This window comes from Pseudophryne corroboree, chromosome 3 (assembly GCF_028390025.1).
Source record: "Pseudophryne corroboree isolate aPseCor3 chromosome 3, aPseCor3.hap2, whole genome shotgun sequence".
Taxonomy (NCBI): Eukaryota; Metazoa; Chordata; class Amphibia; order Anura; family Myobatrachidae; genus Pseudophryne; species Pseudophryne corroboree.
The window spans coordinates 428,426,148-428,569,523 of NC_086446.1; the positions used below are offsets into that span (position 1 = coordinate 428,426,148).

Genomic DNA, 143,376 nt, shown 5'->3' on the forward strand with positions numbered 1-143,376 from the left:
ACTGAGTCATTTATATGTTCTATGGTTAGGAGAATAGTGTCCCTGTCTAGGGTGTCAATATTTTCTGACAGGGAATCTGACCATGCAGCGGCAGCACTGCACATCCATGCTGACGCAATAGCTGGTCTAAGTATAATGCCTGAGTGTGTATATACAAACTTCAGGATCGCCTCCTGCTTTCTATCCGCAGGCTCCTTTAGGGCGGCCGTATCCGGAGACGGAAGTGCCACCTTTTTAGACAAACGTGTGAGCGCTTTATCCACCCTAGGAGGTGTTTCCCAACGTGCCCTATCCTCTGGCGGGAAAGGGAACGCCATTAGTAATTTTTTAGGGATTACCAATCTTTTATCGGGGAAAGCCCACGCTTCTTCACATACTTCATTTAATTCTTCAGATGGGGGAAAAACTACGGGTAGTTTTTTCTCCCCAAACATAATACCCTTTTTAGTGGTACCTGGGTTTATATCCGAAATGTGTAATACCTCCTTCATTGCCTCAATCATGCAACGAATGGCCCTAGTGGACATTAGATTAGACTCATCGTCGTCGACACTGGTATCAGTATCCGTGTCGACATCTGCGTCTGCCATCTGAGGTAGCGGGCGTTTTAGAGCCCCTGATGGCCTTTGAGACACCTGGGCAGGCATGAGCTGAGAAGCCGGCTGTCCCGCATTTGGCATGTCGTCAAATTTTTTGTGTAAGGAGTCGACACTTGCACGTAATTCCTTCCATAAAACCATCCACTCCGGTGTCTGCCCCGCAGGGGGTGACATCACTTCTATAGGCATCTGCTCCGCCTCCACATAATTTTCCTCATCAAACATGTCGACACAGCCTTACCGACACACCGCACACACACCGGGAATGCTCTAACAGAGGACAGGACCCCACAGAAGCCCTTTGGGGAGACAGAGAGAGAGTATGCCAGCACACACCAGAGCGCTATATAATGCAGGGACTAACTGAATTATGTCCCCTATAGCTGCTATAATATTTACTGCGCCTAAATTTAGTGCCCCCCCTCTCTTTTTTACCCTTTTCTGTAGTGTAGACTGCAGGGGAGAGCCAGGGAGCTTCCTTCCAGCGGAACTGTGAGGGAGAAATGGCGCCAGTGTGCTGAGGGAGATAGCTCTGCCCCTTTTTCGCTGACTTTTCTCCCGCTTTTTTAAGGATTCTGGCAGGGGTAATTATCACATATATAGCCTCTGGGGCTATATATTGTGATTGTTTCGCCAGCCAAGGTGTTTTTATTGCTGCTCAGGGCGCCCCCCCCAGCGCCCTGCACTTTCAGTGACCGGAGTGTGAAGTGTGTATGAGGAGCAATGGTGCACAGCTGCAGTGCTGTGCGCTACCTTGGTGAAGACAGAAGTCTTCATGCTGCCGATTTTCCGGACTTCTTCTTGCTTCTGGCTCTGTAAGGGGGACGGCGGCGCGGCTCCGGGACCGAACACCAAGGCCAGTTCCATGCGGTCGATCCCTCTGTAGCTAATGGTGTCCAGTAGCCTAAGAAGCCCAAGCTAGCTGCAAGCAGGTAGGTTCGCTTCTTCTCCCCTTAGTCCCTCGTTGCAGTGAGCCTGTTGCCAGCAGGTCTCACTGTAAAATAAAAAACCTAAATTATACTTTCTTTCTAAGAGCTCAGGAGAGCCCCTAGTGTGCATCCAGCTCGGCCGGGCACAAAAATCTAACTAGGCTTGGAGGAGGGTCATAGTGGGAGGAGCCAGTGCACACCAGGTAGTCTAAAAGCTTTCTTTTAGTTGTGCCCAGACTCCTGCAGAGCCGCTATTCCCCATGGTCCTTACGGAGTTCCCAGCATCCACTAGGACGTCAGAGAAAATATTGTATTAAATGACTTTCAGACTGTGTATATAAGGTGTATATGAAACATAAATGAATTGTGTGAATGTAGACACACTTTGTTTAATGCACAAAGTTATAAAAAATATTGGCTAAAATTACCTTCAGGCTGTGTGTATAAGGTGCATATAAAACATAAATGCATTCTGTGCTTAGATTTAGGTACCATTACCATGATATCTCATTATGGTATGCAATTATTCCAAAATACGGAAAAATCCAATATCCAAAATACCTCTGGTACCAAGCATTTTGGATAAGGGATACTCAACCTGTATAGCGTTCCTTAAACACAGTATCGTTAACCAATGATTTAAAGGAGGATAATGTGGGTCCAGTTTGCGCCATCCACTTACTGGCAATACACACTTTAGCTAGGGCACACATATTATATAGATATAATTCCTCCCAATTAGTGAGGGAGTCCGAGACACCCGTGCCAAGGACACATAACCTCGGAGTAAGTACCACCGAAGGGATACCTGTATCATCGACCTGACCTCCGTCCAGAATACTTGTAACAGTCCCAAACCAAATGCCAAAAAGTTCCCTGGGGGGCATTACATTTAGGGCATAACATGGAGTGTCCAACACCAATCTTGCTCAGTCTCACAGGGGTCATATAGGTCCTGTGAAGAATATAAAACTGAATTTGCTGAAGTCTGAGAGACTTTGTAAGTGTGAGGGTATTCTCTAGCGAGATCCCACTCCTCATCATCCAGATGACCCAAGTCAGTCTCCCAGCTCACTCGGAGACGGGAGAGAGGATCAATGTGAAATTGAGCAAGAAGAAAGGAATAAGCCAAAGAGACAGTCCCAGGGGCGGATCCAGAAGAAAATGATAGGGGGGGCACCATGGAAGGGGCAAGTACATTTGCGTGCGGCTTCGGTGCATGTGAGGTGGCGCTTCTTATACAATGCCCACAGTTGTAGCGCTCATTATGCAATGTCCACTGTACTGGTAGTGCCCCTTATATAGACCCCATAGTAGTGGTGCCCCTTTTGCAATGCCCGTATTGCCCCCAGTAGTAATGTTGCCTGTAGTAATGCCCCCAGTCATTATGCCCCCAGTGGTAATGCCCCTGCAGTTATGACCCCAGTAGTTTACCCCCCCCTTTAGTTTAGCCACCCAGTGGTAATGCCCCCAGTAGTTCAGCCACCAGTAGTAATGCCCCCCTGTAGTTTGCCCCATTGTAGTTTAGCCCCTGTAGTTATGCCCCCTTGTAGCTTAGCCTTCAGTAGTAATGCCCCCAGTAGTTTGGCCCCTGTAGTTAAGCCCCCAGTACTTTGGCCCCCCTGTAGTTTAGCCCCCAAGTAGTGATGCCCCTGTAGTTAAGCCGCCAGTAGCAATGCCCCTGTAGTTACGCCGCCAGTAGTTAGCACCTTTGTAGTTGGCCCCCAGTAATAGTCCCTCAGTAGTTTGCCCCCAGTAGATGCCACCCAGTAATAATGTCCCCCAGCAGTTTGCCCCCAGTAGATGCCCCCCAGTAATAATGTCCCCCAGCAGTTTGCCCCCAGTAGAAGCATGCCCCCCAGTAATAATGTCCCCCAGCAGTTTGCCCCTGTAGATGCCCCCCAGTAATAATGTCCTCCAGTAGTTTGCCCCCAGTAGTAATGCCCCCTAGGAGTTTTCCCCCAATAGATGACCCCCCAGTAGTAATGACACCAGTAGATGCCCCCCAGTAATAATGCCCCCAATAGATGGCCCCCAGTAAAAATGTCCCCCAGTAGCTGCCCCCAATAGATGACCCCCCAGTAGTAATGCCTCCAGTAGATTCCCCCCAGTAATAATGCCCCCAGTAGCTGCCCCCAATAGATGACCCCCAGTAATAATGACCCCTACGAGTTTGCCCCAATAGATGACCCCCCTGTAGTAATGCCCCCAGTAGATGGCCCCCAGTAAAAATGTCCCCCAGTAGCTGCCCCCAATAGATGACCCCTCAGTAGTGATGCCTCCCAGTTATAATGCCCCTTGTTGATGCCCCCCCAGTAGTAATGTCAGGGGCAAACGCAGGATTTATTTAGGGGGGTTTCCGTGGGTGTGTATCTGTGAATGTGTGTGTGTGTGTGTGTGTGTGTATATATATATATACACACACACATATATATATATATATATATATATATACAGTATATGTATCAATATATACCGTATATATAGACACACATATATATATATATATATATATATAGATATATATACAGACACACACACACACATACCACACACATTCATACATACACAAATACACATACAGAACACATACAGTAAATACATACATATGTAGGGATCATATTATACACACATTTCATATACAGTATTGGTGGTATACTGTACATACCACCAGCGGCTGGGAGCAGTGGGAGGCGGGAGAAGACTGGCGGCCAGTGGCGGGTCAGTGAGGTGGGAGAGAGCTGCTGCAGCTGAGCATGCGCAGCCAGCAGCTCTCCCCGGACTTTGACAGAGAGCTACTATACGTAGCTCTCTGCTGCAGTAGCTCCATGGTAGCGGTCGCGATCGCGGCTTTTGCTGAGACGGAGACACTGCTGTCTCCGTCTTACAAATAAGGCCACAAATGACAGGGGGGGCACGGGCCCGAGTGCCCCCCCCCCCTGGATCCGCCACTGGACAGTCCTATGACGTCCAAGGCTGAGGAGAAAGGTTTTAGTAGGAAAAACATTAATTGAGGGTGGTGAGACCATAAATTGCGTTTGGAGAGCATGCTTGGGTTGAAGATATATATAGAAAAAGGAATTAGGCAGGTTAAACTCCTCTTTCTCTTTAAGTTGTTGAAATTATTTTAATACACCATTACAATACACCTGGGATAAGGACATGACAGCCCTAGGGGCTCATGACGTCCGTCCATCAAAAGAGTTCAGCTCAGGAAGCCAACGTGAATGCCATAGGGGGGTATCTGGGTCCAAATATGCAAATCTAGCTAATTTACGGAGTGCCTGCCAGATTTTAACAGATTGGAAGACAATAGGAGGAGAATATGTAGACATAGTCCCACTCAGTAAAACCTGCATGGGAGTGAGTTCAGGGTAGTAACAGTGGATAAACACATAATGTAGTGATCAGACATCCTCATCCTGCAACCAAATCCGTATATGCGACATTTGAGCAGCATAATAATACAATTGAAAGCCATCCTCTCTGGACCTAGTGAGAGTAGCCAACTGAATTTTAGGCCTTTTATTGGCCCAGATCAGAGAGGAGAGCACACTGCCCAACTTCCTGAAAAAGGAAGGCAATACACCGGGGACTGTAATAGAATCAACAAAATTTTGGGTAACAGCACCATTTTGATTAAATCGACCCTGACGGTTACCTGCTGGTCTGTGTTGCGGCCTCCACCTTCGGTGGTCCACGGGCTCCGGCGTCTGGCTGGCGCGACTCACGGCGGTTCCCCGGGGCAGGGGCGCCACCATGACACCCGGCATCACGTTGGCGGGGAGCGGGTGACGTCATCGGACTGTTCCGCCAATCCAGCGGAGGCGGGAGATTCAAAGGCAGACGCCGGGCAGAGCCTCGGCGCCTGAGTATCGTCTTTTCCTCTGAAGTGGATGCCAGTGCTTCTGTTCTCGGCGGATCTCTCTGCAGCATACCCCAGTGTCTCCGGCATTTCCAGGTGTCAGTTCTTGCACAGCTTCCAGCGTTCCCAGCCGCTGCTGGGTTCCACTGCGCTCCAGTCACCAGTGCTTCTGGAAGTCAGCGTGGGCTGCAGGTTAAACGTCGCTCTCAAGTTATACAAGTCCTCAGTGTCTTTAACCCTCGCTCCCAAGTTATACAAATCCTCAGTGTCTGTAACCACCGCTCTCAAGTTCTTCAAATCATCAGTGTCTTTAATCACCGCTCTCAAGTTCTTCAAATCATCATTGTCTTTAACCACCGCTCTCAAGTTCTTCAAATCATCAGTGTCTTTAACCACCGCTCTCAAGTTCTTCAAATCATCAGTGTCATTAACCACCGCTCTCAAGTTCTTTAAATCAATAGTGTCTTTAACCACCGCTCTCAAGTTCTTCAAATCATCAGTTTCTTTAACCACCGCTCTCAAGTTTTTTAAATCATCAGTGTCTTTAACCACCGCTCTCAAGTTCTTCAAATAATCAGAGTCTTAACTACCGCTCTCAAGTTCTTCAAATCATCAGTGTCTTTTAACCACCGCTCTCAAGTACTTCAGTCACCAGTATCTTTTACCATCACTCACAAGTACTTTCTGGACATTTCTCCATACGCTCCTTCTCTGTTATGTGACATTGTGTTGCCCCTTCCTGCAATAAAGTCCTTTAATATTTTCACCAAGCTTTACTGTCACAGTCCTGTATGAGGAAGACCTATATCAAGCCATCCCTGTTCCGACCCAACTGTGGTTCCTCTCCCCTACCATCGGGAGAACCCCCGAGTTCACAACACCCCCAACCTAGGTCAGTGACAGTATACTCAGGCCTCATGGACCCGGGGGATCGGAGCCCAGAGGCAAGTACCATCCAGGACTTGATTTCTCGAGTACAAAGTCAGGAAGCAGCACAGGGCCAGGTGATGCATTATCTCCAGGAATTATCTGGTTGGCTGGATCAAATTCAGACTTCTCTGGCTTCAGTAGTACCGGCCCCAGCTCCAGTACCCGTTCCAGTGGTTGTCTCTAGTAATGTTCCATCCTCCTCTGGAACCAGGTCACGCCTTCAGCTCCCTACTCCTTCTCGCTATACTGGGAATCCAAAGAATTGCCGTGGTTTTCTCAATCAGTGCGAGGTACATTTTGAACTGCTTTCACATAACTTCCCTACTGATCGGTCCAAGGTGGCATACATTATTTCTTTGCTCGAGGGTTCAGCGTTGGATTGGGTGTCTCCATTATGGGAGCGATCTGATCCATTGGTTTCTAGTTACACCAATTTCATTATGTCATTCCGGAGGATCTTTGATAAGCCCGGCAGGACGACCGCTGCCTCTGCAGACTTGCTTCGTGTCCGACAAGGCTCTCGTTCAGTGGGACAGTATGTGATTAATTTTCAGACCATAGCCTCAGAACTGCGCTGGAATAATGATGCTCTTCGGGCTGCCTTTTGGAACGGGCTCTCCGATCGTCTAAAGGACGAGTTGGTCACTTTACTGTGTAAAGGTGGATCTTCGCATGCAGGAACGAGGTGGCGAACGTAGTCGGTCAGATCGATCAAGGGTCCGATCTCTTCCGTCTAAGCAGACGGTTATTCCAAGTCCTGATGTACCCATGCAGATTAATAGATCTCGGCTGTCCCCAGAGGAACGTCAACGTCGTCGTGAGGGTAGACTCTGCCTCTACTGTGGAGCCGCGGATCATTTTCTCAAGTTTTGCAAGTCTCGCCCGGGAAACGGGCAGTCCTAGCTTGTTCCGGAGGAGTCAAGCTAGGGGTTTCTTCTAAACCTTCTCTGCCAGTGGACTGTTTACTCTCCGTGTCTCTGTTTTCCGGGTCAGTAGCCAAACCCGTTAAGGCTCTGCTGGTCTCAGGGGCTGCAGGGAATTTTATTTCCCTTTCCTGTGCCCAGGATCTGGGTTGTCAGTTACGGTCGGTCGAACGACCTATTACTTTGACTGCTATCAATGGTACCCAAATTTCCAACGGTCTGATTTCAAGTTGTACAGTACCAATCAAACTGCAAGTGGGAGCTCTGCATCAAGAACACCTGGAATTTCTAGTGATTCGGGAGATGCCCCACGATCTGGTTCTTGGCCTTCCTTGGCTCAAACTTCACAACCCTCACGTTGACTGGAGTTCGACACAGATAACATCTTGGAGTCCTTTTTGTCATTCGAATTGTCTCACCCCTGTCTATCCACTCCGTGTATCTTCCAAGTCAGATGAAGGGCTTATTCCGGAGGCCTATCGGGAGTTTTCTGACGTGTTCTCGGAGCAAGCGGCCGATCAGCTACCACCGCATAGACCCTGGGACTGCCCCATTGAGCTCATTCCGGGGGAAATGCCACCTCGGGGTCGCACTTATCCCTTATCATTACCCGAGACCCAAGCTATGTCGGACTATATCAAGTCTAACCTGCAGAAAGGATTCATCCGCCCCTCTACCTCCCCGGCGGGGGCGGGTTTCTTTTTTGTGAAGAAGAAGGATGGAGGGCTGAGACCATGTATTGACTATCGTGGTCTAAATGATGTTACTATTAAGAATAAGTATCCTTTGCCACTCATTATGGAGCTTTTTGATAGAGTTTGCGGAGCCCGAGTTTTCACCAAGCTTGATTCAAGGGGAGCTTATAATTTGATACGTATTCGACAGGGGGACGAATGGAAGACAGCCTTCAATACCAGAGACGGGCATTACGAGTATCTGGTAATGCCGTTTGCCCTCAGCAACGCCCCTGCCGTCTTCCAGGGATTCATTAATGAAGTCTTTCAGGATATGCTATACCTAAGTGTAGTGGTATATTTGGATGACATTCTGATATTTTCTAAAAATCTCACAGAGCACAGAATACAGGTCAAGGAGGTACTTCTTCGATTGCGAGAGAATCATCTTGATGGCAAGATTTCCAAATGTACTTTTGAGGTTCCTTCTATTCCATTTCTTGGTTACATCATTTCGGGCACGGAGCTTCGTATGGATCCAGAGAAACTCACTGCCATCCGGGACTGGACTCAGCCTCTTTCCTTGAAAGCGGTACAACGATTTCTGGGTTTTGCGAATTACTACCGGAAATTCATAAAGGGATTTTCTACCATCGTGGCACCTATTACTGCCCTAACCAAGAAGGGTTCTGACCCAAGTCATTGGTCCTCCGAAGCTGTAGCAGCGTTCGCTCAGTTAAAGGCAGCCTTTATGTCTGCTCCAGTACTTCAACAACCAAATTTTTCAAAACCATTCTTTTTGGAAGTTGATGTCTCCACGGTAGGCAGAGGTGCCGTGCTTTCGCAGTACGCTCCAGATGGGAAGTTACATCCATGTGGTTTCCATTCTCGCAAATTCTCTCCTGCGGAACAGAATTATACCATTGGAGACAAAGAGCTTTTGGCAATAAAATCTGCCTTGGAGGAATGGAGATATCTTTTGGAAGGTGCTAAACACCTAATTACAATTTTCACTGATCATAAGAATTTGCTGTACCTCAAGACGGCCCAGTGCTTGAATCCCCTTCCAGCTAGATGGGCAATCTTCTTTACTCGGTTTTTGTTTGTTATTAAGTACCGGGCCAGGACTTTTAACACCAAGGCTGATTCTTTATCCCGTTCCTTAACAGCTTCGGATGAGGAGAATTCCGTTGAGAAGGCTTTGATTCTCAGTCCAGTTTCTGTCAGCGGCTCCCACCGCTCTGGGTCCTCCTCCTGGGAGAATGTCTGTGCCAGCTAAATTTCGACCAAGGTTGTTGCAGTGGGCTCATATTTCCAAGTTTTCCGGTCACCCTGGAGTTCAAAAGATGTGGGAGTTTCTACGAAGGTCTTACTGGTGGGACACTATGAAGAAGGATATTCAAGATTATGTCAACTCATGTCCTCAGTGTGCTCAGCACAAAATTCTTCGTTTGCCTCCTGCGGGGTTGTTGCATCCACTGTCCATTCCTCAGAGGCCTTGGACCCATATCTCTATGGACTTTGTCACCGAATTGCCCCTCTCCAAGGGTGACAATGCTGTCTGGGTAATTATCGACCGTTTTTCTAAGATGGCACATTTCGTACCTTTGACCGGGTTACCATCAGCTCCCAAGTTGGCGTTGTTATTTATCCGAGAACATTTCCGCCTGCACGGCTTACCTCAGAAAATCGTCTCTGACCGGGGGGTACAATTCACTGCAAGATTCTGGAGAGCTCTCTGTGCGGCCTTACAAATAATACTCAAGTTTTCATCCGCTTACCATCCGCAAACCAATAGGCAAACTGAACGCGTCAATCAAGATTTAGAGACTTTTCTCCGTGTTTATCTCTCTCCCTCGCAAGATGATTGGGTGGAACTGTTGCCATGGGCCGAGTTTGCCCACAATCATCTGTACCACTCTTCGACTGGTGAGTCCCCATTTTTCATTAATTATGGGTTCCATCCTCAAGTTCCTGAATTACCCATTTGTCCTCCGGAGGATGTTCCTGCTGCAGCCTCTACTCTTCGACACTTCAGCCAAATTTGGAGTCGAGTTCATGCTAATCTCAAGAGAGTCTCCGGCCGCTATAAGTTCTTTGCGGATAGGAAGCGACGAGCAGCTCCCCAATACAAGGTTGGTGACAGGGTATGGCTCTCCACTCGCAACCTCCGGATAAGGGTGCCCACTATGAAGTTCGCCCCAAAGTTTATTGGTCCTTACCCTGTGTTACACGTCCTGAACCCGGTTGTCTGCAAATTGGGATTGCCTTCCTGCCTCCGGATACCAAACTCCTTTCATGTCTCTCTCCTTCGCCCCCTTATTTTAAACTGGTTCCATTTAAAATCCCTGCGGCCTCCGCCTTCGGTGGTCCACGGGCTCCGGCGTCTGGCTGGCGCGGCTCCCGGCGGTTCCCCGGGGCAGGGGCGCCGCCATGACACCCGGCATCACGTGGGCGGGGAGTGGGTGATGTCATCGGACTGTTCCGCCAATCCAGCGGAGGCAGGAGATTCAAAGGCAGACGCCGGGCAGAGCCTCGGCGCCTGAGTATCGTCTTTTCCTCTGAAGTGGATGCCAGTGCTTCTGTTCTCGGCGGATCTCTCTGCAGCATACCCCAGTGTCTCCGGCATTTCCAGGTGTCAGTTGTTGCACAGCTTCCAGCGTTCCCAGCCGCTGCTGGGTTCCACGGCGCTCCAGTCACCAGTGCTTCTTGGAGTCAGCGTGGGCTGCAGATTAAACATCGCTCTCAAGTTATACAAGTCCTCAGTGTCTTTAACCCTCGCTCCCAAGTTATACAAATCCTCAGTGTCTGTAACCACCGCTCTCAAGTTCTTCAAATCATCATTGTCTTTAACCACTGCTCTCAAGTTCTTCAAATCATCATTGTCTTTAACCACCGCTCTCAAGTTCTTCAAATCATCAGTGTCTTTAACCACCGCTCTCAAGTTCTTCAAATCATCAGTGTCTTTAACCACTGCTCTCAAGTTTTTCAAATCATCAGTGTCTTTAACCACCGCTCTCAAGTTCTTTAAATCATTAGTGTCTTTAACCACCGCTCTCAAGTTCTTCAAATCATCAGTATCTTTAACCACCGCTCTCAAGTTCTTTAAATCATCAGTGTCTTTAACCACCGCTCTCAAGTTCTCCAAATTATCAGAGTCTTAACCACCGCTCTCAAGTTCTTCAAATCATCAGTGTCTTTTAACCACCGCTCTCAAGTTCTTCAGTCACCAGTATCTTTTACCATCACTCACAAGTACTTTCTGGACATTTCTCCATACGCTCCTTCTCTGTTATGTGACATTGTGTTGCCCCTTCCTGCAATAAAGTCCTTTAATATTTTCACCAAGCTTTACTGTCAGAGTCCTGTATGAGGAAGACCTATATCAAGCCATCCCTGTTCCGACCCAACTGTGGTTCCTCTCCCCTACTATCGGGAGAACCCCCGAGTTCACAACACCCCCAACCTAGGTCAGTGACATACCGGCAGGGTCAATCAATTGCGTAACAGTCCCCGGGCGATCACAGTGAACTAAATGGGCTGTCAGCATGCATATATATGGACTTTGCTCGGAACATAAGGCTTCGAGAATTTTTATCTGCCAGGTGGGCTAACCAAGCCGATTGAGCCATCTGCCAGCGAGTCTTAGTAATGGGAGAACCATCTCTCAAGTGCTGCATCTCCAAATCTCGAAAGGCAAACTCTAGGTCTGTCTCAATGCGCCATTGGGATGACTTAAGGACAGCTATATTTCTAATATATGTTCCACGTAGGAAGGCTTTAAAGAAATCCCAAACAACTGCCACATGGGCAGAGCCATGGCTAATATTAAAATATCCCTCCCACTGTCCCGCTAACTCAGCATTAACCCCAATTTGAGCCAGCCAAGACAGATGTAGTTTCCAGTAAGAATGACCCCTCCGGCATTTAACATTGAGTGACAGCAATAAGGGGGAGTGGTCAGAGACACCCCTAGCCTCATAGTGGATATCAGTAATTCTGGGAAGAAGCAAAGGCGATACCAAGGCCAGGTCGATTCTAGAGAAAGAGCCATGCATCCTAAAAAACAAGAAGACTGCTGTGACAACGGATTACGGTTCTCCATGCGTCCACCCATCCCAAACTGTCGACATAGCCTTCAAATTTCGAGGGGCCACTGCCAATCACATGGTAAGATGGTAACTTCCATTTATCAAGGGAAATGACTAAAAGATTATTAAAATCACCCAAGCAGATGACGGGGGCATTCGGAGAGGAAGCCACAAAAATAGCCACCTTTTGTAATACATGATACGAGAAAGAGGGGGGATGTAAACTGCTAATATAAAGATCTGTTGAAAGTATAATTTACAGTCGATAAAAACAAATCTACCTTGGGGATCCGTCTGTAGGGATAGTAATTCAAATTGTACCGTCTTCTTTATCAATACAGAGACACCCCTCGAGAAAGATGAATGCGAGGCGTGGTACGCCCGGCCAACCCACGGTCTGCGAAGTGATAATAGTCTACTACCCTCTAAGTGTGTTTCGTTAAGGCAGGCTATGTCTGGGTCAAACTTCTTAACAATTTTGAGAACTAGGGAGCGCTTCACTCTATCATTGAGTCGCTGAAAATTCCATGCTAAAATTTGGAGAGTAGACATGTAACACATAGGGCAAAATACTGTGTAAGGATATCCATACCTGCGGTACACAAGCATGGAGTCGGCAAAGTAACAACAGCAACAGTAAAAAATCAAAAACATTCCCAAAACCCAACTACCCCCCACCCCGTAGACCTCCCCAAACATAGGCATACTTCACTCCCTAAACCAAACCCAAAATAAAATATACACTAAACCAGTGGTTCCCAAACTGTGTGCCTAGGCACCCTGAGGTGCCTCAGGATACTTGCAGGGGTGCCTTGGATTGGTGGTCCAGGACCAATTCAAATTAGTTATGGTCAATGTAATAGGCAAAACAAGTGCTGGTGACTGTCAGTCATAAAATATGTGGACAAACAGAAGCAAATCCTGTCCCTCACCACATAATTGAACCTAAGGATGACATATTAACACAATTTACTTAATTTAATATTTCCTTCTAAATTTATCAATAAGAAACTTTTGGCCTATGGGTGCCATGAAAAAAAATTCTGATGCTCTAGGGTGCCGTGATTCAAAAAAGTTTGAGTAACCAGTGCGCTAAACTATCACAGCAAGCAGTAAAGATTCAACATATAGCCAAAAAATAAGAATTTACTCACCGGTAATTCTATTTCTCGTAGTCCGTAGTGGATGCTGGGGACTCCGTAAGGACCATGTTGAATAGACGGGCTCCGCAGGAGACTGGGCACTCTAAAGAAAGATTAGGTACTATCTGGTGTGCACTGGCTCCTCCCTCTATGCCCCTCCCCCAGACCTCAGTTAGGGAAACTGTGCCCGGAAGAGCTGACATTACAAGGAAAGGATTTTGGAATCCAGGGTAAGACTCATACCAGCCACACCAATCACACCGTACAACTCGTGATAACCTTACCCAGTTAACAGTATGAACAACAACTGAGCATCACTCAACGGATGGCTCATAACAATAACCCTTTATTAAGCAATAACTATATACACGTATTGCAGAAAGTCCGCACTTGGGACGGGCGCCCAGCATCCACTACGGACTACGAGAAATAGAATTACCGGTGAGTAAATTCTTATTTTCTCTAACGTCCTAGTGGATGCTGGGGACTCCGTAAGGACCATGGGGATTATACCAAAGCTCCCAAACGGGCGGGAGAGTGCGGATGACTCTGCAGCACCGAATGAGCAAACACAAGGTCCTCCTCAGCCAGGGTATCAAACTTGTAGAACTTTGCAAAAGTGTTTGAACCCGACCAAGTAGCCGCTCGGCAAAGCTGTAAAGCCGAGACCCCTCGGGCAGCCGCCCAAGAGGAGCCCACCTTCCTTGTGGAATGGGCTTTCACTGATTTTGGATGCGGCAATCCAGCCGCAGAATGAGCCAGCTGAATCGTGCTACAGATCCAGCGAGCAATAGTTTGCTTTGAAGCAGGAGCACCCAGCTTATTGGGTGCATACAGAATAAACAGCGAGTCAGTCTTCCTGACTCCAGCCGTTCTGGAAACATATATTTTCAAAGCCCGGACTACGTCCAGCAACTTGGAGTCCTCCAAGTCCCGAGTAGCCGCAGGGACCACAATAGGTTGGTTCAAATGAAACGATAATACCACCTTTGGGAGAAATTGGGGACGAGTCCGCAATTCTGCCCTGTGCATATGGAAGATCAAATAAGGGCTTTTACATGACAAAGCCGCCAATTCTGATACACGCCTCGCCGATGCTAAGGCCAACAGCATGACCACTTTCCACGTGAGATACTTTAGTTACACGGTCTTAAGTGGTTCAAACCAGTGGGATTTCAGGAAATCCAACACAATGTTAAGATCCCAAGTTGCCACTGGTGGCACAAAAGGGGGCTGAATATGCAGCACTCCCTTTACAAACGTCTGAACCTCAGGCAGTGAAGCCAGTTCTTTTTGAAAGAAAATGGATAGGGCCGAAATCTGGACCTTTATGGACCCTAATTTCAGGCCCATAGTCACACCTGACTGTAGGAAGTGCAGAAATCGACCCAGCAGAAATTCCTCTGTAGGTGCCATCCTGGCCTCACACCAAGCAACATATCTTCGCCATATACGGTGATAATGCTTAGCTGTTACATCCTTCCTAGCTTTTATCAGCGTAGGAATCACTTCATCCGGGATGCCCTTTTCCGTTAGGATCCGGCGTTCAACCGCCAAGCCGTCAAACGCAGCCGCGGTAAGTCTTGGAACAGACAGGGCCCCTGTTGCAACAGGTCCTGTCTGAGAGGCAGAGGCCATGGGTCCTCTATGATCATCTCTTGTAGTTCTGGGTACCAAGTCCTTCTTGGCCAATCCGGAACGATGAGTATTGTTCTTACTCCTCTTTTTCTTACTATTCTCAGTACCTTGGGTATGAGAGGAAGAGGAGGGAACACATATACCGACTGGAACACCCAGGGTGTCACTAGCGCGTCCACAGCTATCGCCTGAGGGTCCCTTGACCTGGCGCAATATCTTTTTAGCTTTTTGTTGAGGAAGGACGCCATCATGTCCACCTGTGGCAGTTCCCATCGATTTGCAATCTGTGTGAAGACTTCTTGATGAAGTCCCCACTCTCCCGGGTGGAGGTCGTGTCTGCTGAGGAAGTCTGCTTCCCAGTTGTCCACTCCCGGAATGAACACTGCTGACAGTGCTTGTACGTGAATCTCCGCCCAACGAAGAATCTTTGTGGCTTCTGCCATCGCCACCCTGCTTCTTGTGCCGCCCTGGAGGTTTACATGGGCGACCGCCGTGATGTTGTCTGACTGAATCAGCACTGGTTGGTCTCGAAGCAGGGGCTCCACTTGACTCAGGGCGTTGTATATGGCCCTTAGTTCCAGTATATTTATGTGCAGACAAGTCTCCTGACTTGACCACAGCCCTTGGAAGTTTCTTCCCTGAGTGACTGCCCCCCCATCCGCGGAGGCTTGCATCCGTGGTCACCAGGACCCAGTCCTGTATGCCGAACCTGCGGCCCTCGAGAAGATGAGCACTCTGCAGCCACCATAGAAGAGACACCCTGGCCCTGCACCCTACAGTGACCGGAGTGTGAAAGTGTGCTGGGAGCAATGGCGCACAGCTGCGGTGCTGTGCGCTACCTTAAATGAAGACAGGAGTCTTCAGCCACCGTTTTCGCCGTCTTCAAGCTTCTGTTCTTCTGGCTCTGCGAGGGGGACAGCGGCGCGGCTCTGGGAACGGACGATCGAGGACAGATGCCTGTGTTCGAACCCTCTGGAGCTAATGGTGTCCAGTAGCCTAAGAAGCGCAACCTAGCTGTAGACAGGTAGGTTTGCTTCTCTCCCCTCAGTCCCTCGTAGCAGTGAGTCTGTTGCCAGCAGAAGCTCACTGAAAATAAAAAACCTAACAAATACTTTCTTTTACTAGCAGGCTCAGGAGAGCCCACTAGGAGCACCCAGCTCTGGCCGGGCACAGATTCTAACTGAGGTCTGGAGGAGGGGCATAGAGGGAGGAGCCAGTGCACACCAGATAGTACCTAATCTTTCTTTAGAGTGCCCAGTCTCCTGCGGAGCCCGTCTATTCCCCATGGTCCTTACGGAGTCCCCAGCATCCACTAGGACGTTAGAGAAATAATAAACCAAGAACACAACACCACCAACGCATGGTGGCTCCTCCGGTCAATGTGTATAGGTCCAGGAAAGAACATCTGTTATATAACTAAAGTATTCAGTCCGGAGCCATTTGTTGGCCAAGCAGCCACCTACCGTGGAGTATTAAAGAACTTAGATTCCCCCTCCGCCACCACCCAAAGCCTGGAGGGAAACAACATGGAGTAAGAGAGGTTAAGGTCTCGAAGGCGTCTCTTGATAGGCATGAATTGAGCCCTGTGTTTTTGGACATCAATGGCAAAGTCAGGGAAAGCGTTTCTGGTGAGTGGCCCACTGAGTACGTCCAAGGCGAAGGACTGTGTCTCTGTCTTTATAATGTAAAAACTTTGCGATGAACGTGCGCGGGGCGATGAGGGGCTCCAGGCTGTAAAGGTCTGAAAGGGATCCTTTGAGCACGTTCAACTGCAAATTGAGGAGTGAAGGAGGCTGCGCCATACGATTCTCTTTAAGCCAGGTTTCCAGAAACTCCTCAGGGTGCGAACCCTCCTCCCTCTCCAGAAGGCCAACGAACCGGACATTATTCCTACACAGACGCCCCTCCATGTCCGATAGCTTAGTTTGGTCATTTTGTTTTAAAGGACCACTCACATCTTCCTGCGTGGAAACACAGGTCTCAACCTCCCCAACACGTTCTCGGATATGTTGCACATTCTGCTGTAGTAAGGAGTGGTCACACTGTACTTTCTCCAATTTGTCAGACAGACGCTTCTCACTTCCCGCAATAGCCTCAAGCACCTGTTGAATAGACAGCGGAGGAGGGGAGCTGGAGCCCGCCGCAGAGGGAGGATCAGGATGAACAGGCTGATCAGACATGGGTAGTGAGGCAGGAGCCTGAGATGCAGATTGCCTGGCAAACTTTTCCAGCTGCTTAGCTGCAGCAGAGCCTCCTTTCACCATAGTGCACAAAGATAGTGAGCCAATGAAAAGTAAATAGATGCAGGTAAATCCTAGGATAATAAAATGGGTGTTCACAAAAGAAGGCACAGTAACACGAGGTGTCAATCAGGGCAATAGACTACCAGTCCAGTATTGACAGGATATAGGGGGTCATTCCGAGTTGTTAGCTCGTTATTTTTTTTCCGCAACGGAGCGATTAGTCGCTAATGCGCATGCGCAATGTCCGCACTGCGACTGCGCCAAGTAAATTTGCTATGCAGTTTGGAGTTTTACTCATGGCATTACGAGGTTTTTTCTTCGTTCTGGTGATCGTAATGTGATTGACAGGAAGTGGGTGTTTCTGGGCGGAAACTGGACGTTTTATGGGTGTGTGCGAAAAAACGCTACCGTTTCTGGGGAAAAACGCGGGAGTGGCTGGAGAAACGGAGGAGTGTCTGGGCGAACGCTGGGTGTGTTTATGACGTCAAACCAGGAACGACAAGCACTGAACTGATCGCAGATGCCGAGTAAGTCTGGAGCTACTCAGAAACTGCACAGAGATGTCTTTTAGCTATATTGCGAATCTTTCGTTCGCAATTTTAAGAAGCTAAGATTCACTCCCAGTAGGCGACGGCTTAGCGTGTGTAAAGCTGCTAAAAGCAGCTTGCGAGCGAACAACTCGGAATGAGGGCCATAGTATATAGTAGCAAATGAGCCTGGATGGAGGCAGATGTAGTATCTACTAATATTGCACAGCACAGTACCTTATAGGAGCTGCCAGGATTTCCATACCCCAAGAAAGGCTATTACAGGGCTGCAGACAGGACGTACAGGCTGGATGTGCAGGCAGCGAGAAGCACACTTCCACAAGATGGCCGCCGTACACACAGGCCTCCACCTCACACAGGCAACCAAGTGCAGGGTGCAGTTAGCTTGGTAACCCTCCAGCGCAAAGGGCCAGATGCACAGTGAGGAGACAGGGGAGTACAGGCTGCGTCTCCGAAGCGGGAGCCGGGCTCGTGGTGGGCGCGCGACTGGAAGTCCGCAACCGCCACGGAGGGACTTGGAGTGTAAGGACGCAAACACGGAGCTCAGCAGCGCCGCCAGTCAGGAGGGTCAGAGCGGCCTCCCAGCACACCAGCAGCGGCACAGGGATGCAGGAGACCGACGTGGCCTGGACAGAAGCCTGGACACACTGCAGGATGGGTTACAGGATGAAGGTGCTGGGGAGCTCCAGACAAACGTGTCTCACTCCCTTGCTGCCGTGGCCACACCCCCAATGGTTTTTATTTGTTTTTATTATTTTCTACATTGTAGTTTAATACTAAAGACATCAAAACTATGAAAGAACACATATGGAATTATGTTGTAAACAAAAGTGTAAAACATATCAAAATATGCCCCCTTTTGCTACTGACGAAGTCTGATGACGAAACGTGTATGGGCGTAGTCTGACGCAAGGACTCCGAACTAAGAACGCTGTATTCACTGTGGGGTAATTCTCGTGTCTATTATACAAGCGGTGGTTTAACCGCCTTTTATGTTACGGGTTTTCACTGGCTGTATCGATGTAGAAGTTTTGAATAAAACTGTTAAACACTTTTAATGCACTATTGGCGCCCCCTGCATTTCTATTTTCTTGGCAAGGTTATTACCCGTTCGGAATCGGGTGTCATTGGGGAAGCGACAGCTGGAAGACCCAGATGTGTACATTGACAAATTTCTTCTGCCAGTAATACTGGGTGTCAGTGACTGTGAGGAACAATTTTCCGTCTAATCTTGGACTTGTAGTTCCACAGGATTTTACTATATCTTGTTCATGCGCTCATACTTTCTCTTTTAATATATATATATATATATATATATATATATATATATATATATATGTAATATATATATTACACATACACACACTTTTTTTTTTTCCCCCATATGTAAATCTCCTACATTTTCCTATATGTAAGGTATGGCATACCGTCACTTCTTCAAGCACCAAGTTTGAAGAGCCCAGCTGCCGCATCGAGCTCTCGTTCTTATGACCACAGCGCTACTATTTCTAATCTGCCGTGGACCGGCAGCCAATCAGGAGCGGCCGCTCCTGATAGCTGCTGGTCCGTGGCAGATTTGAAATAGTAGCTGCAGTGCCGCGGACCACAGCCTCCTCCTACTTGCACCGCCGCCACCCTCTGCCTCCTCCTCTGCTACACCGCAGCCACCCGCCGCCGCCCTCAGTCCTTCTCTGCACCTCTGGACCATGCCGACCATTTTGGCTCATTCTGTGTGCTATAATGTGAATTTCGGCTCATACCGTGTACTATAATGTGAATTTCGGCTCATACCATGTGCTATAATGTGACTTTCGGCTCATACCATGTGGTATAATGTGAAAGGAGCACCAGTACTAGATAGTATAAGGGGTCCTACTATTGTGGTGCATAATGTGTATAAGAGGTATATGGTGTGGTAAAATACACTGAAGGACACGCCCACTTTTTCAGAGCACTATGGAAAGTCCTATGGATTGTTTGAGAAAGGAGGCCCCAAATCTGTGTTTTGCTTAGGGCCCCATGAGGTCTAAATCCGCCTCTGATACCGGTGTCCTCAGTCCTCCAGGGATTCTCCTTCGGATTATCAGTACCTGTGTCATTCTTCTTTTCTTCATTATCCTCGTATTCAAGTTTTTATCACTTTATGCAAAGGAACTTTATTCAACCAGCCTGCTTCCATCCCGGAGAGACAGTCTCCCAACTGAAACTCAGTTCAGTGGTTCCAGTTACAGTCGTCACCTCAGGGGCAGCTAAGAACTTTAACCATTCAGGCCACTTCCATCCCGGAGAGTCCATCTCCCAACTGTAACACAGCTTGGAACCACCAGTCACAGCTAGAACATTACTGATCGTTTGCACTGGCTCTATGGATCCAACTGGTGCACAGGGCCTGAGCACGGATCTCCAAACTATTGCAGCCTGTCTTGAAGGGTTGGAGGCCACCCAGCGACAGCTTACTCAGTGTCTACAAGAAATGTCTTTGCAACAGAATTTGTTTCAGTCTTCTTTGGATAGAGTGTGTCCTTCAGTTCAGCCCAGTTCTCTCGTAAGTCAAGTTGTCTCTCATCCTATTTCTCCGTCTCCAATACTTCCGCGGTTAACCACTTCCAACAAGTACGACGGAAATCCCACACAGTTTTGAGGCTTCTTAAATCAATGCGATGTGCATTTCACACTACAGCCGCGTCATTTCCCTACTTCCAAGACAAAGGTGGCCTACACGGTCTCCTTGCTCGCTGGTGCCGCCCTAGAATGAGTTTATCCCCTGTGGGAAAGAGACAATCCGTTATTAAGTGACCATACCAGGTTCATTTCCTCATTTCACAAAATCTTTGACGAACCCGCGAGGGTTTCTTCAGCATCCTCAGAGATTATGCATCTCCGTCAAGGAAACAGAACCATGGACAAATATGTCGTACAGTTCCAGACGCTTGCCTTTGAACTCGGATGGAATGAGGAAGCTTTCATTTGAGCGTTCCTGAATGGTCTATCCGAACGCCTGAAGGATGATCTGGCCACTAGAGATCTGCCCACCAAGTTGTATGACTTGATCTCGTTGTGCAATAAAGTTGACCTGAGATTTCGGGAACATCAGTCGAGAAAGGCCAGAGTGAGCAATTCAGGTCTCGGGTTACACCTTTCCCATCACCTTTGCCAGCAACTACAGACTCCCCGGATGAACCTAAGCAAATCAGTCGGGCTTGCCTGTCACCTGAGGAGCGGCTGAAGTGCTGTCGTGAGAACCTTTGCATGCATTGTGGGAAGTCCGCTCATCTTGTCGCTTCCTGTCCAGGAAGACCGGGAAACTTCTGCTCCTAACCGGTCCAGGAGAAGCCAAGTTGGGAGTAGTTAATCATTCTCCAAGAAATTCTTAATCAGAGATTCTAGTTTCACTGGAGTGTTCACAAGGAATTTCTGTTCCCTCTCTTTTAGATTCTGTAGCCGGAGGAAACTTTATCTCAGCAGAACTTGTCCAGAAACACCAAATTACAACTCGTTCTCTGGATCAAGGTATACTTCTTACAGCAGTAGATGGTACCCGAATCTCCAACGAGACTGTTCTTCTTCAAACCCTTCCCCTGAACCTCCGGATTGGGGTGCTCCACGTTGAACAGATAGAACTCCTGGTGATTGCCAAGGCCTTGCATGGAATTGTTCTTAGTCTTCCTTGGCTTCGTAAACACAACCCCAGAGTCATTTGGGTCACGATGCAAATCCTTTCTTGGGGAGAGACTTGCTTTTCATCCTGTCTGTCCAAAAATCGGCCTGTTCGGAGTACCAGTCATAATCCTCCAGATTCGATTCCTCTTCAGTATTCATGATTTAGCGATGTCTTTAGTAAACAGAGTGCCGATATCCTACCACCCCACAGGCCATGGAACTGTCCGATTGAGCTAACACCAGGTAAGGTGCCACCCCGTAGACATATTTATCCTTTATCAGCTCCAGAGACTAGGTCGATGTCTGAATACATCCAAGAAAATCTAAGTAAAGGACTCATTCGTCCCTCTAAATCTCCTGCTGGTGTCGGCTTTTTTGTTTGTGAGTAAGAAGGATGGGGGTCTCCGCCCCTGCATCGACTATAGAGACTTAAATTAAATCACCATAAAGAACTGATACCCTTTACCGCTGATCACAGAACTTTTTGATAGGGTCAAAGGATCGTCACTTTTTACCAAATTTTGATCTAAGAGGTGCCTGCAACCTGATCAGAATTTGTGCTGTAGATTAATGGAAGACGGCCTTCAATACCAGAGATGGGCACTATGAATATTTAGTTATGCGGTTTGGTCTCAGCAATGCCGCTGCCGTCTTCCAAAACTTTGTTAATGAGATCTTCCGTGACATGCTTTACAATTCAGTGGTAGTTTATCTGGACGATATTCTAATTTTTTCTTCAGATGTCCAAACCCACCGGCAGTTTGTCTGAGAAGTTCTTCGAAGGTTACAGGAGAATCATCTCTTTTGCAGGTTGGAAAAGTGTGTGTTTGAAGCAACTTCCATTCTGTTCCTCTGTCCGATAATTTCTGCCTCGGGTCTGCAAATGAATCGTAAAAAAGTAAAAGCCATTCTCAATTGGGTCCAGCCCACCACCCTACGTGCCATCCAAAGATTTTTAGGTTTTTCCAACTTTTATCGCATATTCATTAAAAAAAATTCAGCCATAGTCACCCCCATTGTAGCTCTAACTCGCAAAAGTGCTAATCCATCTCGTTGGTCACCAAAAGCTGTTTCAGCTTTTCAACTCCTTAAACAATCTTTTATTACAGCCCCAGTCCTCCACCAGCTGGATATGAACAAGCCGTTTCTTCTGGAAGTAGATGCCTCTTCTGAAGCTGTAGGGGCAGTTCTCTCTCAAAGAGCTCCAGACAACTCCCTACACCCCCGTGGGTACTTTTCGAGAAAATCCTTGCCCGCCCAAAAAAATTATACCATTGGAGAACAGGAACTGTTGGCGGTAAAACTTGCTTTGGAGGAGTGGCGTTATCTTTTAGAAGGATCATCACACCCCGTTACCTTATACACCGACCATAAGAATCTTGTATTCTTAAAGAATCTTCATTGTTTCAACCCCAGACTAGCTTGTTGGGCTCTCTTCTTTTCTCGCTTTAATTTCATATTATCATATCATCCTGGTTCGCAGAATAAAAAAGCTGACGCACTCTCTTGATCTCTCAGTTCTGAAGGGAATCCAGAAAGTCAACCTCCATGTCCAGTCTTTATGTCCTACAGTCTTTGCAGAAACCATTGTTCAACCTCCTACAGGGAAAACTTTTGTTTCTCCTCATCTTCGGAAGAAACTTATGAGTTGGACACATGCATCCCATTTCTCCGGACATGTTGGAATCCGTAAACCTCTAAAATTTATACAACGATCGAATTGGTGGCCCTCCATGAGATCAGATGAATCCATTTTTGTGTCTACCTGCATCAAGTGTTCACAGCATAAAATACCTCGTCAAGCTCCTCTGGGTCCATTGCAGCCTCTTTCTGTTCCCCATCAACCCTGGTCCCATTTATCCATGGACTTTATTACAGAATTACCTAATTCTCAAGGTTTCACTACTATCTGGGTGATTGTTGATCGTTTTTCAAAAATGGCTCATTTTTGTTCCACTTAAGGCTCTTCCCACTGCACCGGAGCTGTCCCAACTCTTCATTTCCACTATTTTTAAATTACATGGACTACCTTCTGAAATCATATCTGATCGGGGAGTTCAATTCGTGGTCAAGTTTTGGAGATCCCTCTGTGTAGTATTCCAGGTCAAGTTGAAATTCTCCACGGCATATCATCCCCAGACCAACGGTCAGACAGAAAGAGTGAATCATGATCTGGAAACTTTCATGCGTCTTCATCTATCTTCATCTCAGGATAATTGGGTAGAGCTTCTTCCCTGGGCAGAGTTTGCTCATAATAACTCTTATCATTCCTCTTCCAAAACCACTCCGTTCTTCATTGTCTATGGAATGCATCCCCGAGTTCCAGAATTTCTAAGTCTACCCACGCAAGATCTTCAAGCAGTGGTATACTCTGTACAGTGATTTGATAGTAACTGGAAGCAAGTTCATGCTGCTCTTCGCAAATCCTCTAGCTGGTATAAGTTCTGGGCCGACAGGAAGAGATGAGCAGCACCCAGTTTCATAGTTGGAGATTTGGTGTGGCTGTCTACTCAGACTCTGAGACTTCAGGTTTCTTCTATGAAGCTTGCTCCCCGATTTATTGGACCATTCCCTATAGAAAAGATCATTAACACAGTTGCCTTCAGACTCAACCTTCCTCTTGTCACATATAGTGTCGCTTCCTGTCCGAAGAGTCCATGAGAAGAAATCACATTCGACCTCCACGCCTTCTCCATTCAGTGGTCTCTGCCACTTCAGCTTAAGGGGGTGATTCCGAGTTCTTCACTCACTAGCTACTTTTAGCAGCCGTGTAAAAGCATAGTCGCCGACCCACGGGGGAGTGTATTTTTACTTGGTCAGGTTCAAACACTTTTGCAAGGTTCTACAAGTTTGATACCCTGGCTGAGGAGGACCTTGTGTTTGCTCATTCGGTGCTGCAGAGTCATCCGCACTCTCCCGCCCGTTTGGGAGCTTTGGTATAATCCCCATGGTCCTTACGGAGTCCCCAGCATCCACTAGGACGTTAGAGAAAAATAAGAATTTACTCACCGGTAATTCTATTTCTCGTAGTCTGTAGTGGATGCTGGGGACTCCGTAAATACCATGGGGAATAGCGGGCTCCGCAGGAGACTGGGCACTCTAAAGAAAGATTTAGTACTATCTGGTGTGCACTGGCTCCTCCCTCTATGCCCCTCCTCCAGACCTCAGTTAAGGAAACTGTGCCCGGAAGAGCTGACATTACAAGGAAAGGATTTTGGAATCCAGGGTAAGACTCATACCAGCCACACCAATCACACTGTACAACTTGTGATAAACTTACCCAGTTAACAGTATGAACAACAACTGAGCATCACTCAACCGATGCTACATAACCATAACCCTTTGTTAAGCAATAACTATTGTGACAAGAACACTGGGATAGTGTTTGAGGGCAGGTATATTTGTCCCAGGTTCTTGTCTTACATGTTTTAGAAAATGTTAACTTCTAGGAAAAATGCTTTTTGTTTTGTCTGAACCTTTTCAGTTTGCTGTAAAAGCTGGGTAAAGGCTCTGAGAGAGAGATAAGGCGAGGTCTAGACATTGGGCCCAGTTCGGGTCTTTGGCCTCACAGAGGGCTAATCAGGGTTTCAGCTGTGTAAGAGTGTTATAGTGCTTCTAACCTGATTAGTATGGGCAGACTGCCTGGGAAGGCTGCAGGATCTGTGTGTGAGAGACACGCTTTCTGATGCAAGTAAGCTATACAGTATGTACTGAAGAACTCTGTGTTTTGTTTAGTGACAGTTAGGAATATCTTATGTTTAGTTAGTGCCGGACAGGCAAGGTATTTTTATTTTTGGGTTTTGTTTTATTTTCTGTTTCAATAAAACTGGCCGGGGTCAGTTGTACCAGAAACTGGACTTGTGTTGTTCCTCAGCTGCTGCGTGCGGCCATATTCCCCAGGAAAAGGCGCCTTGCACCCCTACAGTGTTACAACTTGGTGGAGAATGCGAGCACACCGTTCTGCGCATAAGTGAAAGCAGCAGCTTTGTGAGGCCTGCAGAAAACGGTGGTTTATGCAGATACAGCCCAGTGTGAAGTTACTGAGACTCACCCCTGAGGGTTTGATATATGTCCTGGGTGAAAGCAGCTACAAAGCCGCCTGAAAAATCTGTCGACATGGAGGATCTGCTTAAAGCCTTGCTGCAAGCTACAGCGGCTCAGCAGGAGGCCAACCGACAGCAGCAGGTGGCAATGGAAGAAAATAGGAGACAACAGCAGGTGGCAATGGAGGAAAATTGGAGACTACAGCAGGAGGCCAACAGACAGCAGCAGGTGGCAATGGAGGAAAATATAAGACAGCAGCAGGTGGCAATGGAGGAAAATAAGAGACAACAGCAGGCAGTTGTTGATGAACTTTACAGGCAACAGCGTCAGGATAGAGAGGCCTTAACAGAAGTGGTGCAGAGCCTTGCAGCCCGGATTGGAGATGTGGCCGTCAGTGCTCCGACCAGCTCTAGTTCTATACGGGCCAGTCACTTCCTGCAGAAAATGACAGAGGCTGATGATGTGGAGGCCTACTTGACCACGTTTGAAAGGACTGCAGAGCGTGAGAACTGGCCAAAAGCACAGTGGGCCAGTCTGCTGGCACCTTTCCTGTCAGGTGAGCCCCAAAAAGCTTACTTTGATTTAAGCCCTGCTGAGGCTCGGGACTATGATAAACTAAAGACTGAGATCCTGACCCGCCTGGGAGTCACGCTGTCAGTACGAGCACAACGGGTGCACCGTTGGCTGTACGCCATGGAGAAGCCTCCGCGCTCCCAGATGCACGACCTTATTCAGCTAACAAAAAAATGGCTACAGCCAGAGACATTAACTGGTCCCCAGATGGTGGAAAGAGTCGTCATGGACCGCTACTTGAGATCTTTGCCCATGGTCCTGCGCAAGTGGGTGAGCCATGGAAACCCGGGTACTGCTGACCAATTAGTGGACATGGTAGAGAGGTATTTGGCAGCAGAGGAACTACTGATGACCACCCAGCAACCCATAGATCCTCGACAGCGCCCTTCAGTAAAGACTGGTAAGACTGTTCCGTGGGAAAACGTTGCTGGGCGGTTAAGAGAACGCAAGGCTGGAGAGACTGTAAACACTGGCCCTGGAGACAGGCCAATGGGGCTAGAACGGTCTATGCTGCCCAAACGGGTTGATAATCGTGTGGTTAAATGTTTTAGGTGTGGTATGCCAGGTCATGTTATTGCCAATTGCCCAGTCACGCAAGAACCCATGCAATGTGATGCTGCCTTTGAATGTCGCAGAATGTCTTTCTTTGCTAGGTTAGCCTGTACTGTGGTACCTTCACCTGAGCTGGAAAAACAAATGTGTGATGTGTTCTTAGAGGGTAACCGGGTAGAGGCCTTGCTAGATTCAGGAAGTTTAGTTACCCTCGTGAAAGCTGGGTTAGTGAACCCCTTAAAGGTCCAGCAAATACCTATTGGGGTAACTTGCATACATGGGGATACCCAACATTATGCCACTGCTGAGGTGAATATAGAAACTTGTTGTGGGTCAGCAATGGTTAAAGTGGGACTGGTCCCTACCTTGGTGCATGAGGCCATAATAGGGAGGGATTTTCCTCATTTTTGGAAACTGTGGGAATCACGGTTATCAACAGATGTGAGAAGTAAAAAGCCAGTTGATAATACCGGTGATTTTATGGATGTACGTGGGTCTTCTGAACTTTCTGGCCCTTTGCCTTTTGCTAGTTTGGCTGGGGAAGTGACAGATGGGGAGTCCAGTGAGGACCCTCTTGCCGGGAACAGAGACATAGTAGTTAGAACTGAAAGCGTGCCTGACCTGGAGGTAAAGAAGGATCTGTTTGCGTCTGAACAGTTAAAGGATCCTACCTTAATAAAGGCTAGAGAGAATGTTAAGATTGTTAATGGGGAACCTGTGGTACCAGGTGACAGGGTTACGTATCCCCACATGGCCATCTGTAATGAGCTCTTGTACCACATTGTCAAAAGGGGTGAGGATGTGGTGGAACAGCTGGTAGTTCCCCAGCCTTATCGGAGAACGGTACTAGATTTAGCTCATAGTCACGTTACCGCAGGACATTTAGGGGCAGAAAAAACCACTGAAAGAGTTTTACAAAGGTTCTTTTGGCCAGGGGTTTATAAAGAAGTGTCTGAATATTGTTCTTCCTGTCCTGAATGCCAGTATCATGCCCCTAGACCCCATTTCAGGAGCCCACTAGTTCCCATGCCTATTATAGAGGTCCCGTTTGACAGAATAGCCATGGATCTCGTGGGGCCCTTGTTAAAGTCTGCTCGGGGCCATCAGTATATCCTGGTAATTATGGACTATGCCACTCGATATCCTGAGGCTGTCCCTTTACGCACTATCACAACCAAGGCGATAGCTAGGGAGCTGGTGCAGGTATTTAGTAGAGTGGGAATACCAAAAGAAATTTTGACTGACCAAGGTACTCCATTTATGTCAAGGATCATGAAAGAGTTGTGCAAGTTATTTAAGGTCACTCACCTCAGGACGTCCATCTACCATCCCCAAACTGACGGGTTGGTGGAAAGGTTTAATAAAACATTAAAAAGTATGTTAAAAAAGGTTGTTGAGAGAGATGGGAAAAACTGGGATTGTTTGTTGCCCTACTTGTTAATGGCCATCAGAGAAGTTCCTCAGTCCTCTACGGGGTTTTCTCCATTTGATTTGTTGTATGGTAGACACCCCAGAGGGCTGTTGGATATTGCCAAAGAGACGTGGGAAGGACAGCCCACTCCTTATAGAAGCGTTATTGAGCATGTAACACAAATGCAGGATAGGATTGCAGCCGTGGTACCTGTTGTCAGAGAGCACATGGAACAGGCCCAAAGTGCTCAACAGAGGGTCTATAACCGGAGTGCCAAGATACGGGAATTTGCTCCTGGCGATAGAGTTCTTGTTTTGGTACCCACTGTGGAAAGCAAATTCCTAGCTAAATGGCAGGGTCCATTTGAGATTAGGGAAAAAGTGAATGAGGTTAATTACAAAGTATACCAGCCGGGAAAGAGAAAACCCGAACAGATCTACCATGTTAACTTAATCAAACCCTGGAAAGATAGGTTGTCTCTGTCAGCGGAGCCTTGCCCTTCGGTGTCTTCACCCCGGTTGCTTCCCGCAGTGAAGGTGTCAGAGACATTATCAGCTGATCAGAACAATCAGGTTAAAGAATTTCTCATCCAAAATAGGGAGGTATTTTCAGAGCTGCCTGGCCGAACGACCATAATAAAACATGACATTGTCACAGAACCAGGGGTCAGGGTTCATTTAAAGCCATATAGGATTCCTGAAGCTCAGCGAGAAGCTATTTCTAAGGAAGTTAAAACCATGTTAGAACTGGGAGTCATAGAGGAGTCTAACAGTGAGTGGTCCAGTCCCATAGTGCTCATCCCGAAGCCCGACGGTAGCATACGCTTCTGTAATGACTTTCGTAAGTTAAATGAGGTGTCCAAGTTTGACGCATACCCCATGCCCCGTGTGGATGAGCTTGTAGAAAGGCTGGGAACAGCCAGGTTTCTCACCACATTGGACCTGACCAAAGGTTACTGGCAAATACCTTTATCTGATAGCGCCAAAGAAAAAACAGCCTTTTCGGTTCCGGAGGGGCTGTACCAGTATAAGATGTTACCCTTTGGGTTGCATGGGGCTCCAGCAACCTTTCAACGGGCGATGGATAAAATTTTGAGGCCCCATAGAAAATATGCAGCTGCCTATTTGGATGATGTGGTAATTCACAGTACAGACTGGGGGTCCCATTTGGTTAAAGTACAAGCAGTACTGGACTCAATCAGAGAGGCAGGGTTAACTGCTAACCCAAAGAAGTGCTGCCTCGCAATGGAGGAGGTCAAATACTTGGGCTTCACCATAGGCAGAGGTCTGATTAGGCCCCAATTGAATAAAGTTGATGCTATTCAAAACTGGCCTCGTCCAGTGAATAAAAAACAGGTAAGGGCTTTTTTGGGAATTACTGGGTACTATAGACGGTTTATTCCTAATTTTGCGACCACAGCGGTGCCGTTGTCAGACCTTACCAAAGGGAAGCAGTCAAATGTGGTGAAATGGAACCCTGATGCAGAAAAGGCGTTCCAAGCGTTAAAAGTGGCTTTGTGTTCACAACCGGTGTTGATAACACCAGATTTTTCAAAAGAATTTGTGGTACAGACAGATGCCTCAGAGGTAGGGATAGGTGCTGTGCTGTCCCAAACCAGAGATGGGGACGAACACCCTATCATTTATTTGAGTAGGAAACTCAATGAGCATGAAAAAAGGTATGCCATTGTGGAAAAGGAGGCTTTGGCCATTAAGTGGGCACTAGATACCTTGAGATATTACCTCTTGGGTAGACAATTCAGACTAGTGACAGACCATGCCCCTTTAAAATGGATGTATGTAAATAGAGGCAAGAATGCTCGTGTAACTAGATGGTTTCTAGCGTTGCAGGACTTTAAGTTTACTGTCGAACATAGACCGGGAACACAATTGGCCAACGCACATGCATTGTCTCGCATCTTCTGTTTGGGGGCTACAAGTGTTCCGGCCCCTAGGTCGAAACAGGGGAGGGGGATATGTGACAAGAACACTGGGATAGTGTTTGAGGGCAGGTATATTTGTCCCAGGTTCTTGTCTTACATGTTTTAGAAAATGTTAACTTCTAGGAAAAATGCTTTTTGTTTTGTCTGAACCTTTTCAGTTTGCTGTAAAAGCTGGGTAAAGGCTCTGAGAGAGAGATAAGGCGAGTTCTAGACATTGGGCCCAGTTCGGGTCTTTGGCCTCACAGAGGGCTAATCAGGGTTTCAGCTGTGTAAGAGTGTTATAGTGCTTCTAACCTGATTAGTATGGGCAGACTGCCTGGGAAGGCTGCAGGATCTGTGTGTGAGAGACACGCTTTCTGATGCAAGTAAGCTATACAGTATGTACTGAAGAACTCTGTGTTTTGTTTAGTGACAGTTAGGAATATCTTATGTTTAGTTAGTGCCGGACAGGCAAGGTATTTTTATTTTTGGGTTTTGTTTTATTTTCTGTTTCAATAAAACTGGCCGGGGTCAGTTGTACCAGAAACTGGACTTGTGTTGTTCCTCAGCTGCTGCGTGCGGCCATATTCCCCAGGAAAAGGCGCCTTGCACCCCTACAGTGTTACACTATATACACGTATTGCAGAAAGTCCGCACTTGGGACGGGCGCCCAGCATCCACTACGGACTACGAGAAATAGAATTACCGGTGAGTAAATTCTTATTTTCTCTAACGTCCTAGTGGATGCTGGGGACTCCGTAAGGACCATGGGGATTATACCAAAGCTCCCAAACGGGCGGGAGAGTGCGGATGACTCTGCAGCACCGAATGGACAAACACCAGGTCCTCCTCAGCCAGGGTATCAAACTTGTAGAACTTTGCAAATGTGTTTGAACCCGACCAAGTAGCAGCTCGGCAAAGCTGTAATGCCGAGACCCCTCGGGCAGCCGCCCAAGAAGAGCCCACCTTCCTTGTGGAATGGGCTTTCACTGATTTTGGATGCGGCAATCCAGCCGCAGAATGAGCCTGCTGAATCGTGTTACAGATCCAGCGAGCAATGGTTTGCTTTGAAGCAGGAGCACACAGCTTGTTGGATGCATACAGGATAAACAGGGAGTCAGTTTTCCTGACTCCAGCCGTCCTGGCAACATAGATCTTCAAAGCCCTGACTACATCAAGCAACTTGGAATCCTCCAAGTCACGAGTAGCCGCAGGCACCACAATGGGTTGGTTCAGATGAAAAGATGACACCACCTTTGGCAGAAACTGCGGACGAGTTCGCAATTCTGCCCTGTCCATATGGAAAACCAGATAGGGGCTTTTACGTGACAAAGCCGCCAATTCTGACACACGCCTAGCTGAAGCTAGGGCCAACAGCATGACCACTTTCCACGTAAGATACTTTAACTCCACTGTCTTAAGTGGTTCAAACCAGTGGGATTTCAGGAAAGCCAAGACCACGTTAAGATCCCAAGGTGCCACCGGTGGCACAAAAGGGGGCTGAATATGCAGCACTCCCTTAACAAACGTCTCAACCTCAGGCAGTGAAGCCAGTTCTTTTTGAAAGAAAATGGATAGGGCCGAAATCTGGACCTTTATGGGCCCTAATTTTAGGCCCATAGTCACACCTGACTGTAGGAAGTGCAGGAATCGACCCAGCTGGAATTCCTCTGTAGGGGCCTTCCTGGCCTCACACCAAGCAACATATTTTCGCCATATACGATGATAATGTTTTGCTGTCACGTCCTTCCTAGCCTTTATCAGCGTAGGAATAACTGCTTCCGGAATGCCCTTTTCTGCTAGGATCCAGTGTTCAACCGCCATGCCGTCAAACGCAGCCGCTGTAAGTCTTGGAACAGACAGGGCCCTTGTTGTAACAGGTCCTGTCTGAGAGACAGAGGCCACGGGTCCTCTGTGAGCATTTCTTGCAATTCCGGGTACCAAGTCCTTCTTGGCCAATCCGGAACAATGAGTATTGTTCTCACTCCTCTTTTTCTTACAATTCTCAGCACCTTTGGTATGAGAGGAAGAGGAGGAAACACATAGACCGACTGGAACAACCACGGTGTTACTAGAGCATCCACAGCTATCGCCTGTGGGTCCCTTGACCTGGCGCAATATCTTTTTAGCTTTTTGTTGAGACGGGACGCCATCATGTCCACCTGTGGCAGTTCCCATCGATTTGCAATCTGCGTGAAGACTTCTTGATGAAGTCCCCACTCTCCCGGGTGGAGGTCGTGCCTGCTGAGGAAGTCTGCTTCCCAGTTGTCCACTCCCGGAATGAACACTGCTGACAGTGCTAGTACGTGATTCTCCGCCCACCGAAGAATCCTGGTGGCTTCTGCCATTGCCACCCTGCTTCTTGTGCCGCCCTGGCGGTTTACATGGGCCACTGCCGTGATGTTGTCTGACTGAATCAGCACTGGTTGGTTTCGAAGCAGAGGCTCCGTTTGAGTGACTGCCCCCCACCCTCGGAGGCTTGCATCCGTGGTCACCAGGACCCAGTCCTGTATGTCGAATCTGCGGCCCTCGAGGAGGTGAGCACCTTGTAGCCACCACAGAAGAGACACCCTGGCCCTGGGAGACAGGGTGATCATCCGATGCATCTGAAGATGCGATCCGGACCACTTGTCCAGCAGATCCCACTGAAAGATCCTCGCATGGAACCTGCCGAAGGGAATGGCTTCGTATGACGCCACCATCTTTCCCAGGACTCGTGTGCAGTGATGCACCGACACCTGTTTTGGCTTTAGGAGGTCTCTGACCAGAGTCACGAGCTCCTGAGCCTTCTCCTCCGGGAGAAACACCTTCTTCTGGTCTGTGTCCAGAATCATGCCCAGGAAGGGCAGACGCGTCGCAGGAATCAGCTGCGACTTTGGAATGTTCAGAATCCAGCCGTGCTGACGCAACACTTCCTGAGAGTGTGCTACGCTGATTAGCAACTGCTCCCTGGACCTCGCCTTTATGAGGAGATCGTCCAAGTATGGGATAATTGTAACCCCTTGCTTCCGAAGGAGCACCATCATTTCCGCCATCACCTTGATAAAAACTCTCGGTGCCGTGGACAGGCCAAACGGCAACGTCTGGAATTGGTAATGACAGTCCCGTACCACAAACCTGAGGTACTCCTGATGAGGCGGATAAATGGGGACATGCAAGTAAGCATCCTTGCTGTCCAGAGACACCATAAAATCCCCTTCCTCCAGGCTTGCAATGACCGCTCTGAGCGATTCCATTTTGGACTTGAATTTCTTCAGATAAATGTTCAGGGATTTTAAATTTAAAATGGGTCTGACCGAACCGTCCGGTTTCGGTACCACAAACATAGTGGAATAGTAGCCCCTTCCCCTTTGAAGGGGGGGAACCTCTACCACCACCTGCTGGAGAACAAGTTTGTGAATTGCCGCCAACACTATCTCCCTTTCCATGGGGGAAGTTGGTAAGGCCGATTTTAGGTAACGGTGAGGGGGCATCACCTCGAAGTCCAGTTTGTATCCCTGAGACACAATTTGTATAGCCCAAGGATCCACCTGTGAGCGAACCCACTGGTGGCTGAAATGTCGGAGACGCGCCCCCACGGCTCCTGGCTCCGCCTGTGGAGCCCCAGCGTCATGCGGTGGATTTAGTGGAAGCCGGGGAAGACTTTTGTTCCTGGGAACTAGCTGCATGGTGCAGCTTTTTTCCTCTACCCCTGCCTCTGGCAAGAAAGGACGCACCTCTGACCTTCTTGCTCTTCTGAGAACGAAAGGACTGCATTTGGTAATACGGTGCTTTCTTAGGTTGTGGAGGGACATAAGGCAAGAAATTTGACTTCCCAGCCGTAGCTGTGGAAACTAGGTCCGAGAGACCGTCCCCAAACAATTCCTCACCCTTATAAGGTAAAACCTCCATGTGTTTTTTAGAGTCGGTATCCCCTGTCCATTGCCGAGTCCATAAGACCCTTCTGGCAGAAATGGACATTGCATTAACTCTAGAGCCCAGCAGGCAAATGTCCCTCTGGGCATCCCGCATATATAGGACCGCGTCCTTGATATGTGCCAGGGTCAGTAGAACAGTGTCCCTGTCCAGGGTATCTATCTCCTCAGACAGAGTATCTGTCCATGCAGCTACCGCACTACACATCCAGGCCGAAGCAATTGCTGGCCTCAGCAGTGTGCAAGAATGTGTATAAACAGACTTCAGGATAGCTTCCTGCTTTCTATCCGCAGGATCCTTTAGGGCAGCCGTATCCGGAGACGGCAGGGCCACCTTCTTAGACAAGCGTGTCAACGCCTTGTCTACCCTAGGGGAGGATTCCCAGCGTAACCTGTTCGTTGGCGGGAAAGGATACGCCATAAGTAATCTCTTGGAAACTATCACCTTCCTGTCAGGGGAATCCCACGCTTTTTCACATAATTCATGTGAAGGGGGAAAAGTCACTTCATGCTTTTTCTCCCCATACATATAAATCCTCTTGTCAGGGACAGGATTTTCCTCAGAAATGTGTAATACATCCTTCATTGCTACAATCATGTAGCGGATGGCTTTAGTCATTTTAGGCTGCAACTTTGCCTCATCGTCATCGACACTGGAGTCAGATTCCGTGTCGACATCTGTGTCAACTATCTGGGATAGTGTGCGCTTTTGAGACCCTGACGGCCTCTGCGCTGTAGGATCAGGCATGGGTTGAGACCCTGACTGTCCCACGGTTACAGTTTTATCCAATCTGTTATGCAAGGAGTTTACATTATCATTTAACACCTTCCACATATCCATCCAATCAGGTGTCGGCACCGTCGGCGGCGACACCACACTCAGCTGCACTTGTTCTGCCTCCACGTATCCTTCCTAATCAAACATGTCGACACAGGCGTACCGACACAAGCACACACACAGGGAATGCTCTGACTGAGGACAGGACCCCACAAAGGCTTTTGGGGAGACAGAGAGAGAGTATGCCAGCACACACCCCAGCGCTATATAACCCAGGGATTACACTGTACCTTAGTGTTTACCCTCTAGTTGCTGTTAATATATCACTGCGCCTAAATTTATGTGCCCCCCCCCCCCCCTCTTTTTTACCCTTTAATGCACCTGTATACTGCAGGGGAGAGCCTGGGGAGCGTCCTTCCAGCGGAGCTGTGAAGAGAAAATGGCGCTGGTGTGCTGAGGAAGAAGGCCCCGCCCCCTCAGCGGCGGTCTTCTGTCCCGCTTTAATGTGTAAAAAATGGCGGGGGCTCGGGCATATATACAGTCCCAGACTGTATATATGGCTCTTTTTGCCAAAAAAGGTACTTAATTGCTGCCCAGGGCGCCCCCCCCTGCGCCCTGCACCCTACAGTGACCGAAGTGTGCGGTGTGCCGTGGGAGCAATGGCGCACAGCTGCAGTGCTGTGCGCTACCTTAAGTGAAGACAGGAGTCTTCAGCCGCCGATTTCGATGTCTTCATGCTTCTGTTGCTTCTGTTCTTCTGGCTCTGCGAGGGGGACGGCGGCGCGGCTCCGGGAACGGACGATCAAGGTTAGGTACCTGTGTTCGATCCCTCTGGAGCTAATGGTGTCCAGTAGCCTAAGGAGCGCTACCTAGCTGCCGTGAGTAGGTTTGCTTCTCTCCCCTCAGTCCCTCGTAGCAGAGAGTCTGTTGCCAGCAGAAGCTCTCTGAAAATAAAAAACCTAACAAAATACTTTCTTTTCTAGCAAGCTCAGGAGAGCCCACTAGGAGCACCCAGCTCTGGCCGGGCACAGATTCTAACTGAGGTCTGGAGGAGGGGCATAGAGGGAGGAGCCAGTGCACACCAGATAGTACTAAATCTTTCTTTAGAGTGCCCAGTCTCCTGCGGAGCCCGCTATTCCCAATGGTCCTCACGGAGTCCCCAGCATCCACTAGGACGTTAGAGAAAATAAGAATTTACTTACCGATAATTCTATTTCTCGTAGTCCGTAGTGGATGCTGGGAACTCCGTAAGGACCATGGGGAATAGCGGCTCCGCAGGAGACAGGGCACATCTAAAGAAAGCTTTAGAATCACCTGGTGTGCACTGGCTCCTCCCCCCATGACCCTCCTCCAAGCCTCAGTTAGGATACTGTGCCCGGACGAGCGTACACAATAAGGAAGGATTTGAATCCCGGGTAAGACTCATACCAGCCACACCAATCACACTGTACAACTTGTGATCTGAACCCAGTTAACAGCATGATAATAGAGAAGCCTCTATAAAAGATGGCTCACTACAACAATAACCCGAATTTTTTGGTAACAATAATTATGTACCAGTATTGCAGACAATCCGCACTTGGGATGGGCGCCCAGCATCCACTACGGACTACGAGAAATAGAATTATCGGTAAGTAAATTCTTATTTTCTCTGACGTCCTAGTGGATGCTGGGAACTCCGTAAGGACCATGGGGATTATACCAAAGCTCCCAAACGGGCGGGAGAGTGCGGATGACTCTGCAGCACCGAATGAGAGAACTCCAGGTCCTCCTCAGCCAGGGTATCAAATTTGTAGAAATTTACAAACGTATTTGCTCCTGACCAAGTAACTGCTCGGCAAAGTTGTAAAGCCGAGACCCCTCGGGCAGCTGCCCAAGATGAGCCCACCTTCCTTGTGGAGTGGGCATTTTAAGATTTTTGGCTGTGGCAGGCCTGCCACAGAATGTGCAAGCTGAATTGTACTACAAATCCAACGAGCAATCGTCTGCTTAGAAGCAGGAGCACCCAGTTTGTTGGGTGCATACAGGATAAACAGCGAGTCAGATTTTCTGACTCCAGCCGTCCTGGAAACATATATTTTCAGGGCCCTGACCACGTCAAGCAACTCGGAATCCTCCAAGTCCTTAGTAGCCGCAGGTACCACAATAGGTTGCTTCATGTGAAATGCAGAAACCACCTTAGGTAGAAATTGAGGACAAGTCCTCAATTCTGCCCTGTCAGAATGAAATATTAAATAAGGGCTTTTATATGATAAAGCCGCCAGTTCTGACACACGCCTGGCTGAAGCCAGGGCTAACAGCATCGTCACCTTCCATGTGAGATATTTTAAGTCCACAGTGGTGAGTGGTTCAAACCAATGTGACTTTAGGAAACTCAACACAACATTGAGATCCCAAGGTGCCACTGGAGGCACAAAAGGAGGCTGTATATGCAGTACCCCTTTTACCAATGTCTGAACTTCAGGCACTGAAGCCAGTTCCTTTTGGAAGAAAATCGACAGGGCCGAAATTTGAACCTTAATGGACCCTAATTTTAGGCCCATAGACAGTCCTGTTTGCAGGAAATGGAGGAAACGACCCAGTTGAAATTCCTCTGTAGGGGCCTTCTTGGCCTCCCACCACGCAACATATTTTCGCCAAATGCGGTGATAATGTTTTGCGGTTACGTCCTTCCTGGCCTTGACCAGGGTAGGGATGACTTCATCTGGAATGCCTTTTTCCTTCAGGATCCGGCGTTCAACCGCCAAGCCGTCAAACGCAGCCGCGGTAAGTCTTGGAACAGACAAGGCCCCTGCTGGAGCAGGTCCTTTCTTAGAGGTAGAGGCCACGGTTCGTCCGTGAGCATCTCTTGAAGTTCCGGATACCAAGTCCTTCTTGGCCAATCCGGAACCACGAGTATAGTTCTTACTCCTCTCCTTCTTATGATTCTCAGTACCTTTGGTATGAGAGGCAGAGGAGGGAACACATACACTGACTGGTACCCCCACGGTGTTACCAGAGCGTCCACCGCTATTGCCTGAGGGTCCCCTGACCTGGCGCAATATCTGTCTAGTTTTTTGTTTAGACGGGACGCCATTATGTCCACCTTTGGTTTTTCCCAACGGTTTACAATCAGGTGGAAGACTTCTGGGTGAAGTCCCCACTCTCCCGGGTGAAGGTCGTGTCTACTGAGGAAGTCTGCTTCCCAGTTGTCCACTCCCGGAATGAACACTGCTGACAGTGCTATTACATGATTTTCCGCCCAGCGAAGAATCCTTGCAGCTTCTGCCATTGCCCCCCTGCTTCCCGTGCCGCCCTGTCTGTTTACGTGGGCGACTGACGTGATGTTGTCCGATTGGATCAATACCGCCTGACCCTGAAGCAGGGGTTTCGCTTGACTTAGGGCATTGTAAATGGCCCTTAGTTCCAGAATGTTTATATGAAGAGATGTCTCCAGGCTTGACCATAAGCCCTGGAAATTTCTTCCCTGTGTGACTGCTCCCCAGCCTCGCAGGCTGGCATCCGTGGCCACCAGGACCCAGTCCCGAATGCCGAATCTGCGGCCCTCTAGAAGATGAGCACTCTGCAACCACCACAGGAGGGATACCCTTGTCCCCGGTGACAGGGTTATCCGCTGAAGCATCTGAAGATGCGACCCGGACCATTTGTCCAGTAGGTTCCACTGGAAAGTCTTGCGTGGAATCTGCCGAATGGGATTGCTTCGTAGGAAGCCACCATTTTTACCCAGAACCCTTGTGCATTGATGCACTGAGACTTGGTTCGGTTTTAGGAGGTTCCTGACTAGCTCGGATAACTCCCTGGCTTTCTCCTCCGGGAGAAACACCTTCTTTCTGGACTGTGTCCAGGATCATCCCTAGGAACAGAAGACAAGTCGTCGGAACCAGCTGCGATTTTGGAATATTGAGAATCCAATCGTGCTGCCGCAACACTACCTGATATAGTGCTACACCGATCTCCAACTGTTCCCTGGATCTTACCCTTATCAGGGAATCGTCCAAGTAACGGATAACTAAAATTCCTTTCCTTCGAAGGAATATCATCATTACGGTCATTACTTCAGTAAAGACCCGGGGTGCCGTGGACCATCCCTACGGCAGCGTCCGAACTGATAGTGACAGTTCTGTACCATAACCTGAAATACCCTTGGTGAGAAGGGTAAATTTTGACATGAAGGTAAGCATCCTTGATGTCCCGAGACATCATGTAGTCCCCTTCTTCCAGGTTTGCAATCACTGCTCTGAGTGACTCAATTTTGAATTTGAACCTCTGTATGCAAGTGTTCAAAGATTTTAGATTTTAAAATCGGTCTCACTGAGCCGTCTGGCTTCGGTACCACAATAGTGTGGAATAATACCCCGTTCCCTGTTGCAGGAGGGGTACCTTGATTATCACCTGCTGGGAATACAGCTTGTGAATGGTTTCCAAAACTGCCTCCCTGTCAGCGGGAGACGTCGGTAAAACAGACCTTTGGAAACGGCGAGGGGGATACGTCTCGAATTCCAATTTGTACCCCTGAAATATTACCAGAAGGATCCAGGGGTCTACTTGCGAGTGAGCCCACTGCGCACTGAAATTCATTGAGAACGGGACCCCACCGTGCCTGAACTTGTAAAGCCCTAGCGTCATACTGAGGGCTTGGCAGAGGCGGAAAAGAGTTTCTGTTCCTTGGAACTGGCTGATCTCTGCAGCCATTTTCCTCTCCCTCTGTCACGAGCAGAAAAGAGGAACCCTTTTGTCCGCTTGCCAACCAGGCCTGCGCCTGATAATACGGCGTCTTATTTTGAGAGGCGACCTGGGGTACATCCCCTCTTTTAAGGCAATACTTCCAAATGCCGTTTGGAATCCGCATCACCTGACCACTTTACTGGTATAATTGGACAACGCACTTATACTTGATGCCAGTCGGCAAATATTCCGCTGTGCATCATGCATATATAGAAATGCATCTTTTAATTGCTCTATAGGCAATAATATACTGTCCTTATCTAGGATATCATATTTCGAGTCAGGGAATCCGACCACGCCAACCCAGCACTGCACATCCAGGCTGAGGCGATTGCTGGTCGCAGTATAACACCAGTATGTGTGTAAATACATTTTAGGATACCCTCCTGCTTTCTATCAGCAGGATCCTTAAGGGCGGCCATCTCAAGAGAGGGTAGAGCCCTTGTTCTTACAAGCGTGTGAGCGCCTTATCCCCCCTAGGGGGTGTTTCCCAACTCACCCTAACCTCTGGCGGGAAAAGGTATACTGCCAATAACTTTTTAGAAATTATCAATTGTTATCGGGGGGAAACCCACGCATTTTATTTCTCAGATTCAGGAAAACTACAGGAAGTTTTTCCTCACCAACATAATACCCCTTTTTTTTTTTGGTGGTATTCATATTATCAGAAAAGTGTAAACTTTTTTCATTGCCTCAATCATGCAATGTGTGGCCCTATTTGGAAATCACGGTTGTCTCTTCACCGTCGACACAGGAGTCAGTATCCGTGTCGGCGTCTGTATCTGAGGTAACGGGCGCTTTAGAGCCCCTATATGAGACGTCTGGACATGCACAAGCTGAGTAGCCGGCTGTCTCATGTCAACCACTGTCTTTTATACAAAGCTGACACTGTCACGCAATTTCCACAGTACATCCACTCAGGTGTCGACCCCCCAGGGGGTGACAACACTATTACAGACACTCTACTCCGTCTCCTCATCATTTTTCTCCTCATACATGTCGACACAAACGTACCGACACACAGCACACACACAGGGAATGCTCTGATAGAGGACAGGACCCCACTAGCCCTTTGGGGAGACAGAGGGAGAGTTTGCCAGCACACACCAGAGCGCTATATATATACAGGGATAACCTTATATAAGTGTTTTTCCATTTATAGCTGCTGTATTGTTTATACTGCGCCTAATTTGTGCCCCCCTCTCTTTTTTAACCCCTTTCTGTAGTGTAGTGACTGCAGGGGAGAGCCAGGGAGCTTTCCTCCAACTGAGCTGTGAGGGAAAATGGCGCCAGTGTGCTGAGGAGATAGGCTCCGCCCCTTTCTCGGCGTCCTTATCATCCGTTTTTCTGTATGTTTTGGCAGGGGTTAAATGCATCCATATAGCCCAGGAGTTATATGTGATGCATTTATTTTAGCCATAAAAGGTTTTCTAACGATTTATTGCGTCTCAGGGCGCTGCCCCCCCAGCGCCCTGCACCCTCAGTGACCGGAGTGTGAAGTGTGCTGAGAGCAATGGCGCACAGCTGCGGTGCTGTGCGCCTACCTTTATCTGAAGACAGGAAAGTCTTCTGCCGCCGTTTTTCCGGACCTCTTCGCTCTTCTGGCTCTGTAAGGGGGCCGGCGGCGCGGCTCCGGTGACCCATCCAGGCTGAACCTGTGATCGTCCCTCTGGAGCTAATGTCCAGTAGCCTAAGAAGCCCAATCCACTCTGCACGCAGGTGAGTTCGCTTCTTCTCCCCTTAGTCCCTCGATGCAGTGAGCCTGTTGCCAGCAGGTCTCACTGAAAATAATAAACCTAAACTAAAACTTTCACAAAGAGCTCAGGAGAGCCCCTAGTGTGCACCCTTCTCGTCGGGCACAGAAATCTAACTGGGGCTTGGAGGAGGGTCATGGGGGGAGGAGCCAGTGCACACCAGGTGATCCTAAAGCTTTCTTTAGATGTGCCCTGTCTCCTGCGGAGCCGCTATTCCCCATGGTCCTTACGGAGTTCCCAGCATCCACTAGGACGTCAGAGAAATAAGATTTTACTTACCGGTAAATCTATTTCTCGTAGTCCGTAGTGGATGCTGGGCGCCCGTCCCAAGTGCGGACTTCTTCTGCAATACTTGTACATAGTTATTGCTTAAATAAGGGTTATGGTTGCATCAGGGTTATCTGATGCTCTGTTGTTGTTCATACTGTTAACTGGGTAAGTTTATCACGAGTTATACGGTGTGATTGGTGTGGCTGGTATGAGTCTTACCCTGGATTCCAAAATCCTTTCCTTGTACTGTCAGCTCTTCCGGGCACAATTTCCTTAACTGGGGTCTGGGGGAGGGACATAGAGGGAGGAGCCAGTGCACACCAGTATCCTAATTCTTTCTTAAAGTGCCCTGTCTCCTGCGGAGCCCGTCTATTCCCCATGGTCCTTACGGAGTCCCCAGCATCCACTACGGACTACGAGAAATAGATTTACCGGTAAGTAAAATCTTATTGTCTATATATATTTTTTATATATAAAACATACTGTAATATGTAAGCTATGCAGGTTCTGCAATTAATCTATATGGATAAATCATAAATCCTAGCAGTTACTTCAAGTAAGCACTGCAGCACGTCCCTGGAACTGCCAGTCAGATGTCCCATCATGACATGCACTGTATGTGAGGCAGCCTATTATACATTGTACAAGCAGCAGCAGCAGTCACACACAGACAGGTGATGACGCTGTCACTCCAAGTTAGTCCCGCCTCAGGCTGTGACTGGCAGCTGCCTCCGCCAATAGCTCACAGACACATGCGCGTATCTCTCCGCCTTGCTTTGGACGAGACCATACACAGGGGTAACTGCGGCCTTATTTGCCCAGTATACCAGCCGTGCCCAGCTGGCATCTCGGCGCAGCCATCCACATGAGTGACTGAAAGCTGCTGATAGGCCGCGGTTGCACCGGGCGAGGAGCCTGGCTGTGCTGTCACGTCGAGCCATTACCCAGCTGTGCCTTGCCTCCCCCCATCCCACCCTTTCCACCTGCCCGGATGTCGGTGCCGGAAACAGTGTCTGCTCTGTGCGGCCGGTGATGCTGTCAGGGGCGGGAGTGAGCAACATGGCTGCGGGTGAGTGTTCCTGCTCCTTCTAGAGACAGACCGGCAGCGCCAATGCGTCGGTGTGCTGCCAGCAATGCTCGTGGGGGCCTCCTCCCGCACAGGGACACCGCCGGCTGGCAGTGCATTGCTCTGCATTATTTCGGTGTGCTGGTGGTGTGGCCGCAATATGTCCGGGTGTGCTGGCGGTGTGGCCCCGTCGTGTGCAGTAGGGTGCGGGCAAGGGGTTTTCTTATTCTAGCTTACATCTGTTCTCTACTTATTGGTGTTGCACTGTCCTCCATGTCTCCCTTCATAGGACACTATTCAATTCGGTGACAGTTGCTGTTGAATAGCTCCAGGAATTAGCTCCCTGGTCTATGCAATACAGCGCTGTGTGACACTCAATGACAGGATTTCTTCTTGCAACCCTGGAGGGATGCAAGCAGAAATCCAACAAAAGTGCTGCCGCAATTCTGATTTCTGCCCTTAGCGTGGTGGTTTAACAGCGTTGCACCGGTCACTTAAGTTGTTCCTGTTCTCCCTACGAAACACCCTGTTTAGTCCAGGAGAATGGCCATTCCCTGACTTACCACTGCGCTGTGTTGAATAGCGCTGGGAGCTTATTCCTGGCGCTTTTCAACTGTCATTGAGTTGAATCGAGCCCATGGAAGGTGTTCGGTCCTCCCCTCTCAAACCTCTTGGGGCACTATCATGATATTAAATCTCAGGGCTCATACTTAAGCCCCGGACACACTGGGTGACACACTAGACGATATGAACGATAACTGGGTTTTTATTTTATTGTTTTGTTTTTTAAAAGATCTATTCATATCGTCCAGTATGTATGGATGTGTGCACATGCGGGTCGTTCTCGTTCATCCTCCATGATCTATGAAACATGCACTGTAGGTGGGTACACACTAGGCTAGGTGATGCGCTCCATGAGTAACATCACCTAGTGTGTCCACTCTCGGCACGGGCCGCCCGATGGCGGGCATACACTGTGCGATATCGCTAGTGATATCGTACAGTGACGTCAAGCCGTGGCCAGGCTGTACAGGCAGCTTTGGACGATGAGTCCCATTGGACTAGCATAACTAAACTGCTTCAGAACACCATTAAACTTGTAAAGAAACATTAAAATGGGTACCCTCGCGGGCTCACTATGCATGCCACGCTTCGGGCAAGGTGGCTCGCTTTGCTCGGCTCACAGGTTACTATTCCCAGTAGATGTCCATAAGGATAGTAAAAATGCTGGCTCAGGGTACCTGTATTCTGAACTTGAGCCAATAGATTCGCCCCCCCCCCCCCCCCCCAATAACCTCTACAGCACTGTGCAATATAAATGAGTGAATAGTCTCTCACATTTCTTCTCTACAGTTCCACACTCTGCGTACCTCTTGGTGCTAATGCTCCTGGCCAGTGTCAATGCATTGACCCCTAGCCACTATCTCACTCGGGCAGATGTAGAGAGACTTAAAGAAACTCTGGAACACCCTGTGACGGAACTGGAGAATGCATATTATTACATTGTAGGTTTTCAACATCTTGACGCCAGTGTATCGGATGAACAGGTACGTTTTACAGAGCCAGTAACTTGCTACGTGTTATAATTATTAAGTGAATGCTAACATTTTTGACCCTATTTATTGCTTGCAGGAATAATTTGATTTTTCATTCATTTGAAGAACTTTGATTATAAACTTTTTTGGTAAGGGCCACTGCTTTGTCCGGTTTTAGTTTTTAGGAAACACATCCAACTCGGTATGCAGCACTGTGTGAAAATATGTTGCTTGTACACCTTAAAGATACCACTTGTGTTTCGGATGACTCACTAAATTTGTTTGAATTAAAATGAGCATAACATACTTATAAAACTGCATACCACAACAGATTGCTTATTGTAAAGTAAACCATTATATACTTTGCCAAAAACGCAGACATTGTTTTATTTTGTTTTTTTTTCTTTACACGTGGTAAAGATACCATGGTGGTGCATGTTTTTATGACTATATTGTAGATCCATGAGCATTGGTGGATTTAGTATCGCTGAACCAGTAATATCACTACAGCACTGGTTGTGGTGTCTAATCAGGTGGTATGAATTTATTAACTATAACCAACTTATAGGGTTAATGGTTCACATCCCCGCTGACAGGACAATAGCTCCTGAGGTGCTGTTTCACATGCCCCCAGGTGTGCATGCATGCCGACAGCATGCCGCCACCCCTAACAGATGCTGAAGACGCAGTGCAGTGAGTAGAGACACTGGGGTCCCCGGTGGCATAAGGGCACGGTGGGCACCTGGCTGCGGGCTGCTGTGCCCGCTGAGGGCACCCACACTGGCGCTGGATCAAGTTCCTGGGGACCTTAAATGGGGGTCCAGCGCTGACGCCACTGTCGGGAAAGCGCAGCAGAGTTTGTTCTTCCTCAGACAACTAAGGAAGTTCAACATCTCACAGAAGCTTCTGCTACTCTTCTACTCCGCGATATTGTAGTCTGTACTGTGCTTCTCGATACTGGTATGGTACGGCTCCGCCAGCGCGAGGGACAGATGCAATCTCCAAAAGGTGGTCTGAACCGCAGAGAAGATAATGGGGGCCGACCTTCCCTCAGTCCAGGACCTGTACCTGTCCAGAGCTAAAAAGCGGGCAACGAAGGTAGTAAAGGACCAGCTACACCCCGGCCACAGCATGTTTAACTTTCTTCCTTCAGGCAGGCATTACAGGGCTGCCCCTGCCGGGTCCACCAGAAGCCTCAAGTTTCTTTCCCCAAGCGGTACGCCTGCTGAACTCCTGAACATTGACTGACTAGACGTTTGAGGGTCTAGACTAGACATCTTCAACAAGGGCTGTTTATCTACCCGGACTTATGGCGACTTCGTTTAACGGCATGGAGGTTGAGCGGAACATCCTAGCTCACAAGGGCCTTTCCAAAACAGTCATTGCTACCATGGTTCAGGCCAGGAAACCTGTGACGTCAAAACACTATCATATCTGGAGGAGATATGTCTTTTGGTGCGAGGAACGCTCATATCTGCCTGCGGAGTTCCACTTGGGACTTTTCCTCCGTTTCCGGCAAGCTGGTGTGGATAAGGGCTTACGCTTGGGTTCCATTAAGGTCCAGTTTTCTGCCCTCTCAATTTTCTTCTAGAAGAAATTGGCAGTGTTGCCAGAAGTTCAGACCTTCTTACAAGCAGTACTTCACATTCAACCTCCTTTTGTGCCACCCACGGCACCATGGGATTTGAATGTAGTGTTAGAATTTCTACAGTCCTCCTGGTTTGATCCTCTGATGATGGTAGAAGACAAGTACCTCACGTGGAAGACTGTGATGTTTCTGTTAAGCGTGTCTCAGAATTGGGGGCCTTATCGTGTAAAAGTCCCTACTTGGTCTTTTACGAGGACAGAGCGGAGCTTGTGGCTAGGCAACAGTTCCTGCTGAAGGTTGTCTCTGCGTTCCACTTGAATCAACCTATTGTGGTTCTGGCACTTCTGCTCCTCTGGAGGCATTGGATGCTGTGTGAGCCTTGAAGATCTATATCAAGTGAACGGCTCGGATCAGAAAGACGGATTCCTTGTTCGTGCAAAGCAGTCCATTGCTCATTGGCTTAGACTTACTATCCAACAGGCCTATGTGTCGGCAGCCTTACCTGTTCGTAAGTGTCTCTGAAGGCCCACTCTACAAGATCGGTGGGCTCTTCCTGGGCGGCTACCCATGGAGTCTCAGCCTTGCAACTATGCCAGATTGGCGTTGTTGGAAATGCCCAAATCCTATCTGAATTGGCTGCTCATTGAACACTGAGATGTCGGATCATCTCTGTCGAAAAAGGAGCCAACATCAATTGAATATACGTGTTAGTCTATTATGGATGACCCTTCTTTCTACTGGTGTAGAGAGCCACAAGGGATATTGCATCCTACTGTGTAATCTGCTCAAAATGCTGTGTAATAACACAGGGGATCAGTCTGGCAAAAAGCCTCAGCATGGCCTGAATCCCTAAAACATAGATTCTCAAACTTTGTTCATGTTTTCCAGGTCTCCTCACAGAATCACAAGTACAATGATTAGCTACACATGTGGCTCTTTTAAAATGGCAGTGAGTAATACACCTGTGCACCTGCTAGGTGACAAGGAAAATGTGAACTGTTTGTGTTTCTGAGGACCGAGTTTGAGAACCACTGTCATAAAGGAAGCAACAGGAGACTGCTAATTAATTTGATAAGCTTGTATAGCTGTGTGCAACTGAGTCTTTGGGCGGAATTCAATTCAATCGTTATCACGCCCAATCTTCTGTCTAAAGTGATGAGTTTAGGGGATGATGTTCAATTTTTCTTTTTTTATAACGCCCAGAGAGTAAAGCAGCTAAGCCCAACCAAAGTAACAGGCATGACATAAAGTCTCATTTGGGCGCCCAAACGTGTAACTTTTTATTAATTTCAGTTCGCCACCTCAGGGTAGCAAGCTGAAATTCTGGCGTCAACAGCTAATCGCACCTGAAACAATTGAATAGCACCATAGGGCGCTATCTTCTGGCTGCCGGTGACGAAAACAATTGAATTCCACCCTCTGAATCTGTTTACGAAATGCTGCGATGTAGCAGCCACAGCTTTATTCCAATACAAGTTCTGTTGTGCTCCATATACAGACTCCGTCACACACACTATACAAGTGTCGCATATCAAATTAATTAGCACCTGGGCCGATTAGATTGTACTGTGTGTCTTTAGCAATGAGTCTGTCAAAGCTATTCAATTGTTGCTCCGATCAGATGCCCAGCGCTAGTTAAGGTGTCTGTCAGCTCTTCTCTGGGTTTAGCCGCACAAAGCGGCTAAACTAGTCTAAAAAGCCTAACGTGAGTGTTCAAAGTCCGAGTTTTGGCGCTTTGGACGCCCAAACTATGGACTTTTTAACACATTTTTTTTTTTTCTCACACCTCTGAGGGAGGAGCAGTAAAAATGTGACTGCCGAGGCTACTGGGCATCTACTGAAGCAACAATTGAATAGCACCTATAGACGACCATTCCTTTAGGTGGCGTGTGCCGCAATTGAAACAGCCCCTAGCAGTCTCCTGGTGAGTCCTAGCAGCATTGCGTTGCGACTAGGACTCCTTTTCAGCAAACAAGGACAAGACTCTAGTAGAGTTACGTGGACCGGTCAGCTCCCTGGCTCCAGACATCTCACGCTGCGTGGCCTATTGAGGTTAGATGTATGTGGACATATCTATAGGTATAAGGTAACATTGAATTTTGCTTGCTGTACAGTGTATGTTGCAAACTATGGGGGGAATTCATTTGTGGGCGAAGTTCTCGTGCCCACGAGTTAGTGCAGCAACAGCCACTTTCTACAACACCTCAGACTTGCACAATTGTGTTTGCAGCACTATAGGGCTGCGTGCAAGATTGTGCGAATATGGGGTGAGGTGTCAAGATGCTGTGCTGTTCCTCCGCATTTCAATGACTCTGTAACAGTAACTCCTATCCTTTGCCTGCAATTTGTTTATAATTGATAAATTCACCTGGCAGTTTGTGCAGTATTGTGACATTGATTTTGTTTATTTCATTCTTTGGTGCAAGCATTGCATGCTCTCATAGCTATTTGTGATATTTGAAGTGTTAACGTATGTTTGGCTAAATACTTAATTGCCGTTGTTGTGTGGTTTTCGTGCATCTCATACTGGATATTTGAAATGCAGCATGTTTAAAGTCTTGCCATGGTTAGAATCTGAGAGCTGCAGGTCTTGCAGCATTAGCAAATTTGTGTTGCTGCTGGAGACTCCATTGGTGAGATGTAATAGGGTTCGAGTTTTTAAAAAGTGCGACTTTGGTGCTCAGCTCGCATTGGCAAGACTTGCATTCCAATAAAACTCGGGCAATATAATACGGAACTTGCACTGAAAAATTACAGAAAAACCTGAAAGAATAAACAGACCAGCTTTTGGCTGACTAGTTTGATAGAAGCATGGCCAGATCAACGGGATCCGTGCACGCTTCTGTCAGGATGAGTTAAGAAATGAGTTTAAAAAAAAAAAAAGACAACTGGCATCGGGCTTTTAATTCAGTCTTGGTTACAAAAATATGGAGGGTCCCCCGTATTTTTGAAGCCCTCTCAGGGCTCCACTAGTCAGGGAGGTAATGCCTTAACCGGGGGCCACGTTTATAATCTAGTTCAAACCTAGGCAAAAAACGAATCCTGGCCAAACTACACCACCATGTCAAATTTGTTGGAGCTAGGTACAAAACTCTGGCCATGCATAAAGGACAGACAGACATGCACACTTTCTTGCGTATTATTTAGGTGTTTGTAAACATGTATCATAGGAATATTTGTTACTGAGCTGAGAAATATACATGGAATGACTGCAGTGATTAAACTGGCCAAATAAGTTGCTCTTTCATGCTGCTGGTGTTCTAATGAAGATGATATGTCTAATAGCTGATACATTTAAACCCCTTTTACACCAAAATCCTGGTATCTTGAACACTTGTCCAACCCAGGTCAAGCCCGGCTTCAGACCCCATTTCCACTGCACTTTTGATGACATCATCTGCTAGTAGTCCCGAAGCTCCAATCACTGTGTAAATGGCTTTACCCAGGCCACATAACCCGGCTAGGGCCAGTACCCACTGCCGCGTAACCCGGGTCCTTCCTGTGGTCAACCATGCTTGATTGCTGGGTCACTTGTCTTCATAATTCGTGTTTTTGTGAGAATGTTAACTTTTCCAAACATGGTGATAATGGAAATGCTCTCTGTATTGAAACAGGTGGTGAATGGGCAGATTGTATGGACCAGTGATTTTTATTTGTGGCAGTGTTGGTTTTTGTGGTGTTTTGTTTTTTTTCTTTCTTTTTTTTCTTCTATTATGAAGAAATAGCGCAAAGGCCTTAAGTGTTGGTGTGCATTAACTGAAACCTAAAATTAAATTTCCATCTCTCACTATCAAGTAGCTACCAAAAAAGAATTTTGACCAAAACTTTTTATATAAATTAGTTGTTTTTTTTGTTGTGTGGTGTTTTTTTTTTTTTTAACTATGAATCCCTTGCTTTCATAACAGTGTAAGGCCTCCATTATAGTCAGTCCCATCCATATTTGTACAGTCAGCATAAGTTAGGGACTAAGCTGCATCTTACAAGCACAATTTAATCTATATGGAGTTGTTTCACTATGCCAGCACAAGGCATTATTAATACACATCAGAAATATAATATCTGCTTTATGTTTGCATTTATTAATAAATTCAGTTTATTATATATTGGATCAATTATTGTATTTGTAAGATCTTCTGATGTTAATCAAAATGAAAAAGTTAAAATATATACAGTTGTGCTCATAAGTTTACATACCCCTATCAGAATTTGTGATTTTCTGGCTATTTGTCAGAGAATATGAATGATAACTCACAAACTTTTCTTTCACTCATGGTGATCAAAAGTTTACATACCCTGGAGATTTTGGCCTGATAACATGCACACAAGTTGACAAAAACGGGTTTGAATGGCTACTAAAGGTAACCATCCTCACCTGTGATCTGTTTGCTTGTAATCATTGTGTGTGTGTATAAAAGGTCAGTGAGTTTCTGGACTCCTGAAAGACCTTTGCATCTTTCATCAAGTGCTGCACTGACACACTGGATGATATAAGCCTAAAAAATAAACGGTAATGATATTTATATGGTTTTTTTTTTAGGCTGACATCGCACCATGTGTACCCGGCTTTAATTAACCAGAGTGATATTCAAACACTATTTAGCAACGAATACAGAGCCAAAATCTTTCGGGAACTCTTCAAAGATTTTATAGTTTCTTATGTTTACCTATAGTCCAGTAATGAGGAACCTTGGCACTCCAGCTATTGTTGAACTACACATCCCAGCATGCCCAGCTACAGTTTCGCTATTTGGCCATGCTAAAACTGTAGCAGTGCATACTGGGATGTGTAGTTCAACAACAGCTGGAGTGCCAAGGTTCCTCATCACTGAGTCCTATACTGATCTACTACATGCTTACGTTTGTGCTCCTTTTATAAGCTACTTTGTTTACAGCGGATTTTTAGTGTAAAGTGATATTTATATATGTACTGATTTTACTCACCATTGTGTACTTTTGTGACTATTAATACTGGACACCACATTTATGTTTGGTTTATTAACAGGCTGTTGTTAACATTTGCTCCTCTCTTACTGTTCATAGGTAGCCTGTGATTTCATCCGCTCCAATGTAGATACAAGTAGTGTGGATTCTCTGTTCTATGCTGCTCAGTCCAGCCAAGCCCTGTCCAAGTGTGAGGTAGGGTAACTAGATATAATTGTCCCACTGATTAACATACACAGGTTTGCCGATTAACCTTACTGTTCTAATATGGCTGTTATTACAGGTTCCTATCTCCAATGAAACTAAAGAGCTTCTGCTTGGTGCAATTAGCGAGGATTCCTCAGTCAACCAGATATACCATGCAGTGGGGGCACTCAGTGGCTTTGGCCTCCCCCTGGCCTCACAGGAAGTAGTAGGTGCCCTCACCACCAGACTCAGCAAGGAGGAGAATGTCCTAGCGTAAGTTATTCTCTAGAACCTTTTTCAACAGTATTTCTCGGTGTTTTCCCATGCATATGATAAACAGAACAAGAATTGCAAATAACTATTCACATCCATGTTTTTGATTACATTCTTATTCCTTACATGATGGGATCTACAATGTTTTATAATACAGTTTCAAATAATCCTGGGTATATAGGTGGCTGGTCATAATGAGTTTTGCAGTGGTTTTGTACCCGCTGCACCTGTGTAGTTGCTTTGAACACTACATGCAATTCTTCACATAATTAGTTGTGTACAGCCATGCTGTAAAATGGCCTAATCTACTTTTGACAAATGCCATGTTCTGTGGCATCCTCATAAATATGATGCGAGTATTTCTTCATGTTGTCAGCTTGTAAGACTTAAATATGTAAGCTAATTGTTGAATGCTAAGTAACAATACTTGCATAGTTGTTAGCGACCTTTACCGGTCGGCCATGTTTCAGGGCTGACTGAAGATATCGCTAGTGACCCAGTGCAGTGTAAATGAAGTGCGGAACAAGATGGAGTTTCGTTCTTTTTGTGTGTACGACCAATTTCCGCTGGTACAGGCCAAAGGGAATTTTGCTTGACCCTCGGGACGATTGGCTGTTGCTTTAGTGTGTAGCCGGCTTTAGCCATGCAGCTTCCTTCAAAGTCGCGGAGAGGTTAGTGAGTTTGAGAGCTGTTCTACATAACTGGGCTGTTAAGTAGGACTGCCTGCATGGGCTTAAAAAGATGTGTTCAAAGCACCATTCTGTTAATGTTTTATTATGCATGACATGGTATTTTCAGTGTTTTAATCCAGCATTCTTTTAATGCGATGCCATAATAATTCCCTAAAAGACAAGGAATGCTAGGGTGCAATAAAGGATGGCAGGTGGTTTTACCAGTAACTTGTCCCCAGTGGCTTCGGTAAGGACATTGGGGCAGAAGTATTAGCCTGGAGGAGTGATAAAGCAGTGATAAATAGGAGTGATAAATGCAAGTTGATAACGCACCATCCAGTCATTACGGATTTGAAAAATTACCGTTATGAGCTGTTTTGCTGGTGCATTATCATCTTGCACTTAACACTGCTTTATCACTTCTTTTTCCCTTCTCCAGGCTATATACATCTGCCCCATTGTTCTGCTTAAGGGGGGTACTCACGGAGCGATATTCTAAGCAATCTGACTAGATTGCTTAGAATATCAGCATGATCGCTCCGTGTGTAGCCCCCTCAGCGATAGCGATGCGCGGCCCCGCACATCGCTATCGCTGCTGCTAGATTGGCCTGCATGCAGGCCAATCTAACGGGTCGCTCACTTCACCCGCTGGATGAAATGAGCGGCCCCCCCCTCTCCCCCCACACGCTCAGCACAGATCGCGCTGTGCTGAGCGGCAGGAGAGATGTGTGCTGAGCGGTTCGCTCAGCACACATCTCTCCTGCATCGGCCCGTGGGTACTGGGCTTTACTGTCACAGCTCTCCACCCCAATCACATGTCAGTGCGCTGACACTAATATGATTTACTATCCCACTAATGCCTACTGCTACTGTCGCAGTATACTATGTGGTAATGTCATCTCCAGATGATGCGTCACGTGAATTAGTAATAGAATTGAGGCACTTAACACTTTAGTTTGCTTTTTTAGGATATAATGTATATAATCTCCATATAAATGAAAAACTAACGATGTGTTTAATCCTGCGTAAGAATGCATTTGCTAGATACCTTTTTTTAAATACACATTGTAGAGTGATAAAGTCCCTTGTGACAAGAGAGAACTGTCTTACCCAGAAGTGATTCACTTTCAGGACAAATCTGTCATCGTATGTAGGCAAACTAATGGTTCTGAACTTCTCTGGTCCCACAGGAAACCCTGTGCATTTATCATGGAAATGAGGCTGTCATCTGTGTAACGGGTACATTTTCTGTTTAGGTGGGATCCTTCCCACATAGATACATGTTGTCCTTCTACTCAGCAATTGTTATGTTACGTTGAGTATCTCATATACATGAGAATGTGATTACTGAAGCAGAGGGAATGAGTAATTGACACTGATGCTTTGTCTCCCATACCCATGTACCTTGTAACCTCTTGTTTGCCAGATGATTGAATGCAGCAGTCTCACAACTTTGTATCTCTTGTTGCAGAACCATTGAAGCCCTGTTAACTGCTTCAATGCTGTCCCAGCAAGCTGACCTGCGTGGGATTGTGGAAGAGATAGAGGTAGATACCTTTTCCTGTTTGTCAAAACCTTTTATTATAGTCTCTTCTGATCCATTAAAACAAAATGTCTATCCAGCAAAAGGAAGGTGACCCCTCGTAACCTTACTACCCACATCCATGACCTGTGGCAAAGATTTTTTGTTTTCAGTGGATCTGCTGTGTTTATGTTGCGCTCATGCATTTTGGGCATTGTGCCCTGCATTAGATATGCACACAATCACAATCCAGAGGGCACTCCACAGTAAAAGTGAAGCTTGTCCTTGCTCAGATACACATAAGCAAGGTATGGATGATGCAAAAGCAGCACGGCACTGCAGCATTGAAAATTGAAGTAATAAATTGCTCCTTATCTAATGCTGCCATGCTGTGTGATGCTGCCTTTGCATCATCTATAATATCTATATATATATATATATCTATATATCTATATATCTATCTATCTATATCGGTCTCTAAAGAGGAAAAGGGGAGTTTTCTCTGCTGTCAGTCCAGACATTATCATTGCAAGTAAAGGAACTGATGAGCACAATATACTGACAGGTAGGGGCGGAATTAGGGGTGAGGGCGCCCCTAGGCACAACAGTAATGGGCGCCCCCACCTGCCTAATTGTATTATTTTTATTGAATGGTTATAAACCCTTATTTGATAGCCAATTTAATAGAATAATTAAAAAAAAAACCCCACTGACTTTTTTTAAATTTTTAATCATGTATACATAGTTACTAAGTAGGACAGCTTACAGGGGCAGTATGTGCATGTTCTACCCATTTATGCTCCAGTCAAGATGGCATATGGTACAGAACAGTGGAAATATTTTGTAGTTACTGGCACTTTTTGAGCTGACAGTCCAGACAGGTGCCGTCCCTAATGGGAAATCTGCTAATGCTGCCAGGCCAAGTACTGTAAATACTGCACCATTTATACTCGGATGTAAGAATAACTAGTTACAGCTTCTGTTGCCAGTAAACACAGCATTTTCCATGTCCTCCTGTGTCTCTGAATTGAAAACTTTTTTAAATGACGTGTTTTTCTCAAATTAGTAATTAAGTCCGTGTTATTATTGCTAAAGAGAATGTGAACATTGGTGCGGATCTACAGTATGTGCTGAAACACTTGTGTCCCTGAAGGGAAAAGACAAAGCTAAATTGTTTCTCTTATGACATTTTTTTTTTTACTTTACTGCCAGGATTTGGTTGCTCGTCTGGATGACCTGGGCGGTCAGTATCTACAATTCGAGGAAGGTCTAGAAGCCACGGCTTTGTTTGTGGCAGCTACGTACAGATTGTCAGACCATGTTGGTGTGGAGCCTGCACTAAAAGAGGTAGGAAGCGCAAAAATTGTCTTGTTCTAAAGAAGTAGACTATTTTGTTTTCTCTTAAGGTGAATACACACTGTGAGATTTTGCCTATCTTCCATTTTAACTTTGCGATTTCCCTTGAACTCCCCGGAGCCCTGAACCAACGATACTATCTTTACTTGAGATTTTGACTAAGTGCCAGTTTTCACTATACTATGTACTAGATAGTACACAATATAGTCAAGATTGACTTGCCTGCACAGTCTATCTTTTCTTGCGATGCTGAACCCACGGGACTGCGCATCGGTATTGCAAGCTGTCTACACATGGTGCGATTTGCACTAACTTTCCGTACGATTTTGATATAGTCAAAATCGTAAGGTTACATCGCACCGTGTATGCACCTTAAGTGTTAATTTTTTTAAATGCACCTTAAGTGTTATTTTCAGGCAGGACTGGATGGCACCAGCCTGCCTGCTTCATGGGATTTAGGGGGGGTTGGGGGAACGGCCCAACCTCTTGAAGGGTTAATGGTCCCGTTCCCCGCTGACAGGACACTGAGCTCCTGAGGGAACTATTCGCAAGCCCCACCACGGCGAGCATACATTTCCGCAGCACGCCGCCACCCCTAACAGAGCCAGAAGATAGAGTGGTGAGTACTAAGCCGGCGTCCCGGTTAGCGGGTCGCCGACTACTATGGCGGCATGAGGGTGCGGAGGCGCACGGCTTCTACAGGGGGCGGCTGGGTCTCCAGACTCAGTAAACAGTGCAGACGCACGGCCTCTGAGGGAGCGAACTGAGTCTCAGTACACTATATGTGTACACAGTACCCAGACTGGCATCACAGACTTAAAAGGGGGCAGACTCCATTTTAGGCACAAAATTACCTCAGCCAGTATAAAAAAAGTGTGCGAAAACCGCGCGCCATTGAAGGGGCGGGGGCTTCACTATGAGTGGACCCAGCAGCTCACCAACACTATTTCTCTTACGTCCTAGAGGATGCTGGGGACTCCAAAAGGCCATGGGGTATAGACGGGATCCGCAGGAGACATGGGCACACTATAAGACTTTTACTGGGTGTGAAGTCTCTCCTCCCTCTATGCACCTCCTCCAGACCTCAGTTAGTTAGATTCTGTGCCCAGGAGAGACTGGGGAGCTCTACTGAGTTTCTCTGGAAAGACTTTGTTAGATTTATTATTTTCAGGGAGACCTGCTGGCTACAGGCTCCCTGCTTCGTGGGACTGAGGGGAGAGAAGTCAGACCTACTTCTGAGTTAAGGGCTCTGCTTCTTAGGCTGCTGGACACCATTAGCTCCAGAGGGTTCGATCACTTGGTGCGCCTAGCTGCTTGTTCCCGGAGCCGCGCCGTCACCCCCCTCACAGAAGACAGAAGCCAGGTGAGTATTAGAAGAACAGAAGACTTCAGTGACGGCAGAAGACTTCAGTAACGGAGGTACAGCGCAGCGGTCGCGCTGCGCTCCATGCTCCCACACACACACACCAACGGCACTCACAGGGCGCTGGGGGGAGCGCCCTAGGCAGCAGGTTACTGGAGCCTTTTTTCACTGGCAAAAACGCATATTAGGGGTGCCTGGGCACTATATATGAAACCCCCGCCAGTATAATATTTTAAATTTGAGCGGGACCACAGCGCCCCGGGAGGGGGCGTGGCTTAGCCGCACAGCTTACCAGCGCCATTTTCTCTACTTCACAGTGCATGCAGAGACGCTGGCCCGGACCTCCACTCCACAGGGAGCAAAACGGGGTGGGGGTGGGGGGGCACAGGCAATTGGTGCTATATATAAACAGCGCAGACATCATATATTATTTTTTAGTAGTATATGGGTGCTGGGGTGTGAGCTGGAATACTCCCTCTGTGTTCTCTCTACAGGCTTTCCCTGTGGGTCTGTCCCCTTTGGCGAGTGTGTGTGTGTGTGCGCGCAGGATTGTCATTACCAATTTCAGACGTTGCCGTTTGGGCTTTCCACGGCCCCGAGGGTCTTCACCAAAGTGATGGCGGAAATGATGGTACTCCTACGCAAGCAGGGTGTCACAATTATCCCGTACTTGGACGGACTCCTGATAAAGGCGAGATCAAAAGAGCAGTTGCTAAGAAATGTGGAACTCTCCCTGACGGTTCTGCAACATCATGGTTGGATTCTAAATTTGCCAAAGTCTCAGTTGATCCCGACAACTCTTCCCTTCTTGGGCATGATCCTAGACACGGAATTACAGAGAGTGTTTTCTTCCGGCGGAAAAAGCTCTGGAAATCCAGACCATGGTCAAGGAGATTCTGAAACCGGCAAGAGTGTCGATTCATCAATACACTCGAGTGCTAGGGAAGATGGATGCGGCTTACGAAGCCATTCCGTTTGGCAGGTTTCATGCCCGGGTGTTTCAGTGAGACCTGCTGAACAAATGGTCCGGGTCTCACCTGCACATGTACCGGAAAATAAGTCCATCTTCCAGGACCAGAATTTCTCTCCTGTGGTGGCTGCAAGGTTCTCACCTTCTAGAGGGACGCAGGTTCGGAATCCAGGATTGGGTCCTGCTGACCACAGATGCAAGTCTCCGAGGCTGGGGTGCAGTCACACAAGGAAGAAGCTTCCAGGGAAAATGGTCAAGCCAGGAATCTTGTCTCCACATAAATGTTCTGGAGTTGAGAGCCATTTACAACTGCCTTCTGCAGGTTTACCTGTCCTGATTCAGTCGGACAACAGAACAGTGGTGGCGTACGTAAACCGCCAGGGCGGAACAAAGAGCAGGGCGGCAATGGCGGAGGCCACAAGAGTTCTTCGCTGGGTGGAACAGCACGTGAGCGCTCTGTCAGCAGTCTTCCTTCCGGGCATGGACAACTGGGAAGCAGACTTCCTCAGCAGACACGATCTCCATCCAGGAGAGTGGGGTCTTCATCAAGAGGTATTTGCAGAAGTGACAAGGTGTTGGGGAATTCCTCAAATAGACATGATGGCGTCTCGGCTCAACAAGAAGCTTCCGAGGTATTATTCCAGGTCGCGGGACCCCCAAGCCAGTGCAGTGGACTCCCTGGTAACTCCGTGGGTGTATGTGTTCCCTCCACTTCCTCTCATTCCAAGAGTGTTGAGGATCATAAGACGAACAAGGGTTCAGGCAATACTCGTCGTTCCAGATTGGCCACGGAGGGCCTGGTATCCGAATCTTCAGGAATTGCTCATAGAAGATCCTTGGCCGCTTCCTCTCAGAGAGGACCTGTTACTGCAGGGGCCATGCGTATTTCCGGACTTACCGCAGCTGCGTTTGACGGCGTGGAGGTTGTACGCCAAATCCTAGCTCGTAAAGGTATTCCCGGGGAAGTCATCACTACTCTCCTTAAGGCTAGAAAGGAGGTCACGGCGAAGCATTATCAACGTATTTGGAGAAAATCTGTCGTGGTGTGAAGCCAAAACAGCTCCTGCGGAGGAGTTTCACTTGGGTCGTTTCCTCCATTTTTTGCAGGCAGGCGTGGATGCAGGCCTGAAATTGGGTTCCATCAAAGTGCAGATTTCGGCTTTATCTATTTTCTTTCAAAATGAATTGGTCGCCCTTCCTGAAGTTCAGACTTTCGTGAAGGGAGTGCTGCATATCCATCCTCCGTTTGTGGCACCGTGGGATCTTGAAGTGGTGTTACAATTTCTTATGTCTCACTGGTTTGAACCTTTGCGAAAGGTTGAGTTAAAGTTTCTCACTTGGAAAGTGGTCATGCTTTTGGCCTTGGCGTCTGCCAGACGAGTGTCAGAATTGGCGGCTTTGTCTCACGAGAGCCCATATTTGATTTTTCATGTGGATAGAGCGGAATTGAGGACTCGTCAACAATTTCTGCCGAAGGTGGTTTCTTCGATTCACATAAACCAACCTATTGTGGTACCTGTGGCTACGGATGTTGTGGCGGTGCCAAAATCTCTTGATCTCATAAGAGCTTTAAAAATTTATATCGCCAGAACGGCTCTTGTTAGGAAAACGGAGGCTCTGTTTGTCCTGTATGCTTCCAACAATATTGGAAATCCTGCTTCCAAGCAGACTATTGCACGCTGGATTTGTAATACGATTCAGCACGCTCATTCTTCGGCTGGGTTGCCGTTGCCGAAGGCAGTAAAGGCCCATTCTACCAGGAAGGTGGGCTCATCTTGGGCGGCTGCCCGAGGGGTCTCGGCATTTCAGCTTTGCCGAGCAACTACGTGGTCGGGTTCAAACACTTTTGCTAAGTTCTACAAGTTTGATACCCTGGCTGAGGAGGACCTCATGTTTGCTCAATCGGTGCTGCAGAGTCGTCCGCACTCTCCCGCCCGGTCTGGAGCTTTGGTATAGACCCCATGGTCCTTTTGGAGTCCCCAGCATCCTCTAGGACGTAAGAGAAAATAGGATTTTAATACCTAGCGGTAAATCCTTTTCTCCTAGTCCGTAGAGGATTCTGGGCGCCCATCCCAGTGCGTACTGTTACTTGCAGTTGTATTGTTGGTTGTTGTTTTCGGTTACACAACGGTTGTGTATCGGTTATGTTCAGCTTGTTGCTGTTTTTTCGTTTATACTGTTATCTGGTATTCCTGCTAATCCAGTTGTACGGTGTGTTTATGGTGTGAGCTGGTATGTATCTCACCCTTAGTTTAACATAAATCCTTTTCCTCGACATGTCCGTCTCCCCTGGGCACAGTTCCTATAACTTAGGTCTGGAGGAAGGGCATAGAGGGAGGAGCCAGTTCACACCCATTCAAAGTCTTATAGTGTGCCCATGTCTCCTGCGGATCCCGTCTATACCCCATGGTCCTTTTGGAGTACCCAGCATCCTCTTCGGACTAGGAGAAAAGGATTTACCAGTAGGTATTAAAATCCTATTTCTCTATCGTCCTAGTGGATGCTGGGGTTCCTGAAAGGACCATGGGGAATAGCGGCTCCGCAGGAGACAGGGCACAAAAAGTAAAGCTTTCCGATCAGGTGGTGTGCACTGGCTCCTCCCCCTATGACCCTCCTCCAAGCCTCAGTTAGATTTTTGTGCCCGGCCGAGAAGGGTGCAATCTAGGTGGCTCTCCTAAAGAGCTGCTTAGAGAAAGTTTAGCTTAGGTTTTTTATTTTACAGTGATTCCTGCTGGCAACAGGATCACTGCAACGAGGGACTTAGGGGAGAAGAAGTGAACTCACCTGCGTGCAGGATGGATTGGCTTCTTGGCTACTGGACATCAGCTCCAGAGGGACGATCACAGGTACAGCCTGGATGGTCACCGGAGCCTCGCCGCCGGCCCCCTTGCAGATGCTGAAACATGAAGAGGTCCAGAATCGGCGGCAGAAGACTCCTCAGTCTTCTAAAGGTAGCGCACAGCACTGCAGCTGTGCGCCATTTTCCTCTCAGCACACTTCACACGGCAGTCACTGAGGGTGCAGGGCGCTGGGAGGGGAGCGCCCTGGGAGGCAAATGAAAACCTATTTGGCTAAAAAATACCTCACATATAGCCTCCGGGGGCTATATGGAGATATTTAACCCCTGCCAGAATACACTAAAGAGCGGGAGACGAGCCCGCCGAAAAAGGGGCGGGGCCTATCTCCTCAGCACACAGCGCCATTTTCCTTACACAGCTCCGCTGGTCAGGACGGCTCCCAGGTCTCTCCCCTGCACTGCACTACAGAAACAGGGTAAAACAAGAGAGGGGGGGCAAAATAGTGGCAAAAATTATATTATAAAAGCAGCTATACAGGGAGCACTTATTATAAGGCTATCCCTGTCATATATAGCGCTTTTGGTGTGTGCTGGCAAACTCTCCCTCTGTCTCCCCAAAGGGCTAGTGGGGTCCTGTCTTCGTTAAGAGCATTCCCTGTGTGTCTGCTGTGTGTCGGTACGTGTGTGTCGACATGTATGAGGACGATATTGGTGTGGAGGCGGAGCAATTGCCAAATATGGGGATGTCACCTCCTAGGGGGTCGACACCAGAATGGATGCCTTTATTTATGGAATTACGGGATAGTGTCAACACGCTAAAGCAGTCGTTTGACGACATGAGACGGCCGGACAATCAGTTAGTGCCTGTCCAGGCGCCTCAAACACCGTCAGGGGCTGTAAAACGCCCTTTGCCTCAGTCGGTCGACACAGACCCAGACACAGGCACTGATTCCAGTGGCGACGGTGACGAATCAACCGTATTTTCCAGTAGGGCCACACGTTATATGATTTTGGCAATGAAGGAGGCGTTACATTTAGCTGATACTACAGGTACCACTAAACAGGGTATTATGTGGGGTGTGAAAAAACTACCTATAGTTTTTCCTGAATCAGAAGAACTAAATGATGTATGTGATGAAGCGTGGGTTGCCCCCGATAAAAAGATGCTAATTTCAAAGAAGTTATTAGCTTTATACCCTTTCCCGTCAGAGGTTAGGGCGCGCTGGGAAACACCTCCTAGGGTGGACAAGGCGCTCACACGCTTATCTAAACAAGTGGCGTTACCCTCTCCTGAGACGGCCGCACTTAAAGATCCAGCAGATAGGAGGATGGAAAATATCCAAAAAAGTATATACACACATACAGGTGTTATACTACGACCAGCTATAGCGACAGCCTGGATGTGCAGTGCTGGAGTAGCTTGGTCAGAGTCCCTGATTGAAAATATTGATACCCTGGATAGGGACAATGTTTTACTGTCTTTAGAGCAAATAAAGGATGCATTTCTTTATATGCGTGATGCACAGAGGGATATCTGCACACTGGCATCACGGGTAAGTGCTATGTCCATTTCGGCCAGAAGAAGTTTATGGACGCGACAGTGGTCAGGCGATGCGGACTCAAAACGGCATATGGAAGTTTTGCCGTATAAAGGGGAGGAGTTATTTGGAGTCGGTCTATCAGATTTGGTGGCCACGGCTACAGCCGGGAAATCCACCTTTTTACCTCAAGCTACTCCCCAACAGAAAAAGACACCGACTTTTCAACCGCAGCCCTTTCGTTCCTTTAAAATCAAGAGAGCAAAGGGATATTCATATCTGCCACGAGGCAGAGGAAGGGGGAAGAGACACCAACAGGCAGCTCCTTCCCAGGAACAGAAGCCCTCCCCCGCTTCTACAAAAGCCTCAGCATGACGCTGGGGCTTCTCAAGCGGACTCGGGGGCGGTGGGCGGTCGTCTCAAGAATTTCAGCGCGCAGTGGGCTCACTCGCAGGTAGATCCCTGGATCCTGCAGATAATATCTCAGGGGTACAGGTTGGAACTAGAGACAGATCCGCCTCGCCGTTTCCTGAAGTCTGCTTTACCAACGTCCCCCTCCGAAAGGGAGACGGTTTTGGAAGCCATTCACAAGCTGTACTCTCAGCAGGTGATAGTCAAGGTACCTCTTCTACAACAGGGAAAGGGGTATTATTCCACTCTATTTGTGGTACCGAAGCCGGACGGCTCGGTAAGACCTATTCTAAATCTGAAGTCCTTGAACCTGTACATAAAGAAGTTCAAGTTCAAAATGGAGTCACTCAGAGCAGTGATAGCGAACCTGGAAGAAGGGGACTTTATGGTGTCCTTGGACATCAAGGATGCGTACCTCCACGTTCCAATTTACCCCTCACACCAGGGGTACCTCAGGTTCGTTGTACAAAACTGTCACTATCAGTTTCAGACGCTGCCGTTCGGATTGTCCACGGCACCTCGGGTCTTTACAAAGGTAATGGCCGAGATGATGATTCTTCTTCGAAGAAAAGGCGTATTAATTATCCCATACTTGGACGATCTCCTAATAAGGGCAAGGTCCAGAGAACAGCTAGAGAGGGGATTAGCACTGTCTCAAGAAGTGCTAAAACAGCACGGCTGGATTCTGAATATTCCAAAATCCCAGTTAATGCCGACAACTCGTCTGCTGTTCCTAGGGATGATTCTGGACACGGTTCAGAAAAAGGTTTTTCTCCCGGAGGAAAAAGCCAAGGAGTTATCCGAGCTTGTCAGGAACCTCCTAAAACCAGGAAAGGTGTCTGTACATCAATGCACAAGGGTCATGGGAAAAATGGTGGCTTCTTACGAAGCAATTCCATTCGGCAGATTCCATGCACGAATTTTCCAGAGGGATCTGTTGGACAAATGGTCAGGGTCGCATCTTCAGATGCACCAGCGGATAACCCTGTCTCCAAGGACAAGGGTATCTCTTCTGTGGTGGTTGCAGAGTGCTCATCTATTGGAGGGCCGCAGATTCGGCATACAGGATTGGATCCTGGTGACCACGGACGCCAGCCTGAGAGGCTGGGGAGCAGTCACACAAGGAAGAAACTTCCAGGGAGTGTGGACGAGCCTGGAAACGTCTCTTCACATAAACATTCTGGAACTAAGAGCAATCTACAATGCTCTAAGCCAGGCAGAACCTCTGCTTCAAGGAAAACCGGTGTTGATCCAGTCGGACAACATCACGGCAGTCGCCCATGTAAACAGACAGGGCGGCACAAGAAGCAGGAGTGCAATGGCAGAAGCTGCAAGGATTCTTCGCTGGGCAGAGAATCATGTGATAGCACTGTCAGCAGTGTTCATCCCGGGAGTGGACAACTGGGAAGCAGACTTCCTCAGCAGACACGACCTTCACCCGGGAGAGTGGGGACTTCATCCGGAAGTCTTCCACATGCTGGTAACCCGTTGGGAAAGACCAATGGTGGACATGATGGCATCTCGCCTCAACAAAAAACTGGACAGGTATTGCGCCAGGTCAAGAGATCCGCAGGCAATAGCTGTGGACGCGCTGGTAACGCCTTGGGTGTACCAGTCGGTGTATGTGTTTCCTCCTCTGCCTCTCATACCAAAAGTATTGAGAATTATACGGCAAAGAGGCGTAAGAACGATACTAGTGGTTCCGGATTGGCCAAGAAGGACTTGGTACCCGGAACTTCAAGAGATGATCACGGAAGATCCGTGGCCTCTACCTCTAAGGAGGGACTTGCTTCAGCAGGGTCCCTGTCTGTTTCAAGACTTACCGCGGCTGCGTTTGACGGCATGGCGGTTGAACGCCGGATCCTAAAGGAAAAAGGCATGCCGGAAGAAGTCATTCCTACTTTGATTAAAGCAAGGAAGGAAGTAACCGTGCAACACTATCACCGCATTTGGCGAAGATATGTTGCGTGGTGCGAGGATCGGAGTGCTCCAACGGAGGAATTTCAACTGGGTCGATTCCTACATTTCCTGCAATCAGGATTGTCTATGGGTCTCAAATTGGGATCTATTAAGGTTCAAATTTCGGCCCTGTCGATTTTCTTTCAAAAAGAATTGGCTTCAGTTCCTGAAGTCCAGACTTTTGTTAAGGGAGTGCTGCATATACAGCCTCCTGTGGTGCCTCCAGTGGCACCGTGGGATCTCAATGTGGTTTTGGAATTTCTAAAATCTCATTGGTTTGAACCACTAAAAAAGGTGGATTTAAAATATCTCACATGGAAAGTGACCATGTTACTAGCCCTGGCTTCGGCCAGGAGAGTGTCAGAACTGGCAGCTTTATCTTACAAAAGCCCATATCTGATTTTCCATTCGGACAGGGCAGAACTGCGGACTCGTCCGCATTTTCTCCCTAAGGTGGTGTCAGCATTTCATCTGAACCAGCCTATTGTAGTGCCTGCGGCTACAAGTGACTTGGAGGACTCCAAGTTACTGGACGTTGTCAGAGCATTAAAAATATATATTGCAAGGACAGCTGGAGTCAGAAAATCTGACTCGTTGTTTATATTGTATGCACCCAACAAGATGGGTGCTCCTGCGTCTAAGCAGACGATTGCTCGTTGGATCTGTAGCACAATCCAACTTGCACATTCTGTGGCAGGCCTGCCACAGCCTAAATCTGTAAAGGCCCACTCCACAAGGAAGGTGGGCTCATCTTGGGCGGCTGCCCGAGGGGTCTCGGCATTACAACTTTGCCGAGCAGCTACGTGGTCAGGGGAGAACACGTTTGTAAAATTTTACAAATTTGATACTCTGGCTAAGGAGGACCTGGAGTTCTCTCATTCGGTGCTGCAGAGTCATCCGCACTCTCCCGCCCGTTTGGGAGCTTTGGTATAATCCCCATGGTCCTTTCAGGAACCCCAGCATCCACTAGGACGATAGAGAAAATAAGAATTTACTTACCGATAATTCTATTTCTCGGAGTCCGTAGTGGATGCTGGGCGCCCATCCCAAGTGCGGATTATCTGCAATAATTGTACATAGTTATTGTTAACTAATTCGGGTTATTGTTTAGGAAGCCATCTTTCAGAGGCTCCTCTGTTATCATACTGTTAACTGGGTTTGATCACAAGTTGTACGGTGTGATTGGTGTGGCTGGTATGAGTCTTACCCGGGATTCAAAATTCCTCCCTTATTGTGTACGCTCGTCCGGGCACAGTACCTAACTGAGGCTTGGAGGAGGGTCATAGGGGGAGGAGCCAGTGCACACCACCTGATCGGAAAGCTTTACTTTTTGTGCCCTGTCTCCTGCGGAGCCGCTATTCCCCATGGTCCTTTCAGGAACCCCAGCATCCACTACGGACTCCGAGAAATAGAATTATCGGTAAGTAAATTCTTATTTTTTCCCACTGCATTGGACACAGATGCTGACTGACAGGGACGCGCAGCTCCTCCGGAGAATCACCAGATTACCTCAGTGGGACCAGGGGGTCATAGCAGGGGGGTGAGCGCTTACTAGTGTACTAAGTCCCCAATCTGGGAACTTAGTCTGCGACCCGGCTAAGTTTGGCATTAGCAATAAGGGTGCTGTGTGCTGGCTCCATACTATCTGTGTCTCCCTGGAAGGGCTCTTTGTGGGTTAATTGTGCATTTAACCTGTTCCTGTGTGTGTGCTGTCACTGTCACAGTATGTCAGACAAAGGGGTATATTCAATAAGAGTCGGGTCCATTCCGACATGCACCTGGCAAACCCTATTCAAAAGCGTCCAAATCCGAGTGTCCGATTTGGCCGCTCCTGTTGTCGTGGCCTGCTGCTGCTGTCAGCGGCGCCTGGGGAAAGAGCTGACTGCGGCGCCGGGGAGGAGGTGGTGACAGCCCGCCGGGGGGGGGGGGGGGGGGGGGTGTGAGGCCACCGATCAGCGTGCATTCCGACAAGTCAGGTTTCCCGACTTGTCGGAATGAATGGGCTCGTAATGAATAGGTCGGAACCCCTTCCGACCTTAAACTGTCGGAAGCTGCCGTCTTTCCGACAAGGCGGCAGCTTCTGACAGTTATTGAATATACCCCAAAGAGTGTGTTTCATGTAAGGCACAGTGTTCCTCTTCTCCAGGGGGTTCACTACAGTGTAATCAGTGCAGTGTACCTTCCAAGGCTAGCGGGGCAGAGCCAGCTTGGCTGAACTCCATTAGGGGAATGATTTCCAATATTTCTACTAAATTATCCCGCAATGAGAAAGAGACGCAATACTTAAGATAATCTATGGCTGAGTTTATGAAAAGAGACTCAGTACCCAAACCAACGTCTCAGTCCCCTGCCATTTGTCCGCAAAAACGTCCTTTGACCCATATCCTGCAATCTGACTCTGATGATGAAGGGTCAGACATGGAGGAGGGGGAGGTGGACTCAGAGGTGGGGGAGGCTACACTGTCACAGGGCATAGAGGCTCTCATAGAAGCTATCAGAGAAGTTCTGCATATCCCTGAAATGTGACGGAGAAGACTGAGGAATCTTATTTTAATATAAAAAAGAAATCCTCAGCCACTTTTCCTGTGTCAAAGGAACTGAATACTCTGAAGAAACGTGGGTTAATCCTGATAGGAAATTCCAGATCCCTAAAAGGTTGATATAATCTTTTCCTCCTGAGGAGAGGAAAAAATTGGAAAATACACTAATAGTGGATGCATCGGTATCCAGGCTGTCACAGAAAATTGTATTGCCTGTCCCAGGTGCAGCCTCCCTAAAAGACACTGCTGATCGTAGAATTGAGACTACACTCAAATCTTTGTATACAGCTGCTGGGGTGTCCCAGAGACCCACTATAGCATGTGGGTGGATTACTAAAGCCATCGCCAAATGGTCGGGTAACCTAATTGAGGGGTTAGATACCTTGCCTCAGGAGGAGATTATTTTACTCCTGCAACATATACAGGACTTTGCAAATTTTATGGTGGAAGACATAAAAGAAATAGGCTTGCTTAATGCACGCACCATTGCTATGACAGTGTCGGCACGCAGAGGCTTATGGCTACGCCAGTGGACTGCTGACGCGGACTCCAGGAAAGGCGTGGAAGGCCTACCCTTCACAGGAGAGGCCTTATTTGGAGATGAACTAGACAAATGGATCTCCAAAGCTACTGCTGGTAAATCCACATATCTTCCTTCTACAGCTCCCCCAACCAGGAAGGCCTTCTCAGGACCTAATCTACAGTCCTTTCGGACTGCCAAGTTTAAGGGCAAAACCAGAGGTTCTTCTACAGCCTCCAGAGGCGCTAGAGGTAAACCACGCAAGCCAGCAACTGCCGGTTCTCAGGAACAGAGCTCAAGCTCTGCTTCCTCAAAGCCTTCAGCATGATGGACCGCGATGCCTGGAAGACTGGCGGGTGGGAGCCCGACTAAACATTTTCAGACATATCTGGACAGGTTCGTGTCGGGATACCTGGGTCATAGATCTTATTTCCCAGGGCTACAAACTGGAGTTTCAGGAGCTTCCACCTCACAGATTCTTCAAATCAGGCTTACCAGTTTCACAAGAGGCAAGTATAACTTTACAGGACGCCATTCAAAAACTGGTACAGACCCAGGTCATTGTCCCAGTTCCACCTCATCTGCAAAACAAGGGGTACTATTCCAACTTGTTTGTAGTTCCGAAACCGGACGTTTCAGTAAGACCGATTCTGAACTTCAAGTCGTTGAACCCGTACTTAAGTGTTCAAATTCAAGATGGAGTCTCTGGAGGAGGGGGAATTCCTAGTGTCTCTGGATATCAAGGATGCGTACCTTCACATTCCGATCTGGCCGCCTCATCAGGCTTATCTATGGTTTGCACTGCAGAACTGTCAATACCAGTTCCAGGCCCTGCCATTTGGTCTCTCCACGGCACCGAGAGTGTTCACCAAAGTGATGGCAGAGATGATGTTTCTACTCCGCAAACAGGGAGTGAACATAATTCCGTACCTAGACGACCTTTTGATAAAGGCACCGTCCAGGGAGCTGTTGTTGGACAGCATTGGCCTCTCAACCAAACTACTGGATCACGAGTGGATTCTGAACTTAACAAAATCTCACCTGGAACTGACGCAGTGTCTTCCTTTTCTGGGAATGATACTGGACACAGAGTCGCAGAAGGTGTTCCTCCCCTTGGAGGGGGCTATGGTAATCCAGTCGATGATTCGGGCTGTACTGAAGCCAACCCGGATCTTGGCGCATCTGTGCATTCGCCTTCTGGGGAAAATGGTGGCTTCTTATGAGGTACTTCAGATGGTCAAGTCGGGAAGTCGTCCTTCCAATAAACATCTTGAAACTCAGGGCAATCTACAACGCCCTTCTGCAGGCCTCATCTCTACTTCAGAATCAGGCAATCAAGTCCAGTCGGACAATGTAACGTATGGATGGTGTAATGGTTAGCATTACTGCCTCACAGCACTGAGGTCATGGGTTCAATTCCCACCTTGACCCTAAGTGTGCAGAGTTTGTATATTCTCCCCATACGTGCGTGGGTTTCCTCCGGGTACTCTGTTTCCTCCCACAATCCAAAAATATACTGGTAGGTTAATTGGCTCCCAACAAAATGAACCCTAGTGTGAATGTGTCTGTGTGTACATGTGATAGGGAATATAGATTGTTGAAAGATCCACTGGGGCAGAAACTGATGTGAATGAGCAAAATATTCTCTGTAAAGCGGTGTGGAATATGTATGCGCTATATAAATAACTGGTAATAATAATAAATCGACAGGGCGGAACGAAAAGTAGAGCAGCTATGTCAGAGGTGTCAAGAATTCTCCTCTGGGCAGAAAAACACGCCGTGGCGTTGTCGGCTGTCTTCATTCCGGGAGTAGACAACTGGAAAGCAAACTTCCTCAGCAGACACGACCTGCATCCGGGGGAGTGGGGCCCTCCACCTGAAGGTGTTCCGGTGGTTGACACATTGGTGGGGATATCCACAGATCGACATGATGGCCTCTTGACTCAACAAGAAGCTCAAGCGGTATTGTTCCAGGTCAACGTGGATCTTCTCGAGATGCTGATCGAAGATCCGTTACCTCCACCACACCCACGCTTGGCTATCCTCCACCCTTATTGTGGCGACTTATCACCAGGTGATCATACGTTTTGGGCCATATACTCATTTCCACAAAACTACTAATTGCCCGTCATTGGCGCTCCCCCGTGGTCTTGACTATAGCTGCAATAGAAACGGCTATTCAGTCTCACTACGAGTTTGAAACTGCGGGGGATGCATATTTATCCTCTCCCTCTTGCCCACTACTACGCTGGCTTTCGTGGAGCAACTATTGTCATAGTAGACCTCTAGACTCTATTAACTCACTGATACATAAACCTAAGGTTATTGTTGAGTAAGTTCAGACCTACAAGATTTCCACTATTTTGTTGGACTTTTATATTCTATGTACATGTCCTTTCCTATGCAAACATGTGTACCCCCCTTACCACTTTCTCTTCCCTTTTCTCTTCTGTATCCCCATATATATATATATTTTTTTTTTTCTCTGACGTCCTAGTGGATGCTGGGTACTTTGTAAGGACCATGGGGAATAGACGGGCTCCGCAGGAGACTGGGCACTCTAAAAGAAAGATTAGGTACTATCTGGTGTGCACTGGCTCCTCCCTCTATGCCCCTCCTCCAGACCTCAGTTAGAATCTGTGCCCGGCCCGAGCTGGTTGCACTAGGGGCTCTCCTGAGCTTCTAGTAAAGAAAGTATTTGTTAGGTTTTTTATTTTCAGTGAGATCTGCTGGCAACAGACTCACTGCTACGAGGGACTAAGGGGAGAGAAGCGAACCTACCTGCTTGCAGCTAGCTTGGGCTTCTTAGGCTACTGGACACCATTAGCTCCAGAGAGATCGAACACAGGCCCAGCCTCGGTCGTCTGGTCCCGGAGCCGCGCCGTCGTCCCCCTTGCAGAGCCAGAAGCAAGAAAAACATCCTGAAAATCGGCGGCTGAAGACTCCGGTCTTCATTAAGGTAGCGCACAGCACTGCAGCTGTGCGCCATTGCTCCCTATGCACACCACATACTCCGGTCACTGATGGGTGCAGGGCCTTGGGGGGGGGGGGGGGGGGGGGGGGGGGGGGGGGGGGCCTGGGCTGCAATTAGAGTACCTTACATTGGCAAACAGCACATAATATAGTCTAAAAAACTATATATGTGCAAAAATCCCCCGCCATAATATAAATATAAGAGCGGGAGAAGTCTGCCGAGAAAGGGGCGGGGCTATCTCCCTCAGCACACTGGCGCCATTTCCTCTTCACAGCTCCGCTGGAAGACCGCTCCCCAGGCTCTCCCCTACAGTTTCCAGGCTCAAAGGGTAACAAAGAGAGGGGGGGGCACTAAATTTAGGCGCAAACTGTATATGTAAAGCAGCTATAGGGAAAAATCACTTTGTGTTAGTGAAAATCCCTGATTAAATAGCGCTGTGGTGTGTGCTGGCATACTCTCTCTCTGTCTCCCCAAAGGACTTTGTGGGGTCCTGTCCTCAGTCAGAGCATTCCCTGTGTGTGTGCGGTGTGTCGGTACGGCTGTGTCGACATGTTTGATGAGGAGGCTTATGTGGAGGCGGAGCAGGTGCCGATAAGTGTGATGTCACCTCCTGCGGGGCCGACACCAGAGTGGGTGGATATGTGGAAGGTATTAACCAACAGTGTCAACTCCTTACATAAAAGGCTGGATGACGTAACAGCCGTGGGACAGCCGGCTTCTCAGCCCGTGTCTGCCCAGGCGTCTCAAAGACCATCAGGGGCTCACAAACGCCCGCTACCTCAGATGGCAGACACAGATGTCGACACGGAGTCTGACTCCAGTGTCGACGAGGATGAGACATATACACAATCCACAAGGGGCATCCGTTGCATGATTACGGCAATGAAAAATGTGTTACACATTTCTGACATTAACCCAGGTACCACTAAAAAGGGTATTATGTTTGGTGAGAAAAAGCAGCCAGTGTTTTTTCCCCCATCAGATGAGTTGAATGAAGTGTGTGAAGAAGCGTGGGGTTCCCCCGATAAGAAACTGGTCATTTCTAAAAAGTTACTGATGGCGTACCCTTTCCCGCCAGAGGATAGGTCACGTTGGGAGATATCTCCTAGGGTGGATAAGGCGCTCACACGCTTGTCAAAAAAGGTGGCACTGCCGTCTCAGGATACGGCCGCCTTGAAGGAGCCTGCTGATAGAAAGCAGGAGGCTATCCTGAAGTCTGTATATACACACTCAGGACCTATACTGAGACCTGCAATTGCTTCAGCATGGATGTGTAGTGCTGCTGCAGCGTGGTCTGATACCCTGTCAGATAATATTGATACCCTCGACACGGATACTATTTTGCTAACCATAGAGCATATTAAAGACGTCGTCTTATATATGAGGGATGCACAGAGGGATATTTGCCGGCTGGCATCTAGAATTAATGCAATGTCCATTTCTGCCAGGAGGGAATTATGGACCCGTCAGTGGACAGGTGATGCTGATTCTAAAAGGCACATGGAGGTTTTGCCTTATAAGGGTGAGGAATTGTTTGGGGATGGTCTCTCGGACCTCGTATCCACAGCAACAGCTGGGAAATCGACATTTTTACCTCAGGCTCCCTCACAACCTAAGAGAGCACCGTACTATCAGGTACAGTCCTTTCGGCCTCAGAAAGGCAAGCGGATCAAAGGTGCTTCCTTTCTGCCCAGAGGCAGGGGGAGAGGGAAAAAGCTGCACCAGACAGCCAGTTCCCAGGAACAAAAATCCTCCCCTGCTTCTACTAAGTCCACCGCATGACGCTGGGGCTCCACAGACGGAGCCAGGTGCGGTTGGGGCGCGTCTCCGGAACTTCAGCGACCAGTGGGTTCGCACACAGGTGGATCTCTGGGTTCTACAAGTGGTATCTCAGGGATACAAGCTGGAATTCGAGGCGTCTCCCCCTCGCCGTTACCTCAAATCAGCCTTGCCAGCTACTCCCCAGGACAGGGAGGTAGTACTGGCGGCAATTCACAAGCTGTACCTCCAGCAGGTGATAATAAAAGTTCCCCTCCTTCAACAGGGACGGGGTTACTATTCCACAATGTTTGTGGTATCGAAACCAGACGGTTCGGTGAGACCCATTCTAAATTTGAAATCCTTGAACACTTATATAAGGAAGTTCAAGTTCAAAATGGAATCGCTCAGGACGATTATTGCAAGCCTGGAAGAGGGGGATTACATGGTATCACTGGACATCATGGATGCTTACCTACATGTCCCCATTTACCCACCTCACCAGGAGTACCTCAAGGTTGTGGTACAGAACTGCCATTACCAATTCCAGACGTTGCCGTTTGGTCTGTCCACGGCACCGAGGGTGTGTTCCAAGGTAATGGCCAAAATGATGATACTCCTTCGAAAGAAGGGAGTTATAATTATCCCGTACTTGGACGATCTCCTTATAAAGGCGAGGTCCAAGGAGCAGTCGTTGATCGGAGTAGCACTATCTCAGGAAGTGCTACAACAGCACGGCTGGATTCTGAATATCCCAAAGTCGCAGCTGGTTCCTACGACGCGTCTGCTGATATTGGGCATGTTTCTGGACACAGAACAGAAGAAGGTGTTTCTCCCGGAGGAGAAGGCCAAGGAGTTGTCATCTCTGGTCAGAGACCTCCTGAAACCAAAACAGGTGTCGGTGCATCATTGCACGCGAGTCCTGGAAAAGATGGTAGCTTCTTACGAAGCAATTCCCTTCGGCAGGTTCCATGCAAGGAACTTTCAGTGGGACCTGTTAGACAAGTGAGGATCGCATCTTCAGATGCATCGGCTGTTCACCCTGTCCCCGAGGGCCAGGGTGTCTCTGCTGTGGTGGCTGCAGAGTGCTCATCTTCTCGAGGGCCGCAGATTCGGCATTCAGGACTGGGTCCTGGTGACCACGGATGCAAGCCTCCGAGGTTGGGGAGCAGTCACTCAGGGAAGAAATTTCCAAGGACAATGGTCGAGTCAGGAGACTTCCCTACACATAAATATTCTGGACCTAAGGGCCATTTACAATGCCCTAAGGCAAGCAGAACCCCTGCTTCAAAACCAGCCGGTGCTGATTCAGTCAGACAACATCACGGCTGTCGCCCATGTAAACCGACAAATCGGCACAAGAAGCAGGATGGCGTTGGCAGAAGCCACAAGGATTCTCCGATGGGCGGAGTATCACGTGCTAACACTGTCAGCAGTGTTCATTCCGGGTGTGGAAAACTAGGAAGCAGACTTCCTCAGCAGGCACGACCTCCACCCGGGAGAGTCTTCACGCAGATTGTGAACCGTTGGGAACGGCCACAGGTGGACATGATGGCGTCCCGCCTCAACAAAAAGCTAAAAAAGTATTGCGCCAGGTCAAGAGACCCTCAGGCGATAGCTGTGGACGCACTAGTGACACCGTGGGTGTACCAGTCGGTTTATGTGTTCCCTCCTCTTCCTCTCATACCCAAGGTACTGAGGACAGTAAGTAAAAGAGGAGTAAGAACTATATTCGTAGCCAGAACTACAAGAAATGATCTCTGAGGACCCATGGCCTCTGTCTCTCAGACAGGACCTGTTACTGCAGGGGCCCTGTCTGTTCCAAGACTTACCGCGGCTGCGTTTGAAGGCTTGGCGGTTGAACGCCGGATCCTAACGGAAAAGGGCGTTCCAGATGAAGTGATTCCTACGCTGTTAAAGGCTAGGAAAGACGCTGCCTGAAGTTCAGACGTTGTTAAGGGAGTGCTGCATATTCAGCCCCCTTTTGTGTCTCCAGTGGCACCTTGGGATCTCAACGTAGTGTTGGATTTCCTAAAATCACATTGTTTGATCCACTTCAGAACATGGAGTTGAAGTATCTCACGTGGAAAGTGGTCATATATATTTGGCCTTGGCTTCGGCTAGGCGTGTGTCAGAATTGGCGGCTTTGTCATGTGAAAGCCCTTATCTGATCTTCCATAGGGACAGGGCAGAATTGAGGATTCGTCCCCAATTTCTCCCTAAGGTGGTATCAGCGTTCATTTGAACCAACCTATTGTGGTGCCTGCGGCTACTCCATGCTTGGAGGCCTCCAAGTTGCTGGATGTAGTCCGGGCCCTGAAAATCTATGTTTCCAGGACGGCTAGAGTCAGAAATACTGACTCGCTGTTTATCCTGCATGCACCCAACAAGCTGGGTGCTCCTGCTTCTAAGCAGACTATTGCTCGCTGGATCTGTAGCACGATTCAACTTGCACATTCTGCGGCTGGACTGCCGCATCCTAAATTAGTAAAAGCCCATTCCACGAGGAAGGGGGCTCTTCTTGGGCGGCTGCCCAAGGGGTCTCGGCATTACAACTTTGCCGAGCTGCTACCTGGTCGGGGTCAAACACGTTGGCAAAATTCTACAAGTTTGATACCCTGGCTGAGGAGGACATTGAGTTTGCTCATGCGGTGCTGCAGAGTCATCCGCACTCTCCCGCCCGTTTGGGAGCTTTGGTATAATCCCCATGGTCCTTACGGAGTACCCAGCATCCACTAGGACGTCAGAGAAAATAAGAATTTACTCACCGGTAATTCTATTTCTCGTAGTCCGTAGTGGATGCTGGGAGCCCGTCCCAAGTGTGGATTTTCTGCAATACTTGTATATAGTTATTGCTTAACTAAAGGGTTATTGTTATGAGCCATCTGTTCAGTGAGGCTCAGTTGTTATTCATACTGTTAACTGGGTATAGTTATCACGAGTTGTACGGTGTGATTGGTGTGGCTGGTATGAGTCTTACCCTGGATTCCAAATCCTTTCCTTGTAGTGTCAGCTCTTCCGGGCACAGTTTCCCTAACTGAGGTCTGGAGGAGGGGCATAGAGGGAGGAGCCAGTGCACACCAGATAGTACCTAATCTTTCTTTTAGAGTGCCCAGTCTCCTGCGGAGCCCGTCTATTCCCCATGGTCCTTACGGAGTACCCAGCATCCACTACGGACTACGAGAAATAGAATTACCGGTGAGTAAATTCTTATTTTTTTTTTTTGTTCAAAATTTAAAATAAGAAAAAATTATATTGAAGATCTGTTACCTCTTGGCGAGGATCTTCTGCAACAGGGCCCGTTCGTCTATCAAGACTTACTGCGGCTACGTTTAACGGCATGGAGGTTGAACGGCTGATTTTAGCCAGGAGAGGGATTCCTGACCAGGTCATCCCCGCCATGATTCAAGCAAGGAAGGGGGTAACGTCTACACATTACCACCGTATATGGAGGAAGTAAGTTGGTGTGAGAGCAGACAATATTCTGCGGTGGAATTTCATCTGGGATGTCGCCTGCTTTTTCTGCTGTCGCGAGTGGATGTGGACCTACGTCTAGGCTCCAAAAAAGTCCAGATTTCAGCCTTGTCTATTTACTTTCAGAAACAATTGGCTTCTCTCCCTGATGTCCAGATGTTCTTGAAAGGTGTTCTACACATCCAGCCTCCCTTTATGCCTCCAACGGCACCTTGGGATCTCAATTTGGTGCTCCAGTTCCTCCAATCAGACTGGTTAGAACCGTTACAGGAGGTTGACAAAAAGTACCTTACGTGGAAGACCATCACACTGTTGTCCTTGGCTCTTCAGCAAGATCGGAGCGGGATGCGGTCAACATCCCGCTGGATGGGATCCCGGCGGTCGAAATACAGACGCCGGAATCCCGACCGCCGGAATCCCGACATATTCTCCCTCCGTGGGTGTCCACGACACCCATAGAGGGAGAATACAATAGTGTGCCGAGCGTAGCGAGGCACCGTGCCCGCAGCGTTGCGAGCGAAGCGAGCCCGCAAGGGGCTGCGTTCCGCTTGCCACCCCTGTCGGGATTGTGTGGTCGGGATTCCGGCATCTGTATTTCGACCGCCGGGATCCCGTCCAGCGGGATTACGTACTGATCCCGTTGGAGCTTAGGGGTGTTGTCTCACAAGAGTCCCTACTTTAATTTTCCATGAGGACAGAGCTGAACTCAGAACATGTCAGGAATTTCAAAAGTATGTCCGTCTCCTCGGGCACAGTTTCCTAGACCGAGTCTGGTAGGAGGGGCATAGAGGGAGGAGCCAGCACACACTATCAAATTCTTAAAGTGCCCAAGGCTCTTAGTGGACTTGTCTGTACCCCATGGTACTAAATGGATTCCCAGTATCCCTTACGGACTACGAGAAAAGGATTTACCGGTAGGTAATTAAAATCCTGTTTTCATTTGTAAATGGCAGTTTATAGATAGTGTTATAGTGGTCAAAGATCAGTTGAAGGAAAAAGTTAATTGACTATCAAGCAGAGAATCCCTTGTACCTAAACAAATGCTGTATTATGGTCTCCCTATATTATTGGCTTGAACAGTCCTTCCACTTCTCATTTCACAGGACCAGATTGTGCAGCTGGTGAATGCCATCTTTAGCAGGAAAAACTTTGAGTCCCTCTCAGAAGCCTTTAGTGTGGCACTGGCAGCATCTGCTCTATCCCACAATCACTTTCACCTTCCGCTCATTGTGATTCCTGATGGACCCGCTGCTGTTTCTCACAAACAGCCCTTCCTTAGGGTGAGTTTGATCAGATCTTCAGATCTGTATATTATTTTCCCATATAATAAGGAACACATCTGCTAGTTTCATGCTTATGGTATAGTTATTGGAGGTGTTTGTGTGTAACAGGTCTTTTGTGCTATAATATGTATCATTGCTGTTTTACTTGCTGAGGCACTATCCTAAACCTTTTCTTTGTTTGTGTAGCTGCTTGTTACCAATGTCCTCTCCCAACCGCTGACAGACGCCAAAGTGAAAGTCAATCAAGCCAAGTACAGCAGCACAAAAGCCACAGTTTTACAGCAGGCAGCATTCACAGCATCTGGGTAAGAGACCAACAATTAACAAGTCAGCGTCTTTGAGTACTAAACCATGTACGTAAGAGGTGAACTATGTTATAGATTGTAGTTTATTCTTTGTTGCGCCTTCCCATGTATAGTGCATATTAGAGGCAGTTTCAGTATCCAGAGATGATGTCATCTGGGGATCTGCCTGTTCCCTCTTAAGTTCTCATGGCAAGGGCTCTGCCTGCCTGTTCTTTGCATTCCTTTGGGGTACCATAAAAATAAATGATAATCTAAACTAAACCATTGGTAATGGGTGATTATTGTGGGGAAAAGCCACATCAAGTATCTAGTATGTTAATTGATGTAGTGAGTAAGAACAGTGTAGGGATCCCTGTACCTGCTTTTGCTGTCCTGCACTAAACTAAAATTTGTTCTTGTTCACACTACATCTCATCGGTTTATGTCTGATGCTGTAACACCACTTTCTCCTTCAGGGATTCCTTTCAACTGAATTTCATGGATGCCAAACCAGCAAGCGGCTACTATGACTTCTCAGTCAGTGTGGAGGGTGATAGCCGCTTTCTGGCCAGCCAGTTGGATGTGAGTGCGACCATAAAATCCTAACACAAGAAAATGAAATTAATAGTGTCAAGTTATCTAGTGAGCGAACAGCATAATGTGATGTAGAGCAATCCAAGGCCCTTTCATTTGAAATGTGCAGGTCTAATTATCCTAATTACCCTCTTAGAATGTCTGCATATGAAAGGCGCGAGCGGAGAATAATGGCACTGCATCCCCGCTTTCCCTGTTTCTGAACCCTTTTGAGATGAGCAAGAGACTCTTGAATGAAATTATGTAATGCTGCAGGACATTGTGTCCTCATTCTTCTATCTGAAACACATCCAGTATGTAGATTGAGAGCTTCTGCCTTGCTTTGCTCCAGTAGTTGTGCTTGGTTCTTTGTGCTACACAGGCAGTGTAATGAGCAGTTAGGAAAGTTTAGCTTCCAGTGTTCTGTCCCAGGCTATAAGGAAGATATGTGCCTCTGTGTATCAGGTTATCTCATGAAATTTCATCAGTTAGGGGAATGTTATCTCCTAAAGCCTATAGTTAAAATACTTGTCCCGATAGATTTTTTTTTTTTTTTTTTTTTTTTAATTCAAAAATATATTTGTGGAAAATGTGTTCAGTAATTAGTTGTTGTTTTTTCCCGCCATTGTCTAATTCACAGATCAAGGTGAAGGTGTCCACTGAAGTGGGAATCAACAGCGTTGACCTCTCCATAGTAGACAAAGACCAGAGTATCTCTCCAAAAACCACCAGGTACATATAGCAACAAATAAGTGTTCATAACCAAAAGGAAAAACGAAAAATGACTAATAAGATGACACTTCCGTGCAGGGTGGCGTTTCCTTCCAAAGCCAAAGGACCTTTTGCTACAGACAGTCACCAGAACTTTGCCCTGTCCTTCCAGCTCACAGATGTGAACACGGGGGCCAACCTGACACCACATCAGGTATGGCCTGTTCATCCCTCATACTTGCCGACACTACTGCTACACAAACGTTTCCCTGACCTTTTTACTACTGCAAGATATTCCTATGTGCAATGCTTAAGTTATGCTGCAAATCTCGTGATTACACAGGTGCATTTGAATCATGGTCTCCATTCAAACGTATGCAGGCACCATGATTAAGTTATCTGAATTCTATGGACTTGAAAGCAGGAGATAATAAAGGGTTTTGTTGTTTTTTTTTCCTCCAATCCTCAGACATTTGTTCGATTGCACAACCAAAAGACGGGCCAGGAGGTTGTGTTTGTGGCTGAGCCAGACACTAAGAGTACTTACAGATTTGAGCTAGACCCATCTGAAAGAAAGTCTGAGTTTGACTCTGCATCTGGTACTTACACACTCTACCTGATTATTGGAGATGCTACCCTGGAAAACCCCATCCTATGGAATATGGTATGCTGCTTTTATTAAAGTGATTGTATGGTAAATTCAGGTCCATTTTAGAGAAGACAAGAACAGTGTTGCTGTCATGAAGGTGGGTTAGAGTTTGCCAGTAGCATTTTGAGGCTTAGTAATCTCTACTTGTGTCTGAAAAGCACATAGTATTTGTACTACTTTGGAGGGTGGGGGGATTTTTTCATTTTATTTTTTAGTTTATATAAAGCGGATACTGACGGGGGCAGGTTAAATGTAAGGATAAGTGGGATACTGCTTTCGATAATTTTCTGTTAGGTGGTTATAGCTTGTGGTGTGAGAGTGGTTATATATTGGATACAGTTCAACCCGTGGATTTGGTAAAGATTAATAATATGTTAAATACTGTCCCCAGGCTGATGTGGTGATTAAATTCCCTGAGGAGGACTCTCCAACACCCATCCAGAGCAAGAGCTTGTTTACTCCCAAACCGGACATTCAGGTAACTGGCCTATAGCGCAGTACACTTTAATGTAAGGTAGATTTCTTTTTCATCCACTAGGGGTCACTGGAGTACTCTTGGGATATGGACGGCGTAGCAGAAACAAAGGCACTGAATATTTAAATTTAGAACTCTCCACCCCTCCATATCCCAGAGTACCTCAGTGTACGACCTCAGTGTTTTTTCTGTGCTCAAAGCACTAACATCGGCTTGTGGGATTCCCACACTTGGTGGAAGATTTTAATAATTTTTCATTTTTACTTTTTAATTTTCTCTATCGTCCTAGTGGATGCTGGGGTTCCTGAAAGGACCATGGGGAATAGCGGCTCCGCAGGAGACAGGGCACAAAAAGTAAAGCTTTAGGATCAGGTGGTGTGCACTGGCTCCTCCCCCTATGACCCTCCTCCAAGCCTCAGTTAGATTTTTGTGCCCGGCCGAGAAGGGTGCAATCTAGGTGGCTCTCCTAAAGAGCTGCTTAGAAAAGTTTAGCTTAGGTTTTTTATTTTACAGTGAGTCCTGCTGGCAACAGGATCACTGCAACGAGGGACTTAGGGGAGAAGAAGTGAACTCACCTGCGTGCAGGATGGATTGGCTTCTTGGCTACTGGACATTAGCTCCAGAGGGACGATCACAGGTACAGCCTGGATGGTCACCGGAGCCTCGCCGCCGGCCCCCTTGCAGATGCTGAAAAGAGAAGAAGGTCCAGAATCGGCGGCAGAAGACTCCTCAGTCTTCTTAAGGTAGCGCACAGCACTGCAGCTGTGCGCCATTTTCCTCTCAGCACACTTCACACGGCAGTCACTGAGGGTGCAGGGCGCTGGGAGGGGGGCGCCCTGGGAGGCAAATGAAAACCTTTTTTGGCTAAAAATACCTCACATATAGCCTCCGGGGGCTATATGGAGATATTTAACCCCTGCCAGAATCCGTTAAGAGCGGGAGACGAGGCCGCCGAAAAAGGGGCGGGGCCTATCTCCTCAGCACACAGCGCCATTTTCCCTCACAGAAAGGCTGGAGGGAAGGCTCCCAGGCTCTCCCCTGCACTGCACTACAGAAACAGGGTTAAAACAGAGAGGGGGGGCACTAATTTGGCGTTAGAAATATATAAAAAAGATGCTATAAGGGAAAACACTTATATAAGGTTGTCCCTATATAATTATAGCGTTTTTGGTGTGTGCTGGCAAACTCTCCCTCTGTCTCTCCAAAGGGCTAGTAGGTCCTGTCCTCTATCAGAGCATTCCCTGTGTGTGTGCTGTGTGTCGGTACGTGTGTGTCGACATGTATGAGGACGATGTTGGTGAGGAGGCGGAGCAATTGCCTGTAATGGTGATGTCACTCTCTAGGGAGTCGACACCGGAATGGATGGCTTATTTAGGGAATTACGTGATAATGTCAACACGCGCCAAGGTCGGTTGACGACATGAGACGGCCGACAAACAATTAGTACCGGTCCAGACGTCTCAAAAACACCGTCAGGGGTTTTAAAACGCCCGTTTACTTTAGTCGGTCGACACAGACACAGACAGGGACACTGAATCCAGTGTCGACGGTGAATAAACAAACGTATTCCTTATTAGGGCCACACGTTAAGGGCAATGAAGGAGGTGTTACATATTTCTGATACTACAAGTACCACAAAAGAGGGTATTATGTGGGATGTGAAAAAACTACCGTAGTTTTTCCTGAATCAGATAAATTAAATGAAGTGTGTGATGATGCGTGGGTTCCCCCCGATAGAAAATATGGGCGGTATACCCTTTCCCGCCAGAAGTTAGGGCGCGTTGGGAAACACCCCTTAGGGTGGATAAGGCGCTCACACGCTTATCAGAACAAGTGGCGGTACCGTCTATAGATAGGGCCGTCCTCAAGGAGCCAGCTGACAGGAGGCTGGAAAAATATCATAAAAAGTATATACACACATACTGGTGTTATACTGCGACCAGCGATCGCCTCAGCCTGGATGTGCAGAGCTGGGGTGGCTTGGTCGGATTCCCTGACTAAAAATATTGATACCCTTGACAGGGACAGTATTTTATTGACTATAGAGCATTTAAAGGATGTATTTCTATATATGCGAGATGCACAGAGGGATATTTGCACTCTGGCATCAAGAGTAAGTGCGATGTCCATATCTGCCAGAAGATGTTTATGGACACGACAGTGGTCAGGTGATGCAGATTCCAAACGGCACAAAGGTGTATTGCCGTATAAAGGAAGAGGAGTTATTTGGGGTCGGTCCATCGGACCTGGTGGCCACGGCAACTGCTGGAAAATCCACCGTTTTTACCCTAAGTCACATCTCTGCAGAAAAAGACACCGTCTTTTCAGCTTCAGTCCTTTCGTCCCTATAAGAGTCATATCTGCCCAGGGATAGAGGAAAGGGAAGAAGACTGCAGCAGGCAGCCCATTCCCAGGAACAGAAGCGTTCCAACCCTTCTGACAAGCTCTCAGCATGACGCTGAGACCGTACAGGACCCCTGGATCCTACAAGTAGTATCCCAGGGGTACAGTTTGGAATGTCGAGACGTTTCCCCTGCGCAGGCTCCTGAAGGCTGCTTTACCAAGGTCTCCCTCCGACAAGGAGGCAGTATGGGAAAAAATTCACGAGCTGTATTCCCAGCAGGTGATAATTAAATTACCCCTCCTACAACAAGAAAAGGGGTATTATTCCACACTATATTGTGGTACTGAAGCCAGAAGGCTAGGTGAGACCTATTCTAAATCTAAAAAAAAAATTTGAACACTTACAAAGGTTCAAATCAAGATGGAGTCACTCAGAGCAGTGATAACGAACCGGGAAGAAGGGGACTATCTGGTGTCCCGAGACATCAGGGATGCTTACCTCCATGTCCCAAATTTGCCCTTATCACTAAGGGTACCTCAGGTTCGTGGTACAGAACTGTCACTATCAGTTTCAGACGCTGCCGTTTGGATTGTCTACGGCACCCCGGGTCTTTACCAAGGTAATGGCCGAAATGATGGTTCTTCTTCGAAGAAAAGGCGTCTTAATTATCCCTTACTTGGACGATCTCCTGATAAGGGCAAAGTCCAGGGAACAGTTGGAGGTCGGAGTAGCACTATCTCGGATACTGTTACAACAGCAGGGGTGGATTCTAAAGATTCCAAAATCGCAGCTGATCCCGACAACAAGTCTCCTGTGCTTAGGGATGATTCTGGACACAGTCCAGAAAAAGGTGTTTCTCCCGGAAGAGAAAGCCAGGGAGTTATCCGAGCTAGTCAGGAACCTCCTAAAATCAGTGCATCATTGCACAAGGGCCATGGTAAAAAAATGGTGACTTCCTTCGAAGCAATTCCAGTCGGCAGATTTCATGCAAGAACTTTTCAGTGGGATCTGCTGGACAAATGGTCCGGATCGCATCTTCAGATGCATCAGCGGATAACCCTATATCCAAGGACAAGGGTGTCTCTCCTGTGGTGGTTACAGAGTGCTCATCTTCTAGAGGGCCGCAGATTCGGCATTCAGTTTTGGATGTTGGTGACCACGGAGGCCAGCCCGAGAGGCTGGGGAGCAGTCACACAAGGAAAAAATTTCCAGGGAGTGTGATCAAGTCTGGAGATTTTTCTCCACATAAATATAGCTAAGGGTAAATTTATAATACTCTAAGCTTAGCAAGACCTCTGCTTCAAGGTCAGCCGGTATTGATCCAGTGGGATAAAACATCACGGCAGTCGCCCACGTAAATAGACAGGGCGGCACAAGAAGCAGGAGGGCAGTGGCAAAAACTGCAAGGACTTTTCGCTGGGCGGAAAATCATGTGATAGCACTGTCAGCAGTGTTTCATTCCGGGAATGGAAACTGGGAAGCAGACTTCCTCAGTAGGCACGACCTCCACCCGGCAGAGTGGGAACTTCATGGGGAAGTTTTCCACATAATTGTAAACCGTTGGGAATTACCAAAGGTGGACATGATGGCGTCCCGTCTGAACAAAAAACGGGACAGGTATTGCGCCAGGTTAAGAGACCCTCAGGCAATAGCTGTGGACGTTCTGGTAACACCGTGGGTGTACCAGTCGGTGTATGTGTTCCATCCTCTGCTTTTCATACCTAAGGTACTGAGAATTATAAGACGTAGAGGAGTAAGAACTATACTCATGGCTCCGGATTGGCCAAGAAGGACTTGGTACCCGGAACTTCAAGAGATGCTCACAGAGGACTTATGGCCTCTGCCACTAAGAAGGGACTTGTTTCAGCAAGTACCATGTCTGTTCCAAGACTTACCGCAGCTGCGTTTGATGGCATGGCGGTGGAACGCCGGATCCTAAGGGAAAAGGCATTCAGGAAGAGGTCATTCCTACCCTGGTCAAAGCCAGAAAGGAGGTGACCGCACAACATTATCACCACATGTGGCGAAAATATGTTGCGTGGTGTGAGGCCAGGAAGGCCCCACGAAGAAATTTCAACTCGGTCGATTCCTGCATTTCTTGCAAACAGGAGTGTCTATGGGCCTCAAATTGGGGTCCATTAAGGTTCAAATTTCGGCCCTGTCGATTTTTCTTCCAGAAAGAAGTGGCTTCAGTTCCTGAAGTCCAGAAGTTTGTCAAGGGAGTATTGCATATACAACCCCCTTTTGTGTCTCCAGTGGCACTGTGGGATCTCAACGTAGTTCTGGGATTCCTCAAAACACATTGGTTTAAAACCAGTCAAATCTGTGGATTTGAAGCATCTCACATGAAAAGTGAACATGCTCTTGGACCTGGCCTGGACCAGGCGAGTGTCAAATTGGTGGTTTTTTTCTCAAAAAAGCCCATATCTGTTTGTCCATTCGGACAGGGCAGAGCAGCGGACTCGTCCCCAGTTCTCTCCCTAAGGTGGTGTCAGTGTTTCACCTGAGCCAGCTTATTGTGGTGTCTTGCGCCTACTAGGGACTTGGAGGACTCCAAGTTGCTAGATGTGGTCAGGGCCCTGAAAATATAGGTTCCAGGACGGCTGGAGTCAGGAAAACTGACTTGCTGTTATCCTGTATGCACCCAACAAACTGGGTGCTCTTGCTTTTAAGCAGACTTTTGCTAGTTGGATGTGTAATACAATTCAGCTTGCACATTCTGTGGCAGGCCTGCCACAGCCAAAATATGTAAATGCCCATTCCACAAGGAAGGTGGGCTCATCTTGGGCGGCTGCCCGAGGGGTCTCGGCTTTACAACTTTGCCGAGCGGCTATTTAGTCAGGGGCAAACACGTTTGTAAAATCCTACAAATTTGATACCCTGGCTAAGGAGGACCTGGAGTTCTCTCATTCGGTGCTGCAGAGTCATCCGCGCACTCCCGCCCGTTTGGGAGCTTTGGTATAATCCCCATGGTCCTTTCAGGAACCCCAGCATCCACTAGGACGATAGAGAAAATAAGAATTTACTTACCGATAATTCTATTTCTCGGAGTCCGTAGTGGATGCTGGGCGCCCATCCCAAGTGCGGATTATCTGCATTACTTGTACATAGTTACAAAAATCGGGTTATTATTGTTGTGAGCCATCTTTTCAGAGGCTCCGCTGTTATCATACTGTTAACTGGGTTCAGATCACAGGTTGTACAGTGTGATTGGTGTGGCTGGTATGAGTCTTACCCGGGATTCATAAATCCTTCCTTATTGTGTACGCTCGTCCGGGCACAGTACCTAACTGAGGCTTGGAGGAGGGTCATAGGGGGAGGAGCCAGTGCACACCACCTGATCCTAAAGCTTTACTTTTTGTGCCCTGTCTCCTGCGGAGCCGCTATTCCCCATGGTCCTTTCAGGAACCCCAGCATCCACTACGGACTCCGAGAAATAGAATTATCGGTAAGTAAATTCTTATTTTTTTTCAATAGCACATCCCTTCCCAGTTTCAAGAAAAACATGGGTCCGGGATAGTGCCGCTGCACGGACAGCGCATGGCGTGTCGGTCCTCACAAAGAGCACCCTCACAGCCACAGGTCTACTGGCCTGCAACAGCTGGACGGAACTTACATAAAGAAGCCCCGTCACAGCCATGAAACAGTGATCAGAGAGCTGGACGGAGCTTACAGAAAGAAGCCCCGTCACAGCCATGAAAAAGAATCAAGCAGCTGGTGAAGAACAAGCAGCTGGACGGAGCTTACACATAGAAGTCCCGTCGCAGCTATCACCAGAAGACGTTAGCCTCCTACATAAGGTATGCTGGGGAAAACGGGGCGGTCAGCGCAGGCGGCCGCCCCGCTGTGTGGGGTCCGTTAGATGCCGTTCACCAGCCGCCCCGTCCAGCGCTCCGGCGGCCGCTTCGTTCTCCAGACCTAGGCGCCAGGCGCGCCGTCAGCACTGTATAGCAAGTACAGCGCCCAGTGGGGAGACCCGCTGCAGCTTGGCTAGCAACAGCGGCCGGTAACGTCCTCCAATACTTTGCAGAGTACAGAGAGAGGGAGGGACGGAGACCCGCCGCACAGGCAACAGCAGTGCTCTCAAAGACCCGGTAGTAACGCCGCGCTCCGGCCAGCCGATTTCTGCTGCTCGGGGCTATGGTCCTTCGCCTCTCTGTAATAAGCTTCTCAGCTCCCCGCTGACACAGCGCTATAGGGAGTACAGGGAAGGAGGAGGGAGTGGGGGACCTGCAGAACTGCGTGGCTGAAGCTGCCAGAGGCTACAAGTGTAATAGGCTGTTGAGCCTATATATATATATATTTCTCTGACGTCCTAGTGGATGCTGGGAACTCCGTAAGGACCATGGGGAATAGCGGCTCCGCAGGAGACAGGGCACATCTAAAGAAAGCTTTAGGATCACCTGGTGTGCACTGGCTCCTCCCCCTATGACCCTCCTCCAAGCCTCAGTTAGATTTTCTGTGCCCGACGAGAAGGGTGCACACTAGGGGCTCTCCTGAGCTCTTTGTGAAAGTTTTAGTTTAGGTTTATTATTTTCAGTGAGACCTGCTGGCAACAGGCTCACTGCATCGAGGGACTAAGGGGAGAAGAAGCGAACTCACCTGCGTGCAGAGTGGATTGGGCTTCTTAGGCTACTGGACATTAGCTCCAGAGGGACGATCACAGGTTCAGCCTGGATGGGTCACCGGAGCCGCGCCGCCGGCCCCCTTACAGAGCCAGAAGAGCGAAGAGGTCCGGAAAAATCGGCGGCAGAAGACTTTCCTGTCTTCAGATAAAGGTAGGCGCACAGCACCGCAGCTGTGCGCCATTGCTCTCAGCACACTTCACACTCCGGTCACTGAGGGTGCAGGGCGCTGGGGGGGCAGCGCCCTGAGACGCAATAAATCGATAGAAAACCTTTTATGGCTAAAATAAATGCATCACATATAACTCCTGGGCTATATGGATGCATTTAACCCCTGCCAAAACATACAAGAAAACGGATGATAAGGACGCCGAGAAAGGGGCGGAGCCTATCTCCTCAGCACACTGGCGCCATTTTCCCTCACAGCTCAGTTGGAGGGAAGCTCCCTGGCTCTCCCCTGCAGTCACTACACTACAGAAATGGGTTAAAAAAGAGAGGGGGGCACAAATTAGGCGCAGTATAAACAATACAGCAGCTATAAAGGGAAAAACACTTATATAAGGTTATCCCTGTATATATATAGCGCTCTGGTGTGTGCTGGCAAACTCTCCCTCTGTCTCCCCAAAGGGCTAGTGGGGTCCTGTCCTCTATCAGAGCATTCCCTGTGTGTGTGCTGTGTGTCGGTATGTTTGTGTCGACATGTATGAGGAGAAAAATGATGAGGAGACGGAGTAGAGTGTCTGTAATAGTGTTGTCACCCCCTGGGGGGTCGACACCTGAGTGGATGTACTGTTGAAATTGCGTGACAGTGTCAGCTTTGTATAAAAGACAGTGGTTGACATGAGACAGCCGGCTACTCAGCTTGTGCATGTCCAGACGTCTCATACAGGGGCTCTAAAGCGCCCGTTACCTCAGATACAGACGCCGACACGGATACTGACTCCTGTGTCGACGGTGAAGAGACAACCGTGATTTCCAATAGGGCCACACATTGCATGATTGAGGCAATGGAAAAAGTTTACACTCTTCTGATAATATAAATACCACCAAAAAAAAGGGGTATTATGTTTGGTGAGGAAAAACTTCCTGTAGTTTTCCTGAATCTGAGAAATAAAATGAGGTGTGTGATGATGCGTGGGTTTCCCCCCGATAACAATTGATAATTTCTAAAAAGTTATTGGCAGTATACCTTTTCCCGCCAGAGGTTAGGGTGCGTTGGGAAACACCCCCTAGGGGGGATAAGGCGCTCACACGCTTGTAAGAACAAGGGCTCTACCCTCTCTGGAGATGGCCGCCCTTAGGGATCCTGCTGATAGAAAGCAGGAGGGTATCCTAAGATGTATTTACACACATACTGGTGTTATACTGCGACCAGCAATCGCCTCAGCCTGGATGTGCAGTGCTGGGTTGGCGTGGTCGGATTCCCTGACTGGAAATTTGATATCCTAGATAAGGACAGTATATTATTGCCTATAGAGCAATTAAAAGATGCATTTCTATATATGCATGATGCACAGCGGAATATTTGCCGACTGGCATCAAGTATAAGTGCGTTGTCCAATTATACCAGTAAAGTGGTCAGGTGATGCGGATTCCAAACGGCATTTGGAAGTATTGCCTTAACAAAAAAGGGGATGTACCCCAGGTCGCCTCTCAAAATAAGACGCCGTATTATCAGGCGCAGTCCTGGTTGGCAAGCGGACAAAAGGGTTCCTCTTTTCTGCTCGTGACAGAGGGAGAGGAAAATGGCTGCAGAGATCAGCCAGTTCCAAGGAACAGAAACTCTTTTCCGCCTCTGCCAAGCCCTCAGTATGACGCTAGGGCTTTACAAGTTCAGGCACGGTGGGGTCCCGTTCTCAATGAATTTCAGTGCGCAGTGGGCTCACTCGCAAGTAGACCCCTGGATCCTTCAGGTAATATTTCAGGGGTACAAATTGGAATTCGAGACGTATCCCCCTCGCCGTTTCCAAAGGTCTGTTTTACCGACGTCTCCCGCTGACAGGGAGGCAGTTTTGGAAACCATTCACAAGCTGTATTCCCAGCAGGTGATAATCAAGATACCCCTCCTGCAACAGGGAACGGGGTATTATTCCACACTATTGTGGTACCGAAGCCAGACGGCTCGGTGAGACCGATTTTAAAATCTAAAATCTTTGAACACTTGCATACAGAGGTTCAAATTCAAAATTGAGTCACTCAGAGCAGTGATTGCAAACCTGGAAGAAGGGGACTACATGATGTCTCGGGACATCAAGGATGCTTACCTTCATGTCAAAATTTACCCTTCTCACCAAGGGTATTTCAGGTTATGGTACAGAACTGTCACTATCCGTTCGGACGCTGCCGTAGGGATGGTCCACGGCACCCCGGGTCTTTACCAAGGTAATGGCCGAAATGATATCCCTTCGAAGGAAGGAAATTTTAGTTATCCCTTACTTGGACGATTCCCTGATAAGGATAAGATCCAGGGAACACTTGGAAGTCGGTGTAGCACTATCTCAGGTAGTGTTGCGGCAGCACGATTGGATTCTCAATATTCCAAAATCGCAGCTGGTTCCGACGACTTGTCTTCTGTTCCTAGGGATGATCCTGGACACAGTCCAGAAAGAAGGTGTTTCTCCCGGAGGAGAAAGCCAGGGAGTTATCCGAGCTAGTCAGGAACCTCCTAAAACCGAACCAAGTCTCAGTGCATCAATGCACAAGGGTTCTGGGTAAAAATGGTGGCTTCCTACGAAGCAATCCCATTCGGCAGATTCCACGCAAGACTTTCCAGTGGAACCTACTGGACAAATGGTCCGGGTCGCATCTTCAGATGCTTCAGCGGATAACCCTGTCACCGGGGACAAGGGTATCCCTCCTGTGGTGGTTGCAGAGTGCTCATCTTCTAGAGGGCCGCAGATTTGGCATTCGGGACTGGGTCCTGGTGGCCACGGATGCCAGCCTGCGAGGCTGGGGAGCAGTCACACAGGGAAGGAATTTCCAGGGCTTATGGTCAAGCCTGGAGACATCTCTTCATATAAACATTCTGGAACTAAGGGCCATTTACAATGCCCTAAGTCAAGCGAAACCCCTGCTTCAGGGTCAGGCGGTATTGATCCAATCGGACAACATCACGTCAGTCGCCCACGTAAACAGACAGGGCGGCACGGGAAGCAGGGGGGCAATGGCAGAAGCTGCAAGGATTCTTCGCTGGGCGGAAGATCATGTGATAGCACTGTCAGCAGTGTTCATTCCGGGAGTGGACGACTGGGAAGCAGACTTCCTCAGCAGACACGATCTACACCCGGGAGAGTGGGGACTTCATCCAGAAGTCTTCCACATGATTGTGAACCGTTGGGAAAAACCAAAGGTGGATATGATGGCGTCCCGCCTCAACAAAAAACTGGACAGGTATTGCGCCAGGTCAAGAGACCCTCAGGCAATAGCTGTGGACGCTCTGGTAACACCGTGGGTGTTCCAGTCAGTGTATGTGTTCCCTCCTCTGCCTCTCATACCAAAAGTACTGAGAATTATACGGCAAAGGGGAGTAAGAACGATACTCGTGGCTCCGGATTGGCCAAGAAGAACTTGGTATCCGGAACTTCAAGAGATGCTCACGGACGAACCGTGGCCTCTACCTCTAAGAAAGGACCTGCTCCAGCAGGGGGCTTGTTTGTTCCAAGACTTACCGCGGCTGCGTTTGACGGCTTGGTGGTTGAACGCCGGATCCTGAAGGAAAAAGGCATTCCAGATGAAGTCATCCCTACCCTGGTCAAGGCCAGGAAGGACGTAACCGCAAAACATTATCACCGCATTTGGCGAAAATATGTTGCGTGGTGGGAGGCCAAGAAGGCCCCTACAGAGAAATTTCAACTGGGTCGTTTCCTCCATTTCCTGCAAACAGGACTGTCTATGGGCCTAAAATTAGGGTCCATTAAGGTTCAATTTTCGGCCCTGTCGATTTTCTTCCAAAAGGAACTGGCTTCAGTGCCTGAAGTTCAGACATTTGTAAAAGGGGTACTGCATATACAGCCTCCTTTTGTGCCTCCAGTGGCACCTTGGGATCTCAATGTTGTGTTGAGTTTCCTAAAGTCACATTGGTTTGAACCACTCACCACTGTGGACTTAAAATATCTCACATGGAAGGTGACGATGCTGTTAGCCCTGGCTTTAGCCAGGCGTGTGTCAAAATTGGCGGCTTTATCATATAAAAGCCCTCATTTAATATTTCATTCTGACAGGGCAGAATTGAGGACTTGTCCTCAATTTCTACCTAAGGTGGTTTCTGCATTTCACATGAAGCAACCTATTGTGGTACCTGCGGCTACTAAGGACTTGGAGGATTCCAAGTTGCTTGACGTGGTCAGGGCCCTGTAAATATATGTTTCCAGGACGGCTGGAGTCAGAGAATCTGACTCGCTGTTTATCCTGTATGCACCCAACAAACTGGGTGCTCCTGCTTCTAAGCAGACGATTGCTCGTTGGATTTGTAGTACAATTCAGCTTGCACATTCTGTGGCAGGCCTGCCACAGCCAAAAATCTTAAAATGCCCACTCCACAAGGAAGGTGGGCTCATCTTGGGCAGCTGCCCGAGGGGTCTCGGCTTTACAACTTTGCCGAGCAGTTACTTGGTCAGGAGCAAATACGTTTGTAAAATTCTACAAATTTGATACCCTGGCTGAGGAGGACCTGGAGTTCTCTCATTCGGTGCTGCAGAGTCATCCGCACTCTCCCGCCCGTTTGGGAGCTTTGGTATAATCCCCATGGTCCTTACGGAGTTCCCAGCATCCACTAGGACGTCAGAGAAAATAAGAATTTACTTACCGATAATTCTATTTCTCGTAGTCCGTAGTGGATGCTGGGCGCCCATCCCAAGTGCGGATTGTCTGCAATACTGGTACATAATTATTGTTACCAAAAAATTCGGGTTATTGTTGTAGTGAGCCATCTTTTATAGAGGCTTCTCTATTATCATGCTGTTAACTGGGTTCAGATCACAAGTTGTACAGTGTGATTGGTGTGGCTGGTATGAGTCTTACCCGGGATTCAAAATCCTTCCTTATTGTGTACGCTCGTCCGGGCACAGTATCCTAACTGAGGCTTGGAGGAGGGTCATAGGGGGAGGAGCCAGTGCACACCAGGTGATCCTAAAGCTTTCTTTAGATGTGCCCTGTCTCCTGCGGAGCCGCTATTCCCCATGGTCCTTACGGAGTTCCCAGCATCCACTACGGACTACGAGAAATAGAATTATCGGTAAGTAAATTCTTATTATATATTTATCTATAAGAAGTTATTAATATTAAAGGCAGAGCTTATATTAAATATCACCTGCCTGTGTTGGTATTGTAGCCTGCATGTGATTATCAACTGGCTGTGATTATCAGTGTATACTGTGGGGCAGCAAGTATTGTAATTTCTCCTATGAGTTACAATGTAAGAATGGCATGGGGGCCATTTTTAATCATGTTTCCTGTTTATGCCATAATTCCAGAACATTCCTACACTACATCTCTTCGCCACCGGAGGCGCAGGGGTGTTAGTGGGAAATTTGGTTCAGGTTTCACATAGGGCCATGTAAACTGTATTTAGCCATATTAGCCATAAATATATATATATTACGCACTTTAAGTAAACATTTTACTAATTAGTGCAAGTGTCTGTTTTTGGCTATTATGGGTCTGTCTGTATAAGGAGTAAGCCTCCAACGCAGACTAAATATAAGGTTTACTATAATGTCAGAAACACAAATTCTGTTGGTTTGTACGTTTCCACTACGGAGCTGGGTCAGTCCCAGATCCTATGTTAAGCATAACTCCGCTCGACAGGAGCGGTAAGATCGGAAACACCCCCTAGGGGGGATAAAGCGCTCACACGCTTGTAAGGGCTCTACCCTCTCCTGAGATGGCCGCACTTAAGGACTCGGAAGTCACTCCGCCAGCTCTAACAAAGGAGTCTCAGTATTTCCAAAGGTCCAATTTTCCCTTTGGGTACCAAGGTGTTAATTTAACTGGTCTTATAATTTAATCTGACAATTATATGTCAATTCTCACAACGAGTGAGAAGGGTACATTAGACCAGCAGTCAGATAGTACGGGATTTTGACAACCATACATTGCTAATAACCAGTAAGTCAGTGTCTCAATTTTTACAGAGACTAAGTAGATTTCAACATCGAATCTGTCGATTTTCTTAAACAACAGATTTTCAATGAGTTATTATTTACAATATCTGACTAACATTTAACCCTATTTACCCGTTTCCACATCTACATGGGACAATCCGTCATTGGTGAATTCGTCTGTGACAAACGTTATAAACATTTGGATTACTAGACGCTCTATGTATGCAAACAATGACGATCACTGTTAATAAAAAGCTGCAGAGTATCTCTGTAAAGCTTCTGCTGACACCTGTTACCTCAATTCTAGCTTTTCATCGTCGCTAGTTTCACCAAAACAAGGCCAGAAGTGGGTTGGTCCTAAATTTGATATTCAGGCCTCCGGTATCCAAACTAAAATACTTTGGCCCGAGGTTTAATCACTTTAGTCTTCAGTCTTTTCAAGGCTGTGGTACAAAAACAGTCACGACTGGTAACACCAGGGTGCTAAAAGTCAACAAGTGACTTAACGGCCTCTCAGGCCATCTAGAATTTCCAAATGTGGAAGCGCGCCTTTACACGTGACTTTTGCCGGGTTTCCAAACATCCACTTATGGATGTATCCGCTATTTACAGTTTAAAATACTGCCTCTGTCGGACGAAACTAGGCGTTTTGGCAGGTGGCCATTCAGTCTCTGCTGGTGTCCGCTGTTTTTTATTTCCAGACTTAGTAAACCAACAGAGTCAGGGTTATTTATTCCCCTCTGTTTGGCGTAACGAAACCAGAGGGCTCCGTCGCAGTCTCAATCAGCAAGTCACTTACTGCAGTTTGAAAATGGAATTTCTGCAGGTTAGTATTTGCATATTTGAAGCCACAAAATTGCATAATTGCGCTTGATCTTCAATACCTATTCCGGTTTGGTCACCGCATCACAGGTTCTACCGTTTGCAAAACGCCACAACTATTAACCATTTCATCTACCGTTTGGCTTCTTGTTAACGCCTCGGGTATTTACAAAGTGATGTTGGTGATGATAGCTCATCTCAGAGCCCTGCCAGTGACAATCGTTCCATACTTACACGATTTGCTCATAAGAACTCTGTCTCAACAGAGGTTTTTCTTACTGGCGCTACTAACGTACATGGTGGCAGGTCAAGTTCAAAAAAGCAATCGCATCTAATTCCGTCTGAACGACTTCAATTCCTAGGTATGATTATAAATACGGTAAATCAAATTTACCTACTACACCAGCAAGAACAAATATACCAGCTAGTACAATTAGTGCAAAAGCCACGCACACTAGCGGTACATTGGTGTATTCGCCTATTAGGAACAATAATGTGTTTTCAAAGCGCTTTAGTTCGCTGGGCTTCTCTCGCGTTTCCCACAGGGGGGCGAGGGTGTATATACTCTGGACGAGAGTCTCAGAGGTTGAGGAGTTGTAGTTAAAAGTCAGCGACAGGGGTTCTAAAACGGATCACGACAGATTGCGGTCTATAAATGTCCCGGAACTCCGTGTAATTTACAATGCACTACATGCTTCGCTTTCAGTCTGTCCAAGTACAGTCAGACGACGCAACGGGAGTTGCATATACAGCAGGGAGGACCAAGAAGCCGCATGGCAATGCGGCAGGTAGCTTGAATCCTCAATTGCCCAGAACACCATTAGGTGATGTTGTCGACAGGGTTCATTCCGGAAGTGGATATCTGTTAGACAGATGATCTCACCCGTCGGGATTTATATCCTGAAAACTGGGCATTAAATCCAGAGGTGTTTCATATGTGAGTCCACAAAAGGGGTTATCCTCAGGTATACATGATGGCATCTCGCCACAATTACAAACGCTCAGTATGTGTACAGAACGACAGATCACAAGGGCAGTGGCGGTGGAGTTTCTCACTTTCGTGTGGTCATTCAGCATCATGTATCTGGCTCCACCAGTTTCCGCTGCTCTCTCCGTTGCTACAACGGATCATAAGACAGTTCGTCACAGTCATACTGGTAATATCTCATGGGTTTCGGAGAGCTTGCTTCTCGAATCTCCAAGGAATACTTGCACACGATCTTGGCCCGCTCATAATACGTCCAACCTGTTACAACAGGGACCGTTCTTTTACCCCTAATTACCTATGTACCTATTACCTATGTACCGCGGCTGCGGTTGACGGGGTGGGGGGTTCAGACCGCCCTCTTAAGAAAAGAAATAGGGCATTACGGTATCGGTTATACCAACCATGTTACGAGCTAGTAAGCCGCTTACGGCAGCTCATTATTACAAAATTTGGTGTGCCTATATAGGTGGTAAAGCTCGGAAGTTTCCGACATCATCTTTCAAGTTACCCGTATTCTGTTATTTTACAAACGGGGTGGGATGGAGAACTGCGTTTATCTGCACTGAGGGTGCAGGTATCTGTGTGGTCAACTTATTTTCAAAGACGTTTGACTCTATTGCGTCGGTACACACCTTTCTACAAGGTGTCATCAAAGGGCAGCCTCCATTTATCCCACCTACAGCGCCAGGCGACTTGAGGTTGGGTTCAGATTTCTTACAGTTTTCATATTTTGAACCCTTACAACAAATGGGGATTAAGTTCTCACTTGGAAAACATTTTTCTTCTAGCCTTAGCTTCGGCAAGGGTTTTGTTTTCATATTTGGGTGCCTTGTATTCCAAGCCACCGTATTTGAGTTTTCTCATGACAAAGCAGAACTTCGGACCAATTCCGTTTTCTTATTCTTCACATCAATACACCAATAGTGGTTCCTGTGTTGACAGCACATTCTAGAATTCTGAATGTGGTACACGCATTACGCGTCTATATGTTCCGAACGTCTACAGTACGTAATACGGATACGTTGTTTGTTCTCTATGATGCTGCCAACTGGGGTTAGCCAGTTTCTCAGCAGACATTATCCAGTTGGATAACAATGACTACAAGTCAGGCTTACTTTAAGGCTAAGTTACAGTCGCCTACGTCAGTAATAGCTCATCCCACAGGTTCTGTGAGAATGTCAGGACCAACTGGTCGTGGAGCGTCTACGACGCGGCTACATAGCCTTCAGTGCACACGTTTGTGCACGTTTACACGTTATGAAACGGTTGCGGCATCAGCATCTAGCTTTGGCCGCCTACTGTTACAAGGGCCAAACAGCTCTCCCGCCCACGAGGGAAGCTTTGGTACGTCCCAAGAGTACTCCAGTGACCCCTAGTGGATGAAAAAGAAAATAGGATTTTGGTACTTACCAGGTAAATCCTTTTCTTTGAATCCATAGGGGGCACTGGACGCCCACCCAGAGCAGTTTTACCTGGGTTGTTTTAAGCTCAGAGGAGCTTATGGTAACACATTTTACCTGTTTTGTATTAAGCTCAGAGGAGCTTATGGTAACATATTTTCACCGATTGGTTCAAATTATAAAGGTCTATCGGTTATGCTGTCAACTGTTTAGTTGACATTAAAGTTATGGGTCAACTTTGTTGTTGTCCGTTATGTTATAGGAATTCTCCATTGTCGACCTCTCTATAGTAGTTCGCTCAGTAAAAACACTGAGGTCGTACACTGAGGTACTCTGGGATATGGAGGGGTGGAGAGTTCTAAATTTAAATATTCAGTGCCTTTGTTTCTGCTACGCCGTCCATATCCCAAGAGTACTCCAGTGCCCCCTATGGATTCAAAGAAAAGGATTTACCTGGTAAGTACCAAAATCCTATTTTCTACTCCTCTAACATGAAGTAGAAATAAATAGGCTACACCCATGTTAGTTGCTTCACCTTACTATATTAGTAGTGACTGTAAAGGGCTTGCGAATGTGCTGGCTAGTTTAATCCCTTCTGCTACAAGTACTTCCAGCTGCTTTGCAAGAGTCATTGTCACTAGGTTGGACAGTGATCATACAGAACAACACAGAGGTATATACTGAATGATGGATAAAATAAGCAGAAAATAGAGGTGCTTGTCCTTTAACCAGTGGGAATATAATGAACTTATTTTTTAATACCAGTACAGATATTTACAATCTTTTATTTGAATAAAATGTGGCTAATTAAAAAAAAATATCAGAACTGTTTTCTGCAGAGCTAGCGCTGCTTCATTGCATGTTTGACACTTGTTTTTTTTTTTTTATTCAAAGCATTTATTCCGGGAGCCGGAGAAGAGACCACCGACCGTTGTATCAAACGCATTCACTGCACTTGTCCTTGCTCCACTGCTTTTGCTCTTCATCCTTGTAAGTTTTCGTTTTTTTACCCTTCCTGCTGTCTATAGTGTTACAACCATTCATCTCTAATGCCTTTACAGAGACTCTGTATCGCCTACACATTCATACTCGTAATGCTGACAAAAGGCTTTTTGTCACTAACTTGTGTCTTCTCTTATCAGTGGATAAAGATTGGTGTGAATGTCTCCAACTTCAGCTTCTCTCCAGGCACACTGGTTTTCCATCTAGGGCATGCAGGTAGGTATCTATGATACTTGTAGTTTGAGATGTGCTTGGCTGCCTGATGGGAACACAGAAGATTTATTACTCTATAACATCTTGTCTTTTAGCTATGCTGGGCCTGATGTATGTTTACTGGACGCAGCTGGACATGTTTCAGACTCTGAAATACTTGACTGTATTGGGTATTATCACCTTCCTGGCTGGAAATCGTATGCTTGCCCAAAAAGCAGTCAAGAGGTAAATCTGATCAGAGACTTCCACTGCAGTATGAAATAATCCAACCATATGCAGACCGGAGGATTTAACTCTCTTAATGCTGAAAAAATATTATTGTAAATTAATGTTGGAAGAACATATTGTAGATTTTTGCCTTAATGTCACTTATGAATAAAACTATTTTTCTGTCAGCCACTAGGGGACACTGGCACAACTTCAAGACTGGGGTGATGATGGTGGTTTACAGGCAGCTGGCACTTTAAATAATCAGAGAAGTGAAACAGGCTCATCCTCCTCTATCCCCAGTTTTGAATTTCTGCCGAGGGAGCCGGTCACTGCTGACTGAGCTCCTGCACATATATTATATTACTTTATTTCAATTTTCTTTTCTTCTTTCTTGGGACTTAGTTCCCTTGGCCTCAGGGCCCCATCGCCACTTATCCAGATAAGTGGGATCCGGGTCACACACCAGCAGCAAACTGCACAGGAGAACAGCGCTTAACCAGAGAAGCACTGTCTGGTGAGTGAGCCTCCTTGTAGGCACATTGGCTGGCCTCCATCCCCTCCTCTGCCCTGTCACACTGGGCGCGATAGCGGCGGGACTCCCACTGCACTGTAGCGCTGACAGACATAGCGTGGCAGCGTGGGGAAATTGTGCGCGCTTGCTCCCAGCTGTCTCTCCAGCGATGAGGTTTTCCTGCACTGACCGTACACAGCGCAGCAGTGTGGGGGAAGGGTGCTGCGCCAGCTTCCAGTTTGTCCTCTCCCTGCTGTCACACAGCGGCGTGGGGGGAATGAGTGGTTCCTCTGTACATTGTGGAGCGGCAGCGCCGGTATCATGTAGCCATCTCCTTGCACTGCCGTGCTGATATTACACAGTGCGGCAGTGTTTATCAGCATTAAACACAAACTCAATCTGGAATTGGAGAGATAGTCCAGCACTCCAGTGCAATAAGGCTCAAGTCTTATTTATAGAGGGGGAGGAGAACATGAGCTTATTGCTTAATTGAGGCACCCACTCAAAATGGCGATGACCTGGTGAGATGGGTGCCTCTGCATAGGGAATGAGGGCAGAGTTGGCGGGTTTTCAACCTGTCTGTCAAACTCCTTCCTCAGCTAGGCAGCTCATTATTAGCAACAATTGTTTCTTTCTCTTCAGGAATCTGCACTGTAGAGCAGAGACAGGTGCACATTGCTACAGACTGCCAGAAACTTAAAACCCTGCACAAAACTACAGGCTGGTGGCTGAGTGGATTTAGAATAGGGGAGTCAGTCAAATTACCTCCCTCTATTCTTCTGACTTTCTATTCTCTCTTTCTCTATTATTAAGAGTGCTGGTGTATGTGTCTACAATGACAGGCAAGGGACCAGCGAATAAGGCGTCTCAAAAATTGTTCGTCTGTGTTACAAAAAAGCTCACACGGACGATTCCTCCCTGTGTGAGGCATGTGCTTCGGAGGTTACGTAAGTTAACCCGTCCCAAGACGCTAATTTTTCTTTTTCATCCACTAGGGGTCACTGGAGTACTCTTGGGATATGGACGGCTTTAGCAAGAACAGGGCACTGAATATTTAAATTTAGAACACTCCACCCCTCCATATCCCAGAGTACCTCAGTGTTTTTTCTGTGCTCACAGCACTAACAAGGCTTGTGTGGAGGTCCCACACTTAGTTGAAATGCTCCTCCAACATGCGTTGCTGGTGTACAATGTGCTAGTTCAGCACGGTTGGATTGTCAACTTCAAGGAATCACATGTAATTCCGTCTCAACGATTTCATTTCCTAGGTATGATTCGCGATTCGGTAAATCGAAGAATTTACCTACCAGAACAGAAAGTACAGATTATTCGTCATCTGGTACGATTAGTGCTCAAGCCACGCACAGTCTCGGTACATTTGTACATTAGCCTCTTAGGCACAATGATGGCGGCTTTCGATGCGCGTCAGTTCAGGAGATTTCACTCAACACAATCTAACCGCAGGGAAACGGTTCGGCGCCTGAAATTGGATAATTCTAACGACGGACGCGAGTCTCAGAGGTTGGGGAGCTGTAGTTCAAAATTGTCAGCTCCAGGATCTCTGGGTGGATCACGAAAGATTGCTGTCTATAAATTTCCTGGAACTCCGAACAATTTACGATGCGCTACGACAAGCAGTGCACATGCTTCGGTTTCAGCCTGTCCAGGTGCAGTCAGACAACGCAACGGCGGTCGCGTACATCAACAAACACGGAGGAACGAGAAGCCGCATGGCAATGCGGGAAGTAGCTCGAATCCTCAATTGGGCCGAGCATTCCCAAGTGATATTGTCGGCAGTGTTCATTCCGGGACTGGACAACTGGGAGGCGGATTATCTCAGCCGTCGGGATTTGCAGCCGGGAGAATGGGCGTTAAATCCAGAAGTGTTCACAGGTTGGTCCAGAGATGGGATTACCCTCAAGAGGACCTGATGGCATCTCGCCACAATCACCAAACGCCCCAGTATGTGTCCAGAACGAGAGATCCAAAGGCAGTGGTGGTGAATGCTCTCACAATTGCGTGGCTGTACAGCCTCGTGTATCTGTTTCCACCGTTGCCGCTGCTCCCTCTGTTGCTAAAACGGATCAAAAGAGAGTCCGCCACAGTCATATTAGTGGCGCCTCATTGGCCTCGGAGAGCTTGGTTCTCGGATCTCCGCGGACTACTCGCAGACTATCCTTGGCCGCTCCCACGATATCCGGACTTCTTACCACAGGGTCCGTTCCTTTACCCCAATTTAGCGCGCCTGCGTTTACCGGGGTGGCTGGTGAGACCGCCCTCTTAAGAAGAGAGGGCATTCCAGAATCGGTTATACCAACCATGTTACGAGCTAGGAAGCCAGTTACGGCAGCTCATTATTACACAATTTGGCGTGCCTATATAGGTTGGTGTGAAGCTCGGAAGTTTCCGACCTTCATCTTTCAGTTATCCCGTCTTTTGTTATTTCTACAGACGGGGTTAGATGGAGGTCTGCGGTTATGAACACTTAAGGTGCAGGTATCTGATTTGTCGAATTACTTTCAAAAGTCGATTGGCTCTATTGCCGTCGCTACACACTTTTCTACAAGGTATCCTCAGCGTACAGCCTCCATTCATTCCACCTACGGTGCCATGGGCCTTGACTCTGGTTTAAGATTTCTTACAGTCTTCATATTTTGAACCCTGACAGCAAGTGGATATAAAGTTCTCACTTTGAAAACAATTTTTCTTCTAGCCTTAGCTTAGGCAAGGCGTGTTTCAGATTTGGGTGCCTTGTCATGCAAGCCACCGTATTTGGTGTTTCATGATGACAGAGCGGAACTTCGGACGGATTCCGCTTTCTTACCAAAGGTTGGGTCATCTTTTCACATTAATCAACCAATAGTAGTTCCTGTGTTAACAGGACATTCTGGAACTCTGGATGTGGTACGCTCATTACGCGTTTATGTATCCCGAACGTCTACAGTTCGTAAGACGGATACGTTGTTTGTTCTCTATGATGCTGCCAAGATGGGTTGGCCAGCGTCTATGCAGACCTTATCCAGATGGATAAAACTGACTATACGTCAGGCTTACCTTCATGCTAGGTTACAGCCGCCTACATCGGTAACAGCTCATTCCACACGTTCTGTGGGAACTTCATGGGCCGCTGGTCGGGGAGCTTCCACGACGCAGCTTTGCCGTGTGGCTACATGGTCATCAGTGCACATGTTTGTGCGCTTTTACAAGTTTGATACGTTTGCGGCTACAGCATCTAGCTTTGGCCGCCTCGTGTTACAGGTGCCAAACAGCTCTCCCGCCCACGGGGGAAGCTTTGGTACGTCCCAAGAGTACTCCAGTGACCCCTAGTGGATGAAAAAGAAAATAGGATTTTGGTACTTACCAGGTAAATCCTTTTCTTTGAATCCATAGGGGGCACTGGACGCCCACCCAGAGCAGTTTTACCTGGTTTCTGGTAAGTTCAGGGGATCTTATGGTAACACACTCTCGCCGACTGGTTCAAATTATCAAGTACTGGTTATGGTGTCAACTGTTTAGTTGTCAGTAACGTTCTGTGTCAACTTCATTGTTGTCCGTTATGTTATATGTAATACTCCATTGTCAACCTCTCTATAGCTCCTGTTCGGCTCAGTAAAAAACACTGAGGTACTCTGGGATATGGAGGGGTGGAGTGTTCTAAATTTAAATATTCAGTGCCCTGTTCTTGCTAAAGCCGTCCATATCCCAAGAGTACTCCAGTGCCCCCTATGGATTCAAAGAAAAGGATTTACCTGGTAAGTACCAAAATCCTATTTCTCTAACGTCCTAGTGGATGCTGGGGACTCCGTCAGGACCATGGGGAATAGCGGCTCCGCAGGAGACAGGGCACAAAAGCAAGCTTTTAGGATCACATGGTGTGTACTGGCTCCTCCCCCTATGACCCTCCTCCAAGCCTCAGTTAGGTTTTTGTGCCCGTCCGAGAAGGGTGCAATCTAGGTGGCTCTCTTAAAGAGTTGCTTAGAAAAAGTTTTTAGGTTCTTTATTTTCAGTGAGTCCTGCTGGCAACAGGCTCACTGCATCGAGGGACTTAGGGGAGAGAATTTCAACTCACCTGCGTGCAGGATGGATTGGATTCTTAGGCTACTGGACACCATTAGCTTCAGAGGGAGTCGGAACACAGGTCTCGCCCTGGGGTTCGTCCCGGAGCCGCGCCGCCGACCCCCTTGCAGATGCTGAAGATTGAAGAGGTCCGGAACCAGGCGGCAGAAGACTTTTCAGTCTTCCTCAGGTAGCGCACAGCACTGCAGCTGTGCGCCATTGTCTGTCAGCACACTTCCCACAGCGATCACGGAGGGTGCAGGGCGCGGGGGGGGGGGGCGCCCTGGCAGCAATGTAGAATACCTGTATGGCGAAAAATACATCACATATAGCCCTTGAGGCTATATGGATGTATTTAACCCCTGCCACACTTCACAATCTCCGGAGAAGAAGCCCGCCGAAAAGGGGGCGGGGCCTATTCTCCTCAGCACACAGCGCCATTTTCCCTCACAGAAAGGCTGAGGGGAAGGCTCCCAGGCTCTCCCCTGCACTGCACTACAGAAACAGGGTTAAAACAGAGAGGGGGGGCACTGATTTGGCGATATACATATATATTAAATGCTATATGGGAGGAACACTTATATAAGGGTTGTCCCTGTATAATTATAGCATTTTGGTGTGTGCTGGCAAACTCTCCCTCTGTCTCCCCAAAGGGCTAGTGGGTCCTGTCCTCTATCAGAGCATTCCCTATGTGTGTGCTGTATGTCGGTACGTGTGTGTCGACATGTATGAGGAAAATGTTGGTGAGGAGGCGGAGCAAATTGCCTGTAATGGTGATGTCACTCTCTAGGGAGTCGACACCGGAATGGATGGCTTACTTATGGAATTACGTGATAATGTCAACACGCTGCAAGTGGGTTGACGACATGAGACGGCCAGCGAACAAATTAGTACCGGTCCAGGCGTCTCAGACACCGTCAGGGGCTTGTAAAAACGCCCATTTACCTCAGTCGGTCGACATAGACCCAGACACGGACACTGATTTCAGTGTCGACGGTGAAGAAACAAACGTATTTTCCTTTAGGGCCACACGTTAAGGGCAATGAAGGAGGTGTTACATATTTCTGATACTCCAAGTACCACAAAGAAGGGTATTATGTGTGAGGTGAAAAAACTACCTGTAGTTTTTCCTGAATCAGATAAATTAAATGAAGTGTGTGATGATGCGTGGGTTTCCCCCGATAGAAAATTATTGGCGGTATACCCTTTCCCGCCAGAAGTTAAGGCGCATTGGGAAACACCCCTCAGGGTGGATAAGGCGCTCACATGCTTATCAGAAAAATATCCTAAAAAGTATACACACACATGCTGGTGTTATACTGTGACCAGCGATCGCCTCAGCCTGGATGTGCAGAGCTGAGGTGGCTTGGTCGGATTCCCTGACTAAAAATATTGATACCCTTGACAGGGACAGTATTTTATTGACTATAGAGCATTTAAAGGATGCATTTCTATATATACGAGATGCGCAGAGGGATATTTGCACTCTGGCATCAAGAGTAAATGCGATGTCCATATCTGCAAGAAGATGTTTATGGACACGACAGTGGTCAGGGGATGCAGATTCCAAACGGCACAAAGATGTATTGCCGTATAAAAGGGGAGGAGTTATTTGGGGTCGGTCCATGGGACCTGGTGGCCACGGCAACTGCTGGAAGATCCACCGTTTTTTTTACCCTAAGTCACATCTCTGCAGAAAAAGACACCGTCTTTTCAGCCTCAGTCTTTTCGTCCCTATAGGATATCTGCCCAGGGATAGAGGAAAGGGAAGAAGACTGCAGCAGGCAGCCCATTCCCAGTAACATAAGCCCTCCACCGCTTCTACTAAGTTCTCAGCATGACGCTGGGACCGTACAGGACCCCTGGATCCTACAAGTAGTATCAAAGGGGCACAGATTGGAATGTCGAGGCGTTTCCCCCCTCGCAGGTTCCTGTAGTCTGCTGTACCAATGTCCCCCTCCGACAGGGAGGCAGTATTGAAAACAATTCACAAGCTGTATTCCCAGCAGGTGATAATAAAATTACCCCTCCTACAACAAGGAAAGGGGTATTGTTCCACACTATAGGGTGGTACTGAAGCCAGAAGGCTAGGTGAGACCGATTCTAAATCTGAAAAATTTGAACACTTACAAGGGTTCAAATCCAGATGGAGTCACTCAGAGCAGTGATAGCGAACTGGGAACAAGGGGACTATATGGTGTCCCGGGACATCAGGGATGCTTACCTCCATGTCCCAAAATTTGCTTTTCTCACCAAGGGTACCTCAGGTTCGTGGTACAGAACTGTCACTATCAGTTTCAGACGATGCCGTTGGAGTGTCCAAGGCACCCCGGGTCTTTACCAAGGTAATGACCGAAATGAGGATTCGTCTTCAAAGAAAATGGACGACCTCCTGATAAGAACAAGGTCCAGAGAACAGTTGGAGGTCGGAGTAGCACTATCTCAAGTAGTTCTACGACAGCACGGGTGGATTCTAAATATTCCAAAACCGCAGTTGTTCCGACGACACGTCTGCTGGTCCTAGGGATGATTCTGGACACAGTCCAGGAAAAGGGTGTTTCTCCCAGAGGAGAAAGCCAGGGAGTTATCCGAGCTAATCGGGATCCTCCTAAAACCAGGAAAAGTATCAGTGCATCATTGCACAAGAGTCCTGGTAAAAAAATGGTGGCTTATTACGAAGCGATTCCATTCGGCAGATTTCACACAAGAACTCTTCAGTGGGATCTGCTGGACAAATGGTCCGGATCGCATCTTCAGATGCATCAGCGGATAACCCTATATCCAAGGACAAGGGTGTCTCTCCTGTGGTGATTACAGAGTGCTCATCTTCTAGAGGGCCGCAGATTCGGCATTCAGGATTGGATGCTGGTATCCACGGAGGCCAGCCTGAGAGGCTGGGGAGCAGTCACACAGGGAAAAAATTTCCAGGGAGTGTGATCAAGTCTGGAGAATTCTCTCCACATAAATATACTGGAGCTAAGAGCAAATTTGTAATGCTATAAGCTTAGCAAGGCCTCTGCTTCAAGGTCAGCCGGTATTGATCCAGTGGGATAACATCACGGCAGTCGCCCACGTAAACAGATAGGGCGGCACAAGAAGCAGGAGGGCAGTGGTCAAAACTGCAAGGATTTTTCGCTAGACGGAAAATCATGTGATAGCACTGTCAGCAGTGTTCATTCCGGGAGTGGACGACTGGGAAGCAGACTTCCTCAGCAGGCACGACCTCCACCCGGGAGAGTGGGAACTTCATCGGGAAGTTTTCCGCATGATTGTGAACCGTTGGGAAAGACCAAAGGTGGAAATGATGGCGTCCCGCCCGAACAAAAAACGGGACAGGTATTGCGCCAGGTCACGAGACCTTCAGGCGATAGCTGTGGACGTCCTGGTAACACCGTGGGTGTAACAGTCGGTGTATGTGTTCCCTCTTCTGCTTCTCATAACCAAGGTATTGAGAATTATAAGACGTAGAGGAGTAAGAACTATACTCGTGGCTCCGGATTGGCCAAGAGGGACTTGGTACCCGGAACTTCAAGAGATGCTCACAGAGGACTAATAGCCTCGGGAGCTAAGATGGGATTTGCTTTCAGCAAGAACCATGTCTGTTCCAAGAGGAACCGTGGCATCTGCCTCTAAGAAAGGACCTGCTCCAGCAGGGACCTTGTCTGTTCCAAGACTTACCGCGACTGCGTTTGACGGCATGGCGGTTGAACGCCGGATCCTAAGGGAAAAGGCATTCCGGAAGAGGTCATACCTACCCTGGTCAAAGCCAGGAAGGAGGTGACCGCACAACGTTATCACCACATGTGGTGAAAATATGTTGCGTGGGTGAGGCCAGGAAGGCCCCACGAAAAAATTTCAACTAGGTCGATTTCTGCACTTCCTGAAAACAGGAGTGTCTATGAGCCTCAAATTGGGGTCCATTAAGGTTCCAGTTTCGGCCCTGTAGATTTTCTTCCAGAAAAAAATTGGCTTCAATTCCTGAAGTCCAGACGTTTGTCAAGGGAGTATTGCATATACAGCCCCTTGTGTGCCTCCAGTGGCACCGTGGGATCTCAACGTAGTGTTGGGATTCCTCAAATCATATTGGTTTGAACCGATCAAATCTGTGGATTTGAAATATCTCACATGGAAAGGGACCATGTTGTGGCCCTGGCCTCGGCCAGGCGATTGTCAGAATTGGGGGCTTTGTCTTAAAAAAAAAAAAAAAAAGCTCATATTTGTTTTTCCATTCGGACAGGGCAGAACTGCGGACTCGTCCCCAGTTTCTTCCTAAGGTGGTGTCAGCGTTTCGCCTGAAACAACATATTGTGGTGCCTGCGGCTACTAGGGACTTGGAGGACTCCAAGTTGCTAGACGTTGTCGGGGCCCTAAAAATATATATATATATATATATATATATATATATATATTTCCAGGACGGCTGGAGTCGGAAAGTCTGACTTGCTGTTTATATTGTATGCACCCCAAAAGATGGGTGCTCCTGCTTCTAAGCAGACTATTGCTCGTTGGATTTGTAGTACAATTCAGCTTGCACAGTCTGTGGCAGGCCTGCCACAGCCAAAATCTGTCAATGCCCATTCCACAAGGAAGGTGGGCTCATCTTGGGCGGATGCCCGAGGGGGTCTCGGCTTTAAAATTTTGCCGAGCAGCTACGTGGTCAGGGGGGAACACGTTTGTAAAATTCTACAAATTTGATACCCTGGCTGAGGAGGACCTGGAGTTCTCTCATTCGGTGCTGCAGAGTCACCCGCACTCTCCCGCCCGTTTGGGAGCTTTGGTATAATCCCCATGGTCCTGACGGAGTCCCCAGCATCCACTAGGACGTTAGAGAAAATAAGATTTTACTTACCGATAAATCTATTTCTCGTAGTCCGTAGTGGATGCTGGGCGCCCATCCCAAGTGCGGATTGTCTGCATTATTTGTACATAGTTATTGTTACAAAAATCGGGTTATTATTGTTGTGAGCCATCTTTTTTAGAGGCTACTTCATTGTTATCATACTGTTAACTGGGTTCAGATCACAAGTTGTACGGTGTGATTGGTGTGGCTGGTTTGGGTCTTACCCGGGATTCAAGATCCTTCCTTATTGTGTACGCTCGTCCGGGCACAGTACCTAACTGAGGCTTGGAGGAGGGTCATAGGGGGAGGAGCCAGTACACACCATGTGATCCTAAAAGCTTGCTTTTGTGCCCTGTCTCCTGCGGAGCCGCTATTCCCCATGGTCCTGACGGAGTCCCCAGCATCCACTACGGACTACGAGAAATAGATTTATCTGTAAGTAAAATCTTATTTTTTTCCCCTAGGCGGTAGCGCTAACAGGAACCATCTCGCAATTACATTTTCGGAATTCCTGGTTCAAAATATCCAACAATGCGTGGATTCGCAACATCATCTCCCGAGGGTACGAGTTAGATTTCAAAGTTTTACCGCCAAAGAAATATTTTACGACAAGTCCTTCCCATCCTTCTAGACAAAAGTTTAGCCCTTCAGGGTGCAATACGGACCAAGTAGTATCAGCTGTGCTAATGCCGGTACCACTTAGTCAACGGAAAAAGGGTTACTATTGCAATTTTCTCGGAATTCCCAAGCCAGACGGTACGGTAGACCAAACCTGAAATCATTGAATCAGTTTCTGTCTTATTACCGGTTCAAGATGGAGTCGCTCAACTCAGTGATTTTGAACCTGGATCCCAAGGAATTCATGATCTCCCTAGACATAAAGTATGTATATCTCCACATTCCGATCTGGGAACCTCACCAAGCGTTTCTCAGGTTCGCGATTCAACAGGATAATTTTCAGTTCAGAGCCTTACTATTCGGACTGTCCTCAGCACCCAGAGGTTTTACCAAGGTCATGTCGGTGATGATGGCTCACCTCAGATCATTGGAAATCACAATAATACCATACCTAGACAACCTCCTCAAGGCTCCATCCGATCTCATTCTCAAGGAGCATGCTCTATTAACATTCTCATTCTCCAGGAGCATGCTCTATTAACGTATAGTGTGTTAGTAGAACATGGATGGATAGTCAATTTTCGGAAATCCAACCTTCAGCCGTCACAGCATCTCCAGTTTCTCGGTGTGATCCTGGACACCAATGTACAGAGTTTTTCTGCCACAAGACAAAACTCTGAGTATACAGAAACTGTTTTCTGGCTGTTCTCAAGCCACGACGGGTATCAGTCCATTTATGCATTTGTCTGCTTGGGAAGATGGTAGCTGCTTTCGAAACTCTGGAATTCGGACATTTTCATTCACGTCCTTTCCAGCTGGACCTGTTACATCCACGGTCGGGGTCACATCTACACATTCAACAGTTATTTAGTCTAACGCCGGAGACACGACTTTCGCTTCTTTGGTGGCTCCAGTTGCACAATCTCACAGGTGGGTGTCTGGGACTGTACGCTCCTCGCGACGGATGCCAGCCTCAGGGAATAGGGCGCAGTTGTGTTGGACTCCAATCTTCAGGGCCACTGGTCTACACAAGAATCGCAGTTGCCAATAAATGTGTTGGAACTGAGAGCGAGCTACAATGCGTTGGTACAAGCAGCCCACATTCTGCGATCCAAGGCGGTAAAAGTTAAATCGGACAGCACGAATGCTGTAGCGTATGTAAACAAACAAGGCGGAACTCACAGTCGCCAGGCAATGCGAGAGGTGTCACGTATTCTCCAGTGGGCAGAACTCAATGCAGTCATTTTCTCGGCGGTATTCATTCCAGGAGTGGACAATTGGGAAGCAGACTACCTCAGCTGTCGGGATCTACATCCGGTAAAATGGGCACTTCACCCGGAGGTGTTCAACGATCTGATACAACGCTGGGGGTGTTCAGACGTGGATCTCATGGCATACAGTCTCAATCATCAGCTTCCAAGATGCATCTCCAGATCCCGGGATCCTCAAGCGGAAGCTGTGGACGCTCTGGCCGTACGACCTAGTTTGTGTTTTCTACGTTTCATTTATTGTCTCGAATTCTCAAGAGACTCAAACAGGAGTCAATCACGGTGATCCTGGTGGCACCAGGTTGGCATCGGAGGGCTTGGTATTCAGACCTGCGCTTTCTTCTAGCAGATTATCCTTGACCTCTTCCTCTGCGTCCGGATCTACTCCAACAAGGGCCTTTCCACGGCTATGTTTAACGGGATGGCTATTGAGGATGACATCCTGAAAAGAAAAGGAATTCCGGAATGTGTGATCCCCCCCCACAATGTTGCAGGCAAGAAAACTGGCTACGGCAGCCCATTACCTTCACATCTGGCGATCCTATATAGCTTGGTGTGATTGAAGAGGATTTCCATCGGATTCTTTTCGTCTCACGGTTCTTAGTGTTTGTTTAAACAGGATTGGATTCCGGACTTCGTCTAGGATCCCTGAAGGTTTAGGTATCTGCTTTATCGGATTTTTTTTTTTTTGCCCCAGAAATGCGTAGCACTCCTGGCGGATGTGCAATACTTTCTATAAGGGGTTCTACGGGTACAACCTCCGTTTGTTCCACCTACAGCGCCTTGGGATTTAAATCTGGTGCTGGAATGTCTACAGTCAACCTGATTTGAACCTTCGGGAGAAGATGCCTTACTTGAAAGACTTCTTTTCTACTAGTTATAGCCTCAACCCGGACAGTTTCTGAATTAAGTGCCTTGTCTTGCAGCCCCCCCCCCCCCCCTCTCCCATTTTTGATTTTTCATCGTGATCGGTCGGAGTTGAGAACACGTGCTTCTTTCCTTCCCGAGGTCGTGTCTGCTTTTCACGTCAATCAGCCTATTGTGGTTCCATCTTTGCAGGACGATTCTGGGACACCTTCTTCTCTGGATGTAGTGAGAACCTTGGGGATTTATGAAGAGCGGACTGCGCCTTTCAGGAAGTCTGATTTATTTGTGCGTTATGATTTCCCTCGTCGTGGGTGGCCTGCTGGATTAAGTTGACTGTTTGTCAGGCCTATCTCCACCAGTCTAGGCGACCGCCAGTATCCATTGCTAGTAGGGGGGCTACAACGTCTCAACACCTCGTGCAGCCACTTGGTCCAGTATTCATACATTTGCTAAATTCTACAAGTTTTATATTTTTGCGGCTTCATCTTCACGGTTTGGCTGTCTTTTTTGCAAGGTCCTCAGTGATCTCCCACCCAGGGGGGATAACTTTGGGACGTCCCCACAGTCTTGCAGTTGTGCCAGTGTCCCCTAATGGCTGACAGTAAAAAAGGAGGATTTTGGTGCTTACCGATAAATCCCTTTTTCGGAAGCCATAGGGGACACTGGCTGCCCTCCCGTTGCTGTTCTCTTGCCTGCCTTGTTGTTCTGTTGTGTTTAATTGTTATGCTGTCTTCCCTCGTATAGTTTCTGTTCTCTTATTCCCGTCTCCTCTCGGCTAGTTCATAACTCAGGGATGATGGGGGATAGAGGGGGAGGAGCCTGTTTCACTTCTTAGAATATTTAAAGTGCCAGCCCCCTGTAAGCCACCATCATCACCCCACAGTCTTGAAGTTATGCCAGTGTCCCCTATGGTTCCGAAAAAGGGATTTATCCGTAAGTACCAAAATCCTCCTATTTCAGCTAGTGAGACTTTGAAACCCTATGCTGACTTTGAGGGTTAGAAGACAGTGTTTTTAAGTCCAAAACACCTTTTGCAATAATCTGATTTCTGTACAGCTCATTGCCATGGAGCATCTATACTCTATCCCAGGGTTAGGCAACCCCTAGCATGCCATCTGCTGTGGAACCTCACATCCCAGCATGTGTTGCAACAGTTTTATCATGCCTTAACAGCAAAACTGTTGCAGGGTATGCTGAAATGTGTAGTTCCACAGCAGCTGGAGTGCCACAAGTTTTCTGCCCCTGCTCTAACCTCTCTATAATTCCCAGCCTTCGTCTTCTCTTTGAGCCCTCACTGCTCCGCTTCTTTTTTCCTCCCTCTCTCTTTCTCTCAGGACTGCAGCCGAACAAAGCAGTAGGTTGGCAAAGTATAGAACACTTCGGTAATCTGGGAGTGTCTCATGAAGTAAGGCTGCCTTACCAAATCATTCTTCCACCTGTCCAGCATGCATGCTACACTCCCCCATCCCCCATTTCACAATACTCGTGTTTCCTGTCTTTTATCGGTGTCCACCTCACAGGCCGTGGCTACTGTATGGCACATACCATTATGGCTAATAATGAAGGGCTTAGCCGCTGTGTTCAGAAGAAGGTCTTGTATATGTCTAATCACCTGATGTACTGTAGGAAGAATTTACTGCGTGGCTTTATGTTCTGTTAAGAGAGCAGTGCCACTAAGTCTACGTCTAACCAATATGCCACCTGCATTTCCAGTACGTGTCGTGTGCTACTAATATCTGTCTGTGAATCCATTTCAAACTGTTGAGGGGACATTATGCATGTATGTATAAGCAAGAACAGTCTATGCAGGTTTTGTGCAGTATGTTGCTGCAACCAAATGTACCTTCTAAAATCACTACACATATTGTATATTGTGAACATTAGAATATCATTCTGTTCAAAAATATATTAATGTGTAATGTAAAAAAAAAAAAAATCTCTGCAGAACTAGTTAAAGGCATCTTCCTGTTTCTCATTCATGTTATTGTAATCTGTGCAGTGAACTTTTGTTTATGAGGTGCTTTACAGGGGAAACATAAAAAACCTCACCTAATATCAGCATAAATACACTGCATTCTGTGTTTAATGTTGTGAAATATCAGTGGAAATGAGTGAGTTAGGTATGCTTTATATTGACAAGCCCAATACACTTTTTATTTCTCTGACGTCCTAGTGGATGCTGGGAACTCCGTAAGGACCATGGGGATAGACGGGCTCCGCAGGAGACTAAGCACTCTAAAAGAAAGATTAGGTACTATCTGGTGTGCACTGGCTCCTCCGTCTATGCCCCTCCTCCAGACCTCAGTTAGAATCTGTGCCCGGCCAGAGCTGGGTGCTCCTAGTGGGCTCTCCTGAGCTTGCTAGAAAAGAAAGTATTTGTTAGTTTTTTTTTATTTTCAGTGAGATCTGCTGGCAACAGACTCACTGCTACGTGGGACTGAGGGGAGAGAAGCAAACCTACCTGCTTGCAGCTAGCTTGTGCTTCTTAGGCTACTGGACACCATTAGCTCCAGAGGGTTCGAACACAGGGCCTGACCTCGATCGTCCGTTCCCGGAGCCGCGCCGCCGTCCCCCTTGCAGAGCCAGAAGACAGAAGAGAAGCGATGAAATCGGCGGCAGAAGACTCCTGTCTTCATTAAGGTAGCGCACAGCACTGCAGCTGTGCGCCATTGCTCCCACAGCACACCACACACTCCGGTCACTGTAGGGTGCAGGGCGCTGGAGGGGGGGGCGCCCTGGGCAGCAATTATAATACCTTTTGGCATAAAATACACATAATACAGTCTGTTAACTGTATATGTGTAAAAAACCCCGCCATTAAGTTACAGAAAATGCGGGACAGAAGCCCGCTGCTGAGGGGGCGGGGCCTTCTTCCTCAGCACACCAGCGCCATTTTCCCTTTACAGCTCCGCTGGAAGCAGCTCCCCAGGCTCTCCCCTGCAGTATCCTGATACAAGAAGGGTAAAAAAGAGAGGGGGGGCACATAAATTTAGGCGCAAATAAGATATTTAAGCAGCTATTGGGTAAATCACTTTTTATAGTGTGAATCCCTGTTATATAGCGCTGTGGTGTGTGCTGGCATACTCTGTCTCCCCAAAGGACTTTGTGGGGTCCTGTCCTTAGTCTGAGCATTCCCTGTGTGTGTGCGGTGTCGGTACGGCTGTGTCGACATGTTTGATGAGGGTTACGTGGAGGCGGAGCAGGGGCAGATAAATGTGGTGTCGCCCCCGACGGGGCCGACACCTGATTGGATGGATATGTGGAAGGTCTTAACCGACAGTGTCAACTCCTTACATAAAAGGTTCGATGACGCAGCAGCCTTGGGACAGCCGGGGTCTCAGCCCGCGCCTGCCCAGGCGACTCAGAAGCCGTCGGGGGCTCATAAACGCCCGCTAGCTCAGATGGTAGACACAGATGTCGACACGGAGTCTGACTCCAGTGTAGATGATGATGAGACAAATGTACAGTCTACAAATGCCATCCGATGCATGATTACTGCAATGAAAGATGTATTGCACATTTCTGACATTAACCCGGTTACCACCAAGAGGGGTATTATGTTTGGGGAGAAAAAGCAGCCAGTGACTTTTCCCCCATCTGATTAATTAAATGATTTGTGTGAAGAAGCGTGGAGTTCCCCTGATAAGAAACTAGTGATTTCTAAGAGGTTACTGATGGCGTACCCTTTCCCGCCAACGGATAGGTTACGTTGGGAAACATCCCCTAGGGTGGACAAGGCGCTCACACGCTTACCTAAAAGGGTGGCACTGCCGTCTCAGGATAGGGCCGCCCTAAAGGAGCCTGCGGATAGAAAGCAGGAAGCTATCCTGAAGTCTGTGTATACACACTCTGGTACTCTACTGAGACCTGCTATTGCTTCAGCCTGGATGTGTAGTGCTGCAGCAGCATGGACTGATACCCTGTCAGACAACATTGATTCCCTCGACAGGGATACTGCTTTGCTAACCCTCGAACATATAAAAGACGTCGTCTTATATATGCGGGATGCCCAAAGGGACATTTGCCTGCTGGCATCTAGAATTAATGCAATGTCCATTTCTGCCAGGAGAGTATTATGGACTCGGCAGTGGACAGGTGATGCTGATTCTAAAAAACATATGGAGCTTTTGCCTTATAAGGGTGAGGAATTGTTTGGGGACGGTCTCTCGGACCTCGTATCCACAGCAACAGCTGGGAAGTCGACTTTTTTGCCTCAGGTTCCCTCACAGCCTAAGAAAGCACCGTATTATCAAGTGCAGTCCTTTCGGCCTCAGAAAGGCAAGCGGGTCAGAGGAGCATCCTTTCTGGCCAGAGGCAAGGGTAGAGGAAAGAAGCTGCACCAGGCAGCCAGTTCCCAGGAACAAATATCCTCCCATGCTTCCACTAAGTCCACCGCATGACGTTGGGGCTCCACAGGCGGAGCCAGGTGCGGTGGGGGCGCGTCTCCGAAACTTCAGCAACCAGTGGGTTCGCTCACAAGTGGATCTATGGGCTGTACAAATTGTATCTCAGGGATACAAGCTGGAGTTCGAGGCGACTCCCCCTCGCCGTTACCTCAAATCTGCCTTGCCAGCTGCTCCCAGGAAAAGGGAGGTAGTACTGGCGGCAATTCACAAGCTGTACCTCCAGCAGGTGATAATCAAGGTCCCCCTCCTTCAACAGGGAAGGGGTTACTATTCCACAATGTTTGTGGTACCGAAACCGGACGGTTCGGTGAGACCCATTCTGAATTTAAAGTCCTTGAACACTTATATAAAGAAATTCAAGTTCAAAATGGAATTGCTCAGAGCGGTCATTGCAAGCCTGGAAGAGGGGGATTTTATGGTGTCGCTGGACATAAAAGATGCTTACTTGCATGTCCCCATTTACCCACCTCACCAGGAGTACCTCAGATTTGTGGTACAGGACTGTCATTACCAATTCCAGACATTGCCGTTTGGCCTGTCCACGGCACTGAGAATATTTACCAAGGTAATGGCCGAAATGATGATACTCCTTCGGAAGAAGGGAGTTATTATTATCCCGTACTTGGAAGATCTCCTCATAAAGGCGAGGTCCAGAGAGCAGTTGTTGGTCAGCGTAGCACTCTCTCAGGAAGTGTTGCAACAGCACGGCTGGATTCTGAATATCCCAAAGTCGCAGCTGATTCCTGCGACGCGTCTGCTTTTCCTGGGCATGATTCTGGACACAGAACAGAAGAAGGTGTTTCTCCTGGTGGAGAAGGCCCAGGAATTGTCTTCTCTGGTCATGGACCTCCTGAAACCAAAACAGGTGTCGGTGCATCACTGCACGCGAGTCCTGGGAAAGATGGAGGCTTCTTACGAAGCAATTCCCTTCGGCAGGTTCCATGCAAGGATCTTTCAGTGGGATCTGTTGGACAAATGGTCCGGATCGCATCTTCAGATGCATCGGTTGATCACCCTGTCCCCAAGGGCCAGGGTGTCTCTGCTGTGGTGGCTGCAGAGTGCTCATCTTCTCGAGGGCCGCAGGTTCGTCATACAGGACTGGGTCCTGGTGACCACGGATGCAAGCCTCCGAGGATGGGGGGTAGTCACTCAGGGAAGAAACTTCTAAGGACAGTGGTCAAGTCTGGAGACTTCACTACACATAAATATACTGGAACTAAGGGCCATTTACAACGCCCTGAGGCAAGCAGAGCCCCTGCTTCAAAACCAACCAGTACTGATTCAGTCAGACAACATCACGGCGGTCGCCCATGTAAACCGCCAGGGCGGCACAAGAAGCAGGATGATAATGGCAGAAGCCACAAGGATTCTTCGATGGGCGGAGAATCACGTACTAGCACTGTCAGCAGTGTTCATTCCGGGAGTGGACAACTGGGAAGCAGACTTCCTCAGCAGGCACGACCTCCACCCGGGAGAGTGGGGACTTCATCAAGAAGTCTTCACACAGATTGTAAATCGCTGGGAACTGCCACAGGTGGACATGATGGCGTCCCGCCTCAACAAAAAGCTAAAAAAAATATTGCGCAAGGTCAAGGGACCCTCAGGCGATAGCTGTGGACGCACTAATGACACCGTGGGTGTACCAGTCGGTTTATGTGTTCCCTCCTCTTCCTCTCATACCCAAGATACTGAGGATAGTAAGAAAGAGAGGAGTAAGAACTATACTCATCGTTCCGGATTGGCCAAGAAGAACTTGGTACCCAGAACTACAAGAAATGATCTCAGCGGACCCATGGCCTCTGCCTCTCAGACAGGACCTGTTACAGCAGGGGCCCTGTCTGTTCCAAGACTTACCGCGGCTGTGTTTGACGGCATGGCGGTTGAACGCCGGATCCTAGCGGAAAAGGGCATTCCGGATGAAGTTATTCCTACGCTGATAAAGGCTAGGAAAGACGTGACCGCAAAACATTATCACCGTATATGGCGAAAATATGTTGCTTGGTGTGAGGCCAGGAAGGCCCCTACAGAGGAATTCCAGCTGGGTCGATTCCTGCACTTCCTACAGTCAGGGAGTGACTATAGGCCTAAAATTAGGATCCATAAAGGTCCAGATTTCGGCCCTATCTATTTTCTTTCAAAAAGAACTGGCTTCACTGCCTGAAGTTCAGACATTTGTTAAGGGAGTGCTGCATATTCAGCCCCCCTTTTGTGCCTCCAGTGGCACCTTGGGATCTTAACGTTGTGTTGGATTTCCTGAAATCACACTGGTTTGAGCCACTTAAGACCGTGGAGCTAAAGTATCTCACGTGGAAGGTGGTCATGCTGTTGGCCTTGGCTTCAGCTAGGCGTGTGTCAGAATTGGCGGCTTTGTCATGTAATAGCCCGTATCCGATCTTCCATATGGACAGGGCAGAATTGAGGACTCGTCCCCAATTTCTCCCAAAGGTGGTATCAGCGTTTCATTTGAACCAACCTATTGTGGTGCCTGCGGCTACTCGGGACTTGGAGGATTCCAAGTTGCTGGACGTAGTCGGGGCCCTGAAAATTTATGTTTCCAGGACGGCTGGAGTCAGGAAAACTGACTCTCTATTTATCCTGCATGCACCCAACAAGCTGGGTGCTCCTGCTTCAAAGCAAACTATTGCTCGCTGGATCTGTTGCACGATTCAGCTGGCACATTCTGCGGCTGGACTGCCGCATCCTAAATCAGTAAAAGCCCATTCCACAAGGAAGGTGGGCTCTTCTTGAACGGCTGCCCGAGGGGTCTCGGCTTTACAGCTTTGCCGAGCTGCTACTTGGTCGGGTTCAAACACATTTGCTAAATTCTACAAGTTTGATACCCTGGCTGAGGAGGACCTTGAGTTTGCTCATTCGGTGCTGCAGAGTCATCCGCACTCTCCCGCCCGTTTGGGAGCTTTGGTATAATCCCCATGGTCCTTATGGAGTTCCCAGCATCCACTAGGACGTCAGAGAAAATAAGAATTTACTCACCGGTAATTCTATTTCTCGTAGTCCGTAGTGGATGCTAGGCGCCCGTCCCAAGTGCGGACTCTCTGCAATACATGTATATAGTTATTGCTTCACTAAAGGGTTATTGTTATGAGCCATCCGTTGAGTGAGGCTCAGTTGTTGTTGTTCATACTGTTAACTGGGTATGGTTATCACAAGTTGTACAGTGTGATTGGTGTGGCTGGTATGAGTCTTACCCTGGATTCCAAATCCTTTCCTTGTTGTGTCAGCTCTTCCGGGCACAGTTTCCCTAACTGAGGTCTGGAGGAGGGGCATAGAGGGAGGAGCCAGTGCACACCAGATAGTACCTAATCTTTCTTTTAGAGTGCCCAGTCTCCTGCGGAGCCCGTCTATCCCCATGGTCCTTACGGAGTTCCCAGCATCCACTACGGACTGCGAGAAATAGAATTACCGGTGAGTAAATTCTTATTTTTTTCCATTTGGACTATCCGGATAGGTTTTTCTGTTGTATTGGGGGATCGGCAGTAACATCATACATACAAGAGCTTGCTGATAGTGGTAGTAATCAGTCAGTATAGTGAAGTGTTAAGCATTAGATAATATTTAGTATGACCTATTTAACCTTTATCATTTTATTCCATCAGGACAAAGAAGTGAAGGGATCAGGATACAAAGACAACACCTTAAGATGGCAGCGTCTGTTCATTTGTACAAGTTGAAACTGCAGTACGTTTTTATTTCTGTGCCCCAAGTAGGTCTTCTGCACTGATTGTAACGTTACAGTCCCTCCACCACTGTTCTTGCCTCTCTTCATTGAAACCACTGTGAATTCCATTCCAGACACTGTACGCTGCCATGCTTTTCGTTTGGGGGAGGCTGTGACCCACCTGAACGGCTTCACACATTTTCAGACCATGACAATTTGAGTGTTCGGGGATCAGTGCCATTGTTTTTGTTTTGAAAAGTGGAATTAGGAAAAAATGGGACTTGGGGGTTTTGTATTTTTTTTTTTTTTTTTTCCCTCCTGAAAATAAAATTAAAGGTGAGCGGGTCTGGCATTTGTTTCATTTCTTCACAGCTATTGTACCAAGGTTGAAGCTTTATGATTGACAGAAATCTGTTTTTAGGTAAAATTATTTCACATCAGTTTGTGTCTTGAAGTACTCGTGTCAATTCTATAGCCAGTTAGAATGCAAGGTTTTTCAAATTTGTATGTTTGAATGCTAGATTCTTATTGCTAATTAATTTAACATTTAAAAAAAATATACAGTGCATGTACATATAAGGTTTAATTTTTTAATATGGTCACCCCCGCCAATTTTGGGCACATCTATAAAAAAAGAAATAGAACTTTATGGTTCAGAAACATGCTGCCTTATTAATAAAATAAGTTAAATGTGTAAAGGAAGCAGCGCTAATACAGGGAATAAAACTGATCAGCTTTGGTTTATATATTTTTATTAAAAAACACTCGGAAATACAATTTTAAAATGTAAACTTTACACCACCATTTTTATCAGAAGTAGCTAATCAAAAAAGATTAATGCACTTTAAAACCCTCTTTGGACCACCCTACCACCATTTTTGGATCTGGTTTACAGCGAGCAATCAAAGCTGCACATTTATGATATATCTTAGAGGTGGAGTACACACAAACTGACATACAGGTACTGTTTCTCTCCCTAGGACTGCAGCCATGTGTGGCTTTGATACATTCAGTTTGCTATTAAATTATTAATTTCTCTAACGTCCTAGTGGATGCTGGGGACTCCGTAAGGACCATGGGGAATAGACGGGCTCCGCAGGAGACAGGGCACTCTAAGAAAGATTTAGTACTACTGGTGTGCACTGGCTCCTCCCTCTATGTCCCTCCTCCAGACCTCAGTTAGAATCTGTGCCCGGTCAGAGCTGGGTCCACTTTAGTGAGCTCTCCTGAGCTTGCTTATAAGAAAGTATTTTATTAGGATTATTTATTTTCAGAGAGATCTGCTGGCAACAGACTCTCTGCTACGTGGGACTGAGGGGAGAGAAGCAAACCTACTAACTGCGGATAGGTTGCGCTTCTTAGGCTACTGGACACCATTAGCTCCAGAGGGATCGAACACAGGAACTCAACCTTGGTCGTCCGTTCCCGGAGCCGCGCCGCCGTCCCCCTCGCAGAGCCAGAAGACAGAAGCCGGCGAGTGAAGCAAGAAGACATCGAAATCGGCGGCAGAAGACTTTTGTCTTCATATGAGGTAGCGCACAGCACTGCAGCTGTGTGCCATTGCTCCCACACACTCCGGTCACTGTAGGGTGCAGGGGGGTGGGGGGGGCGCTCTGGGCAGCAATTGAGTACCTCCTGGCAAAATAGCATATATACAGCTGGGCACTGTATATATGCATGAGCCCCCGCCATTATTTTACAAAATCGCGGGACAGAAGCCTGCTGCTGAGGGGGCGGGGCTTCTTCCTCAGCACTCACCAGCGCCATTTTCTCTCCACAGCTCCGCTGAGAGGAAGCTCCCCAGGCTCTCCCCTGCAGAAGCACGATAGAAGAGGGTGAAAAGAGAGGGGGGGCACATAAATTTGGCGTAAAAACAATATATACAGCAGCTACTGGGTTACTGTGTGATTCCTGGGTCATATAGCACTGTGGTGTGTGCTGGCATACTCTCTCTCTGTCTCTCCAAAGGGCCTTGTGGGGGAACTGTCTTCAAATAGAGCATCCCCTGTGTGTGTTGTTTGTCGGTACGTGTGTGTCGACATGTCTGAGGTAAAAGGCTCCCCTAAGGAGGAGATAAAGCAAATGTGTGAGGGTGTCTCCGTCGACAACGCCGACACCTGTTGGATATGTGTAATTAAGTGCTGAGGTGAATTTATTGCACAAAAGATTAGAGGACAGACAGGAAATCTACCCATGTCTGTCCCTCTGTCGCAGAGACCTTCAGTGTCTCTCAATGCTCACTATCCAAAATAATAAACACTGATGTCGACATGGAGATTGACTCCAGTGTCGACTACGATAATGCAAAGTTACAGCCAAAATGGCAGAAAAGTATTCAATATATGATTATTGTAATAAAAGATGATTTGCATATCACTGATGACTCATCTGTCCCTGACAAGGGTACACATGTTTAAAGGGAAGAAAGCTGAGGTAAATTTCCCTCCTCTCATGAGGAAAAAGAGCGGGAATCTCCAGACAAGAGACTGCAGTTTCCCACAAAATTCTCAGGCAGTATCCTTTCCCCACTAGGGCCAGGATACGATGGGAATCTTCCCCTAGGGTGTCACGTTTGCCCAAAAGGTAACCTGTCGTAACAGCTATTCTCAGGGATCCTGCAGATAGCGTGCACATTCTGGTACACTACTCAGACCGGCGATTGTGTCGGCATGGGTTTATAGCGCTGGGGCAGAGTGGAGACAGGTACCTTATCAGCAGAGATTGAGACCCTAGTATGTCGATATATATAGATATATGTATATATAGAGATATATATATATATATATATATATAGTAAAGATGCTGTCTTAAGAGATATATATATATATATATATATATATATATACATACATACATACATACATACATACATACATACATACATACATACATACACAGGTTGAGTATCCCACATCCAAATATCCGAAATACGGAATATTTTGAGCGAGAGTGAGATAGTGAAACTTTTGTTTTCTGATGGCTCAATGTACACAAACTTTGTTTAATACACAGTTATTAAAAATATTGTATTAAATGACCTTCAGACTGTGTATATAAGGTGTATATGAAACATAAATGAATTGTGTGAATGTAGACACACTTTGTTTAATGCACAAAGTTATAAAAAATATTGGCTAAAATTACCTGTGTGTATAAGGTGCATATAAAACATAAATGCATTATGTGCTTAGATTTAGGTCCCATTGCCATGATATCTCATTATGGTATGCAATTATTCCAAAATACGGAAAAATCCGATATCCAAAATACCTCTGGTCCCAAGCATTTTGGATAAGGGATACTCAACCTGTATATATATATGTGTGTGGGTGTGTGTATATGAATATGTATGTATGTGTATATATATATATATATATATATATAACATGCCCAAAGAGACATGAGTATACTGGTTCCTAGAGACAAAGCTATGTCGATTTCTGATTGACGTGTCTTGTAGAATATGCAATGGACAGATGATGGCGACTTAAGAGGCATATGGAAGGCTGAGGATTGTGTGGAGAAGGGTTCTCGGACCTGGTCTCCACAGCTATAGCTGGTAATTTTGTTGTTTTGCCTTATATTCCTGCACAGCCTAGGAAAGCGCGACATTATCAAATGCAGCCTTTAGAACAAAGAAACAAGAAAGTCCGAGGTGCGTCCTTTCTTGCCAGAGGCGGGGGCAGTGGAAAGAAGCTGCACAACACAGCTAGGTCCCAGGAACAGAAGTCCTCCCCGGCCTCTACAAAAATCCACCGCATGTCGCTGGGGCTCCACAGGCGGAGCTAGGCCCGGTGGGGGCACGCCTGCGTAAGTTCAGCCACAAGTGGGTTCACTCCCTGTTAGGTCCCTGGGCAATAAATATTGTGTCTCAGGGATGCAAGCTGGACTTTGAGAAGATGCCCCCTCACCGACGGCTCTGCCAGCTTCCCACCACGAGAGGGAAACAGTGTTAACTGCAATTCACAAATTGTATCTTCAGCAGGTGGTGGTCAAGGTTCCCCCTCCTTCAACAAGGAGGGGGTTATTATTCGAGCATGTTGTAGTCCCGAAACCGGACGGTTTGGTCAGACCCATATTGAATTTAAAATTCCTGAACATATACCTGAAAAGGTTCAAGTTCAAGATGGAATCGCTCAGAGCGGTCATCGCAAGCCTGGAAGGGGGGAATTATATGGTGTGTCGGGACATAAAGGATGCATACCTTCATGTCCCCATTTATCCACCTAATCAGGCGTACCTCAGATTTGTGGTACAGAATTGTCATTAGCCATTCCAGACGTTGCCGTTTGGTCTGTCCACGGCACCGAGAATATTTACCAAGGTAATGGCAGAAATGATGATGCTTCTGCGAAAGCAAGGCGTTACAATTATCCCATACTTGGACGATCTCAGAAAGGCGAGGTCCAGAGAGCAGTTGCTGATCAGCGTAGCACACTCTCGGGAGGTATTGCAACAGCACGGCTGGGTTCTGAATATTCCAAAGTCGCAGCTGATTCCTACGACGCGTCTGCCCTTCTTGGGCATGATTCTGGACACAGACCAGAAGAAGGTTTTTCTGCCGGCTGAGAAGGCTCAGGAGCTCGTGACTCTGGTCAGAGGCCTCTTAAAACCAAAACAGGTGTCGGTGCATCAATGCACGCGAGTCCTGGGAAAGATGGTGGCGTCATACGAAGCCATTCCCTTCGGCAGGTTCCATGCGAGGACCTTTCAGTGGGATCTGTTGGACAGGTGGTCCGGATCGCATCTTCAGATGCAGCGGCTGATCACCCTATCCCCCAGGGCCAGGGTGCCTCTTCTGTGGTGGCTGCAGAGTGCCCACCTTATCGAGGGTCGCAGGTTCGGCATTCAGGACTGGGTCCTGGTGACCACGGATGCAAGCCTCCGAGGGTGGGGGGCAGTCACACAGGGAAGAAATTTCCAGGGTCTGTGGTCAAGTCAGGAGGCTTGTCTGCACATCAATATCCTGGAACTAAGGGCCATATACAACGCCCTAAGTCAAGCAGAGCCTCTGCTTCGCTACCAACCGGTGCTGATTCAGGCAGACAACATCAGCGCAGTGGCTCATGTAAACCGCCAAGGCGGCACAAGGAGCAGGGTGGCGATGGCGGAAGCCACCAGAATTCTTTGCGGGGCGGAGAATCACGTAAAAGCACTGTTAGCAGTGTTCATTACGGGAGTTGACAACTGGGAAGCAGACTTCCTCAGCAGGCACAACCTCCACCCGGGAGAGTGGGGACTTCATCAAGAAGTCTTCACACAGATTACAAGTCGTTGGGAACTGCCACAGGTGGACATGGCATCCCGCCTCAACAAAAAGCTACAAATGTATTGCGCCAGGTCAAGAGACCCTCAGGCGATAGCTGTGGACGCACTAATGACACCGTGGGTGTTCCAGTCGGTTTATGTGTTTCCTCCTCTTCCTCTCATACCCAAGGTGCTGAGAATCGTAAGAAAAAGAGGAGTGAGAACAATACTCATTGTTCCGGTTTGGCCAAGAAGGACTTGGTATCCGGAATTGCAAGAAATGCTCACAGAGGACCCATGGCCTCTGCCTCTCAGACAGGATCTGTTGCAACAGGGGCACTGTCTGTTCCAAGACTTACCGCGGCTGCGTTTGACGGCATGGCGGTTGAACGCCGGATCCTAGCAGGAAAAGGCATTCCGGATGAGGTTATTCCTACGCTAATAAAGGCTAGGAAGGACGTGACGGCTAAGCATTATCACCGTATATGGCGAAAATATGTTGCTTGGTGTGAGGTCAGGAATGCCCCTACGGAGGAATTCCAGCTGGGCCGTTTCCTTCACTTCCTACAGTCGGGAGTGACTTTGGGCTTAAAATTGGGGTCCATTGAGGTCCAGATTTCAGCCCTATCCATTTTCTTTCAAAAGGAACGGTCTTCTCTTCCTGAAGTTCAGACGTTTGTAAAGGGAGTGCTGCATATTCAGCCCCTTATGTGCCACCAGTGGCACCTTGGGATCTTAACGTGGTGTTGAGTTTCCTGAAATCACACTGGTTTGAGCCACTTAAAACCGTGGAGTTAAAATATCTCACGTGGAAGGTGGTCATGCTGTTGGCCTTAGCTTTGGCTAGGCGTGTGTCAGAATTGGCGGCTTTGTCACATAAAAGCCCCTATCTGGTTTTCCATATGGACAGGGCAGAATTACGGACTAGTCCGCAATTTCTGCCAAAAGTGTTGGCATCTTTTCATTTGAACCAACCTATTGTGGTGCCTGCGGCTACTCGTGACTTGGAGGATGCCAAGTTACTAGAGGTAGTCAGGGCTTTGAAGGTTTATGTAGCCAGAACGGCTGGAGTCGGGAAAACTGAGTCGTTGTTTGTCCTGTATGCATCCAACAAGCTGGGTGCTCCTGCTTCAAGGCAAACTATTGCTCGCTGGATCTGTAACACGATTCAGCAGGCTCATTTTGCGGCTGGATTGCCGCCTCCAAAATCGGTAAAAGACCATTCCACAAGGAAGGTGGGCTCTTCTTGGGCGGCTGCCCGAGGGGTCTCGGCATTACAGCTTTGCCGAGCGGCTACTTGGTCAGGTTAAAACACTATTGCAAAGTTCTACAAGTTTGATACCCTGGCTGAGGAGGACCTTGTGTTTGCTCATTCGGTGCTGCAGAGTCATCCGCACTCTCCCGCCCGTTTGGGATCTTTGGTATAATCCCCATGGTCCTTACGGAGTCCCCAGCATCCACTAGGACGTTAGAGAAAATAAGATTTTACTTACCGGTAAATCGATTTCTCGTAGTCCGTAGTGGATGCTGGGCGCCCGTCCCAAGTGCGGACCTCTTCTGCAATGCTTGTATATAGTTATCGCTTACATAAGGGTTATGTTATGGTTGCATCAGGTTGGTCTGATGCTCTGTTGTTGTTCATACTGTTAACTGGGTAAGTTTATCACGAGTTATACGGTGTGATTGGTGTGGCTGGTATGAGTCTTACCCTGGATTCCAAAATCCTTTCCTTGTACTGTCAGCTCTTCCGGGCACAGTTTCCTTAACTGAGGTCTGGAGGAGGGACATAGAGGGAGGAGCCAGTGCACACCAGTAGTCCTAATTCTCTTAGAGTGCCCTGTCTCCTGCGGAGCCCGTCTATTCCCCATGGTCCTTACGGAGTCCCCAGCATCCACTACGGACTACGAGAAATAGATTTACCGGTAAGTAAAATCTTATTTTTTTGGGTGGCTTTATATTATTGTACAGGTTACTTGACTAATTAGGATGTTTTAAAATGTATTAGTCTTTTTCTCTAGCATCCATAAGGGATATTGGGGAGACTTAGTACGATGGGGTATAGACTAGGTCCAAAGGAGCCGGTGCACTGTAAATTTCTTCACTGGGTGTGCTGGCTCCTCCCCTCTATACCCCCTCCCACAGGTAATTTAGAAAAAGTGCCCTCAGGAGAGAATGCACATCTCTGCAGCTCCAGAGTTTTCTTCAGTTTATTTTCAATCTTTATTTTCGGTATGCTGTTTGGGCAACAGCATACCTGCACTGTGTGAGTTAGGAGGGTAGGTGGCGGTCACTGGCCTTGCGAGGTGTCAGAGCCACTTCCCTGCTACAGGACCACCATCCTGAGAGGTTGTTTGTACAGCGGGGCACTGCGCCTTAGCTGTCGCAATCGCAGCACGCCGCACACCCTTAACAATAGCCTGAAGGTGACGGCAGTGGTGAGTACAAACCAGGGGACCCGCTAGGGGGGGGTCCCCTGGTTCAAAGTGCGGCTGACATGCAGGGGAGGCATATGGGACCCTCCTGGGGGGGGGGGACCCCGTTACAGCCCTCTGTGTACACTGGCTAGCGGCGGCTTAAGTTAGCAGTTGTGTAATGTTTTTAAGCTATTTGGGAGACATTGCCAGTATAAAAAACACTGTAGCCCCGGCGCCGTTGGGGAAGGTTGAGCTACATCAGAGTGGGACCAGCAGCATTTTGTCACTTTCCTTTGCTTGCAACAGCTGGCGCACACAGCTCCTCCTGACACTCAGAAAACGTTGGAAAACTGGTACAGGGTGTAGTAAAGGGGGAGAGCCACTATTGTACACAATCTGTGTCCTATAAAAGACAGTATTCGAGGGGCGTGGCTTAACATCTGACGAGAGGCGTCGCAGCTCTCAGTAGCTCCTGCCCTAATACCACCTTTTCTCCCTCTTAACCCACCCAAACTTGCCCCTGCCCTTCCTTCTATATTTCCCCCTGCCTCTTCTACTATCACCAGCCTGAAGCTGCGGAGTCGGGGAGCATCAGAACAGCTCCCGCGGACTGCGGCCTGCACTAGGCCTCGATTTTACAGCCCGTCCGCCGGACCTCCGGCCGCGCCATTTTCACGGCGCACGCCTCTCGCCTCCTAACAGCCCCCGGACCTGCTACTTGCGGGGATCGTCCCCTACTGACCCGAGGCTGCAGCTCCTGCGGGAGGCCCTGTTCCCGGCTGGCGTTGCCGCGGGCGGCCTCCTAGTTTCGGTGGCGGGACCCGGCGGCTCCTTCACCGCTGCGGCTGGGTGGGTCGGAGCGACACAGGGGAGAGGACACCAACACTGCATAGCCAGCAACATCACTGGTAAGGTGTCCTCCCCTGAGCGGCTCCCAGGCGCCATTTTCCACTAGCCCACCACCGAGCTCTTTCACCCACGCTCCCCACTGCCCCCCCTCCCCCTCCGATACCCGCGGGGAAAAAGGCTGCAGCCCGCGCCCTCTGCGCACTACAAAAGCTGCTGGTCATAGCACCTCACCACTTTACAGTTACGCTGGGATACGGTGCCGGTGGGAGACGCACTGCTGATAAAATCAGGTACTGGCGGTGCGGTGAGGAACTCTTCACCCCACCCCCCACCCCCTCCCTTCAAGACAGGAACACACACACACATTATATATATATATATTTCTCTGACGTCCTAAGTGGATGCTGGGGACTCCGTCAGGACCATGGGGATTAGCGGCTCCGCAGGAGACAGGGCACAAAACTAAAGCTTTAGGATCAGGTGGTGTGTACTGGCTCCTCCCCCTATGACCCTCCTCCAAGCCTCTGTTAGGTTTTTGTGCCCGTCCGAGCAGGGTGCAATCTAGGTGGCTCTCTTAAGGAGCTGCTTAGAAAAAGTTTTTAGGTTTCTTATTTTCAGTGAGTCCTGCTGGCAACAGGCTCACTGCATCGAGGGACTTAGGGGAGAGAAGTTCAACTCACCTGCGTGCAGGATGGATTGGCTTCTTAGGGTACTGGACACCATTAGCTCCAGAGGGAGTCGGAACACAGGTCTCACCCTGGGGTTCGTCCCGGAGCCGCGCCGCCGACCCCCCTTGCAGATGCTGAAGATTGAAGGTCCAGAAACCGGCGGCAGAAGGCTTTTCAGTCTTCATGAAGGTAGCGCACAGCACTGCAGCTGTGCGCCATTGTTGTCACACACTTCACACCAATGGTCACGGAGGGTGCAGGGCGTTGCTGGGGGCGCCCTGGGCAGCAATGTATAATACCTTATTCTGGCTAAAAATACATCACATATAGCCCCTGGAGGCTATATGGATGTATTTAACCCCTGCCAGGTCTCAAAAACGGGAGAAGAAGCCCGCCGAAAAGGGGGCGGGGCCTATTCTCCTCAGCACACAGCGCCATTTTCCCTCACAGAAAGGCTGGTGGGAAGGCTCCCAGGCTCTCCCCTGCACTGCACTACAGAAACAGGGTTAAAACAGAGAGGGGGGGCACTTATTTGGCGATATGTATATATATATTAAAATGCTATAAGGGAAAAACACTTATATAAAGGTTGTCCCTGTATAATATAGCGTTTTTGGTGTGTGCTGGCAAACTCTCCCTCTGTCTCCCCAAAGGGCTAGTGGGGTCCTGTCCTCTATCAGAGCATTCCCTGTGTGTGTGCTGTGTGTCGGTACTTGTGTGTCGACATGTATGAGGACGATGTTGGTGAGGAGGCGGAGCAATTGCCGGTAATGGTGATGTCACTCTCTAGGGAGTCGACACCGGAATGGATGGCTTATTTAAGGAATTACGTGATAATGTCAACACGCTGCAAGGTCGGTTGACGACATGAGACGGCCGGCAAACCAATTAGTACCTGTCCAGGCGTCTAAAACACCGTCAGGGGCGTTAAAACGTCCTTTTACCTCAGTCGGTCGACACAGACACGGACACTGACTCCAGTGTCGACGGTGAAGAAACAAACGTATTTTCCTTTAGGGCCACACGTTACTTGTTAAGGGCAATGAAGGAGATGTTACATATTTCTGATACTACAAGTACCACAAAAAAGGGTATTATGTGGAGTGTGAAAAAACTACATGTGGTTTTTCCTGAATCAGATAAATTAAATGAAGTGTGTGATGATGCGTGGGTTTCCCCCGATAGAAAATTATTGGCGGTATACCTTTTCCCGCCAGAAGTTATGGCGCGTTGGGAAACACACCTTAGGGTGGATAAGGCGCTCACACGCTTATAAAAACAAGTGGCGTTACCGTCTCCAGATACGGACGCCCTCAAGGAGCCAACTGATAGGAGGTTGGAAAATATCCTAAAAAGTATATACACACATACTGGTGTTATACTGCGACCAGCGATCGCCTCAGCCTGGATGGGCAGCGCTGGGGTGGCTTGGTCGGATTCCCTGACTGGAAATATTGATACCCTTGACAGGGACAGTATTTTATTGACTATAGAGCATTTAAAAGATGCATTTCTATATATGCGAAACTCTGGCAGCGATCGGTCAAAACGCGGCTGTTTAAGTATGAATCTCGGTCATTTACTAAGAAGTGCAAAGCAAAAAAAGAACAAACACTGCCGTGAAAAATTACAACTCGTAAAAAAGTGCTAAAAAAAAAACAGACCTGCTTTTTTTATTCGTGATTGGATAGGCATGCACGGATCCATGAGATCCGTGCATGTATATCAGTGGGAAGGGGTGGGAAAGTGCTTTTTTTTTCAAAAAAAATTGCGTGGGGTCCCCCCTCCTAAGCATAACCAGCCTCGGGCTCTTTGAGCCGATCCTGGTTGCAGAAATATGGGGGGAAAAATGACAGGGGTTCCCCCATATTTAAGCAACCAGCATCGGGCTCTGCGCCTGGTCCTGGTCCCAAAAATACGGGGGACAAAAAGAGTAGGGGTCCCCCGTATTTTTAAAACCAGCACCGGGCTCCACTAGCTGGACAGATAATGCCACAGCCGGGGGTCACTTTTATATAGTGCCCTGCGGCCGTGGCATCAAAAATCCAACTAGTCACCCCTGGCCGGGGTACCCTGGGGGAGTGGGGACCCCTTCAATCAAGGGGTCCCCCCCCCCAGCCACCCAAGGGCCAGGGGTGAAGCCCGAGGCTGTCCCCCCCCATCCAATGGGCTGCGGATGGGGAGGCTGATAGCCTTTGTTGTAAAAGAAAAGATATTGTTTTTAGTAGCAGTACTACAAGGCCCAGCAAGCCTCCCCCGCATGCTGGTACTTGGAGAACCACAAGTACCAGCATGCGACGGAAAAACGGGCCCGCTGGTACCTGTAGTACTACTACTAAAAAAATACCCAAAAAAAGACAAGACACACACACCGTGAAAGTATAATTTTATTACATACATACACACATACATACATACTTACCTTAAGTTCCCACGCAGGTCGGTCCTCTTCTCCAGTAGAATCCAAGGGGTACCTGTTGAATAAATTATACTCACGAGATCCAGGGGTCCAGGCTCCTCGGCAAATCCAGGGTTAATCCACGTACTTGAAAAAAAAAAAAAACGGTGTCCCGACCACGAACTGAAAGGGGACCCATGTTTGCACATGGGTCACCTTTCCACGAATGCCAGAAACCCACTTTGACTTCTGTCTAAGTGGGTTTCTGCAGCCAATCAGGGAGCGCCACGTTGTAGCACTCTCCTGATCGGCTGTGTGCTCTTGTCCTCACTGACAGGCAGCACACGGCAGTGTTACAATGTAGCGCCTATGCGCTACATTGTAACCAATGCTGGGAACTTTCAGCTCAGCGGTGACGTCACTTTAGGTCAACCGCAGGGCAGAAAGTTCCCATCATTGGTTACAATGTAGCGCATAGGCGCTACATTGTAACACTGCCGTGTGCTGCCTGTCAGTGAGGACAAGAGCACACAGCCGATCAGGAGAGTGCTACAACGTGGCACTCCCTGATTGGCTGAAGAAACCCACTTAGACATCAGTCAGAGTGGGTTTCTGGCATTCGTGGAAAGGAGTCCCATGTGAAAACATGGGGCCCCTTTCAGTTCGTGGCTCGGCTTTCCGTTTTCTTATTTTATGCAAGTACGTGGATTACCCCTGGATTTCCCGAGGAGCCTGGACCCCTGGATCTCGTGAGTATAATTTCTTCAACAGGTACCCCTTGGATTCTACTGGAGAAGAGGACCGACCTGCGTGTGAACATAAGGTAAGTATGTATGTATGTTTGTGTGGATGTATGTAATAAATCTTTACTTTCACGGTGTGTGTGTCTTGTCTTGTGGTTCTCCAAGTACCAGCATGCGGGGGAGGCTTGCTGGGCCTTGTAGTACTGCTACTAAAAACAATATCTTTTCTTTTACAACAAAGGCTATCAGCCTCCCCATCCGCAGCCCATTGGATGGGGGGGGACAGCCTCGGGCTTCACCCCTGGCCCTTGGGTGGCTGGGGGGGGGGACCCCTTGATTGAAGGGGTCCCCACTCCCCCAGGGTACCCCGGCCAGGGGTGACTAGTTGGATTTTTGATGCCACGGCCGCAGGGCACTATATAAAAGTGACCCCCGGCTGTGGCATTATCTGTCCAGCTAGTGGAGCCCGGTGCTGGTTTTAAAAATACGGGGGACCCCTACTCTTTTTGTCCCCCGTATTTTTGGGACCAGGACCAGGCGCAGAGCCCGATGCTGGTTGCTTAAATATGGGGGAACCCCTGTCATTTTTTCCCCATATTTTTGCAACCAGGATCGGCTCAAAGAGCCCGAGGCTGGTTATGCTTAGGAGGGGGGACCCCACGCATTTTTTTTTTATATTTTACAGTGTTTAATTAAAAAAAAAAAATAAAATAAACCCCAGCACGGATCACACAGATCCGGCCGAGATTGATTGTAAAAAAAGTCGGCAGTGTTTTGCTAATCACTGCCGTAAAAATAGGTAAAAAACCACGAATGACATCGACATCGGAAGAAAAGAAAAACCCGAATACGACAGCTTAGTAAATCCATCGTAATCAATTCAAAAAGTTGCAGTTTTACACTGTCGATGTCATTCGTGATTGAACTTTGACCTTTTTTCGGAAATTACGAATCTTAGTAAATTTACCCCATAGTCTTTTCAGCCTCAGTCCTTTCGTCCCCATAATATCTGCCCAGGGATAGAGGTAAGGGAAGAAGACTGCAGCAGGCAGCCCATTCCCAGGAACAGAAGCCTTCCACCGCTTCTGCCAAGTCCTCAGCATGACGCTGGGGCCGTACAAACAGGTGCGGTGGGGGGTCGTCTCAAGAGTTTCAGCACACAGTGGGCTCACTCGCAAGTGGACCCCTGGATCCTACAAGTAGTATCCCAGGGGTACAGATTGGAAATTCGAGACGTCTCCCCCTCGCAGGTTCCTGAAGTTTGCTTTACCAACGTCTACCTCCGACAGGGAGGCAGTATTGGAAACAATTCACAAGCTGTATTCCCAGCAGGTGATAATCAAAGTACCCCTCCTACAACAAGTAAAGGGGTATTATTCCACACTATATTGTGGTACTGAAGCCAGACGGCTCGGTGAGACCTATTCTAAATGGAGTCACTCAGAGCAGTGATAGCGAACCAGGAAGAAGGGGACTATATGGTGTCCCTGGACATCAAGGATGCTTACCTCCATGTCCAAATTTGCCCTTCTCACAAAGGGTACCTCAGGTTCGTGGTACAAAACTGTCACTATCAGTTTCAGACGCTGCCGTTTGGATTGTCCACGGCACCCCGGGTCTTTACCAAGGTAATGGCCGAAATGATGATTCTTCTTCAAAGAAAAGGCGTCTTAATTATCCCTTACTTGGACGATCTCCTGATAAGGGCAAGGTCCAGAAAACAGTTGGAGGTCGGAGTAGCACTATCTCAAGTAGTTCTACGACAGCACGGGTGGATTCTAAATATTCCAAAATCGCAGCTGTCTCCGACGACATGTCTGCTGTCCCTAGGGATGATTCTGGACACAGTCCAGAAAAAGGTGTTTCTCCCGGAGGAGAAAGCCAGGGAGTTATCCGAGCTAGTCAGGAACCTCCAAAAACCAGGAAAAGTGTCAGTGCATCATTGCACAAGGGTCCTGGGAAAAATGGTGGCTTCTTACGAAGCGATTCCATTCGGCAGATTTCACGCAAGAACTTTTCAGTGGGATCTGCTGGACAAATGGTCCGGATCGCATCTTCAGATGCATCAGCGGATAACCCTGTCTCCAAGGACAAGGGTGTCTCTTCTGTGGTGGCTGCAGAGTGCTCATCTACTAAAGTGCCACAGTTATGCATTCAGGACTAGGTCCTGGTGACCACGGATTCCAGCTTGAAAGGCTGGGGAGCAGTCACACAGGGAAAAAATTTCCAGGGAGTGTGATCAAGTCTGGGGACTTCTCTCCGCATAAATATACTGGAGCTAAGAGCAATTTACAATGCTCTAAGCTTAGCAAGACCTCTGCTTCAAGGTCAGCCGGTATTGATCCAGTGGGACAACATCACGGCAGTCGCCCACGTAAACAGACAGGGCGGCACAAGAAGCAGGAGGACAATGGCAGAAACTGCAAGGATTCTTCGCTGGGCGGAAAATCATGTGATAGCACTGTCAGCAGTTTTCATTCCGGGAGTGGACAACTGGGAAGCAGACTTCCTCAGCACGACCTCCACCCGGGAGAGTGGGGACTTCATCGAGAAGTTGTTTCCACATGATTGTGCACCGTTGGGAAAGACCAAAGGTGGACATGATGGCGTCCCGCCTGAACAAAAAACTGGACCGGTATTGCGCCAGGTCAAGAGACCCTCAGGAAATAGCTGTGGACGTTCTGGTAACACCATGGGTGTACCAGTCGGTGTATGTGTTCCCTCCTCTGCTTCTCATACCAAAGGTACTGAGAATTATAAGACGTAGAGGAGTAAGAACTATACTCGTGGCTCCGGATGGGCCAAGAAGGACTTGGTACCCGGAACTTCATGAGATGCTCACAGAGGACTCAGGGCCTCTGCCGATAAGAAGGGACTTGCTTCAGCAAGTACCATGTCTGTTCCAAGACTTACCGCGGGTGCGTTTGACGGCATGGCGGTTGAACGCCGGATCCTAAGGGAAAAAAGGCATTCCGGAAGAGGTCATTCCTACCCTGGTCAAAGCCAGGAAGGAGGTGACCGCACAACATTATCACCACATGTGGCGAAAATATGTTGCGTGGTGTGAGGCCAGGAAGGCCCCACGAAGAAATTTCAACTCAGGAGTGTCTATGGGCCTCAAATTGGGGTCCATTAAGGTTCAAATTTCGGCCCTGTCGATTTTCTTCCAGAAAGAATTGGCTTCAGTTCCTGAAGTCCAGAAATTTGACAAGGGAGTACTGCATATACAACCCCCTTTTGTGCCTCCAGTGGCACTGTGGGATCTCAACGTAGTCCTGGGATTCCTCAAATCACGTTGGTTTAAACCGCTCAAATCTGTGGATTTGAAATATCTCACATGGAAAGTGACCATGATGTTGGCCCTGGCCTCGGCCAGGCGAGTGTCAGAATTGGCGGCTTCGTCTCACAAAAGCCCATATCTGATTTGTCCATTCGGACAGGGCAGAGCTGCGGACTCATCCCCAGTTTCTCCCTAAGGTGGTGTCAGCGTTTCATCTGAACCAGCTTATTGTGGTACCTGCGGCTACTAGAGACTTGGAGGACTCCAAGTTGCTAGATGTTGTCAGGGCCCTGAAAATATAGATTTCCAGGACGGCTGGAGTCAGGAAAACTGACTTGCTGTTATCCTGTATGCACCCAAAAAACTGGGTGCTCTTGCTTCTAAGCAGACGATTGCTAGTTGAATGTGTAGTACAATTCAGCTTGCACATTCTGTGGCAGGACTGCCACAGCCAAAATATATAAATGCCCATTCCACAAGGAAGGTGGGCTCATCTTGGGCGACTGCCCGAGGGGTCTCGGCTTTACAACTTTGCCGAGCTGCTACTTGGTCAAGGGCACACCCTGGCTGAGGAGGACCTGGAGTTCTCTCACTCGGTGCTGCAGAGTCATCCGCACTCTCCCGCCCGTTTGGGAGCTTTGGTATAATCCCCATGGTCCTGACGGAGTCCCCAGCATCCACTTAGGACGTCAGAGAAAATAAGATTTTACTTACCGATAAATCTATTTCTCGTAGTCCGTAGTGGATGCTGGGCGCCCATCCCAAGTGCGGATTGTCTGCAATACTTGTACATAGTTATTGTTACAAAAAAATCGGGTTGTTATTGTTGTGAGCCGTCTGTTCAGAGGCTCCTACGTTTGTCATACTGTTAACTGGGTTTAGATCACAAGTTATACGGTGTGATTGGTGTGGCTGGTATGAGTCTTACCCGGGATTCAATATCCTTCCTTATTGTGTACGCTCGTCCGGGCACATTATCCTAACTGAGGCTTGGAGGAGGGTCATAGGGGGAGGAGCCAGTACACACCACCTGATCCTAAAGCTTTAGTTTTGTGCCCTGTCTCCTGCGGAGCCGCTAATCCCCATGGTCCTGACGGAGTCCCCAGCATCCACTACGGACTACGAGAAATAGATTTATCGGTAAGTAAAATCTTATTTTATATATATATATAATATATATATATATATATATATATATATATATTATATATATATATATTATATTATATATATATATATTATATTATATTATATTATATATATATATATATTATATTATATTATATATATATATATATATATATATATATATATATAAACAACGATTCTATTCCATACAGCGGCACTCAGAGACTGGATGAAGTGGTAAAAATCCTTTTTACTGATTCATAGTGATAAGTTGCATTTCACTATGAATCAGTAAAAAGGATTTTTACCACTTCATCCAGTCTCTGAGTGCCGCTGTATGGAATAGAATCGTTGTTTACATGATGTTTCAGAAGGCACCGGAGCACTTTACCGTCTGGTAGGCGAGTGCCAATCCGTCACAGCAACATATATATATATATATATATATATATATATATATATATATATATATTATATATATAACAAGAAGGATGTAGCAGGCACTCACTAATATATCAGCCACCGGGGTGCCATCCCATAAATGTATACACAATTGTAGTCCACTGGTATAGAATAACCAAATAATTCCCCCAGGCAGGGACCAGGCGGCACTCCACGGCTTTTTGAAAACAGCAGCTTATTTATTCAAAGTGCAAAAAGGTGCATCATAGTGAGCATAATTCCATTCCGACGTTTCAACGCCCGTAGGCGTTTTTTTCAAGGTGCTCAGACTAGTGTACAAAACATAAAACGTTTTATGTTTTGTACACTAGTGAGATGAGATGGCCCCAATATATGCTGGAAGGTGTCGGCGGCACTCAGTCTTTACACACTCAATCAAAGTGAAAAAGCCATGTGCATTTATTGACGTTTCGGAGGGCGAACCGCCTTCCTCAGAACCTCGCAGTGTTCTGAGGAAGGAGGTTCGCCCTCCGAAACGTCAATAAATGCACATGGCTTTTTCACTTTGAGTGTGTAAAGACTGAGTGCCGCCGACACCTTCCAGCATATATTGGGGCCATCTCATCTCACTAGTGTACAAAACATAAAACGTTTTATGTTTTGTACACTAGTCTGAGCACCTTGAAAAAAACGCCTACGGGCGTTGAAACGTCGGAATGGAATTATGCTCACTATGATGCACCTTTTTGCACTTTGAATAAATAAGCTGCTGTTTTCAAAAAGCCGTGGAGTGCCGCCTGGTCCCTGCCTATATAAATATATATAAATAAATAAATATATATATATATATATATATATATATATATATATATATAAATAAAAAATATATATATATAAATATATAAATATATATATATATATATATATATATATATATATTTATTTATTTATATATTACCCGGTGGAACGCACACTTCCGGTGCATGACACGCATGACGTCTCGCGGATATAGTTTGGTGATGTGTTTCCGGTCCGTGAGACGCATGGTGCGTCCCGGACTATGGTGTGTAGCGGCGGTGGCGGTGTCGAATGCCGGGCACTCGCCTGCAGTTACGCGCAGGTGGGTAATGTTACCTAAAGATGTGGGGTGCCAACTCTGGTTTGACTTTGCGGGAATTTGATGACAGCGTGCAGCGGATGTGACGTTGTTGTTCATTTCCGGCCGCCTGGGTTTAAATCTTCCGTCGTTCAGACTACATGTGTAGAACCAGGTGCCCTCTGACTGTGTGAACATCGTAGTGTAAGTACCCACCGCTTAGGGGTTATCGACCCTGTCTGTACTGTTATTTTATTAGTGATTGATATTGGTACTGCATACTATTTATTTCAGTGATCATGTTTTGATATGTTGTGGAATCGAATAGTGGCACACCTGGACTCACTTAGACTGGAATGACTGCTGGCATATTGTGAGTAGTTGGTGTTTATCACTCTCACATGTTAAATTAGTATATCTGTAGTCTCCACTCTCACTTTTTCCCCCTTTTGTGTTTATAGGATGACACTTGTGAATTATATTATATTGGAAGCCTACTCACATTTACCTGTGACGGTACAATTGCTGAGTACGTAGGTATTTATATATACATGTTTGTTGAGCTAAACAACATTGGTTTTGCTAATTAAATATTTGCTGATATTTTGTACACATTGGTTTTTTAGGATTTGAGCAACATACCAGCTGAGTGGATAGATATTATCGGGATCTTTTTCCCTTAAGTGAGGCCTCAACGTAAGCCTTCGCTTGTTTTGGTATATGGAGTCACTGTGGTGGTCACTGTAGTAGGATATTATCCACTGGGCGTTTGGTTTACTTTATTTATTTATTATTTTTTAATTTATTTTGTTTCATTAATTTATTTTATTTATTTTGTTTAATCTTATTTGATACACACACGGTGTAAGTTGCCGTGTGTTAGTTAGTATATGATCTAAGCGCAACAGTGGGGCCTGGGAGGCATTAAGAGTGGTCCTATGTTCTCTCTTTTTTCTAGATCTCTATTGAGGACACTATGTATATACCTTGAAAAATGAAATATGATGTGAATGTTTACCGATCCTGCCTATCTTGAGAAAGACCCGGTCAAGGGGTCGAAACGTCGATCAAAGGCGAATTGGTGCAACTGACTATTAAAATCATGAATGTTTTATGCTATTTAATTGTATATGTTATTTACTAGTGAGTGCCCCCTCCACTTTTGTGGAACCCCTGCTATGTATTTGTGGCTGACTGAGTCAGTTCCACTGGGTGCACCCTGAACATGTTTCTATGTATTTTTTGATGTGAGTGCGGATCTCCAATGATATATATATAAATATATATATATATAAATAAATAAATATATATATATATATATATATAAATAATATATATATATATAAATATATAGGAAATGGATATTGGCGGCACTCACGGTCTTTACATGAACATCAAGAAATGAAATGAATCAGATCTGTGTTGCTTAACGTTTCGGTCTTTATTCGACCGTCATCAGAAGTCACAATGAATTATTACAAAATCTTACCTTTATACAAACAGAGTATCACCACACGTGCAGCGTCCCCGCATCTCACGGAGACTCATTTCCGGTTGCGTCATTCCCCATAGACAACCTTGTCATACCGGTGTGCGTGTATCCCATCACCATGGTAACAAATATACAAAAGGTGGATCCCGTGATCCGGGCAATAACACTGTTCGAAAAGGAGCAAATGAAATACATATATAGCAGCTGGGGACATACATAATATATGAAAACAAATATATCATGAGGCGTGCATGAACTGCGTATAAACAACCTTGAATCCACTTTGCCTATGTTATCAAGGTACAAATCATATTATAAGCAGCAAATATACTAGAAAATTTTTATACAAAACAAGCCAGAGAGAGGGTTTCATTTAACCCATTGGGTGACACCGTATTCAACCGGTGTATCCAGCGGGCTTCTTTCTGTAAGAGGACTCTATGCCTATCTCCTCCCCGTTTGGAGAATGGGACCTGCTCTAACATTTTATAGCGTAAGGTGGCCAAACCATGCTGATATTGTTTAAAATGTTTAGCCACTGGCTGGTCAATGTGTTTTCCCTCTAAAATTTGCTTGATTGCACTTCTATGCTGTGACATTCTCTCTTTAAATTGACAAGTAGTTTTGCCTATGTAGAGGAGCCCACAGGGACACCGGATGCAATAAATGACAAATTTACTAGTGCAGGTTAAAACCTGCCTAATCATGATTTTATGACCATTGTGTGGATGTAGTATATAATCACCAGTCTCCAAATAGAGACAGGTGGTGCAACCCGTGCATTTATAATTGCCGGGTTTCTTGGAAAGAAAAGTAGCCATAGGGGGGACAGAGAATGAGGAGACAGCATTATGTACTACCTTATCCCTGATATTACTACCCCTCCTGTAGCATGGAAGATACCTACTGGTTTTGAGGCTAGACATATCTGGATCTGACTGTATTATTGGCCAGATACTTTTGGCTGTATCTGTCAGGTTTTGACTAGCAGTGGTAAAACTAGTGACACATACAACTGCATTAGATGCTCCCTTGTTTTGTATGGTCTTTTTTCTAGGAATTTTAGGTTCCAATAGTGCCCTTGCTCTAGCTGTCTGTAAAAGTTTGTTACTATAGCCTCTTTCCAAAAATTTCATGGTCATCAAATCCATCTGCTCTTTTTCATCCTCAGACTCACTGCAGATGCGATGCACCCGCAGGAACTGTGAATATGGCAGACCATTCTTCAATGCCTTCGGATGATGGCTAGAAGAAAGCAATAAACTGTTAACATCCGTAGGTTTTCTATAAATGCTGGTATTAAAATGGCCACCCTCTTGTCTAATTTCTACATCCAAAAAATGGATACTCAATGACTGAATGTCAAAAGTAAACTTGATGGCACTATCCATCATGTTAACCATGTGCATCATTTCCACGAAATCCTCACGGGAACCTGTCCAAAGAATAAAAATATCGTCGATGTAACGAGTGTACAAAGCGATATTGGTCTTAAATCGAATGTCTGAAAAAAAGAGATCTTGCTCAACACCGAACATAAAGGCATTAGCGTATGCCGGTGCTGCACAAGATCCCATAGCACAGCCTCTTTCTTGCTTAAAAAATTCATTGTTAAAAAGAAAATAATTTCTAACTAACGTTAAATTAAGCAGTGACATAAAAAAGTCAATGTCGGGACCAGTATACTTAGGATTACCATCTATAAGCGTTCTCACTGCATTAAGACCCCGATCATGGGGAATGCTGGTGTACAGGCTAACCACATCCGCCGTGTACAACCAGCATTCACCCGGGGTGACATGTGTTTCTCTCAGTTTCGCTAAAAAAGTAGTGGTATCCTTAAGATATGTAGCTTCATTCTGAATAACCGGTTCAAGATAGAAATCTATGTATTGGGCAACTTTGGAATATAAAGAATTCCTGGCTGCTATTATGGGTCGCCCAGGAGGACATACTGGGTCTTTATGCAGCTTAGGTATGGTATAAAAGACTGGTACATTAGGTGCCCTCACTACCAGCGCTTTACTAGTGGCATTAGAAATAATACCACCTGTTTCTGCCTGTAGTAATAAATTATTCAATTCACCGGTAAATTCAGAAGTGGGATCAACCTCTAGCTTAGTGTATACTGTCTGATCGTTAAGCTGACGATATGCCTCTTTTTTATAGTCCACCAAATCCTGTATCACGATGCCTCCCCCCTTATCGGCGGGGCGCACCGTGATATCAGTGTAAGCTGATAAATGCTGCAGAGCTAAACGCTCTGCCTTAGTGATATTTGAAACGAATGAACTGCTGGACTTACTGCAGTTATCAATGCTTTGAGACATAGTGCGTGTAAACACTTTAATAGCAGAATTGGTGGAATAAGGGTCAAAGGTAGAAGTAGCTTTGACAGGACAATCTGCCACATCCTCTTTAGGGGTAACATGAGAGTTGAAGAACTCCTTTAAACGCAATAACCTGCTAAATCTGCAGAGATCAACTCTGCTTTCAAAATCATTATGCAAATTAGTAGGTACAAAGTTCAGTCCCTTGGATAGTATACTCCTTTCATCTTCAGTAAGAGACCTAGATGAAAGATTGTATATTACTTCTTGGTCTTTGCGCCTTTTGCGCCCTTCCCTTTGGCACTGGCCGCCACGTCGGGTTCTACTTCGACAGGGTTTTCTCTTTGGGCCCTCGTCTGTACTCCTAAAGGGACCGGCTGTGGTGGGGGGCGACGTCGTCTAGATGGACCCGGGTCTGATTCACTATTGGAGGCACCGCTGGAAGTGTCACCCTCCAATGGAAAGCGACGTGCTCTCCTCGAATTACGGGATCGGAAATTATAAGGTCTAGACGTCGTATCATTGGCCCAAAGGTACACTTTGTTTTCTGCATAATCCTTGGTCACCGTGGAAAACTTTTTAGTTTTAAACTTAACGAGATCCGCCTTGTATTTCTCGACTTGTGTAGCAAGCTTAATGATCCAGTCACAGCTAGCATCTGTGCTGAGTTTAGGCAAGACAATTTTTTCCATGTCCCTTATCTTAGTACGGACTAAATCAAGCTCTCTGGTGGCCTCCTCAACCACCAGGAGGATGAGATCAAAAGATGCCTTGTTGAGCACTGCGGCTCATTTACGACAAAATTCCGGATTATGTTGTCCTATTGTTGGGGTGTTGCGGATGCGAAATCCTCTAGGCAACATCTTATCCCTATAGTAGTCGGAAAGGCAGACTCCGTGTAAATAGTAATCAGTCTCACGGTTCTTTAGTTTCAACAGCTGTAAGTATAATTGCTCAGGAGTATCAATAGCTACATTAGAAGCTAGTCTGTCCTTGACCAGTATTCTCTCTGCATCCAGATCTGAAAGCGTGAGCAACTCTCCCTGCGGTAGTGCAGCTTGCCTGAATCCAGAGACCTCCTCCTGCACCGTCTCCATTCTGGATATGTGTTGTGTAGTGCTGGGCGGTTCGGTAATCGCCTCTATCAGGATATCAGCAAACGGGTGCCTTAATAATCTGGGTATGCCAATGTTAGCAAACCCAGTGGTACATCAAAAAGGAAAATATTCGGCACTCCCATAAATTCAATGATACAACTCGCCTGGTGCCATCCACAGAACAGGTCATGTAGGAAATGGATATTGGCGGCACTCACGGTCTTTACATGAACATCAAGAAATGAAATGAATCAGATCTGTGTTGCTTAACGTTTCGGTCTTTATTCGACCGTCATCAGAACTCACAATGAATTATTACAAAATCTTACCTTTATACAAACAGAGTATCACCACACGTGCAGCGTCCCCGCATCTCACGGAGACTCATTTCCGGTTGCGTCATTCCCCATAGACAACCTTGTCATGCAGGCGTCGCATACCGGTGTGCGTGTATCCCATCACCATGGTGACAAATATACAAAAGGTGGATCCCGTGATCCGGGCAATAACACTGTTCGAAAATGAGCAAATGAAATACATATATATATACATATATAAATAAATATATATATATATATATATATATATATATATATATATATCCCAGATGGGACTGGCACTCTCCTGTCAGGCGTCAGGGACCTCGGTGCCTTCTGTGGTAAACATGCAGGATTCCAGAAAGAAACAGCGGCACTCGAGGATTTGGTAAAAGGTACAAAGTGTATTCGAAAAAAAGTTTACAGGGAGCCGACGTTTCGGGGCTCACATGCCCCTTTGTCAAGGTGTGTAACAGTGACTAGGTGTGAGTGCTTACCTTATATCCCCGTGGAGTCCGTCAGTGCACAGGTGTGTGGCCGGAGACGCGACGGAGCCGCCGTACTTCCGGTCGCGGCTGGGTGACGTCAAAGTGAGTGCGCCCGTTACTATGGCAACTGGGACGCCAAGTGCCGTTCGCTGCAGCGGTGACGTAACTAGCATCAGTGCCCAACTAGAGAGAAAAAAAGTGCAAGTGTAAGATACTAGGAACCATAACACCTGGGGAACCAATCATCTCTATGGGACTCGAAGTGACCCGGGTGCAAGGGAGCCGGGGTGATACGTGGTGTATAGTAGAAGAACACGGTGGATGCTGGACCCCCCATGGCAAATGGATATGTGAGATCCAAGAGTCTAATGGGGGAAGCTGTTAAATAAGTCAGACTGCATGCCTGGGTTAAGGCTGCTAAACGTGCCAAACTGGCACTGAAACTAGTGATGCCCACCAGTGTTTAGAAACTAAGGCAATGCCCGTGGCAGAGTGGTGGAACTCCATATAAGGGTTTCAACACCATGAAGACGGCTGTGGGCCTGGGCAGTACAATCAGGTGTGTAATGCCTGCATCCACCACGTCGAAAGGGCCAGGGGTGTCCTCACCTGAGGTGCGTGTGCTCGTACTGTGTGTCAAGCTAGGGATAGATGATACTGTATTGGTGTCACACAGACAGTGGTCAGGCAAACAAACGATACAATGCTGGACAGTTCATCGCTGGGTTATAGAAATATATTCCAGGAGAATTTCTCGTTCAGACCCCCTGGGCTGATGGTACCCAGTTCAAAAATCCATTTGGATTCTATGTGCAGCAATCTTCGATCTCTGTCTCCTCCTCGGATGCTGCGGTGTACGTGGTCGATGATCTGATGTTTTAAGTCGTTTAACGTGTGACCCATCTGCGCAAAATGTCTGGCCACGGGTTGTTCGGAGGGTTTGCCCGTCAGCGCCTGCTTAATTGCGGACCTGTGGAGGGCCATCCTTTCTCTAAAAGTTCTAATAGACTTGCCCACATATACTAGGTGGCACGGGCAGGTGAGTATATACACAATGTGTGTGGTTGTGCATGTCACCACATGTCTGATCTGATAGGTCCTTTCTTTGTGGGGGTGTTTGAAAACTGCCCCAGTGGTCATGTTATTACATGTGGTGCACTTGGGGCACCTGTAGCAACCGGGAGCCTTGGTAAGGAAAGTAGAGGGTCGTTGTACCTCATTCTGGAACCCCGTGATGTCCGAGTGCACGATGATGTCCTTTATGCTTTTGCCTCTGGTGAAGCATAACATAGGGCGCTTTTCTCTGAACACTGGAAGTTTCGTGTCGGAGGCCACTATAGGCCACAGGGCTCTGGCCGCTCTTTGGATCACTGGGCTTGCTGTACTGAACTGGTTCACAAATGGTATGACCGCTTTGTTCTTGCGAGCTGTTGGCGTCAATAAGGTTTCCCTCGGTATGGCCATGATCTCTTGTTTCTGTAACTGTAATTTATGGTAGTCATACCCCCTTTGTGTAAATTTGTCGACCATAACTTCCAATTCCCGGTCCAGGCTGGAACGGTCGCTGATGATCCTGGATGCCCTGATCATCTGTGATCTGGGGAGTCCATCTTTGAGGGGTCTTGGATGATGGCTGTTAGCCCTCAGTAAGACGTTCTTGTGCGTTGGTTTCGAGAATAGGCTGGTGGTTAATGTGCCGTCCTTGACAGTTATCCTGACGTCTAAGTAATTCACAGACTCTCTGCTGATGGTGTAGGTGTACTTAATTGTGGAGGGTCTGTTGTTAGCTTCCTCTATAAGTTGTTCAAATAGAGAACAAGGTGAGAGGCACTCCGCGGTCTTGTATAAATAAACAAGCAGATACCACAAGTGGCAAAGCGACGTTTCGGATTTTACTCCTTTTTCAAGCAACAAAACATACAACAAGACATTCACAGTGTTCTTACCTAAATACCCTCTAGAGCAGTCACTCCACACGTGCGTCTCCCGTTCCTGGATCTGGGCCGACCGCACTTCCGGTGAACGTCACTTCCGGCCGGCGTCTCCGCAAGCGTTGACGTGACGTCACACAGCGTCCTCCCATTCTCCGGCGGTATGTAGCTTAGCAACCAGCACCAAAACATAATGGGGCATGTTGCCGCCTACCTTTTCCGGAAAGCGTTGTCCGCTGCTTGTCGGGGCGTTGACATGGTAACCAGATTAATCAAGAAGTGGGATGTACTGTAGGGAGTGGACAAATACATATAAGTGTTATATAAAAAAACATATAATAGCAGCACAAAACGAAATCACAAAACGAGGATCAGACTGAATAAACATATATATATAATCTAACTCAGGCCTGGCCAACCTGTGGCTCTCCAGCTGTTGTAAAACTACAAGTCCCATCATGCTTTGCCACAGTTTTGCTATTAAGGAATGCTAAAAATGTGGCAGGGCATGCTGGTATGTGTAGTTTCACAACATCTGGAGAGCCACAGGTTGGCCAGGCCTGATCTAACTAATAACTAGGTCTTTAGAGCTATTTAATATACTTAATGAACACATCGTCGATGTAGCGGACAAAAAATAGACACTTGGACCCAAACATAGGTATAATATTATTGGACTCATATTTGTGCATGTACAGATTAGCGTACGATGGGGCCAAATTCGACCCCATCGCAGTACCACTGCATTGTATGTAGAAGTCATTACCATAAGAAAAATGGTTCTTTTTTAATACTAGCCCAGCGAGGTCAAGTAAAAATTCCGATGGGGGACCATCATATGGCCCCATAATTAAAGCTTCCCGCATGGCATCAAGGCCTTCCTTGTGGGGAATCACTGTATATAGTGACTGAATATCCATGGTTATCAGCCATGTATCATCAGGTATT

At 47.5% G+C, this 143,376-nt stretch overlaps 1 protein-coding gene and 1 long non-coding RNA gene across 3 annotated transcripts; both read left to right on the forward strand.

Moving 5' to 3' along the window:
* The first annotated feature begins 42,041 nt into the window (after positions 1-42,041).
* Positions 42,042-116,893, forward strand: RPN2 (ribophorin II). 2 transcript variants are annotated; one of them, XM_063960344.1, is made up of 18 exons: positions 42,042-42,253; positions 43,604-43,797; positions 50,414-50,509; positions 50,598-50,773; positions 52,916-52,991; positions 54,179-54,313; positions 75,730-75,906; positions 76,096-76,214; positions 76,670-76,775; positions 77,407-77,498; positions 77,577-77,691; positions 77,947-78,141; positions 78,518-78,604; positions 95,776-95,871; positions 96,024-96,099; positions 96,192-96,321; positions 109,801-109,871; positions 116,487-116,893. In XM_063960344.1, the coding sequence occupies exons 1-17, from the start codon at positions 42,217-42,219 to the stop codon at positions 109,850-109,852; spliced, it is 1,959 nt and encodes a 652-aa protein (XP_063816414.1). In that variant the 5' UTR covers positions 42,042-42,216; the 3' UTR covers positions 109,853-109,871; positions 116,487-116,893. The 2 variants fall into 2 exon arrangements, with proteins under 2 accessions (XP_063816414.1, XP_063816415.1); XM_063960345.1 differs by lacking the exon at positions 109,801-109,871 and having other exon boundaries at positions 42,044-42,253.
* An 18,341-nt stretch (positions 116,894-135,234) lies between these two features.
* On the forward strand, positions 135,235-135,942 carry LOC135057859 (uncharacterized). The gene is made up of 3 exons (XR_010244422.1): positions 135,235-135,302; positions 135,400-135,469; positions 135,732-135,942. It is a non-coding gene; the product is annotated as an uncharacterized LOC135057859 (long non-coding RNA).
* The last annotated feature ends 7,434 nt before the right edge of the window (positions 135,943-143,376 follow it).

Excerpts from the sequence above, each read along its gene's own strand:
- RPN2 (XM_063960344.1), top strand. The coding sequence starts at position 42,217 with ATGCTGTCAGGGGCGGGAGTGAGCAACATGGCTGCGG. Across the intron at positions 50,774-52,915 it reads AAGGAGGAGAATGTCCTAGC|AACCATTGAAGCCCTGTTAA; the intron begins GTAAGTTATTCT and ends CTCTTGTTGCAG. Across the intron at positions 78,605-95,775 it reads CTCCCAAACCGGACATTCAG|CATTTATTCCGGGAGCCGGA; the intron begins GTAACTGGCCTA and ends TTTTATTCAAAG.